The sequence below is a fragment of the Chaetodon auriga genome, chromosome 21 (genome assembly GCF_051107435.1).
Source record: "Chaetodon auriga isolate fChaAug3 chromosome 21, fChaAug3.hap1, whole genome shotgun sequence".
Lineage (NCBI taxonomy): Eukaryota > Metazoa > Chordata > Actinopteri > Chaetodontiformes > Chaetodontidae > Chaetodon > Chaetodon auriga.
The window spans coordinates 19,532,334-19,676,512 of record NC_135094.1 but is presented as its reverse complement, the minus strand read 5'-3'; the positions used below and the strand labels follow the sequence as shown (position 1 = coordinate 19,676,512).

The 144,179-nt window shown below is 40.9% G+C and overlaps 2 protein-coding genes and 1 non-coding gene across 3 annotated transcripts; 1 reads left to right on the top strand and 2 right to left on the bottom strand.

The window, feature by feature from the left end:
• Positions 1-33,097: 33,097 nt before the first annotated feature.
• On the bottom strand, positions 33,098-38,964 carry hccsb (holocytochrome c synthase b). The gene is made up of 8 exons (XM_076761786.1): positions 38,884-38,964; positions 37,604-37,722; positions 37,426-37,473; positions 37,035-37,168; positions 36,606-36,754; positions 35,570-35,689; positions 35,317-35,403; positions 33,098-35,028 (listed from the first exon to the last, which is right to left on the bottom strand). Exons 2-8 carry the CDS (start codon positions 37,710-37,712, stop codon positions 34,830-34,832), a joined length of 846 nt encoding a protein of 281 aa, XP_076617901.1. The 5' UTR covers positions 37,713-37,722; positions 38,884-38,964; the 3' UTR covers positions 33,098-34,829.
• Positions 38,965-60,076: 21,112 nt separating this feature from the next.
• reck (reversion-inducing-cysteine-rich protein with kazal motifs) lies at positions 60,077-135,544 on the top strand. Its single transcript, XM_076721360.1, has 21 exons — positions 60,077-60,226; positions 82,733-82,791; positions 88,732-88,806; positions 97,393-97,429; positions 99,718-99,803; positions 99,977-100,024; positions 100,763-100,796; positions 102,118-102,315; positions 103,027-103,291; positions 103,405-103,578; positions 107,555-107,767; positions 108,974-109,110; positions 110,097-110,240; positions 110,336-110,524; positions 113,150-113,272; positions 114,078-114,249; positions 116,012-116,201; positions 116,976-117,186; positions 117,330-117,403; positions 123,940-124,095; positions 130,609-135,544. Exons 1-21 carry the CDS (start codon positions 60,154-60,156, stop codon positions 130,828-130,830), a joined length of 2,880 nt encoding a protein of 959 aa, XP_076577475.1. The 5' UTR covers positions 60,077-60,153; the 3' UTR covers positions 130,831-135,544.
• On the bottom strand, positions 106,085-106,156 carry trnag-ucc (transfer RNA glycine (anticodon UCC)). Its single transcript has one exon. It is a non-coding gene; the product is annotated as a tRNA-Gly (tRNA).
• Positions 135,545-144,179: the final 8,635 nt, after the last annotated feature.

Genomic DNA, 144,179 nt, shown 5'->3' with positions numbered 1-144,179 from the left:
TTGACAAACTGGAATTACCATTTTCAGACTTCTTAGGGACCTGGAGATACCCTGGAGAGGGCGAGGAGGTAAAACAGACAGAGATGGAATGAGATTAATGGCAAAAGAAAAAACAGAGAGAGAGAGACGGAGAGAGAAAGAGAGAGAGAGAGAGAGAGAGAGAGAGAGAGAGAGGGAGAGAGAGAGAGAGAGGGAGAGAGAGAGAGAGAGAGAGAGAGAGAGAGAGAGAGCGACATTAAAGGTTCAGTCAGCATGTGTGCCTCATTGCTGTAGCAATTAAAGCTAAGACTTTTGTCTGTTTAGAGGAAAAGGAAGAGACAGAATTGATCGTCGGGCCCTCGAGCCATAAGTCAGAGCTTCCCAAAAACAAACACAATATTCTTACCACACACACTCACACACACAGATAACCATGAAAAGAGTCCTCTTTCAAACAGAGAAGGCACACATCGACCTGCCTTTGGTGATGTGTGGAGAGTAGAGGGTTTAATAAGAGAGACCGTATGAACCAATATGGTTTCTATGTCTCTCAGTTTGCTTGAATTGCAGAACCATCGCCTGAATCCAGCATTTATACTCCGACTGACAATCAAACTTTATAAAGTAAGAAAGGAGTCAATAATTTTCGCTGCATTTCCAATAAGCCTATCACACCGTCACTTTATGGTGCAGGTTATGCACATATTTATGATCCTTTAATGTCCTTTCCAACTTGTGTGGTCTTGTATTTTTCTCATGATCTATTTGGGCTAAAATATTCAAACCCAAATTGAATTTTGGGTAATGCAGCTTTCATTCATATCACGTGATCTTCATCAGCAGATGGAGTTTGCTCAGTTGTCATGAAAAGACATGTAGATGATTAAATTCCACAGAAAGGCCTTCTGCTTCGTCTGCAGATGAAGATCATGTGATATGATCAAAAACTTCACAACTAAGTCAAAAGAGCCCCATTTGTCGAAGCCTGAGCAGACTATCAAAGAAATGTGTGTCTTAGACTTATTTATCTCATTTATTATTTTACTGATTCTTCTGTTGTGTATCCTTTTCTTGCTTTAGGTTTGCTTTTATGGAATTGTAAATTTTCAAATTTTTTTCTGTGCACTTTGAGGATTTTGAATCCACGCTGATAACAGCCGAAGTTCAAAGATCAAACAGCAGTTGACAAAAATCATGTGATATAATAATATCCAGAAAAATATCCAGAACAGCACTAAATGGAACTTGACATGTTTTAGCTTTGGAAGGCATTCTTAAGTACCATTGGTCCATATTCAGTAGTACAGTAATACTTGTAAAACTCCATTTCACCCTGAGGTGTGAATGTGAGACTGAGGATAAACACGTGGCTAATTAAATTTAGATGAATCTGTTATCAGGTTTTGTTTTGTCTCGTCTTTTTTCTTAAAGAGACAATATGGAAATCCAGTCACAACCTGCAACAACCAACCAAGAAAGGAGTCAAATTACACACACCTGAGAGACCACACCTTCGATGATTGACAAGCGCAGCATCTCGAGTATGAATATTTAAAAAAGGAAAGCACATAAAAGCGAGAGATCAGTGAGAAGTGCAGTCTAATTCTGAGCTCACATTGTGTTTAAAGAGATTGCTACATGTTCTGATAACACCACCATTACTCACATTTATGCTCTTACCTTTCTTTACTTTTGCTGCGGCAACAATACAATGTCTCCACAGGGAAATTAAGTTGCACACAATGAGCCGATACGCTCACATACACACAAGCACACACACAGACACACACACAAACACACACACAAAGAATTTACATGCATTTACAGTACGCGTGTGAGATGACAAACATATGGCGACACACAGGTTATCACACACTGATGCAAGAACACGTACGCTGACAACACTCTGTTCAGCCAGCAAGAGAACACACACCTACACACACACAAACACACACACACACGCACACACACACACACACACACACACACACACACACACACACACACATGCTGTCAGTGCAACACACATGTTCCAGTGTTATTTAAAGAAGTCCAATTAAACGTAATGCTCAACATAATCTCTCTCTCCACTTTCATTAACTTGCGTTTCTATAGAAAGGCAGGCGAGATGAGCGCTGACAGGGACCTCCCACGCCTCTGACGGCGTCAGCCAATCAGTGCTCTTGCACAGTGCAACAGCAGCCTCTAGCGGTGGTTTGGATCTCCTGGGCTGCAGAGCCTTTAATTGGGCTGGATTCATCTTGAATCAGGAATCACACATGTAGCACTGTGTCAAAGGCTAATTTCGCTCTGGTCCAACTACATTTTTTAGTCTTTTCAGGTGTCAGGAAGGAACAAATAACTCAGTGTCTGATTTCTGCACTGCTGTGGAACTGCACAGAGTACAGCCAAGCACTGACAGAGCCAGGGTTCAGGGCTTCCTTACCGACAGCTGGAAACTAATGCTGCAAGGTGAGGGTTACTGTTCCTCAGAGCAAGGCATTACAGAGCCACTGCTGAGGGTTCCATGTCCACTGTTGTACATTCTGGATTGACGGGGCATGCTAGTGGCTGCTAAACTGAATTCACTGAAAATCTGATGTTCTGGTTTTGTATGTGGCAGGGATGAATGAATGTCCCTTTACAACGGTGCAGTTCACACTCACATGCCGCATAAGCTCTGAGTAGTTTAACCACAGAGAGATGCTCTCATCTCTAGTTGTTTTAACCAAACAGCTTTTAAAGGGCTAGAGGCATTTTCACAAAAAACAGAAAATTAGGAAAAGTCTGAAAAAGAAACTGTATTTTGTGTAGCAGAAATATGTTTTCTCTTCTTTTTTCCTCACTTGTTTATCATCTTGAGGCCCCACACATTTATCTTGCAAACCTTGCAGGGTATATATAAAACATATTATACAGTATATATGTAGACCCCATGTTGGGAGCCACTGTGATATGCAACCTTTACTGTGCGACCATGTTCTGGTAGTTTTTTCTGCTTGTGTAACATTTTGTTGCATATTTTATTTTGAAATTTCAAAAGGTGCAGGGTCATTTAGAATAGGGATCTCAAACTTACAGCCAGGGGCCCATTGATGCAACCAGTCAGCTTTGTTGATGTTTTTCCCCGAGTATAAACATTAGCCTTTAATTTCATATTTACCAGCTGCATTCAACAGCACAACTTGTTACCTTAAACACTTATGCTGTAGGGTTGCACATTAAGGAAGTCATTAGCAGAAACATTTGCATTTTTTACTTGAATGCATTACCAAATGATAAAAATACCTCCAGCTGGACATTTTGACCAACAGCACTCTTATTTACGAAAGGGCAACTTCTTTCATCCAAGAGAGGTTGACCTGGAGCACAGACAAGTTCCAGAGAGGGTATTATTTTCTGGAGTTTGCTGCAACTTGTCGCATCTGCAAGGAGAAGAAAACTAGGAGAGAACAACCTGGCCATTCCAAAGTAATCTGAGGATGAGACCCCTGGTCTGCAGCCAAGATGTTTCAATTTAGACCTTTTTTGTCATGGATTTCTGGCTTGTCCTTTATTATTTTGCTTTTAGTCTCTATCCTTTATATATCTGCTATGTTGATTAAAAAGAGGGTGGAAAAATGTGAAATAATAGACGAATACTTTTGAAATAAAATCCAATAAAAAAAACAGTTCAACTTTTTGAAATGATATTTCATCAGCTTCTTTTGACAATGTCTTGTTACTGTGATTGGCTGTTGATTTGGTCTGAATGAGCAGACAACCAATCATATAACCAGTTCTGTCCTGTTTGTGATGAAAAGTGATAAGATGGAAATAAATGAAAAGCACTTTGGAAAAAGAAGATTTTGAAATCAAAAACTGTTATCATAAAGAATAGCTTTAATACATGTTGGTATTGTGAGTAAAAGCAGGATGAAATAGCGTAAAGAAGAATGACCTGAGGGTTTGTGTGAAGTTTGGGATTTAAAATCTATGGTTACACTGTATTGTGCATACTTATTATGCATGATTGTATATGTCTTTCATTTATTTGTTCAAACAGTTTGATTCTATATGTAGCTCTGCTGTGTGATTTGGAAGTGGGCAGTAATGAAAAAAAACTGATCTAAAAAAGGCAATAGAAAAATGATTTTCAAAGGACTACAGCTGTTTTCCTCACACACAAAAAAACAAACACAAAGAACAAATGCACTAAGAGCAAATGTTTGCTTAAAACTACATTTGATTTTGCAGTACAGAAATATTGCTTTAAGAGCCACCAAATGGCTGCAGTGATACCTCTCTATGTGTTCCTGTAATAACATCTTTCCAATCCTGCAGGTATGCAGACCCAAGGCTTATGATGGCTCTGTAACAGCTCAGCTTCGTTTTCCATCCAAGCTTTCATGTGCATATCAAAGCTCTTCATCAAAAATGAATGATTCACTCTCAAAAAGATACACCTAAAAATACAACAGGGTAGCCCTCATTGAAATGTGAAGCGTGGAAGAGAGCAATAAGCCAGTGACATGGCTCGGCAGGAAAATAATATTAATGAAGGCCTGAGAGAGCCGAGTGTGAGCATGATGCTGACCCTATGTCAGTCCACTCTGATTGACCCCACTGGAAGTTGGCTGAGGACCAGAAGTGCTTCAGTCCTATCAGCTCACAGCATCCTAAACAACACAGGACTGAGGAGGAGGTGGTGGCTGTGCAGCCTGCCATTCAAATGAACTGCTGTGCTGTTCTCCATATTCACTCCACTCCAGATCCGTGCAGCAGTGATTTATGACAAGTGGATCTTTGTCTGTCTGTGGTTTTGGTCATTATTTTCACTGGCTATAATAACATTGTAATCGTCACAGTAATTAGTGAGATCTGGGCACATGGCAACTAAGCCTGGCAGGTAATAAACAAGCAGTCAAATGAGGTTGCGAGTGAGCAAACAGTGTAAGCCGCACACACACTGCGATAAGAGTGATTTTACAGATTCACTGCATGTCAGACTGTAGGATGAGTCTACGAGCATGTTGGTGAAATCACGTGTGGTAACAGTTTTGAGGCATGATGATCAGCTGGTATATATTTTCAGAGACACATTATCAATAAGCTTAACACAATATTAGCATGCTAACATGCTCACTGTGACAATGTTAACGTCACTTATGTGCTGTAACTCCAGATTCTATGAGTATATGATGGGTGAAGGTCTGCGAGTAGAATGTAGCTGATTTGACAGGTGGAACACAAGCAGACAGCTTCAGAGCGGCTGATCTTCTTCATATTCACTTCTGTTCTTTACTTGACTGCTTGACTTTGAAGAAAATTTGAGGAACAGAGCTCAGGATCTGACAGAGGCAACTGTACAGTGTACAGTGGCGGGAAAGAGGACCGTACGTACACACAGGGATAAAATCGATAGCGAGAGCTCTGAGAGGGCAAAGCCTTTACGGAGTAGAACATGCTGATGTTTCACAGGTAAAATGTTTAGCATGGTCACCATATTAATTCACAGCATTAGTGTGCTAACAACCACAGCTGAGGCTGGTGAGAACGCCTTAGTTTTGCAGGTATTTCTTCATAAACCAAAGCACTACACAAATTAATATATTGACCTGATTGTGACACTTGAGAAAAAAGTTCATATATCACCAAAGTGATTACAATTCATCCTGCAGGGGGATTGGACGTTTGTACCACACTTCCTTGCCATCCATTTATTTCATGGTTGAGATATTTCAGTTTGGACCAACCACCACAGCTATTGTTACAGTTGAGCTGCTAGTGAAGCTAAAAATAGTGCTTAGAATAGATGCACACATGGCAGCGTGGTGTCTACATGTACATCCTCACACATGTGTTCTTCCCCATTTCATACAGTATTCTGATTAGTTGGTTTGTTGATGTGGGTTGATGGCCAACAGTCTAAACCAGCCATTGTTTGACATGTCTCTGATTAGGACCTGAGACCATCTTTTTGGATTGATGACATCTGTGATGGCGATGATTTTACCATGTTTCTCTCACCGCTGCCATCATCTAGGGGGTAACTGGAGGTGAGCACACGTCAACCTGTTTAATCAGCTGACTGCTTGTGTTTCTTGTCCCTTTACATCTTTTTAGCAATGTTGCAATGTTTAGACATCCCGCACACAATGCCGCTCATCGCTGTGTTCAAAATGTATATTTCTGATGGACTGGATAGGTATATAGACCTGATAATAGCCCTGTGTTACATATTAAAGGTTGGCTTGTCATACTGATGCATGCTGTAATTGCAGTTCCTGACAACAGTGACATAAACAATCTGGACAACCTGACATGAAATTAATCTTCAATAAAACAGATCGATTCTTCATAACATTATGATGTAACTGTGTTTCATTGAATGGATGCTGTGGGAGGCCACTCGGCATTATGTTGATGTTTTAATGTTTGATGCTATAAAGAATACATTTCTGATTGTTGAGTAGGCCTATATAATTTTCAGCAAGCACTCAATATTTGCATTATTTTAGCATGAAAATGGGCCCAATTATAGACAGAAAGCTCTGACATTAGCATTTTGGCACTAGCATAAGGCACTAGTGTCAGACACCATAGATTCACAAATATTGGGACTGTTTCCTGCTTTCAGTAGCCTACATCATAACAGTGAAACGCTCATCTCTGACAAGAACAGCCAATCTCTTTGATTTAATTGCAAGGCTGTGCATTTTTGTCACGAAACAACCATTCTGGCTTAATCACAGCAGTGTTGTGTGTTTCTCTGCCTTTATTCTTGAGCGCATGGTGCAGCATGCTAATGAGCTAATGCAGTCCCACTGTTACTGCAATTAGGAGTGTGTACAGCGGCTAATGTGGGGAAATGGTGGCTAGCATTATGGGCTAATAGAAACAAGTGTCTGCTGATGTTGCTCTCTGTGTAAGGTGGGAGGGACGGTAACATCTCAAAGATGCACTTAAACAAAAAAGCATTTCTAGAAGTCAAAAGCCTAATCCACAATGCATCGCACAGGGTGCAGGAAATGTCCTTCCCAGTCCCTTTTCTTTAGGAAACGCAATAACCAAGTGGAATGCTGTTTATTTATTTTTGTTTCACTATTTCAGTCTTTTGTTCTATTGTTCCCTCCTCCCTTTCCTTCTCCGTTGTCTTTTATTAACACATTTGCAACCCCCACTCCTCCACCCCATCACCCTGTACCTTACCCCCCCCCCCCCCCCCCCCCACACACACACACACACACACACACACACTTGTATTTGCTGCTATAGCATGGAAGTCTATTACAGCAAATGGCTGTTTTTATTTCAATTTCAGAAAATTGGAATTTAATGAATTCCGCAATGAATAACCAAGCAAGAAATTATTTTCCAATATCCTCCCATGATATTCCACCATCCCTCTGTATTAGTGGAATTAATACTTGAAGCGTGCTGGAGATGCTGCATCAGGTGATGCAGAATTTGATTAGGAGTTTAAAGTTTTCAGCAAATCAGGTATGGGGGCACAATCATGTTTTCTTTTTATTTTTTAATCTAGGAAAAAATCCCTCAAGCAGCAGCAGGGAATACTAAATTGCTTGAATTTGATTAGCATACAGGGCAAGTGCCTTTGCCATTTCCTCTCATTTCTGGGAGCACTTTAGGCACATGCAGTATTTCTGTCTTTGATGGTGTGGGGAACATCTAACATTTTCACTGTGTAGAGTTGCAGCTGAATAGCTGCTATTGTTGCTGGTCCTTTCAAGACCCCTTTCCAAAGGTATTGCTCCCTGATTGTGCAGTTGTCCTGTGTGACAAGATAAAAGCCAAGTGGTCTGCATACAAATAGCAAACAAAGTGCTATGTTACACCGTGTGCATTGGCTTGTTCTGCAAAGAGTCTTCTGTGTGATAAAAAGCGCAAAAGTATATAACAACATTTGTAATTATAGTACACAGTATACAATGTCCAAAATATACTGTTTATGTGCATTGCACAAAGGATTTATGCTGAAATATGTTACAGTGCACTTTTGGTGGAATTTAGAAATTAAGTGTAGTATTTTATTTTCCCTTAATGGAAATATTTATAAGAAGAAATACAGCCCTTTTTGGCATCTTTAAGTTGGGTAATTTTTTTAAATAGTATGGTGTTATGTCATGTTATGTCTGTGTTGCTAAAAATGCAGATGGAAATGAAAGTTAAAACATAACAGAGACTCTGAGCATCCAGTACCTCCCTTTTATCAATCTCAGGAAGTCTGGAGAAAAACAAACATGGGCGTCAGTCACAAAAGGCTGGACACACTGGGCTTTTGTCATATTTAAAGTTCAGGTGAGTAGGATTTAGTGGCATCTAGCGGTGAGTTTGCAGATTGCAGCCAGCTGACTACCCCCTCCCTCACCCTCCGCGACAGTGGCTGCTAAAAAAACACAGAAGGCCCTCTTTGGAGCCAGTGTTTGGTTTGTCTGTTGTGGGCTACTGTAGTTATATGTCTGTGCAACATGATAGACTCCATGGAAGAGACCCCACCCCCTTTATAGAAATAAAGGGCTCATTCTAAGTAAAAATAAAACTAAAACACAAAGATTCTTATTTTCATTTGATTATACACAAATGAATACATAATTATGACTATTATATTCAATTTTGGCTAATAGATTTCTTTAAATCCCTACATACTGGACCTTTAAGTACAACTGCATTTGGGAGACTATGTTCGACCAGAAATAGAAAAACTGACCACATGAACTATTTGTGATGGCTGTCTTTCCAGCCTCAAGAATTCAATTGACAACTTGAAGTCCTGTTGAATTTTGATGTTAATTTTCCACAGCATCTGTGAGCTTTGGGACAAAGAATTTTGGCTGTTTCAGATTACAGATCTTGTAGTATGTGATGTTCAAATTAATTGACAGAAAACTTTTTATACATCTGACATGATAGTTGGTGATGGATGGTTAGTTGTTCTCCACTGTACTGTGGGATTCCATCTCCATTCCTTTCATAAAGGATGCTCCTGTGTTTCCTGGAAGATAAAAAAGAAGGTGTTCAATGTCTTTTTTCTTACCATTTAAAGAATGTCTGCAGTTCTTATCATGTCCCATCATGAACCTTTTTATGATCAATTCACTCACTCTTCCCCACTTAAGAACTTTCATATAAAAAAAAAGCCTTCTCACTGTTAACTCACCAGAAATTACTATATAGTCATTTTGGTACAGTACTAATGGTGAGGAGAAAGAAATACTTTAGTGATTGCACTTATCCTTCATTTTTCCACTGATGGCAAGAAAGTGTCTATCCTGTTATTGCTGTGTGGCTCTGGGTGGGGGAAGAATCTACAGTAAGATGTAAGATGTTCCTGTTTTTTTTTCCACCCCTCGTGATGAGGTTTTCATAACATTCCAGTGAATATGATATGGATATCAGCAATAATAAAAGCAACTGGTCACCAGGTTGCTTAATTCAGATGTTGCCAACTCATGGAAAATCAATGGTTCACTGCTTCCACCTTTCTATATGGCATTTAGAATCAGGTGGCGATGTCTCTGCAAGACTTTATTAAACCCAGTGTGATGTTTTCATCACTTGTGGGGACATTACATAGACTAACATTCATTTCCTGGAGACCTACCTTAACCTGCCTATTCCTAACCCTATACCTAACCTAACCTTACCTAAGCCGTAACCCTATCCTCAGTCTTTACGCTAAAATGTAATGTTTTAAATTGTGGGGACCCGTATCTGTCCCCACAAGTAAGGTGAGTCCCCACATGTGACTGTGTAAACAGGTTTTTGCCCCCACAACTTGAGTAATCCATGGACACACACACACACACACACACACACACACACACACACACACACATATATATATATATATATATATATATATATATATATATATATATATATATATATATATATATATATATATATATATATATATATATACACCTAAGCCACCAGTAAGTGTCTTCATCCCTCCAAACAAAGAGGCAGGGGGTTGGGGTTACCTCTCCTATCTCTTACTGAGCTCTCTATTTCTTTCATTGCTTCTCCTCCTAATCAAGGATGTAATTAGTGCTTGCCAGACAAGCAGTTTCTGCTTGAGCAGAAACAATGGCTAACAGTGATGTGAATGGACTCTGGGTGAATGCAACACTCATCATGCATGCATAGGCAGAGAATAAGGGTCATAGTGACAACAAATTGGAATATGAAGAAAAATACAGTACATTATGTGTGGGGGACATACAGTATGTTAGGTCTTTTCTAATAGTCCTGGTATTGTTCGCTGGAACATTGCTGTCTAATTACTGTACCCAAGCACCACAGCTGGAGTGGAGCTTCTCTCCCATGAGGTGAACTGTACTTGTTTGGAGGTGTGTGCTGCTTTTTCACTGTTTTGTAAAACCCTTTCTGGATGGCATGTGGTGTATAAAGAGATGTATGTTTGTACTGGGAAGAAATTCACCTTTAGTTCTCGAGGCCAGTCTCCAGATCACCTTGAACAAGTCAAGGACTTCCTATTGCTCTGGTATCTATTTGATGGGGATTTTACTTGTTTCAGCACAAAAGAGAAAAAAAAATCTATTCAGCCAAAGTGAAATTAACCAGTTAGACTGCATGAAGCAATCTGAATTCTGAACTGGAATTCTATAGGATTAGTCTACACATGCGGAGTGACATTACAGTCCAGCATTTAGATGCAGCAGTTTCTCTAGAATTTTGGTGTGATTCTGATGGTATATGGTAAAGTCTTAAAGTCTCCACTAAATCCGTCCTGGAGCTTCAGTATGATGCTGATCATGATGATGATGCTCAAAACAGACCAACATGAACAAACAGGAGTAGCTGCAACAAACAAGCAGATGTGATGAAGCATCTTCTGATGCTAAGCTAGGGCACATCATCATCCGTGATTTGTCCTGAGGTCATCAGGTGTTTTGGGCTTTCGTACATCAGACACCCTCACTTAGGTGACCCAGCTGAGGTTGATCAAACCTCAGCTTGTGCCCTTGATACACTCACCCGTGGATATTTTGGTCTGATCCAGCACGACTGTGACAAAGGCCTCATCACATGACAAAGGCGTCACATGGTGAAGCTGACACTCAGTCTTTCATACATTCCCGGTTCAGAAAATACATAGTTCCCCACTGGTGAGTGCACGCACCATATTGGACCAACACTTTAAACATCATACATACATTTCCTACAAAAGCATAAAAGATTTACACTACACGCCAGGTTAGTTATCTCCATTTTCTTCATTCACTCATGGGTTACCAGTGCTGCTGCTGCCATGCTGGTGCTCTTCTCCTCTGAGCCTGAGGTTGGAACCAGAGCAGCTGTGAATTGTGCTTCGGTGCCGCATGGGTTAATTTTTCTTGTTTGTTTGTTTTTTTTTTCACTGTAAATAAAAGCACGGCTCTTCGCTCTGTGTGACACCAGCCTTTTGTTTATTCTGAGAATCATATGTTTTTGTGACGTTTTGTAACGACCCGGAGAAACTGCATCCTGCATGGTGTTAAAGATGGACCTCCTCCTCCTCTCATCTGTGATGTCAAGCACAGTGTAAACCTTGCAGAGAGACAGTCCTGAAAAGCTTCTACACCCTGCCTCCACAGGCAAGCATCTTACTTTCCTGCCTTGTCTGCGGTAGTCATTGACTCAGAGGTGTTGTACTTCTCCCTCTTCTGCTCAAACGCCTCCTCTATATGGTCCTCCCATGGCATGGTAAGTTCCAGCATGACAATGTTCCTCATTGCCTCTGATACAAGAAAGGCGTCAGGAGTGAGAGTGGTCTTGGCAATGTGCTGAGTGAGTGTGAGGTGTTCACCCAAATCCACTGTCAGCTGACAGTCCTGTGCAGTTTTGAGAAGCCCTCATTTTGCCTTGGGTGTTACTCTTGGCTTCTCTCTGGCTCTGATGAAGCTAATGGTTTGCTTTGAGCAGCTGGTGACTGCACTGTAGATGATCTCTGCAACAGTCCTGAGCTCCTGTTCACAAAGCCAGCAATATCAGCCTTCCTGCAGAGCCTTTGGACCGCAGCTCAAGATGGGACCCTTCTCTTCAGTAAAAGGAGCATGCTGGTGTATCAGCCAACTCCAGCAGTGCAGCTTGGATGGACTAAGAAAGGACATCATAGACAGTCTGGACCGAGAATCTGAAAACTCTGATCTCTAGAGATCAGTCCACAAGATCATTCTCTTCATAACTTGTTCCAGTCTCGTCCAGGCGCCTTGCTGTCTCAATCTCACTTCTCTGCTGGACCTGTCCTCCACAACAGCAGTACTCACTCATTCTGGACCAGTTGCTGCTGCTCCTTTCACCAGGCCTGGTCCTAATGGGAGGTTTTGATCATTCCTAGCCCAGCTCTTGCTCTGGCCATTGTTCCAATCAGGACTCTATAGCATAACTGTGACTCTGCCAGTTCAACTGCAGCCTCCACTCTCCACTTTCTGCCAGTCTTGACCACTACCCCTGCCCCAAGGACTTTGGGATCACTTGACCCTCAGAACAACAGCATCTCCCATGCACGCAAGACCTTAAACTCCTCTTCAATGGATTTCAGAGAGTCTCAGTTTGCAGCTTTACTGCTCAGACTTCAAAGAGCAGGTGTTCTAAAGGGATGCTTTTTCCCTGAGACTGCAATCAAAGCTTGACATGGGCTTCTCTGAGATGGCTGGGATTGGTGTTCCTTAGATAGGGAAACAGAACTTTCCTAATAAATTTTGATTTCTCTGACTTGAAGTACATCCTGGCCCATGCCATCAGCCCTCCAGCTTCTTCGGGATCTATATGCCTCTCGGCACCAACTCAATATTTACTGTTAAATTATACGTGAATGCACAGATTGGTGGTTGGCAGACCCTGACTTGGAATGAACTGCCTCATACCCCTAGGATGCAACCTTTCTGCACTGAAGTGTCTATGTATCCATTCTTGAAGAAGAAATAAGCCAGTTGCTTGTCTACAATGCAGAAGAAAATCTTGCCTTCATCATTGACCAAAGATATGATTATAAACTGGCTGATGATCCTCTTAAGGAATCCACACTAAGCTTGGGGCAGTGTTTGTAGGATGTTCTTGGTCCTGGTACTGACCTGGACCATGCTTTCTTAACCACATCCTGGACTTCTTTCAGCAGTGGCTCCCGCGGGTCAAATGCTTCAACAGGTTCTGGTGGTCTTATCACCGCCTCACAGATCCCTAGGTCTCGTTCTCTGAGAGGGTTACTGAAGGTGTTGCAAAGGTGTAGGGGGACTTCCCCTTTTGAACAGGCTAGGCACCCACTGTGTCTCTACCCAATGACCTGACAGATTAATCCAAATGAAATTTTAATGAAGGCAGTCAGCTTCTTAGTCTGCTCCCTTTTCCCTTTAATTATTACCAAATTACATTTTTTCAAATTATTATGAGATTATTCGGAAAATACAGACATGTGAAATAAAGTGTTACTAAACACTCTCTAGTACACGCTCGTAATTAATTAGAAAAAATTAATTGGCAGTATACTAATTGAACCTCATCTCTATTTTACCTATAATTAATACAGATAGTTTCTACAATTGGTTTTCTTTCCAGGAAGCTTCCTATGAAAATATTTGAGAATTACAAAGCCATAAAATAAAATGTTGGTGGTTTGTGTTTGTAGAAAAATTAGACAGTTCAGACAGATATTGTTGCACATGATGACACTCTCAGCTCATCCATTCATTCATTCATTCATTCATTCATTCATTCATTCATTCATTCAAGTGCAATCATGGTTTTATTCTGTGTCACAAAAGTCAGAAATGGTCACGTCCTTCACATACTAGCTTTAAAACATTACATAAACCTTTTTTATTTGACATTAAAAATATGAAAAATGACTTTCGGACAGAGTATGCACTTTATTCAGTCCATTTATTTGAGTACAGGGTGATTTACAGAATTAGTAAATGTACAACCTTGATATTCATTACAAGATGGTTGAATATTTGCCTAATTTGCTCATTGCAAACGATCAGCAAAGACGTCAAGCCTCTGAACGATGCTACACCTCCATAGACAGAAACTCCAAAACAAGAGCACACAACAAAGTGTAAACAGCAAAAATAGCAATTGACACACCTATTGGGAACTTGAAATGTGGAAATTATGTATCAGTTTTCAAATTCGCAGGGAGCTCCACAGTCAACCTGTCACAGGTGAAATTATGCACATAAATAATCTAATCATGTGTCGAAAAGAACTTGTGATCTATATGATCAGCTGCCTCGTATGTATTTGTGATACAGAACATTTACTTAAAGATGTATAGAATGTAAGAGGAGATATAAAACACGAAGTAGCTTACTGGATTCTTTAGTTTAACTATCTTACAGCTTTAGTTCAAAAAGCCATCTCTTGATTCATCCATTTTAAGTAATTTTCGCCCAATATCTAAACTTCCCTTCCCCACTAAGGTCTTTGAAAGAAAATGGTTGCTGGGCAGCTCATCAACCAAATGAATGGCAGTGGGCTCTTTGATAAATGTCAGTCAGGTTTTAGGCGGGTCACAGCACTCAGAGTGCTTCTTAGAGTTGTTAATGATAGTCTTTCAGCAGCTGAAAGCATGTATTTTATTGCTTTTAGATCCTGCAGAAACTTTGACACAACTCACCATGTGATTTTAATGGAACATTTTAAACATTGCAACAGCACACCCTAATGACTCACTACAAATGGCATGCAAACAGAATGGATTGCAACTCTAAATGGATGACATTTATATGGTGCTTTTCTAGTCTACCTTGACCATTTGAATCATTTCATTACACATGCCACATTCAACCATTCACACACAGATGAAATTTGGGGTTCAGTATCTTACTCAAGGACACTTCAACATGTGAGATGGAGGAGCCGGGATTGAACTGCCAACCTCCAGATCGGAGGATGACCCCTCTACCCTTCTTCCTCCTCAGCCACAACCTCTCATCAGATGTATCTGATAATGTCAAGCAACGCCCCCCCCCAAAACACACACACACACACACACACACACACACTCACACACATATACTGAACTTGTCTATCAGGTTCCCCTGAGATGAATCAAAGCACACTCTGGACCTCAATTATACTCCCTTTTCTTCCTCTTTTTCTTAAATAAATACCTCCCATCCTCCCTCAGTGAAGGTAGTATCAAGCGAGATTAAGTGACTTTGTAAGTCATCAAGGCCATGTCTTGTACTATTGATCTGGTATACAGGGTGATATAGGGTGATCATTGGAGAAGTAATTATAAAGGGCCTCAGCTCCGGTTCTCCTCCTCGCTGTTTATCGGCGTGCTCATTAAAAGACATTGGCAGGCAGACTGGGCCTATCTCTCCATTTGCCAGTTGACCACACCATAAAAGTCGGTGGGTCATGGCTCCCAGTGGTGTGATAAGCAGCATTCGCTAAATTGGAGGAGGACTGATTACATCCCTGAGGAGATGAGTGATGAAGTTCTCGTCTCCATCCGAGCTGTCTATTTCTATTTCATCGAGCACTCCATCTCTTTTAGCCTTCCTCTATCACTGCTCGGTTAACTCTGCCTTCCCTCTGTCTGTCTTCTTTCACACTGACTTGTTCTTTAATTAATCTCTTGGCTTTCAATCAGGAAGGTGAATGCCATCTTTTCATTGGTTTGACTGTATTATTTACTTTTTTGATCTACTGAAGCCAAATGGGTAACTGTTGATAGTAAGGTTTCTAATCATAGTTATAGGCAGGGACCAAAGGAAAAAGTTTCCTGAGAGGACAGCCTAGATGGGCAAAACATTTCTCATTTGCATGGCAGGATGGAACACAGGGTCTGTCATCTTCAGATGTTTGTTTTGTCCAACAAAAAGCCCAAAACTCAAAGATATTAAATTTACAATTAGATAAAAATGTCATGATCTGGTCTGATCAGTTTATTTTGAAGTCTTTCCTCATGTGTCAGATTTTACTTTTACTTCCTGTGTTTTCCCGCCCTTGCGATTGTCTCATTCATGTCTCTTGTGTCTGATCTGTTCTCCTTCCCTGTCTATTTAAGTGAGCGTGTTCCTCTTTGTCCTTGTTGGTTCAACCCTTGAATGTGGTCTACCTGTTCCTTGTCAGTTTGTAGTATCAGTATTTCCTAGACTGCCTGTTTGTGGATCTAGACCGTGCTTTTGTTTTGTTTTTTTTAATTTTTTTTTTTTTTTTTTTTTTTTTTTTTTTTGGACTGTTTCACACTGGTCCCCTTTTTTCATCGGATGTTTTGCTGGTTGTATGGACATTTTGATTTCGATTCTCACCTGCTTCACCTACCCATCAGTCCTTTGTTGCCTTAATTTTGTAAAATAAATTATTTGAACTGCTACATATTGGTTTCGCTTCCTGTTTTTTCCTTGCCCCACACTATAAGAAAAACTTCAAAAAGCAGCAAATCCTTACTTGAAGAAGGCGTCAAATGTTTGGCTTTTTTGCACAATAAATTGGATTGACTGTTTATTAAAATTGTAGTCAAAATTTCTGTCCATTCATTCATTTGAGTAGTTTCAGAACTGTTAAAAAGATACCATTAGTACAACAAAAAAATATTCATTTTTACTCAATCACCTGCGATGCATAACAGCCAGCCTTTCTTTTGCTGACTTTTGTTTCTATCAAAGTAGAAAACACAAACCCTCTGAGTGTGAAAGTTCTTTCTCTACTTTAAAAACAGTTTGACAAAAAAAAAAAAATCTAATTTTAGTGGAAGAGTTTAGACTACAAACATTTTTGAATGAGTGGAAAATTTGTTATTGTTAATCTTTATTGTGTTACAAAAGCTTGTGTCTTAAAATTTTATATTTATTTAATCCTCCAAAAAAAATACCGCCCCAAAAGTTTGTGGAAGTTTGTCAGGATGAAGAAGGAAACCAACGGAGCCTCTGTGGTAACAACCAGAGAGGATGGCTTAACCAGCATCAGAGCTGATGCCCTCCTCCCCAGCAGCCCCACTGTCAAACACAGCTGCACCATGAACAATGTACCTACACCACCTACAGCAGTAACAGTGCTGAGTGGGGTTGCACTCTGTTACCTGGCCAAGAAACCCACATATAATGCCTCAGGGCACTTCAAGAGAAATCCAATTAAATAAGGATGAATTCTCATGGCTATTGTAGGAAAGCTTTTTTACAGAAGTGTTCACCTTCATACCAAAACATGGCCACGGGGCATGACGCTGCATGCAGTTATGAAGGCTAAGAAGTGGCGAGGTGGAGGAAGTCTGTACAGAGGACACCATGCCAGAGATTTAAAGAGGAACAAGAGCCATCTGAACAAATTCCAAAGAATGTACAACATGACAGAATATGAATAAATTAATAGGAACACATGTAATTGGTTGTCCCAGTATGTTCAGAAAAATTCTTTGATTACAAGTACGGTTGTATTTGTTTGTTTAAGAAAACTTACTCCCTCTTAACTTTCCTCGCCCTAATTAACAAAAAAAAAAAAAAAAAAAAAAAGACAAGCTCCTTCGTTTGTGGAGGGCCAATTAGCCCACCAAATTCAACTGTCATCCGCTGAGTTCACTGTATTCTTGGGAGAATTGGCCTCCCACAGAGCTTTATGCTGCTGTTTTTCTCTCCCCAAGTGCTTTATTTTAGCTAATGAGCAAAGTGCCAGCCAATAATCAGATACAATATTTGTGAAAGCCATGTTCTCTGCCTGGTTTGTGAGTACAGACTACAGTACTGAGTAGGTCAGGTAAAAAAATCAAGGTGCTAAGAAAGACGGTAGTATATGGTGTGTGTGTGTGTGTGTGTGTGTGTGTGTGTGTGTGTGTGTGTACTCATGTAGGTATATGTGTGTGTGTATATATATATAAATACATATATATTACTCTGACTTACATGTATTTTCCCTCTTGATTTTCGTGCTTGTACAACACCATCAGTTTTCAGACAACATTTTCTTCTTTATCCTTTCTTTGCCCGTAATTGTAAATTGTAGGGACACAACACCTCTTGCTAAATTTAGCTAACTGGCAAAGAAAAAAAAAGATGAACATTCTTTTCAAAGTTAGATATCAGTAAGATGTGGAAAATGATATCGATCAATCATGATCGATCTTTTTGTACATTCATTTGAGATTACAGCTAAATATGTGTTGGTCATCTTCTCTTCTACCAACATTTATTTTCAGTTGTGTGAAACTATATGATTGGTTTATCAGAATGTGTGCTACACTGCAACTCTGCTCTGAAGCACAGGATATGATAAAATATTTTTTGTACATAATGTGTTCAGTTGTTCAATTGATGTGTTCAATTAATTGGAAATTAGCAAAATGTGAATATTTTACTATAGATCAAATTAATAAATTAAAAACTTTTTGAACTGGTGAAGCCTGTCAGAAAAATCATTCATCTGAATATTATATTAAAGACCCATTACTGTCACTATCTGCATAAGATAAAGTATTTTGGCATGAAAACCCACATTTTTTAATTCAACCTTGTATCCTGTATCATAACTACACACCTGGCATTTGTAACAAACCAAACCGCATGAAAACTGGTAGAAAATTCAGCGAGTTATGATTTTAATTGTGGACCAATCTTCTACCCAGAGAGACTTCTCCATTAGGAGCTTTCCTGTACAAATATGGTGGCTTTTCACCTTGCAGATATCAGAATTAGTGTTGGATATACAGATTCAACACAGCTGGCAATATTATTTTTACATGCAAAACAGACAGCTACCAAATATTCTACTTACTGCACCATTAAGTTAACTCACACACACAATATCTAATACAATAGACTCAAGAACGACTTGGTTAGATTTTGGGAAGATTGTGGTTTGGGTTGAAATTACTCCTTCCTTAAGGTTAGGAAAGCTTTGCCATGGTTACAGTAATAAGCAGGTGGTAAAGGTTAGAGAATGACTTTGATCATCCTTTAAAAACTACGACGGTGACCGCAGCTTGGAAATGGATAATGACCAGTGATCTCCTGGGCTGAAGTTGTATGTTGTGTTGAGCTGTCCATCCACCCCGACCTCCTCCCTCTGTGGACTTAGTTGCTCTGTAATATCACTTGACTTCCTCCTTTACACCCATTATAATCCCTATGGCTGCGAGTAACAATGGATGCTGTTGTTGTTCTTGGGAGGACAGTCTTGTAGGACACTCAAACTCTCTGTCCTGCATGACTGTAGATTAGTTATGGTATGTCTTGATAAAAAAAAAAAAAAAAAAAGAGCCAAGCTGCTCAGGCTGACAAGGGGCCTTGACATTGTTGCCACATGCCAAATTAATCCTTGATCTACAAAGGCTTCTTAAAACTGATGCCATGCTGGCAACTCCTCAGGGACTTAAAAACAGCAGCTAGTGACAAATGACATCATGGCATCAGTCCTAGAGTATTTGCCCCTTGTGCACAAGCTTGCACAAATATATGGCCAAAAGTATGAGGAAAGACAAACTCAAAAAACATCCAACTCAAGGGAGTCATTACAGATGGAGGAAAATATGAAATATAGCTGTTAACACTGAACACAGTGTGGAGGTCCATTCCACATGGCAACAGTAGATCCAAACAGTTTTGTAAGTCAATTAAAAATAAATGAAAAGTGAATGAAAAATAGACGAACTGCCACTTGACACTGTTCAGTGTAGAAGTCCACTTACAGAACTGCAGGGATATTTAGCCGCATGTATGACTGCATAATGACTGTTTTTCCTGGTTGCACAGGCTTTGCATCTATTCAGTCAAAATATTTCATCTTCTATATTTACAAACTTATTATTTATTTATTCACTCATTGATCTTAAATGTAACTAAGCTGCCCTGATTTTAATTTCATTATTCAAATAAAATGAAACTGCTGATGAAAGGGAAGACTCATTTCAAGAGATTATGGAGCAAAATGAAGTGGGGAATCTAAAGGAAAATTGAAATCTTGGGATAAACCCTCAGCGTTTACTGATCTTCATACTCACAACGGAAATTCCCTCTAAATAAACTCAATTATTTCGCAGATTGAAGAATAATCCTGGTCCCCTTGTCAAATTGATATTTACTCATCTATATTCTGGTCATCTATCCATACTGTTCATTGTAGATGACAGAGAAATAAAACCTCTGAGACCCTCCTACTGTAGGTGGCATCATGACACTGTTGCACTCTCTTGAGCATTACATTCTGTTAGAGGCTGTATGGATTGGCTAGATTTGTTGTTCACACAAAATGAGCCATGTCCTGTTTATAGATACTGTACTGTACTGCACTGTAGATCATGTGAGGTCATTTATTAATCATCAAACATATTGTGAAAGGCCCTGGACATCCACACAGGTACTTCCATTGAGGCTGACTGATCTCTGCTCCGGTGAAGATGGGTTCGGCTATATGGAGTTACATTAGCTCAGCAAATTTCATGACCCAGTAAGAATGACAAAGGTGTAAAAAAAATTAATAGGGTGGGCAGGAAGATGCTACTCAAGTGTTTACACAAACTATTCTTAGAAAGACTTTAACACACAGGTATGAGGTCAAAACACCTGTGGAGGGGTGCAGGGTCTTTAACAGGACACGTATCTGAGGTGAATTTCACCTGGCCTGGAAAGTTGATCACAGCAGGTGACTGCAGAGGGAGAAAGTTCAAGTCAAGGAATTGTCACCTGGAGGGGGTGGGGAAAATCGTACTGTTAACCAATCAGACCTGAGATCTGAAAGACATGCATTGTAAATAAACTTATATTGAGCCTATTTTGCCACATTCCAATCAGATGTAGCTGCTGCACCGATCTGTATCACTGTGAGCAACAAAGGTGGATTTGAAGAGCATTTGTTGACAGCTTGGTGGCTCTGCGCAATGCTGCCCCAGTGCGTGAGGTGTCACTGCTACAGACGGCCTCCCAGCAGCGAGACAGAAATGTAACCAGTATGCACTGTGCAGTGATCTGTGGTGATCAATCCGCACCGGTCTGGCATTACAGTCAATTGGTTGTACACCTACGTGGGTGTGCAGAGCCTTTTTTTTTTGGCTACTGAAGGCAGCAGAGTAAGCTGTTAAGTCAATCTTATTTATATATCATAATTTGCCTCAAGGGGCTTTACAATCTGTACAGCATATGACGATCTCTGGCTTTAGAGCCTGAATTTGGATATGGAAAAATCCCTCAAAAACTCAACAAAAAAAAAAAAAAAAAAAAAAAAGGAAGACACCTCAGGAGGAGCAACAGAGAAGAGATCCCTCTCCCAGGACAGACAGATTTACAATACAGAGACCTGGAAGGACAGGCCACAGAAACAGAGACAGGACATCCACACAGACAGGACAGACAAACAAAGACACAGAGGGGGAGAGAGACATGCGAGAGAGAGAGAGAGGGAGGGAAGAAGAGAGAGAGAGAGCTTGGCACCTTCTGGGAAATACAGCCACAGGTACTGAAGTTAATACACACACAACACTGAAATAACACTGACATATTGTCAGTCTATAAAGTGTATGTATGCAGAGACTATTTACACATCTAGCAGTTACGGAGCATCATGAGCATTCATTAGAATGGGGTGTTAGTGTCCACCTCATGAATGTTTGTCCAATATTCACTTTCCTTTGGTTCTGTTTTTGGTCTCCAATGAACCCCTGAGAAAAGATGTAGTGCTCTTTAGCTGCTAAATGCTCCACTGTGTTCACCAGCTGGCCTCTGTTGTTTGGTGCTGAGCAGGTAGTGTACAATGGGTTTACCTGATCCTTTTCACTGAAAACAGCTGCCTGCTGCCGCAGTTGAAGGACTAAAACAAAACAGTAGCATTGAAAAACCAGTGAGCACTCTGTGGAGCTGAGGGAAACTGTAGACTCTGATCATTTTTTGTGGAACTGTGACGACGCCTTTCACAACACACAGTAATTGGATCTGTTGTAATAGAAACATATTGAGTAGTGCAGCTTAAATAATTATGATCTGTTGATGTCAAACAGCCCAGATGACTAGCTTACATGACTGTTTCAATGTAATGATCTTAAGATGACTATATATGTCGTGGGACTGTTACAGTACATCATCTTCTATCTATTGGTCACAATATTCAATAAAAGTGATGTATTACATTTCTATGTTCCATTAATGAGGGTTGCTGTGGTGAGCTTTGCTCTGGGTTCCCCTCCCATCTCTCTTCATCTGCTTGCAATTAAACCACAGTTTTAGCTGCAATATCTCAGCAGCTTCATGATTTACTTTAATGGCTTTATGTAAATGAGCATGTCTAAATCATAATAACTGAGATTAGCCTAAAAGCAAAGGCCTCTCCAGGCTGTTTCAAATCAATACAGAGCTAAAATAATAGCTCGAGCAAAAACATTTGGTAATTGACATCAGTTCCCACACACACAAACACACACACACACACACACACACACACACACACAAAGAAAGACATCCGAATGGATGCATGTTCACACTGATTAGCAGATCAGCCAGCAAAAACACCCTGTCCATGTAAAACAACAAACAGAGCAGCCTCCGTCTCTAACAAGATGATTCCTGATGCTGATAGTAAGTGGACATGTGGACAGAGCTGGGTAATAGTGGCTGGTGGCAGACACATTGCTTGAAAGGCCCTTCTTTGGTATGGAAATGGGGACTGCAGAGAGCAGATATGATAAAATGCCTGACTTTCAGACAGAATGCCAGGGGCTGTTTGGACATCTGCTGTGTGCTGTGCAGCTATCTGGCCTCACTGAAACACATGGGAAATCAACATGCACACGTTATTTCAGGCAATATACGCATGGCTCTGTGGTCAACCCACACAGCCATGTGTATTTAAAGGAGAAATCCAACAAAAAGAGCTACGGGTTATGTATGACGCATCGTAGGTCCATTTTGTTCTCATTCCCATGGATGACTGGCCAATTACAGCCAATGAGACATCACGTTGAGACTTCATGTTGTCTTCAGCATGGACAGTAAATGTCAGGTGTCAGCCTCCTTCAGATTTGAAAAGAGACTCCCCTGCAATTATATACAACAATCATACAGGCAGGAATCAATCAGTCAAGAGGCAAACAGACCTGCTTCTTCACTGACAGGAACCTTAATAGAGCAGAATGCAACGTAGCAGCCACAAGACATGTTGTGCTCGCCGCCCTCACTGTGCTTTCAGTTCTCACTCTACCCACCTACATGAATAACCCACAGCTGATCAGAAATTCAACTGAGCCATATGTGCACTTTGGACTGGGAGCATCAAGTTGGTGCTTATTTATATTTTTTGGAGGTTGTCTAAAGACATTTAAGGACACAGAAAATAGGAGAAAATAACTACCTGAAGTAGAAATAAAGGAGGCAAGTTTAAGCAAACTGAAGTAATTTTGAAGAGGAGGAGAATTTCATATCAACCACAGGTAGAAAGGAACAAAAAAAAACTACACTTCAGTGGATTGTTAACAATGAAAAGCCTTTGCTATTGAATTATAGAAATTCACCAACACATATCAGCTCACTTGCCTTTAAGGAATAGTTCAACATTAGCACTAGTGTGAGCCATCAAACAAAAAGACAGAATCAACAGGAGACTCGTGACTCAAAATGTACACCTCCTCCTATTGTGTTCAGCTTTAAAAATGAGTGAAAAAGCTTATCAGGCTTTGTTCAAATGTCAAAAAATGCCCAAAATGTGTGACCCAAGCTACCATGGAAACTCATGTTAGTGTGGTCTCAGATAGTTTTCAAGTCCACATCCATTCCATTGCATATCCTTATGGGAAGCCAGCGTAAAGACATGAGGATTGGTGTTACAGGAGACCTTTTGGAAGACTTGTTCAGAAGCTTGACAGTAGCATTTTGAGCCACTTGTAAGGTTTAGGGATGTCTTATGAAAACAGGTGAAACAGGACTTGCAGTCTCCATCTGAGATCTGCTCAGCTTAGCAGGTAGAAACAGGAAGAAAGAGGAGTAAACCAAACAATTTACATGCTGGTCAAGACTCAAAGCTTGGTCGATAGATATGTCTATATTACAGAGAGTAGGTTTAATAGGAGACCTTCGGGGCAGTGCCATCTTGGGCAGCAGTAAGAGCTTCTGTTTTGTCAATATTTAGCTGTAGGCAATTTACTGCCATCCAAACTTTAATAGGGTTGAGGTAATTCAATCGGACAGTTTTGAAACATTTTGAGTCTTAGACAAAATGTATAATTGAATATCGTCTGCATAACAATGGTAGAAAATACATTTGAAATTGCTTATTATCAGTCCATAAGGAAGCAAGTACAAACAGCATTGGGCTCATTGGACAGAAGTTTGGGGAACACCACAAGACAGAGGTTCAGATGAGGAATAAGCAAAGCAAATTTATCAGAAGATCTGCCAATATGAGTGTTAAAATCACAAAAGAAACCTGAATCTAAATAGCTTGAGAATAGATATTAAAAAAAAAACATCTAAATTCTCTTAGGAGTGGCTGTACAGTAAAGTAAAATAACGTAAAAGGGATTAGTATGTCCAACTTTAATTATTTGTAATACAAAAGAAGAGAAAGACACAGTGCTCATCAAATGACAAGAAAAACGATTCTGAATACAGCAGCAAGTCCTCCACCTTAACCTGAAATTGCAAGATATCTGGATCACATGGGTCAAAATCAAAACCCAGGAAGAGCAAGCCTTCACAGACCACATGGACTCAGTGGACATTAACATCAAGTTCACACAAGAGGATGTTAGAAGCAACAGCTTGGCCTTTTTCGGCTATGCTGTACACACTGAAATGTCCTCCAAATAGCACAGATTCCTGCAGGAGCCAGTACAGAAAGTCTGCCTGCTCGTGCCTCAGGTGTTAATTTTGACAAGAATTTTAAATTTAGTTTTAGTCTTAGTCGCTTAGTGAAAATAATTTTAAATTTAGTTTTAGTCTTAGTCGCTTAGTGAAAATAATTTTAAATTTAGTTTTAGTCTTAGTCGCTGAACTGAAAATTATAGTTGGTTTAAGTCACATTTTTGTCTTTTAGCAGACCCTGTAGACATGGCACCCTACCCTCTTCATTCATTCAATTATTTGGTCCAACTTATATTCCTACTCACTGACTGGGGGGTTGCCTCTCCTCTTGCTTCCCACTTGACATGCTGGTGAAGATGAGGCACTCATCTTTGAGTGGCCAGCAGCAGCTAAAATTGTTTCTTTCGGCTTTAAAATAGCTTCATCTTCTCTCGTCACGGCATGATGAACAGGGATTTCGCTGTAATTTTTTTTAGCAATATTTTTTTTCATTTACGTCGTCGTTACATTTTAGTCATGCAATAAAATGATGTCAGCGAATACTTATCAGCGGAATTTTCGTTGACAAAATTAACACTACCTGTCTCTGCTTCTTCAGCAAAGTCCAGGCTGAAAACACATTCCAGTAAAAGGCCGACAGGGATGAAGTGTTCAGCTTGCTGGAGTCCATTAGAAACAGATACAGACCCAGTCCCAGTCCACCACACCACTTCAGGATGCAACAGGATGCAGCTCTCCACACCAGGTCTGCCAGCCCAGCGAGCAGTCTCTGAATGAACTGAAAGTGGAAAGCAGCTCCCCTACTGGCCAGATGGAAAAGACCCTGTCCACCCTCCTCCTTAGGAAGAAACAGGACACTCTGAGTGACCCAGTGCAACCTGTCCCAAAAGAAATCAACTAAAACTCTTTGGATCTGTGACAAAAGGCAAGCCTGGGGATCAACACAGGCCAACCAGTCCCATAGAGCAGAAGAAACCAGATTATTAATGACCAATAACAACCTCTGTAAATGTCTCTTCAACCTCTCTAAATGTCTCTTCAACCTCTCTAAATGTCCCTGCAGCTCAGAGGCAGCCATCCGCTCTCCAGGCTGTTTAAAACAACGTCCAACAGGTCTTCCCCCAACACAGACCAGAAAGATTTCTGAAAGTCAACAGGAAGACCATCTAAACCAGGAGCTCTGCCACTGTGTAAGTTCATCAGAAGAGTATATAGTTCACTGAGCGATAAAGGGGCCTCTGGTCTTGCACTGGCCTCAGTGTCCACCTGAGGAAGACCAGAGAAGAAGCTGCTGCACACATCTGGGTTTTCAGTTCTCAGTTCACTTCTGAACAAGTCTCTATAAAAACTGACTGCAAACTTCCTGATCTCAGAGGAACCTGAGATTGCAGAGCCGCTGTTGGATCATAGAGCGATTGATCTTTGTCCGTTTTTCCTCTCTAGACTAAAAAAGAACCGAGAGGGGGCATCGATCTGCAAGATGTTGAGAAACCACCACCTGACCAGAGCTCCCTGTGCTGCAACGCCCAGCAGGTTGGCTAGAGTTGATTTTTTGTAGATTTGAGGGAATCTAAAAGCCCTCAGTCTCCTGTAGAATCAGCTAAACTCTGCTGTTCTGCCACCTGAGTCTTCAGGTCCCTTATAGCAGCGGTCCATTTGGTGCCAGGCCACATGAAACGGTAGTAAAAAACCCACAAGCTTGCAAAAATTAGTAAAAAACAAACTAAAAACTAAATCTATGGAGAGCTTCTTCGGAAAGGGGAAAAGGCCGAATGATGAGACAGAAGAAGAAGAAGAGCCTACAACTTTAAAGAAAAAGAAAGCTGCATTTAAGAGACAATATCAGCAGTCCCACTAAAAATATGCTTAAAATATGCTTATTGCTTCAGGTGATCCTCACACACCAAGCCTGTTCTGCGTAATATGTGGCAACGGGGTCCCAAATGATGCAATGAAGCCTTCTCGTAGAAAAGAAACAAGCGCAGGGCTCCCACTAATTACAACAACTACATTCAGCGTAATGGTAAGTTGTATTTTTAATAATTAGTTTTTATTTGTTTCTCTGCTGGTCTGTCAAAATATTGCTTTGCTCCATGCCGCAAAGAAGGTTTGGGACCGCTGCCTTATAGATCAAATCAACGAACATTTTTTATAAAAACAGAGCAAGAAACAAGTGAATGATCTGAGAGGCCCACTGGGTTAATGTGACAACTTTTAAAATGTTTAAAGGAGTACAGGCAGTCCAACCTGGCCAGAGATTACATTGTCCTTAGAATGACTCCAGGTGTACTGCCTGTGGTTCTGATGAAAGACCCTCCACACGTCTGACAACTCAAAAGGTGCAGTCAAGTGTCTGAACCTGCGTGATGATGCAGGATGAGGGTCCTGGTGGTTTCTGTCCAGTTCTGGATTTTCAGTACATTTAAAATCACCTCCAAAAAAACAAATACTCATCACTGCTGCAGCTCCTAATGGTGTCACATAACACATCTATTACTGCTAGTCTGTCCAGCCTGTTGGTACATAAACATTCAGAAAAACTAGAATAACATTTTCAAACTGAGCTCTAACCTTCCACAAACAGCCCTGAATGATTTCCTCCACTTCAGCTGGACTTCAGACCTCCCCATCACATCCCCTCCTCCACTCGCTCTCATTCTGTGTGTTACTGTGTGTTTCCTGAACCAACATGACATCCAGCTTCTTCAGCTCCATCAGCTTAAAGAAAGCAGCTCTTTTAACATCACCTCAGCCTCCATTTATGTTCAAAGTGCCTAATTTAAATTCATACATTGTGAGAGAGAGGTGAGAGTTTTTACCTGAATTACAGATTCTTCAGATGATAAATCTCCTGCTCTGTCAGAACATCCTCTCCATTGATTGCTGATCTTTTTGTCAGACGTCTGGCTGACTCAACAAATATTTTCAGATCTGAAAAGTAATCTTCTGCCTTCACCAGCCTGAATCCTTTCATTCCCTGAAAGAACTTCTTGATGGCATTAGAGATGTGGTGTTTTCAGCACCTGTCTCAACCACTTCACTAACTTTGGCCATACTACCAGGAAGATCACAATGGCGCCATTCATGTGGGTGGCGGACTTCACACTGCCACAGCCCAGCACCTCTCCAACCGCTAAACTGGCCTCCACTGAGCAGTTCACTGCCGGCACGAGTTTGATAGCATGACGGCATGTCAGCTTTTCAAACTCTGCAGTTTAGAGTAAACCATGTATATCTGATGGTTTTCTGTCCCGACAAGTACACTTCCACCACAGTTTAATGAGGAAAGGCAAAAGAAATTGTAGATTTAAAAAAAATCATCACACAAATCCTGACAGCTTCAGAAAGTTACTGTCAGATATTGTTCCCCCTTTGTTCAGTATGAAAGAAGATCACACACTACACTGACTTTCCCCACAACAGGGAAGTCCTGTGATTTTCAGCCTGCTTGAAGCAAAGTTCGCCTAAGTATTACATGAAGAAGAAGGCTAATAACATGAAACAAAAAAAATAAATCATGCGTACAAGGGTGAGGAACCCGTGCATCATGGCACCTGTCAACAAAAGATAAAACATAAGTAAATGCAGAGTGTCATGTTTGAAATGAACAAATTCTTATGTTTTTATTGTTGTTGTTTATCACAAAATGCTTAAGTATGAATCATATGATAGCTACCCAGAGGGTGCCACAAAATCTGAAAAATATGTCATTGGAGAAAGGGCATCGGAGTTCATACTTGATAGTAAGTTAAAAAAAAAATCTTGTCATAATCCAAAAATCCTACCTCCAGGTCATAATATAAGATCAGGGTCAACTGTTTATTTTAGAGGCTGCATTTATATTTAAACAGTCATAAATCATTTAGGTATATCCAGTCATGATCTTAAAACTTTGGTAAGCATTGCAGTACAACTCCAAATACTACATAAATACAGTATTTTAAGTATAATGCACTCTATATTATATTTCTTGTCTGTCTCATGTTCTGGCATCACAGGGATTACGACCCCCACTCCGCGAGGGAGTTGTGTGCAGACATAGCAACTGTTGTTTGTAATCCTTCTGGTTGTTGATAGTACTACCAGGAAATTTCCTCAGGCCTCAGTGGGGAGCGAGTAAACTCAGGTGGCAATTCTCTCCTCCTTCTGCAGTTGGATGTTCTGCAGCTGCTGTTTGAGTTTTTGCACCCCTGTTGTTGGTTAGGCTGAGATGTGCCTTGTTGCAGGAGCAGTAGCAGGACGATGGTGACAGGGAGCAGGAATATGCTGCAAATTCCTCTACATCTGTCACCCCTCCACTGCCACTGTATATTCTCTGGCATCATCACCACACCTCAGTTTACCCCCGAATTCAGTGCGCCTGCCTCTTCTTGAATTTGAGAAACATGTGGTCCTATTGTTATTCACATCCCTCTCTCCCTCGCAAACACAAGGCGGGGGGAAAGCGTAGGTTCACTTACCGATGCTCCACTCCTTCTCGTCCATGGGTTCAGGAACGCGTTTGCAGTGGCTGGCGGGTATCCAGGTGGCCCGTTCTGCGACTTTCACTGCTGCTTCTACGGTGAGGAGGATTTGGAAAGGTCCGTTCCAGCTTTCCAGTTCTTTCTCCTCAGATCCTTCACTACAACCCAATCTCCAGGTTCTAGGTCACATAGTTTTCACTCTGTGGTTTTTTGGCAGGGCGTCCTTAGCCTGTTTCTGCTGTGTGGAGTGATCTGCCGCCTCAGCCTTTGCGTCATAACCAGATGAGTCCATCACTGTCCTCTGCTCTGCCCCTAGTCAATCGGCCCTGGTTCCATTCTCATCTTCTCTGTTTTTTGGACAGTATTTAGCCCAGTGTCCCATCATTCCACATGTAAAACAAGTGGCAGGTGCCCCACGGCCTGCCCCCTGTCTGTTGTTGTGACGTCCTCGGCCTCTGTTTTGGCATTCAAGCGCTGTGAGCTGTTCCATTTGCAATCTGTCTGCCAGCTGTGCACTTCTTTTCTTCTTCTTTTCTGTCAGGAATGTCTCTGCATGTATGGCATATCTTTCAACTTTTTCAAGATGGCAACAGCCCCATGTCAGACAGCCATCTCACTGATTTCTGACGTGATGCCATTAATGAAGCGGTCTCGTAGGCAAGCCTCCCATGGGGTAACTGAGTCAGTCCCCCCCATGGCAGTTGGTCTTTGGAGGCCGCTGTGTTTGTTATGGACCTCTGTGAGTCGGGTGAGATAATCAGACACAGTCTCATTTTCCCCCTGTTTGCATGCTGATATTTTCCCCATATCCAGTCTTAGAGAGAAAGCTGTTCCGACACAGAGCTCAGTCACTATTTGTCGATATTGAATGTTCGCTTCATTTGTCCATGTTGGGTGAGCCAATCTTTGATCTTCTATGGGGAAATTTCCAGCTACTTTTGCCCATTTATTCCCCATTTGGACCATGAGCAGTCGCTGCAGTTCATTGGTAGAGGGTCTGAATTGTTGACAGAAAATGTCCAATTGTGTTGCAAACTTATTTCCCCCATCCTGGACTGAGGGGAGGTGAGTGGCAGATTCTTTCATGTCATTGTATGTCCATGGTCTGAAGATTAGCTGAGGGTTTCTGTCTCCTCCTGCTACTTCAACCATCAGTGAGTCTGTTGAATTGAAAATGGTGGGTCTGAGTGAGAGCTTGAGTGCGGTGTGCGGTGCACAATAATTGGTAGCATAAGGTGGAGGTTTCTCTTTTTCCACTGTTGGGTGAGGTATTGGTTTCTCAGGCTGTGATGGTGTGGCTTGGGCTGCGGTTGTAGTTGTTTCTGGAGCGCTGGCTGCTCCTCCTCGGTCCACAGCTGGTGTTGGCTGTCTTCTGGGCGGAACTGAGTCCAGATCAAGATCTAGTTTGAGGCACTGACATGCAGAGGTTAGTTTAGCTTTCCCTGCCTTTTGTTTTCTGTCCCTGATGTTGGCTTCAGTGAGCCAACACTCATAAGCTTCCCAATTTGCTTTAAACACTTTTCTTTTTCTCTTTTGCTTTGCCTAACTGATTTCTTCCTTTGCTTTTAGTTGGACTTTCAGGTGTTCTAATAGTTTTAGGCTAAAACTGCCACTACATGGAAATCCACACTTCTGAACCCAGATTTTAATTTGGTCAGTAATTTGTTCACCATATTTTGTGATCATAAACTGAATATTGAGAGAACACATCAGAGGTATATTTTCAGATGCTTTACCCTTAAAGCTGTTGGAACCCATTGATGAAGAGAAAAAGAAAAAGGAGAAGAAGAGAAGAGAGAAAAAAAATTGTTTTAGATATTTTAGTTTGTTCCTCTCTTTAGGTGGATTTGTAGGGACCTTGGATTTTACTTTTATTTATTGCCACTTCAACTAATCAAGTGAAGATATTTACTGTTAGTTTTCTCTAAAGTTTTTTTTTTTACCTTAATTTCTTTATTTTTTACTAAACTCTTTAACCTTAGTTTAATTTTTTGTTTTGGCTTTTTTTTTTTTTTTTTTTTAACTAAACTTCCACTCTTTTTTTGCTAGTGAGAGTGTAATGTAAAAATATTATATCCCCCTTTGTTCTTAGAACTGCACACCTAAAACTAAACGATCGTTGATGGTAAATGACAGCAGTTTCCAAAACCTGCTCTGTTAATACTTTTACCACAATACACCCATGGTGGCGAGGCTCTTTTATTGTTTCTGAATGTACTTACCAGAAAGACAAGGTTGTGTGCAGGAAAAAGTTCTTTGGGTCGCCCCAGTGACTGGGCGTCGGTCCCCATGCGTCAGGTCCCCCCCTTCTCTACCAGTAACATTGTTAAGTGATATGTAAATAATGATAAAGATGATTGTTATTATTAATTTGATTTCCGTGGTTTAAACAACATAACCGTCCAGAACAAATGCCCCTTGCCACTTCTTTCACCCGCGTTCGAGCCCCTCCAGGGGGCGATGGTCTTTTCCAAACTAGACTTGAGAAATGCTTGCCATCTGGTGCGTATTCGTAAAGGAGATGAATGGAAGACAGCCTTCAATACGCCATTGGGGCATTTTGAATATCTGGTTATGCTTTTTGGGCCGACTAATGCCCCCGCAGTCTTCCAGACTTTAGTTAATGATGTCTTGACAGACTTTCTTGATCATTTTGTGTTTGTTTATTTAGATGACATTTTAATTTATTCTCATAACCTGGAAGAACACATTCAACACGTCGCCTTGTACTCCAGAGGTTATTGGACAATATAGTCTATGTAGACTAGTTATTAAAACGGAGATGTGTGCCTTCCATGAGTCATCTGTACCGTTTTCGGGGTACATCATTGAAAGTGGGCGGCTTAAAGTGGATCTGCTGAAGGTGCAGGCAGTGTCCGAGTGGCCCACTCCAAGCAACCGCAAACAGCTTCAGCGGTTTTTGGGGTTTGCTAACTTTTATAGATGTTTTATTTTGAACTTTGGCTGCGTGGTGGCACCACTTACACACCTCACCTCCACGAAACTAAGATTTGCTTGGTCTGAGGAGGCAGAGCAAGCCTTCCAGCTGATTAAGACATTGTTTACTGCTGCATCTGTTCTTATCCAAACAGATCCCACCAAGCAATTCATTGTGGAGGTGGATGCCTCAGACACCAGAGTTGGAGTGGTGTTGTCCCAGCGTTCAGGCCAAATGAGCTTGGTCTGATTGGTCCCTGAGATCTTTTTTTATTTTTTTATTTTCTGTATCATTTTTATCTTGATCCTTCTTTGCCACTATTTTTGCCTTTTGTTAATACTTTGCTGGCTGTAACAACTTAATTTCCCCACCATGGGGTCAATAAAGTTTTAACTTATCTTACTAGCAATTTTAACAGGACTTGTCAACAAAATTAGATTTGCGAACCAAGCAATAAAAAGGATAAAACAGATTCAATAAAACTTTTGTAAAAAGAAAAAACAGACTCATCTCAGTAGAAATGTTAAAATAGTTTAGTATGTTAGGCAGCTGAGCTCAGTCCTTACTACAATCTGTAATGTTGCATCATGTCCAGCAGATGGTGTTACAATGCACTATATGGGCAGGGTGGTCTGTGGCTGTTCTTCCTGGTTTGGTCTGGACACATTATGTCCAGGACCAATTATGAGGCAACAGTTTGTCTTCACATCTTTCCCATTTCAACGTGAGTGCCCCCATACACAAAGGCAGCTCCAGAAAAAATGGTGTTCCCCGTTTGGTGTGGAAGAACTTGACCGGCCTGCATAGTCCTGACCTCGACCCCATCCAACACCTTTGGGATCAGCTGAAACACTGTATCTGAACCAGGTCTTAGGGTCCAGCATCAGTGTTGAACCTCACTGATGCTCCTGTGAAGCAAATCCTTGCAGCCAGGTTTTAACCACGTTGTGTATGAAAAAAGTTTTCCAAGATGAAGGCAAATGTTCAGAGGTGGAAGAGGACCAGCTTTATTGATAGTTTAGTTGACCACCAGAGCGAGTAAAATCATTTTCAGATACAAGACCACATTTACTGGAAACAAAAGCTTTGGGGTTCTGCACACATTAAGTCAACAGTCATTCATCAAACAATAAATAAAAATCTGAATATCAGCGCAACACAAAGTGTATCAAAGCTGTAACACAGACATCTGACAGCTGCAGAAGAACAATGCAGGAGCAAATGGAGGTTTTCACCCAAGCACATCTGATATACCTGATGGACAGACATTCAGATGAACTGAGTTACTTCAGAACATTTTTCCATTCGTATAATAAAATGGCAAAGTAATACAGTACATGAAGTATGCTGCAACCATGCAAACTGGTTAGTTTACTCCAAACAAGCTACTGTGATCTGCACCTGATGTCTGAACAGAAGGAATCAGGGCAAACCCACCACAAAAGAAGAGAAAGGGAAAAGGGTTACGTCGTTATGGTAATCTGTCAAACCCATCTCAACAAAAAGGACTTTGCTGGCTGAATGAAAATTCATCAGTGCTGCAGATAAAAGTGTGTGATGTGATGAAAGAGTGAGGAAATCTGACACGTTAGTGGCTTTAGAATGAGAGCAGAAACACGGCACAAAGGCAGAGAGAGGACAGAGTGAAAGTGAGTCAGTCAGCAGGTCGACCAGTGAGAACCAAACCTGTGTACTCAACCAGCCTCATACTGCCATGGGAATCATCACCACCAGCCTTCAGTCTGCCTGGAGAATCCTAACCTTGAAGACCATTGACAGGGAGCATTTTTGGAGGGCTGTGTATATGTATGTAAGCCACAGTATCCAGACTTTATCAAAGGTGATTTACACAGTTACATCAAAAACAAAGTACGGCAGAAAAGACAACAATTGTGACAACTGAGTAGAAAAAAAAAACTGACATGGGGACACTTCAAACCAGTACTTTCAACTTAAAGGGCTATTCCAGCTGTTCAGCATTCCAGTGATCAAATGCAATGAGTGACTTTGAGACATTAAAAAACAGAATCAATGCTCAAATTAAAGCAGCAGAGGTACCAGGCCCAACATGCTGGATCCTACATTTCCCACAATGCAACACAGTAGCATCTTTCTTTCAAACGTTCTCTGCCTGGCCCATTCATTCTACACTCAGCACCTCCAGTTTGCAATGCAGACTTTCTGTTATAGTCGTCTCCATGCCTAAGCTGAGATAACCCTGGTGACGTCGCAGTGATGTCATCAGGGTTATTTTCTCTGACTTGACAAAGCTTGTCCAGAGCCACAGAAGACATTATACAATCAGATTTTTCCCCAAGTGAAGTCATGTTTCTCGTGATGAAGTGTTCCTTAAAGTCAGTAAGCCCTTCTTTTGTTTAGATTTGGAGTGAGAGCAGATGGAGGGCAGTAGGAGCCACATGTGACCTGTGTGACAATCACTTTCACTAGCTTCCATGCTGTTTCAAAGTCCTGTGATTCGCAGTGCAACTCACAGATATTTTCCACTGAAATGAATGTGATTAGCAGATGAAGCTTTGCACAGTCTAACATAGTATACGACAATTTCTTTTTCTTCATGAATCTTGTTTATGGTTTCTTTTCACAGCACAGCATCTCAAGAAAAGAGCTGAAATGAGGAGCGCCAGTTTCAAAGTCCTTGCATACGTGTCTGAATTCACACGATGACCTATATGTGTGTATATGTGTTTAAGTCATTTAGGAGGTCCAGCGCCACCACGCCACCTTCATGCGGTCCCAGACGGCATCGAAAGAGTCAAATGCAGGGCGCACATCCAGGATGGAGAACTGGTAGGTTTCTTTGTCGATTTCACCGTCGTAGTAGTCAATGATGTAGCGCACCTCCTTCCCACATCGGTCAACGATCCAGTCGTGGCGGTCAAAAGGCAGCTCATATCTAATGAGGAGAAGCATCAGAGAAATGATATAACTGAAATGAAAGCAGCATTGGACAATTGTGCACATCAGAGGCCCTCAACACCAGCGAGGAATGACTGGACTTAGTACATGGTGAGGCTTTCATATTTTTCATTCACACCACATAACTGTGAAGCTGCTAGCTTAAAGGTGAATCTAATCATTGTAAAAAAAACACCACCCATACAAAAAACACAAATGAGCTGCATTTCTGAGGTGATCATCTCAGCTCTGAACTCAAATTCATGCAAAGTGTGAAGGAGCTCACCCCATCCAGTGGCGGACGCGAGCCCTGGGTGAGTACTCTTTGGCTTTACCGCCAAACCTCTTCAAAGTCGGCCCGCATGGACATTCACTGCAAGAAAACACAGGATAAAACAATCTTCAATTAAATGTCAATACTTTGACGTACGGGCAGATCATGTAACGCTCATAAATTGTACATTTATCTTAAAATGGTCAGAGAGTGAAAGAAAGTTGCAGCTTTCTTCTGGAGGCTCGTTCTACAGTTTTTAACTCACGTTGCATGCATGGCCTCCCATTTCAGGATCTCCTGCCAGGCCTGCTCATTGTTCTTGTTGTGGATTTTAATGATGTTGGTCATATCGTGAGAAGAGAGGTCATCATCACGCCAGCGCCACCTGCAGCACAAACAAGAATGAACATTAAAACAGATGAAGAGTCTCAAAGAACCGACCCAGAGTGTCCTGACAGCCTCAACACTCTTCTCTCCTCCCATTGAAATAAGTGTGACTCTGTAACCATTAAAGCTCATGTAGACAATCATACTGCAAGCCATCATGCTGGACATCAAAAGTAGAGCAAGATTTCTCCCACTTTGTCAAGATTAACAACCAACCCGCTAGTTAACAATGAATGTTATGTGATCAGTACAAGCAGCTAAACACTGTGTGGTGTGTTTTAAAGTTTACGAGCATAGTGCTGCGTGGTGTTGGCGAACTACGCACGTGGTCCCTGTGAGATCCGAACATTATCTGTGAGATATTAATAATTATTCACCCAGAAAAAGCTGATATGTCCCTGAATAATATAATTTGACCTTTCTGTCAGCTGCTGTTTGTCGTTTATCGAGTGAAAAGAGATGAGCAGCCTTGCCTTAAGAAGTTTCTCCTCAGTGTGTTCAAACTTATTCTTGTGACTGAGCTTAGGACCTCATGCTCATAGCTGTACAGGTGTAAGCATGAATTAAAGAAAATTATGGCAGATGAGCTGCTGTTTTCTTTTGTTTTCCATTTTGCACTGAAAACATTCATTCATTCATCTTCTATACCCGTGTATCCCTTTCGGGGTTGCGGGGGGCTGGAGCCTATCCCAGCTAGCATTGGGCGAGAGGCGGGGTACACCCTGAACCGGTCACCAGCCGATCGCAGGGCACTGAAAACATACCAAACTGTATTTTCTTATACAGTGTATGTGGAGACCATAATGTTAAATCTATGTTAACACTACTTCTTTCCCCCCAGTTAGTGGCTACAAATTAAGTTTATTAGGGGATGCTACACACTGGAAAACCCAAATAACTGACCCTGGACTGACCCTTTCCGCAGCATGGCGTTCCAGAACATCTGCTCAGATGGGTAAACCCAGTTCTTCTCTGTGTTGTGACGGGGAATGGTGGACTCCTCTCTGACGACGGACAGGGAGAAGGGCTGGTCTGGAGCAGGAACTTGGTTTGGAGGAGGCATCTGTACACACACAGGGAGCAAAGAAACTTTAACAACACAACACACACACACACTTTAGTTTGTAAGAAATGTGGCAATCAAGAGTTCATTTATGGCGTTTATGACAATGTGAAAACCAGACTTAAACAAAGTACAATAGAGTTGAAGGACACAGAACTAATTCATTAAAAAAACACTCTTGTATATTCATTTAGTTCAGCTTGGCTTTCCTGCTCTCACCCCCTTCCCCATCCACTCATCACCCACTTCCTCTTTTCCTACAATAAAGTGGTGCAGATACCATATTTGCTGGGTCAATGTCACTATTTGCGCCAGCTGCAGCTCTCATGGGACACTCCACAAAATCATAGGCCCTGTCCTGGTGAGCTGGACTTGCTTCTGCTTGATGCATCGGACACCCTGGCGGAGGAGACACTGCAGGAAACAAGAGCACCAGGTTGAGTCATGGTGGGTGCAAAACCCTCAGCATAACTTTCAATAAAGTCAACAATACAACAACATGAACCTAGAACAATGCACTGTAGTCAAGAACAGAAAATCTGCTTACACTTGTAGAATGTTTAAAAGACACCAGCATGGAGCAGTAGCACCAGCCATCGAGACAAATCAAATCCACAACAGATCACACTGGATCTAACAGGCCTGCATAGCATTGATATTTAAATGAATACCTTTTACAGGCTGAGCTTGATGCATAGGACACTCCGAAGGTGGAGACACTATGAAGGGCAAATACAGACAAACAAATTACAACATGCTAACACAATTTTAGCAGCCATTCTTAAAAAAGTACAATATAACATAGCAACATTTAAGATCTGATCTGAGAGTAGACTCCCACAGCAGTACCTTTGACAGGCTGTGCTTCTTGATGCATGGGGCAGCCCTGAGGAGGGACGGCCATCATGGCCTCTGCCCTGACTGATGGAGCAGCAGGTGTGGACAAGGAGGCTCCCATCCTGCTTCGTCTGATGTGGAAACAAACACACATGGTATTGAGTTTATCAGTATACTTAATGTCAGATGTACTGGTGTGGATCACTGGTTGTAACCACTGGAGCTAAGAGCTGACCCCAATATAGTAACTGAATGCAGTCTGCACCATTGCAGATCTAAAAATGCCCAGCACTAAGAGCTGACAGCAACACAGATCAGACTCCGTGTAGCTTGTGTGACCACAGCCCTGCATTATACACTACTTTGGCATTATTATCTAAAATCTAAGTGGACTGAACAAAGCCCAGCCCCATGTGGCCACATCAATGAAGGCAGATAAGGAAGTGGCATACAAACAAACCTATGAGAGCTAACTTGCATGCATCAGTCCAGTTATCGTAGGAAAGTTACCCGTTTGAAGGGCGAGGAAAATGTTCGTACACCTTTCAATGACGACCGCTAAAACCAGTAACATAGCATGGCGGTAACTCACGTTATGATAAATGTGGAAGTCGAAAGATTATTTTAGAAGTGAGCTCCTATGGCTACTTATTAATATTAGTGGTAAGAATGGCTGAAGAGGCTGACATTGTACACTGTGTGAAAGTATCCTTGATTAAGCTCACGGTTACACAATTTTTTCCCAGGATGGCAACGTCACGACCCGCCCTAGTCGTTTCCTTCGTTGGCTGGGTTGGTTAGTTCTACGGTATGAGGAGTGTGATTGGTTAATGATCGAGACATACAGTCAGAGCAAGCCAATCAGAGCCAGCCTATGGCGGATCATGCCTTCGCCATCCTAGAAAACCGGTTAACGTTAACATCATTGCTTCTAGCTAATTTAGAGATTTACCAACTTCCTGTCCCTTCCTCCCCAATAGATATCTCCGATTTATTCTGTGACTCAAACTGAGTGACCAGAATTACCTGAAACAAGGCAGCAAATCAATCTGATGATCAGGCTAGGTAGCTATGAGCATTAGCTACTCCCACTTACCAATAAGCTGCAGCAAAGCCAGTCAACGTAGCAGCTATGCTAACGTTAGCTGATATGTTAACTATGTCTTTGCTTTCAGATTTAACGTCATTCTAACTTTAAAGATAAACTCAAGACGAGTCCTTTGGTTCGGTCTAATCGCATAATCTACAGCCAGGTATAAAATATTAAGACGGAGGAAAAATAACCAACTAACCTGTCACTGAAGTCAGCTTGGATGTGTTTCTACCAGGTTACTGTGACTGTCCCAATGTCAACGTGAGATTGTACGTTACCCAGAAGCAGTTGCGCAACTGTGGCTGAACATGTGCTGTACGTAACCGTACACGTCATCACGCTGAAATGGATTGAATAACGTGGAAATTTAGTAGTACATAAGTATATCGGTGATCAGCTATACATAGGCATAGACACATTGCCCACACATTGCAACGCATACCAGCCCTACTCAAACCAAAATTCTTATTATAATTGCAAAATTACAACAAAAAAAAAAATAGTAACGGCTTTATTCCAATCTAATAACGTGCTGTTGTAATGAAATCATAATTTTACAGCCGAAAAAGTGGATGTATATTAAGTCGTTCTGATTCCTGCGTATACTAACAGCATATTCTTTATCCTTATATCACACTAATTACGTCTTGTGTTTCATAACACTGCTCATCCTGTAGTGGTGGTGATTGGACACTAGATGGTGCCAAAACGCCACCTTACTTTTGTCACGTAATTGCTGTATATTACAGAACATGTCATAGCTCAGTGTGTTACAGTAAATACAATGGCACATGTATTCCATGAGTCAAGTCTTATTAAACTAATTGTATTTCAGCTGCACCATTACTGCAACAGTAGAAGCAATTATTGTATATATTACTTATTTGTATACTCATGGCCATAAACTCTCACTGCTCTTTTGGTATGGGCATTTGTTATCATTAGAAGAGCATGGTAGGATTTTATTTCTTTTCATCGTATTTGTTCACGAGTTAACCTTATTTGACCATCTAGTAATCATTCCAGGTGTAACCTACCACTGACTAGATTAACATGCCAAGGGGCCCTAAGGTAAAAATGAACTATGGGCCCTAATTGAGCACCTCTTCCTTCGACTCTCCATTTGTGTATGTATCCTGTTACCTTCAGAACCCATCAAGAAAAGCCTCATGGCAGCTCTCTGAGCTGTGAGGTCATTTTTCTGCTTTCTTTCTGTTGTTATTGTTGGTGGAGCCTTAAGGAACTAATGACTGCAAATAAAAAGTAAAAGTCTTGTTATTAAAATTAACAGCTATAATAATATTGTTTACATTGCTTTTACTGGATGGGGAAGGGTTATTTTTCTTCAGTGATGCATACTCCCAAACAGATTCGCAATTAATCATGCAGCTACAATACACAGTGAAATGATCAACACAGTCCTTGAGTTCCATCCAGCACAGTTAACCACCTCGTTAATCTTTAATTATTCCTGTTTGAATCTTTTTTTCTACTTTTATAGGAATTTTCCCAAAGCAGTAGCTATAGTGTTCCAAATGTTTGCAATGCATAGCTCTATTATGCTTTTGAGCTCTTGCGGTTGTTAACACCCACATTGACAACAGGCTTAACATTGTGACATAACTTGGACGCCAACAGATATTGCTTTGGGTTTGGCTATATTTGTTGTTTGTATGTGTAATTAATCAGAATTTCTGCTGTGCCTTGGAATGAGAACACAAGTTCCAATCACAGCCACAGCCTCGTCCAAGTCTCCCGGTAGAAAGTAGTAATACTGTTTGTCCTGAGACACTTCACGATTTTAAATTAAGTTGCAGGGTTTTATGTTTTAAGATAAATGAGTATTTGCTGTCATAAAATAACCAACCGGTCTTTAAATTTGAATACCTCAGCTTTCAAGCGAGGAACAGACGCCTTTTCCTCTCCTTAGGACTGACTGAACATTTTAATCACAGACCAACTCACTGAAACCATCCGGACTGCAATTAATGAAAAGTATGTGAAACTTAATGCCATTCTCATTGATTAAACCCTGGCTTTTCACACAGGTCTCCTCATTGATGTTGAGGCGGAAGAGTTTCCTAATTTCTTCCAGAACTCCAGCACATATACAAAACACACACAGCAAATCAGTGCCGGGGGATGTAGAGGTAGAGCTCATTAAATGTATTTGTGAATGTGTATTCTCAAGGTTCCACGTGTGATTGTGACTTCCCCACAGCTGTGTAATGTATTACTATGATTTTATTGTAGCAAAGGTTTTATAATTACCTTCAGCCCACATAAACACAGTGTTCACGCACACACACACATCTGCCGTCTGCTTACGTGTTGCCCCATTTGAGTGATTTCTCTGAGGGAAACAGGCAGCTTTTTAAACTAGTGCAAGTCAAACGAACCAAAATGCAACTGATACAGGACAGATAACACACAGAACTGAGGAGTTGGTCATAATTCATATTGCGCAGTTATTAAATCCATTGACCATATAAAAATATGGATTAGTGGGCCTTAGAAAATGTGAAATGTTTGACCACAAGAGACAGTCAGGTGGTTTGCTAGTTCGACATTTTTGTCCTAACCCTTGCCGTCAGCCTTTCCGGAGTTCACAGGTTGCATAATGTCACCAGATCAGGTGTATTTGGGAAATGTTATAAACCAATCTGTAAACACAGTGTTATTTAGTTCAAGTTTAACAGGCCTCTTGTTGGCCTGCATCGCAGACTTTGTTTCTGCTTGGCTTTGTACTCCTGATTAAATCCAGTGCATCCACAGCTGGAACTGAAATGATGATGAATGTGTTATTTTCAGCGTGCTGCTTTTGAGATGTTTCTTTCACTCAGTCTGTCTTTTTATCTGTTTTTGTTTCCCCTCACTCTGACTTTGATCAGGCACATGAGGGGACAAGCACGTCTGTTTCTCCTGGAGAAACTCAACTGGAGCCTGTATTTACATAGACAGGCCCTTCAGAGGGGGCTCTGAAATACTGTAGGGCCACAGTGGGGGGGAAAATGACCTGCAGTATATGAACATTTTTAGGCAGAGTTAATGCCAGAGAGGCCAACATCAGCAGGCAACACGTTTGAATCAAACATCAGGGAAGCAAAATTCATTCATGGTTTTGCAAAATCACAAGTAATTGTGCATTTGGCCTACTCAGTGGCTCTTTTTGGCCATGTCTATTACTCTTAAGTTACATTTAAGGTAATTATACATTCTCAACACTATAGTTACCTCATAAAACAATGAAAAAATATTGGAATATATAATATTTAATATAATAATATTTTTAACCCCTTCCTTCAATGAGATGCTCTAGATGGCATCTAGATTTGCCCCCCAATAATTCTGGTACATATGATTTCTGTTATTTTTCTGTCTCAATGCTACAATCAGAACTTATTGACAATGCCATGTCAAATCCCCACAGGTCAGCTGTGTGCTCCTCTGGGCTGTGACTGTTTTCACCTGGCTGAAGAGAAGCAGAGTAAAGCCTGGGACGTAGTTCAGTGAGCTAGGCTGTGGTCGTATAAAGTTACTGGCAATGCTTATTCCAGCGCAGTGCTGGTGACTTGATCAATGCAAGCTATGTGTGTGATCCCGAGCTATGCTGCATACCAAACGGATATTTATCCCCCAGGCCAGTTTTGGTTGAATTTGCACATTAGAAGGTATATTTCAATGAAGTCACGTTTCGGACATTTCACTGGCCAGTTTAGTTCGATCAATGGCTCATTTTCAGAAGTCTGTTTTTCTCTGTCCCCTACAGTTTCAGTTTTTCAAATGCATTCATTAAAATCTCTTCAAAACATTGTGTATAATCAAGACAATAGATGTCATGGTTCATGAAATTCCGTCTTAAGCTCGTCAATTCATTATCACAATGCCCTTGCAATAAGCTTTACAGAGAGGAAGTGTTCAATGGACTGTAGACCCTGGCTATCCAAATATTTATTTAGCTTGTAGAAAAAATTGTTCAATTTATTTATTTCTATATTTCATTTATTGATTTATTTCGTTTGTACTTTCTCTGTCTTACATGTTATCTGGGGACATTTTCAGAGCTTGAGATTCTATTTACAATTCTCCTAAAGGTTTTGTATTATGTCTTGCCTGAATATTGTGTCGTTCTAATTCTAACTTCCTTTGCTCAAGTAGGTTCTGTTTCTGCTTCAAGGTATATGAAATGAATTATCATTTATTTTGTATGCTTTAGCAGTGGTCCATATCAAGATGGAAGTACTAGCAACCGTGGGCATGGTTTGGGTGTGTCAATGGTGAGAGCGGCAACAATGGCTGCTCCTTAGGAGGTTAGCATAGATGCTCCTATAATTTGAATGATTTCAGAACTGGAGAATATTTCTTCACTGAAGCCAAGAACAGTGCTGAAGGCTTTTCTCAGTGAAAAAGATGATTCTATAAATGATTTCCCAGATGGTTGTGTGTAACAAACCATCTGGCACATCAGGTTAGGTGTGTAGGATAGGAATTAAAATGGCAGGCTCCAAGTGTGTGCATCATTTTAGCTACCCTCTCAGTGAGAAAAGCAGGAGATGAGGCAAACATGGTGAGATATTATGAAGTGGCCAATGTTTAATAATGTGTGTGAATGAATATGTACTTTACACATGTGCACATGGTCCATTTCGTCACAGGCCTCCTTGAAAAGACATGCAATACCCATTACTTTTATTCCTCCATTTGTTTTGTTTTTTCCTTCCCATTTAGAATGTGTACTGTTGGCATGCTGCGTCTGATTGGTGGTGAACTGAAAGGATGGCAGATATTAATGAGGGGAGGAAAAACTTCTCCAAAGCTTCCTTGTTGGCAAGGTTTTGTAGCTGCCAGTTACCTCAGAGAAGCTGTTCTAGAGCAGAATGCTTGTTATGATGACTGACAGATGATGAGACTGGAAGAGGGCTCAAAGGACACCTCCTGCCATGTGGGGAAAATATAGAGATTGTAACTGTGAGAGTGAGGTACAAACCTCACACATTAACTAGAAACCCCTTATTTTTAGGCATCCCCAAACCATGTGGAAAAAGGTACAGTCTTTCACGTACAAGCACACAAAAACAGCATCAGAAACAATTGCACAGATGTCTGAAAAGCTCCAAAATATAATTGTAGCCATGTAGTCATGGCTTGACTTGGAGGTGAGCCATGTGCAGACAAGATTGTATCTTCTGCCTAAAACATGATGTAAGTCTGTGCTTGCAGACTAATTTTGATGTAGATGGTAAATAATAATGCACCAAGCACAGAACCTTGTGGTACCCCTTTGGTCATTACAAAGGGGATTGATTGCCACACTTTGACAGAGGACAGACGAGCAGTAAAAGTCAATAGTTTTAATGAAGATTTGGAGAATGTGCAAACAGAGGAATCCAGAAGCCTCACAGAGCTTGGTGATGACTGAGGAGGAACAGGCCAGAGTGTAGAATCCAACCCTTTCAGTAGATGCAGACAGACAGGGCATGGACGAAGACAGGTGAGGATTAGGGACCTGAGCACAAAAGACAAGGGTCAAGAAGGCAGACAAGGAAAAAAGCATCAAAAAATACTTAAGTGTTTTCTTCGGGAGTCTCCGTCGTTACCACATGGATGAACTGAGGATCTGATGAATACTGGGGTGGAGGGCCGGCGCTTATAACTGTGGCAGCAGGTGAGTCCTGATTGAAAGCTAATGCCCACAGAGATCAGTGTTGTACATTTCAACTAGACTGAAGTTGCCGTAATTTGTTCTGAACTGATTTTGCAACATCATGTAGTTTGTTTCAAATTTAATTTCAAATTTTAAGGAATGTGACCAAGTTACTCCCCCAGTTCTTTTGAATTGATTTCCAGCTATCTTATCAAGTGATGCAATTTTCTGCAATTTGGTCTCATCTCACTGTACTGACTCTAACTTATCCTCAATTTATGTCAAATCATGTATGATTACAGTTTCTCCAAAGGGTTTTTGTCAATTGTGATCTTGTTTACAAATATGTCCTAAAATCTTTGTCAAATGTCAAATGTTGTTGTATGTGGTTGCTGCATCATTAAATCCAGTGACCTGGGTTGAATGCTGAATTACACAACTTTGTGTGTTTGTGGCCATCTGGTGTGACCGAAAACACATTCACATTCATGTTGACAGCACACACTTTAAGCCACAGATTTTTATTGAAATGCAAATGGGATTGTGTGGATATTTGTCATATTGTAATATTTGGAAAATTACAAGTTAGAGCTTTCTGATCTGTTCTCTCTGCTCATCCAAACCTACCACTGACCTGAACTGAGTATAAACAAAAGAAGAATGCAGCATGAAAAAACTATTTGTCTAACTCAAGTCTTTGGGTTATTCTGGATTAAAATGGTCTGGCAACAGCTTCACACCACATTCTGAGTGTTGGTTCTAAATGTGATTTTTTTTTCTGTGGTTTGGATTGTCCCAGTTTTAGCTGGAAATTACAGCTTACGTGCTGTCAGTGGAGGGCAGCCCTGAGGACCAGGGTTTGGCTGAGAAGGAACGGTGCAGTATCACAGCAACTGTAGCGTTTACTTACGTAAGTATGACAATATGGGCACAAATGTTTACCATATCGTTGATTTAAGAGAAAACAAAAATACAAAAAAAAGATACCCACAATCCAACAGTAGAAGACTGTCAGTGTTATGGTGCAGGGATGGCTGTCGTCAGAACATGTTAAGTTGCACTCATATGTGGTTTTTTTTTATATAAAAAATGGATACCATGAGTCTGTGTAACATGTCACCTCAAATTTTTTCGATTTTGCAGCCCACAACTTTCCTGTTTAGTTCAACCTCAGGGCTCTCATCAACCTCGTTTCCAGCAGAGGTTGCTTTCATCAAACAAGCCCTGATAAAGCCGCTCTGCTGCCACCCTCCCAGCACCAAAAGACAAAGGGACAATCGCTGGTGAACCTTTAACAGTGAGCAGCTAAAGAGACAGATATTTTTCTGAGACAAAAGTAAAGATAAAAGGAGAGTGAATTGGACTTAATTTGTCAGATGGACACCAACATGACTCTAAATATATTGTTTTTTACCCGAAAGAAAAATGTTATTTTCAAACACAGCAGTTATATATGATGTGTATAACTGATATGTTGCTCATTCAACAAGCCAAGGAGATAAAAAGGAGACATTAGCTAGAAAACTAATATGGGTTGTTGGTCAAAGTCTTAAGCTCATTTGATTCGTCTCAGGCTGCTGTCTAGCCCTAATAACATTGCTTTTAAGGCATCACTTCAGAGGCAAGAAAAATATAACAGACGTCCATCTTGTACCATTCACAATCTACACACAGCATTAAGTTAAAATGTTTGCCACAGAGACATGCAGCCAGCTGTATCCACCCTATTTATACAGTGGTGGGTTAAATATAGCCACATACAGAGCAGGGACTGGTAATTGTGGCCTCATAAGTGTCTTTTTATAGATGTTTTTCAAACAGAGGGTAAAGACTCTGTGGTGAGATGTATTATTTGCTACACTGAATACATATAACAGACAGGCGGCTGGTGTCATCTGTTATGATGAAGCTGAAACAGTTTTGTAGAGGTGGGAGGCACCATGCCTCGGCCCTTGAACCACATGAATGGATTATGAACACATCTACATACATTTTAGTTAGCTAGAAGGAAAGCACATGTTAATGTAGTTGTAGTAGACACAGAAGTCAAAATGCAACAAAAAATTGCTGTTATTGTCTATTTGCGAGTCGATTTGGTGATATCAAAGCTGCATCTTCTTTATTTATCTATTTATTATGCCGGTTAGTGACAGTGGAACACCACGTAAACATTATATTCACCACATATGATATGGCAAACTATCCAGTAACCATTTCGCCAGACTTACCTAAGGAATGTAAATCCAGTATTCATGGGTAAACAGTGCAGGATTGCAATTACATGATCATGCCGGCTGTAATGTAAATCCATCCACAAATACACACCACTTAATTTCACCTTACCAAATATGAAAAGTATAGTCTATGTTGGCATGTCTTTATATTTACTTTATTTGTAAATAGAAAAACATTATTACTGTATTTGTGACTCATGCATATGGCACAAGCATAGCATGCAGCGGTCCACAGAGCACAGTTTCTGACTCATGACATGGGACAAGATATGGGACAACAGTGGTAAAGTTTACCATAGCATGGTATTAGGATGACTATATTGTAGTAGTAGGTGTGCTAGGGGTGGCATGAGTCATAACTGCCTCTTTAGCTTTAAAGTCAGCACACCATGTGCCACAGTGATCTGCCATGTAGACGATGGATGGAACTGACCAAAGTGAACCTGGCGCATGAGCTTCTTCTACACACTCTCCACTGCTGAATATATAGCACATCAAACTTAATTCCCCTCAGAAGGGAGAACACATTTTCTTACTTTGTTAGTGTGCTTTTAATAGACACATTGCTTGGCCTAAGAAATAGAAAGAGGCAGTTGTAAACCAAATATATTGTGACAACACATGAGGTCCATCCATCAGACAGTCTATCATAATATAAAGGATCCAGCTGCCCCCACTGTCCCAACCTCATCTGTCACAGTGCAAACTGCAGCTCTGTGACAGACGACCATTGTTCACACCACAGCCACACACAAACAGCCAAACAGAACACAGTATGGATGCAGTGTTTTTCTTGCTTTTCCTTTACAGAGGAGTCAAACCATTGTTTACCAAAAAGACCTCATACACTTCTGAACTGCTTTGGTAAACAAAGGAGACAAACAAGGAGAGCAGAAAAGCTGACATTAATATACATTTTTCTTTACTCTACTACAAGTAGACGCTTGCTGCAAATTGGACAAATCGCATAAAAAAACAACATAAAACAATTCCAAAACAATTTTCATTGTAATGCACCTCTGGAAGAGCCTTTTGAAGAAGTCGTGAATTTAATGTGTTTGGGCTGCCCACCCATGAAAAAAAGTCCCTGCTTGGAGAACAATGTTTTCTGAATTTCATTTTAAAAAATGCAACTGCAAACATCTTTGCTTTGCAGCTTCAGCTTTTGTTGTTTACAAAGGACAACATGAGGAGCGAATTTAAAATAGCAGTGCATAATGAATAGGTGAACCAGAAATGTCTCAACTGAGGGACCTGAATATCCCAGACACTGCTGAGAGAAATTAAAACAAGAGTAAGATTCTACAGCCACATTAGCAGCCCTGTGAGGGTGTACATTAGCTTAATGCTGACACTAACATGGCAACATGTTGTGAGCAACAATGACAGTATGCTGACTTTTAGTGAGCATATTGTTTACCATCTTCACCATCTTACATTTGCTGATTAGCGCTAAACACAAAGTACAGCTAAGGTTGATGGGAATGTCATTAGTTTTGTATGGATGAATTCATTCTGAGGGAACCATAAATGTTTAATGGTAATCCATCCAATAGTCATTGATGTATTTCAGTTGGAACCGAAGCTGTGGACTGACCAACTGACTGAGAGATAAATTGTCACTCATAGAGTCATGCCAGTAGCATGGCTAAAAACTTAAACAAGACTACAAACAAATCAAGGACCACAACACTAGAGGTAGCTCATACTGGTGGACTGGCACATGCTATGACCACTAGGACAAGCTGCTGAGCCTTAAACCAGTCTTCTGTGGCACAGTAGTAACACAAGATAGCAGTTGGTTACATGCTATGTGATAGATGCTGGTGTCAAGAAAACTGTATTGAAGTGAAAGGGAAAAACCACAATTTTGCTCCAGAAATACCATGTCAATGATGTTTTTTCTCCAGACATTATGGTGTCATTTGTTAGGCACATGGTCAACATGACTCTTCGTAAACAAGCATCAGGCTATTGGATGATTGGGGACACTAGCTCCAGCTCTTGTATTCATTACTGATGTATTGCACAATAGTTGAGAATTTCATGCAGTTCGCACTCTGTAAATAGAAAAAAAGCAGTGGACAGCGTCACCTCGATATGAATGAAGTCCATGTGTACGTACATACATATGTGCTGCCCACATTTCTGTTTTGGAGTGCAGCACGCACATGTGAGGAGGTTTTCATTAAGCGTGCATACCACACACATTCACACACATATTAGCAGATGTGGGCCTCAGCTCATTCAATCCCTCTACATGGTGCTCAGTATGATGGGAGGTTCCCTGAGAGGTGTGATGGTTGTATCTGTTGCTAACAGTCAAATACAGAGTATGATGGTGTTTTCCTTTTTTTTACTCACTTCTTATTTGTTTGTCTTTGGTTTTGTTAACCATCTATTCAGCTTCTCCTTCAACTTGTCAACATGTTTAGATGTGTCTTTGTTTTGTTGAATGATGGAAAAATTGCAGTGGATGTCTGAACTTGCAGAGAATAGCAGGATCTTCAGTCGGGCTAAACACATTGGGATTAAAGGGGTGAACAGTGCAGGCCAACAGGTGGAGCAGCATCAGAGAATTTAATGCAACACAAGAAAGTTTTTACCCCTTTATAATTTGAACAACTACTTGGCTGGCTTACCAAAAAAGTAAAGTTAAAAAAAACAGAGCTGCCTGGCTACTAAGCTAAAATGATACACAGGAGAGGCAACAGAAAGTATACAATAGATTCAACAATTCCGAATTGTACAGTTTACAGCCAGACTAACCAATCTAGACTTGGCCATTCCATGATCCACTGATCAAAGGAGGAAGGGAAACGTCATCTTTTTTGGGGAACCAGAGACACTGTTTTTAGGCTGTTTCTTGCATGAAAAGTGAAGCTAAAGGTGCATTGCCCATTGATTTAAGTGGTCTAGATACAATGGTCCAACTGGCAAGGAGGATCCCTGCAGATGTCATATAGTGGTGCAGCACAATGCTATTTGCATGAAAGAATGGAACTGACAGGAGTTAGCACAATATGCACAAAGCCTCCAGCTAAGGTGCTGATAAGGAGTCACGACAACAATGTCCCCAACAACAGTGTCAGAATCTTCTCCGAATAGTATCACACAAACATCTGTGTTTCTGCTGCTGTGTCCAAGCCTGGAGAGCCCCTTCCACTGGAGGATGTACCCTGAACTTTGACTTACCATATGTAGACTTGAAAATTGTGGTGCATGTCATGGTGCACAGAGGCTGTGGTCACCTTGAATTCATGTCAGTAAGAATAGATTCTGGTGACCAGTTTTCATCATGGAATAAAGAGACCGAAACCAAACCAACAGTCCACACAAACATCTCAAACCACTGCTGCAGCACAATCCCCTTTCGCTCCCAGTCTCAGCATGCTCCAGTCATTGTTTTGCCAGAATTTGCCTGAATACGTTGTTTTTTTATAATGCATGTCAGTTTGAACCTTCTGTCTATCTGTCCTCTGATATGTAAAATGAATTTATATACCATTTTGGGGAAAATGGGTTTGGATGGGCTTAATCCTTCTTGAAGAATACGATCCTTTTTGAAGATCTAGATTTTTGGAAAATTGCTGTCGGACTGAATTATCATTTCAGCCGATTGCATTTTGCGGACACACAATAAAGACAAAAACAAGCAAGCTGGAACATTACAAATGGAGCCAGATTTTATTTGTGTCTGTGTTTTTTCTTTGGGATCAGCTAATTGTCAGCTGAAAAGGCACACAAACAGGGTCGGCCAGTTGTGTTTCTGTTCTCAGTTAATATAAAATGTGGTTTGAATTTTTTCATGGCTTTAATTCGGTGTGGTGTTTTCAACCCAGCCTGGTAAAAAACAAGAAATAGAGACCCAGAAGAACATTTATGACAGGCTTAATATTATAACTGGGTATCATCAATATGTTCTTTTGAAGCCTGTTGAGGCCCCAAAATCATGTCATAGAATTAATATTTGTTCACCATTGAATATGATTATAACACCGTCAACATAGTCATGCATCCTTGTTTCTCCAATACATTTAAATGAAGGTGTGAGGTCACCTCTGGTCACGGCTGATGGAAACCACCTGCTGTGGCATCACTGATTGGCGTGTTGCCTGAGGTGCAGCATGCTGGGTGTTCAACTGATATAGAGAGCAGCTCAGAAGCAGTGTGCTGATCAGTCATGATCCATGGACCTGGACTATCAGCAGCTACCCCTGCCATGAGCTCTTTATTTATCTGTGATGCCAATTAATGTAAAGATTTTAAGCATCTTAAGCTGCAGTTCATCAAATGGCCACTAGATGCTGACTCTAAGAAAGTCCCAACCGTACTGAAGTGACAGAAAAAACTCCTCTCTTGAAACTCTAAATTATTATTATTCACCAGATTTTTCATCTGAGTAGCTAACGTAATTCTTATTTTTTCTCTTTGTGATTATTTGAAAATGAAATGATATTAAGATTGAAGTAAAAGTATGTGCTAGAGTGGCTGTATGTGTATTTCTAGATGTCTCTGCCAGCTATACACTGCAGTGGTTGCAGTGTATAGCTTCAAAGAAGAAAAAAGGATCCATTCTCCTGAGCCAGTGAACAAAAATGAATAAACAATACTGTCTGCTGATTTTGCCCAGGAAAGACGTCCCAGATACCAGGACATCAGGAAATATAAATACCCTCATCAGCAGCCTACAGCAGAGCTTCTTAACCACGGGGCTGCAATGCCATGTTGGGTTGCTTCAGATGCAGTTGGGAAGTTTGCAAGATTAAAGGTTTACAGTGCTGTGACAAATTGACAACCCTCATGGCTGGAGTCATTTGAGCTGTAGAAATGGGGTGATGGGATAGATAGCTTTGAGAAAGGCTTGCAGGGAAGAAGCTAATCTGAGAACTTGGTGGCTTTGGCAATGTTGAGGGAGTTTAGACTGTGTTGAACAGCAGTTAATAATTCATAAGATAATTATGGAATATAGTGACGCCTTACAAGAAAAAAAAGACATGTACATTTATCATGTCATGCAAAGCAAATTTCACATTCACATTTTAAAAAAACACATATTTGCATATGTAGTTTCTGGACATTTCTATATATAATGAGTGTAACACACACGTGATATTACACATGATGAAGTCAAATACAGACTTGTATTTTATCACCTGTGAAACAGCATTTGTCATGTGATGAATTCACATATACATACATACATAAATACATGGATGTTACATGAAATGTACTATTTCACAATGTACTTCTCACACACGACCTCAGTATTTCTAAATCTAAGTTATGGCCTTGTGCCCTTGCCAATAAGTTCGATCATCGCTGTGATAGAGAATAGCTAAATGGTTTCTACTATCGCCTCACTTCTTAAATAAACTGCAAAACAAGCCGAAGTAAGAGATAATTATTCTGAGGGGCTTGAAAGCTCTACTTACTGATATTTTCAATAACATGTATGAATGTTTTATTAGTCTGTCGCTGTGTGAGTGATGATGTAATTTGATCAAATTTGTTCTCAGGTGTCTCTTGTAAAAGAGACCTTGATCTCAATGAGATTTAAATGTGCTGCATTTACATGACAGGTAAGCATGTATTTATCTGAAAATGTTTTAGATTTTTAGTTTTATTTTCCAAAGATTACACAAAATTATAATTCAAGCTCTAACAGTGCATGGAGGGGAAGGAAATCCCCAACAGTTCATCATGTCAGTTACAGATGTCTGCCTATAATTATGATAGTGCCAGGTAGCTATAAAAGCTTCAGCCGGAAATGTTTGTGTTATCACTGCAATGTACTTCTTTTACTTAAATTTTTAACCTTAGAAGCAGAAGCATATACTCATAAAGCAGACAGAGAAATGTTACATTCATTCAAGTGTCATTCAAATCAGCAGCAGCAGTCAAGTGTCGCCTGGGAAGCATAGAAGAGAAAAACACATTAATCCACGGTCCCAAATAAGACCAGGAAGAGGAAGTTGGAGCACATGTGAATAGACCTCAACTCATTCCAGCATCAGATGAAATGAGACTCAGTTCTGCCTCATTTACTGGCATCCTGGAACCAAAAAGTACAGAGGCCATAATATGGTCTGTGGGCGGCCTTTACCTATGTTTGTGTGTGCAAGTGTTTTTTTCACTACTGTACGTGGCACTCCGAGCACATTTGGTTCACATATGGCCTCAAGGTGTACTCCACCCTGACCCCCCCTCCGACACACGCAAGCTGTACCCACACAGATTTCCCTGTTATTACTCTGAGGAGCTTGAAGTAAAGGTGACAGTCACAGTCAAGAACTGTAAGCTTTTATTAAACCTATTTCAGCTTAAAAATAAACCCATGCTAGCTAGAAATTTAGCAGTTAGCTGTTGAAAAATACTGTGTTCCCAAATACAGAGAAAACAAATGATTGAAAATTAGATTTACATTCATCAGCCTGGCAGAGACACCACACCAATTGGACAATTAAGTTGCTTAATATCTGCTGAGTGTGTAAATAGGATAACTAATGATAATTGCTGACACATTAGCCATGCTAGCCATAATAACTTTATATTCTATATTACCAAAAGTATTGACTCACATATGAACTTAAGTGACATCCCAAAGGGGGAAGTCAGGTGGTGTAGTATAAAAATGCAAGAAAGTCTGCATTTGGAGGAAGGTTGGGTGAATAGATGGATCAAAGAAACACAGGACTTTTACCCAGGAGACTGCTGTTCATGTCCAGTGAGAAACAGAAAGTCACCATTGACCCATTGTAAGTTACATAATGTACTTTAGTTACATCACATACAGTAATATACTTATTTTAGCCGATGATCTTTTCTAAACCTAACCAAGTAGTTTTGTTGACTAAATCTAATCGTGCAGTTTTTGTGTCCAAACCATACGCAATGTTAACAATGTGAGCACGAAGGTCCAGTATGAAAAGGTCTTCCTTCACGCAGGCTTGGCACTAGTCACGTCCTTCATGTTGTCTTCAGTGTCAACACTCTCCACTGGAGAAAACCCAAGCAGACCATGCTGACCAGATGCACATTGCACTGAAGAAAATCAAACAACAACCAACCAAAACAATGAGCTGAAAGACATTAAAAAGCTTCACAGAGCTGCAGAGCTGGGTGAGTCACTATGTGCAACACCCTTCACATTACACTCCTCCTTTGATTCATTAACATAAGAATATTCACTGAAAGACATTCATTTTCGTCCATGACGTAGTTCTCACTTGAGAATTTTCCCACATTTCCATTCTTTTGAGAACATTTGTTCTTCATAATTATAGAAATACAACATAAACACACACACACACACACACACACACACACACACTGCTCTCAGCTGACAGTCTTGCTAGCCACAGGTGGCTCGTGTTATTTTCATTCAATGGATTTTGAGGCATGCCCTATATCAGCCATGTCAAACACAGCACCTGGAAACCAAGCAAGCAGCTCAATAGTAAAGAGGGATTTACTGCGTAACCATAGCAAACCATATGTTCCTGTTTCCCATCCATCATGGCTGACACCAGAACACTGACACTGACTGAGTCTCCTCTTTTCTCTTTCTTTGACACACACACTTTCCAATGCAAGGCACCCTATAGGTTTGTGTGTGTGTGTGTGTGTGTGTGTGTGTGTCTGTCTGTCTGTCTGTGCGACTTCAACCAGAGAGCTAGTATACATACTGTACATGAAATTCTTGTGTGAACTTGACAGATGTTGTTTGCTTTGGGAAATGTTACCATTCACACCTTCACTGTAATCCAGGACTGAGTGTGTGTGTGTGTGTGTGTGTGTGTGTGTGTGTGTGTGTGTGTGTGTGTGTGTGTTTCCACATACTGACAGGTGGTGAAAAGCCATGCAACGCTGCCTGAGGGACATAGACAAAACATATCTGAGGTTGTCAGCATACACACACAGCTGTACTGTGTAAAAACCACCTTGCTTACTGCATCGTAGGGGCGAATAGAAACCCCACACACAACACGTCACGTGGAGCATCTCTGTCGTAAAGGCAGAGAATGAGGCGTCACTATAGCTCAAAAAGCCTTCTCTCATCAACATATCAGATAGCACCGAAGTCTTTTTTTAATCACTATTAAAATTATATTACAAAGAGCACTAATAGAGGGCTCTCAGCTGATGGACACACCCTCTGGAGATCATATTGGAGATCATAGTTAAATGCTGTTTATGACTGAATGTAGTTTATTTAATGAGGATGCTTTTGTAAGGAATGGTAAGACTGCAGAAAAACAAGGATCATGTGTGACATGACAAGAGTTTTTGACGGGAACTCCACAAAACAATTGCAACAAAGGCACACACTGACGTGAAGTCAGCTGAGGATGCGTTTATTGTGTATCTAAAAAATCTGTATATATCTAGTATGTAGTAGTGTATCTCCCAAAAAGTCCTCCGATTAAAAGACAAAATGTGTCATTTGTAACTGAGATGTAACATGATGCAACTGAGTTCCATCTTTCTAAATTACCTCCAACACATCTATGGCATTTCTCTGCTACAATTCAGTATTACTTCTTGGCTAATTTACTGTAAATAGTTGCAGGAGGATCCTCGTTTATGTGATACACTTAATTCGACTGATAGTACTGGTCATGCTGATGTATCTGTCACACTACATTCATGCAGTTTCTCCATTTATCATAGAGGAACAATCAGCCAACATCTCATCCTTTCTGTGAATTATTTATGAAGTGATGGTGTGAGTGAGCAGCTTCAGTCCAAATCCGCACATCTTGGACTCAATGAACCCCCGTCCTGCTAATGCATCATATTCTTTATTTCAAAGGCGTACATCACCGACTGGATCCCATGTATATTTCAATAAAAGGCAGATATCAGCTTCATATGCTCACACTCCCAGATAGACATCTGTAAAGCTGTGCAATAACTGAAATTAAACATCTGGTTAGCGGAGAGAGAGAGAGAGACTTAATGGAAAACAACAACACTAATTTATCATGGTGTCTGACTACATCTGCCTTAACAAAGGAGCTTTATGCTGGAGTTTGGACCCAGTTGGCCAGTCAGTGATGGATGGAGCCTCTGGCCTCAGGGTTTGTACTGTATGTCTGACTGCAAACAAGAGACTCTCTTATCAACGGACACTTTATTCTTCCAGACTGCTGCTCAGTGAGCTGCTGTGGGAAGATGTGGGCGTGCGCTCATATACTCCTTCTAGTGATTTTTAAATCAGTGAGAAACAGAAAATATTGACAGATAAATACAGTGCCCCACCTTACATATAATGCACCAACTGAAGAGCTCACCGCAGAGGAACTGAATTGAAATATACAAAGCACATAACCAGAGGTGGTGAGGACAGAGTGGTGGCACAGCATCAATGGAGGGGAATTCCTTTTCAAAATAATTTCAAAACTCTTGCCAGACCTTAAAAATGTTGTGGTACAACAATGAGATTGGGACTGCAAGCTTGGATGAGCCATGTCCTCCTCTAAAAAAACCTTAAAGCAATGATGGACTGGTAAGTTTCCATTTGAAAAGGACTCATCTGGCTGGCTGGGTGTCAGGAGAAGGTCAGGGAATTTGCCAGGGTTGCACAGAGTGGAGTCACCTCGACTGCCATCAAGGTACCATGATGAGGATAAGGACAAGGACACACTTTAAGGTGGGGTGAAAAGGCTGCTGTGATTGAGAGGGTTAGACACAATGAATCATACAAATGGGAATAACGGCGCCTAAGGGCCTAGACCTCGACAAATGTGGTCATGTTTTACAACAGATTAATAACGGCAATGGAAACCACCAACCTGAGAGTAGCTGTGTCCTTCCAGAACAATTTGAACCACGTTTTCCAGTCAACTGTCTCAGCTGTCTACACAGATCACGGTCTACTCCTGCTTCATGAACGTAACCATGATCCGAAGCATATTTCACACATAGCCACACACACACAAGCGTGTTTTCCTCTAACTTACACACATTGATTATGCATTGGCATGTGCATGCTGTCAAATCCTGCCTGACTGCACTGGAATACTGTGGCTCAACACACACAGTGTGGACACTGAAGAAGGACACTGCAAAGATGTTAAAAGTGAAAAAATATTTCATTCTACACTAAAGAAAAGTTTATGTTTTACTGGTGACTTCAGAATTAGTACAGTATTAAGCTACTTTATTATATGCAATGGAAATAATACTGAGCAGTTGTGTTACATATACACAAATAACAACCAAATCAAATAATGTGTAATTATCAGCGTCATTTTGGGGAGGCCTAACTTCATTTAGCCTAATTACTACAAGTACTACAAGCTATACAGTTTTAGTTAATTCTGTAAGAGTTATACCATTGCTTAAGGACAGTCATTTGACTCTTTATTTAATTACCTTTGCTCTATGGAACAGAAAAAGTACTTGTAAAGCATACACTCACATACTTTTTGAATTGGAATTATTAACTCAGTACATATGATTAAATAAACGAATAATGATGCAGCTAAACTGACCTATTTAATTAGAACGTCTTTTATTAAAAATGCTTTTAGAATAACTGAAAGTTAAAATTGTACATAGATTGATACTTGACAAAGGCTCAGTTATAATGGCTTTAAGATAACGGAGATGATTATGTTACAACAGAGGTTATGGAAAGGGATTATTGTTAGGTACAGAATAGTATGTGATACCACATTTGGTTATAAAGTACGTTATTTGCAAAGAAACTGATAACTGACAACAGTTTTATTAAGTTATTATTATTATTATTTATTAAGTATTCCTGAGTCTCCAATCATGTGTTCACAAAGTATTGAGCCTCGCTCCATCCTTGCTTGGGAACGACTGAGCCTTTCCAGGATGCCCCTTTCATACCCAATCATGATACTATCACCTGTTACCAATGAACCTGTTTACCTGTGGAATGTTCCAAACAGGTGTTTTTGGAGCATTCCACAACTTTCCCAGTCTTTAGTTGCTCCTGTCCCAACTTATGTTGCTGCATCAAATTCAGAATAAATATATATTTACAAAAATCAAAGTAGTTGATGAGGTACAACAGTAAATATGTTGTTTTCAGTTGAGTATATGTCAAAAAAGATTAGCAAAGTAACACAAATAATATATTTTTACTTGTGCTTTTCACAGTGTCCCATCGTTTTTGGAATCAGGTTGTATCTATCGATCCCAGATAACCTCAGTACATCTGTATGAATAAATTATTCATTCTCCTGCTCTCTGCTGCCAGTGGGCCCTCTCTCACTATTCATGCCTGTCAACAGCATGATGTAGCCACATGGGGCTGACATGCTGACTCCAGCTCCTGACATCTTCCTCACTCACAACCTTTGACCTATTACAAAAGAGGATGTCTCCCTGGACAGAGATTTCCCTGCTGCTTGACGGCTGTGTGGCACAAAAAGCCGCCTGGCCCTCTTGACACAGGCATTAAGAGGAACAATGAGGGGACAGACTGGGAGGCCCCCATGGAAAATAGCATTTCCTGTTGCTGGATGGGTATAATGGCAAATCACTATATCTGTCTATCTGAATGATTTTTCTCTCATGATGAAACTCTCAATTTTGACAAGGTATCAGATTATGAGTCAAAGCAGTGTCAGAAAATGAGTAGAGACCAAAGCTTTGTGGGCTGATATATAGTTTACTGGGCAGATTTATAGTATACATCAAAGGTGAAAGTCACAGAATGATGCAGGTTACATGAAGATAGGACCCCTTCAGCCAAATATGATAGACTTCCTTCATTTAACAAAAACAAATTTTACATCAAGGACCACTCACCCATTTTGTTTCCAGAGCTTTCGACCATATAGACAGTCTTCAGTGGTGTCATGGATGTTCAACGATGGTTTTGGGGTAAGATGTGAATGTTGTTATCACGTGACCCAACTTCCATTCATGGAACACATGAATGGAACTGAACTCCACCCAACAATGAAGATCATGAGATGTGGTCAGAACCTAGGGACAAAAAGACAGGAAGTGGACCTTGAGTTATGTTTTTTTTTTTTTTTTTCTTGTGGTCCCCAACCTGGCCTACACTACGGCCCCAATGAGCAGCAAGGTAAATCCAAGTTGTTAATAAACAAACAAACAAACAAAACATATCCCTGCAACAAAAATGAGATTTGATTTCAGAATGTATTCAAAACATTTTTTCACATGAATTACTGGAGATTCTTTTTTGTCAGGTTTCTATAAAGAATTCAAATAAAATAAAGAATAATTACTCTTTAAATGAACTGTGACAGGATGAGGAAAGTAGACATATCTTTGTTCTAAGGAGTGACAAGCCACAAAGTGTGAGAACCTCTGCCCCAAAAGAAGCATTGTATCAAACTGCTCCTATTACTGTTTTTGAAATACTAACAGCGGTGGTTAACTTCACATGACAGGACTTAATTTTACCCCACCATCTATCATTATGTCTTATGACCACTGCAAAATACATAATTACACGCTGATGCATTATGTCATAAAACATTATAGATCTAATATGCAGCGATTTAAAACACATGTTTGCATTTATTTTAAATCTAGCATGCATTTAGTATCGCCTGTCAGGGAAACCCCTATCTTTTATAGTTACATACAGATTACATGCAGGGGAGGTTGATACATCAACACACTGATCATCTGAAGTGTGTGAAGTTGTTAAATGTTCATGTAGTTTCATTACTTACAGCAGCTCAGTGCCTGTGTGGTGATTCCCTGACAGCCTTCAGGGCAAGAACAGTGGAGCAATGACCCCTTCTAATGAACATATGCATAACAATGATAGAATTATTTGTACTGACTGAGTGCTTTGTCCCTATGCATTTTGCATGGGTGTCCTCTGGTGCTGCACTTTCCAGACATGCAGGTTGTATGAAATGGAAACTTGACATTGCCTGTAGGTGCATGTGTTTGAGTGTCTGTGTGTTACCTCAGTGGAGTAGCGACCTGTGCAAAGTGTTTCCAAGCATGTCTTCCAGTGCATACTGGGATAGATTCCAGCTCCCCTGTGAGCTGGGTCAGAGCTGGTATGGAAAATGAAAGAATTAGTGGCTAAGTTGCATGGAAATGCACTGTATCGCTATAAGCAAGGTGACAAGTCATTGCAAGTGGTGATAAATTTACAGGATTGTGCACAGTTAACATGCAGCAGCATATTTACTCAATAGTGTAGTCTGTTTCTTATGTTTTAAACCCCAATCTTTATATTGTCACATCTGATTGAATCCTTAGTAAAAGTGTGTATGGTGTATATCAGTATCAGGAAGATATCAGCTGAAGAGTGGAGGGGGGTAAATTGACATGGTGCTCCATCAGAGGAAAATGATGTTACACCACATGTTGACAATGATGATAGCTGTCACTTTTGTTAATACTGCCTCCACACTTTTAACAGCTGCTTTTGTCTCCGTTCACCGGTCTCGTCGACCGTTCTGCGCATGTCCCCTGCGATCCACACAGAAAACCGGGGGGCTGAGAGAGAGCGAGAGAGAGAGAGAGAGAGAGAGAGAGAGAGAGAGAGAGCTCACTGGGGATCCATGGAACATGTCACAGCACCAGTGTTTTCTATGTCTTCTTGTCCCATAAGATGCGTGTGTGTTTCCAGATAATCAGTTTCTTCCTCGTCGTGAACTTTTACTGCCAGCCGCTCCGAGCTCAGGGTGAGTCTGTCTCTTTATGATTTCAACTTCAGAGCTGTAAGTCAGTGTGCCCACCGTCGCCTGCTTTCATGCTTTGCTGAACTTGCTAAAGAAATGACAGAACATGTTAGAAGTCAAGCTTAAAGCCATCTGTCTTTTGAACGCTGCAGGTCGGATCTAACTTGTTGATTCCATAACAATAGGCATCCTGTTGACCCGATAGATTTCGCTCTTAATGTAGTGAGAACATCACGCCAAACTCCATTCACAAATCTACAGTTTGACATTCCCTTGCTTATTAGGTAACGTGAACACACAACAGACCAGTTATTAAGATGTATTCAGAATCATAAAAGTCTAATGGTAAATTCGGGCAACGAAATAGCCAGCAGCCTGCCGTTTTTTCAATAAAACCTGTACGTTTAACTGCTTCACAGCGCTAGCTACCGCCCATCACCGAGTGTCTACGTAGGTGTGAAATGGCTGTGAGAATAACGGGAAAAAACATTTGGAAAAGTTGGAATGTAATCATTATTGGTGTATTTTTTTCTGCGCCGAATTGAAGAGTGTATCTTTTAGATTCCCCGAAACGTTTTTAGTGGTGATTTTTAGGTTTATATTTTTTCCGAAAAGCACAACAACGATACCTAGAGTTTATCCATTATTGGAATGAACATTAGCCTGACGCTCTGTCCGTCTCGTAGAACACGGCGTATGGGGTTAGCATCCTGTGTAGCGTTTTCCCAGAACAAGAAAATGTTTTGACTGACCCTTTGAAGTTTCATAGGCAGCTGTAGCGAGCCGCTAGTTACACATTTCCCTTTTTTGGACTCAACCTCCTAACGTTTGTCTGCTGATGAGCTAGAATAATTTTAAAAGTAGATTTGTTCGGCTCCTTGTGTGACAGACACACGGGCATTAGAAAGAAACAGAGCTCACATAACGGATCAGAAAAAAGTAAAAAGGGACCGTTACCCCGACGGCAAACGTCATGACTCATTTCAAACTTTTACTCCTCCTGGGTTATTCGCAATGCACTTCGCTTCTGGGTATAATTCCGAAGTTATTTTACGAATTAATAGGACCCATTCTGCAATTCGTCATCCATCCCAAAGCATCAAATCCATTTTACTTCCATAACACACGTCATGTTTTAACTGGTAGGAGTGCTATTCCAGTATCAGTTTGACTCCAAAATACACCTTAGTATACACTGACAGTCGTCGAGCGCAGTTATTTTAAATCATTACGTTATCATGTATTTATAGTTGGATTTCCTAGATGTCTGTAACACAAAGGTTTAGTCCTAAATCACTTTTCACCAGCAGGAGAATTGCAAATCAAACCGCCTGTCGTTTTGAATGGAGTCTGGCTGCTAAAAGAAACAACTGCATGTAAACAAAATGTGTCTGAATGAACAGTGTGTTCGCCTTTCAGAGTCCTAATTCATTCACTGGGACTTGTGAAGGCACTTAGACAAACAGAGGTGTGTGTTAGTGCTGTAGGACAACTGGCCTTGAAATGGCTCTCACTTGTTAATTGGCTGAGTCAACATGGAGCTGCCACTTCGCACTTTGTTGCCACATGTTTGAGCCATTTGGCACGCCGTCTCCTCAAGAGACCTTCAGCTGTTGTCACTGTTTAATATCATTTCTTCCTACGTGTGTCCGAGCCTGCTCGAGCGAGAGTTTTAAGGGGCTTCATGGGAAGGGTTATTGGTCTAACATGCTGGTGGGGAGGTCTTTGATGTTCGGTCCACATGGGTGCAGGATGTGGATTTGCTCTGGCCAAATATCACTTTGCTCAGTCTTTTTCCTGACACATCTGCCAGGAACATGAAAGAAACACAGCTCTTAGATCCTCATTTGGGGTGCACATTGTCTCTCAAAGGGCTGCCACAGTAATGAAGGTCTCCAAAAAGGTGGAATAAGCGGCACCATGTGGCAAAGTGGTCAGCTGGTGTCGCCCTGAGGAAGATCACGGCTTCTTCTCCACCTTCCTCCTTCCACTCACTTTGTGTAGAAATTCCATACATACTTTTTCCTCCATCCAGTTTTGCTCAACTTCTCTCCTTTATTTCTTTCATGTTGTGATTTGGTTATGGAGGCTAGCCGTGAGAGAATGCATCTGGAACCAATTTGACTCCTCAAAGCACAAGGGGAAGAGAAGGGGAAGGAGGGACGTGAACGGCAGCCCTTTTCTTTCCATGTCCACTGTGAGCAGGCATGGGCCCGAGTCCCGCAAACCTAATTATAGTTTTGTGAGCACAAGATTAAAGTGCAGCATACACAGTTGAATTTCTTGGCTATCCCATGGTATAGTGATTGTTGAATTGACTATGAAATATAATGTTTTTCTAACCAGTAACCCATTGCTCGTGTTTTGTTAAGGCTAAATATAAAGAAATAGAAATACACCCAGTGAAATTATAAGAAGGGTGATGGTCAGTTCTTTGGTTGGCAATTTCTCATTTTGGGCAAATCTATGTGAAACTGGAGCGTTTGAGAATATTCCAGTACAGCAATGAATTTGTGTTCCCTGGAGACGTAGAGTTCAAAGCAGAGCGTCGCTATCGAAGGCAACATCTGCAGTCTCGTCAGACTGTAGCTAAGGTTTAGACGTTTGCAGAGCGACAGGGTGTCTGTCGGAGTGCAGGTGTAGCTGCAGATGCATTGTAGTGGTTATTTCATATCCAGGTGGAGTTATTAGGTACAGGACAACTGCCTGGAGCAATCGTTGATACTTGAAAATATACGAGACCTGCTGCAGTTTCAACAGTTCTGTAACCAGCCTCTATTTAACGTAAGTGTTGGATATGCGAGTACACTTTGGGGTTACTGATATAACTATCTAACTAACATACTAGTGGATACAGCTGTCGGCAGCACATGAAAACCTCATACAGTACCTCTGACATTTTACTGTATGTCCACATGAAGTTAGTTACATTTGTACACACATCTTTCTTTCTTTCTTTCTTTCTTTCTTTCTTTCTTTCTGTTAGGCCTCTGTCCAGACTGAAAAAAGACAAAAGCATTATTCTCCTCCCAAAACAGAGCTTTTCCAAAGTGGCCTCCAGAAAGTATAAATCTTAAAACTCCTGCTGGGTGCTTCAGTGTGTACAATCCCAATACTAAAGAAGTTGGGACACTGTGTAAAACGTACTTAAAAACAGAATGCAGTCAATTGGCATTGTGTTCCTGAGCCCATGCTCATTATACAATCATGTGTTCACAAAGTGGTGAACCTCGCTCCATCCTCGCTTGCAAATAACTGAGCCTTTCCAGGATGCCCCTTTCATACCCAATCATGATGCTATCACCTGTTACCAATGAACCTGTTTACCTGTGGAATGTTCCAAACTGGTGTTTTTGGAGCATTCCTTAACTTTCCTAGTCTGAAGTTGCTCCTGTCCCAGCTTATTTGAAACATGTTGCTGCATCAAATTCAGAATTGAAAAAATTGAAAAAAAATCAATGAAGCTGTTGAGTTTTGCAGTGTCACAGCTTTTTTCATTCAGGGTTGGTCGGCAAACTGCTAACATCAGATGTGAGTGTCGGGGCTTTATGGCATTGAAACCATAAATATGGCATTTGTCAGATGGTGTTCATGATTAGAAAATGATGATTTCATCACCCCAGTGCAGCCGTTTGGGAATGACTGCTGGTTGTTATGTAGTATTTATGGGCCATGATTATTTCTGTCAACTCTTTGTATTATTGTTTGGCTTGATGTAGACGTTGATTCTTTTCCTTTTCTGATGATGATGGTGATTATTACTATCAGTTACAATCACCCATTAAGGAATGAAAACAAAGGAGTTTTTTTTTGTTTAGACAAATTCTTAAAAATGATGTCCTGACAGATGTGTCTATTGCCAGTTGAAATAAAAGTGAGTAGTGCATATATATATCTTTCTTCAGCACAGGGTGGCTCAGTGGTTAGTTACCCTCGCCATCAAAATGCATGTGTGTTCGTTAATTTTCTCCTGTTAGTGCCAAGGCACAGGCTAAGAACTGGAATTGGTCCCTGGGTGGCTCAGTGGCTTCCAACTAGGATACGTTCAATGCCGAGAATGAATTTCCCTATTTGATCAATGAAGGATCACTTATTTTGGACCCTCCAGCTCTTCATCTCCAGGACTTTTACTTAATGGAATATTTTTATTCTGTAGTGTTACTATTGTACTCAAACAAAGGAGTGAATACTTCTTCCACTACTGAACCCTACAAAAATTTTCCATATAGACAAAAGCTCAAGTCTCTTTTGATGTCAGGCTGGCTGCAACAGTGAAGTGATTGAATATTATCTGAACCGTTGGCTCTGTAGCTATTCATTGTATTATAAATAAGTGAAGTGCTATCACAGAATAATTAACATTAACATTTTCTGCTCATTTCCTCAGCGTCTTCTTGTTCTGGATACTGTATTTGGTATATTTAAATCTGCATTCTCCCCCACAAATGAATTGTTGTGAAGCAAATCCTATCCCAGAGGCACTCCTGGTAGAAATGTAATTAAGTGGTAAGCTCTATCTGTTGGCTTGACTGGGTCATGACTGACAGAAAGCAGATCCTTACACAACCACTGAGAATGTCAGGGTCTGACATAACCCATGGCCCAATGGCCCGATGGCCCAGGGCCAGTGACAGTTCATGCCAGGCCAGTTTATTATAAAGAGACAGTCACTCTTCAAAGAACGCAGTGGATGTGGGATCCCAAGTTCAGAACTACTGTAAATCTACTGGTACACTGCAGTGTTCAGACCCGAAACCGAACTGAATTGAGGGTGTTATCTCATAAGCTCAGCCCAACTATGAGACACTTGTGGCTAGCTAGCCCTGTCGTCACCTGTGGTGAGCTAAGCATCTAACGTTACAGTGACTTAAGCGGCTGTTTAAAGTTTAGTGTCTGGCACTAATGTAAAAATACTGACATGATCATACAGTCATTCTCTCTCCCTGTACCCGTTGCTGCTGTGTGGCGCTCAGCTGCTTTTTAGAATCAGCTTTGAAATATGTTCTCAGCAAAAAAACACATGTACAGTTGTTAACGTTAGGCCAGCGCAGTAGACAGGCTGCTTACTGAAGAAATTGCTTTCTCAATGACTGTATTGAGCAAACACTAATGCTAGCTAACTCAACCTCTACTGTAACCGTCTAAAGGCGAGTCTGTGGGTTTTGGGCAGACTTGCAAAAATCTCCCAAATGGACACAAAGAGGCCATGATGTTTCATATTGTTCAGTTTTAGACAAACAGCATGGACGGCAGTCTAAACAAGTGATGACGTCGTGGGCTGTGGCTGGACACACACAGTTCCTGGAAGGGTGCGTTTCAGTTATTGTACTCATCTTCGCCAAAGTTGTGGTCTGCCTCACTTTCCAAGATGTCGTTCACATCAGACAAAGACAAATAACAACAATATCAACAATCACATTAATAATCATAACGATCATAGCATTCACACACCATAGCATCCACAGACCATAGCATCTATAGCATCCACACACCATAGCATCTATAGCATCCACAGACCATAGCATCCATAGCATCCACAGACCATAGCATCCACAGACCAAACCCTTTCTTTCATTGAAGATGAACTGAAGAAGCTCTAGCTCTGGAAAGTTTCACTGTGCCCTGATGACACGGTTCTGTCAACACACAAGGTAGTCTGGAGAATCTGTGAATTAATTCAGAATCATACAAGATAGGAATTGTGATTCTTATTTTAAAAAAATCTTTCTTCCACTCCTGGGGGTTTATTAGTATATCTTTACTTAGACTGGATTAATATGGGACTCATGTTGAGGACACACATGTGCACATTGCAAGCAGAAGTGAGCCTTGCTTTTGGTTGTGATCATGTTTAGGATGTGATATTACAGTCATACCACCAAGTTGCACATGCTAAAAACAGCACTGAGTGTGTGGAAAGAGTAACCTTGATGTAAAGAGATGTTGGTCTTTCTTTCCACTGGACCATGACTGAAAATATGACAAGAGTCAATTTACTTGCAAATGAAAGACAGAACTCTTATCAACTGATGCACTTTAGTTTAAACACCTGACTGGATATAGCGGAAATGTTGAATGGTTTCCCGGTTGGTGAACCCCTCCACTCTGGCCCCCTTCCACCTCCCTCTCTGTTCTCTCCCCCTTTGCCTCTCTCTATGTGGCCATATGTGTCTCATTATGTCATTTGCCATTACACACACACGATACAGTGGGTCGGGTCTGCATCCTCCTTTGATTCTGCTAATTGAATATGAAATGAGAGGGCAGGACACAGTCCACCATGTGGAGCTGTGTGTGTGTGTGTGTGTGTGTGTTTGACATCTGCTCTTTCTCTGATAGGATTCAGGTGTCCCGGAGGTTTTGTGGATGCGTGGCTGGTGTGTGCGACTGTACGTTACCTAGTACACACCTGGTCAGCATGTGGCTGGACTGGTCACTCCAGCTCCTTACATAACCATGCACGCGAACACACACACCAGAAAGTGTGATACATTTTCCAGTTACTGAGATGCAATGGAAAAATCTACACAGTTTCATTTATCATGTTCATTGGCCAAGTAGACAAAAGTAAACTTATATATTTAATTAAAAATCCACTGAAACCACAAAAGAAAAACAATGACAACAATAAAAACAATAATAATGACCAGGACCAGGATTCTGCTTTTAACTCCCATAAACACACTCGGATTGCTTGACAGTTAAAGAGGGCCCGCACGACAGGTAGCTCCAATTAGCACAACGTTGAAAGGGAAAACTCCAAACCCACTGAGCTTGAAAATGTGTACCAAAACCAAGATAAACATCCATCATTAAACATGTTGACACTGTTGAAATGATGTAAAGACACGGTCTACAAGAACCGTAAGCCGTGCAGTGTTGGAAGCTTTCATGACAAAGATAAGCATCAGCTGAGCTGAGGCTCTGCACTGAGTTCTTGATGAGCTGGCTAATAGTCACTGTCTGCTGCTCTAGTGGCTTTAGTGGCTGGTGAAATAATAGTAACAGTAATCTGTTCCTAACACCCAGCAGTGTAAAGGTTTGATTAATGGGTCGTACGTTTTTTAGAACTGCACTGAGAGCAGGCTTGCTTCGAGATGCCCTGATGTTTCCTCTCCTAACTGATTAGCAGAATGATGCTAAACACTGGCTTCAATATTACATTTGAGAGAAACCTCTCAGTCTCCCTGAAGTCTCATGTCTCTTTCACAGATTTCAGTCTGAGGCGTCTGGCAGATGATATTAGTTCTGTATCAGGAACAGATAGAAGTTCCATTCATCAGTGTCCCAGCTGAACACTATCAGAGAGGTTGTCTTTAGTGAGGGAAACTTAATAAAAATCACAAAAGTTTTTCAGTCTCAACTTCACAGTCATCAGATGTTACCACATACCAAACCAGTTTACTTTCATTTCTTGGATCTTCCTTTTGTAAAAGAGATCACTATCAAACTCACATTATTCACCCTCCTAATTTCATTCCTACAAGCGTGAAAAGTCCTAAAAATATTTAGACCATTATGGGCCAAAAAAGCTCCTTATGGCATATCTCAATTAATCAATGCACAGGAAGTGACCTTTGACCTCCGACCATTAAACTCACCCCCCACAGAATCTACAGCAGCTCTGAGGAATGCAGGAAGGAGAGCGGCTACAAAAAGGCTTCTCTGCTCTGTGTGTGTGTGGCTCTGTCTGTCCCAACACTGCCACTTTTTGTTCATCCGGGTGAATGTAATCACTGCTTATTTACCTTCACCAAAAGTTTAAAGCTGAAATCTGTAACTCAAAATAGTTTTGTCATCTGCATGTTGAGTGTTTTCCTACTGTCCAGGCAGTTGTTGCTTTTATTAATTTGATGACTTAACTTGCTCTATGTCATATATTTCACCTGGAGATCTCTTAAACAATCCATATTTCCTGTTTGCTGCGTGTTCATTATCTTCTGTTGCATGCATGCATGCATATTCCAAAATATGAAGAACAAATTAGCAGTCAACCTGAAACTGTTGGAAGTTGCTCTACCCTTCACAGTGAAGATATTGTCTGCTACTACTGTTGGCATTTAAAGTAAAAGTATTGGTATGTATGTGAGAATGCAGTGCACACTTCAGCTGTGCTTCACAGTACTTTGGCATGATGATGCAACTTAAACAACAGTAAAAGCAGATGTGATGTTCCTTGTGAACAATCAGTCTAATTCTAGAAAGTGTCAAGTCTCTGCAAGTTGTTTTGAATCACGTCATGGAAAGAAGTTAAACCACACATTTGCTGTGGTTGGGGGTGTTGTCCAGTCTCTTCTAATACATTAGAGGAGACTTCTCATGGTAAAAAGGCTTAATTTAATGCTCTCTGAAGACTGCAAATGCCCCCCCCCAAAAGAGTGCCAAGCTATGTCCACTCTTTCCTCCCACTCAAACATACACACACAGGAAACTGGGTGGCAGGAAACCCAGAGTAATGTTACATTTAAATAGAAGGGGGTGCACTGAAATTCCTCTCCTTATCGTCCCAGCAGCTGGCTCTCAGTCGTGAGCCTGGCTGCTATTTCCAGACTGTTTGTCATAGTTGAAATAGTGCTTTTTATCCCCGCCATTTGAAGTGGGGCGGCCCTGATGGGTGGCACTTCGTTGGAGGGAAAACAAAACTGAAGGAAAAAGCCTTTTGTAATAGTCTACACACACTACAATAAGTTGGACTGGTAACAACATAAACAGAAAATCAGGCACTTTCCAAATGAAAGTATATTGAAAATTCTCAAATCTTTGTTTCTCCTCAGCATCTGCTCAGCTTTGTTATGTTTACCCTGCTTTTATCTGGGTGTAGTTGTAATTGTTTGCTGTTTTGTCCTGTATTGTGATATTTGTTCTGGTGCTTGTATGTAAAAGCGATACCACCAGTTTTTCATAGAAAAGTTAGTTTATTCTTCATGAGAATTACTATCCTACTACTCATGTGAAAGCTGTTGTTTAACGTCTTCTATGACTCAAGAGTGATTGTTGTGGAAAGTTCTGCCTCTTCACACATGCTGCAGACTGAGGACAAAAGTATCATTTCACTGGAGGGATGTTTGTGGTGGTTTGTGTCCACCTGATGAATGATGAATTTGAGCTCTGGTTTGATCTCTACCACCTCCTGAGGGAAACATCTGGCTCCCCAGCTGCTAAACGGTCAACTATGTTCACCAACCTCAGCCTTCTGGCAGTGCAATACTAAATCCCTCAAGTGCCCCCTTAAGCTAAGGAGTGCTAAAGTGCTAACTAGCTTGTATTGCTGTGGCACATTTTTTAAAGATTACTTGTTTGACTTTATTGAACAGCAAAGGGCCACAGATTGCAACTGAAGCTGGGCTACAGCAGGAAGGACACCCCTGATGCCATCTGTGCACCCAGGTGTGGCACAATTGACCAATAGCTGAGGATACCAGTGTTGACAGTGCCTTTGTCCTATACTGACCGAAATAGCTCAATTGGGTATTGGTGACAATGGGGCTAATCTATGGACCGATCAAGTCAATTCTATGTTCATGTTTAAGTTGGGAAAACAACGTTAAAGTCATGCTCTATGTTCAGCTCAGTACTCAATACTAGCAGATACCCAAATTCATGTATCAGAATCGGATCAGAACTGAAAAAACGGCGCATCTCTAGCCTGTACTTCCAGTATCACTGATCAATAATTAATATTTAATAAGATATTGGGTAGCGACCATGGCACGTTGGTCGTGCAGTTGTGACAAAGGAAGCCAGATGATTTTGCCTCTGGATGAACTCGGTTTATTGCAGTGGGAATCAGCAGGCAGGGAACAGCAAACGGCACTGTGGATGTTATCTGGAATGTTAATGATGAGCCTTTCAGTATGCAGTTTACTAAATCAATTAGACTGTGGTTGACTGTAAATGTGTGCTGTAAATCACAGCTGTTGTGAAGTTGCAGTTTTTTTTTAATTGTAGATGATTGAGTTCCAATGTGTTCAGCTTCTTTTGGGTTTCTGTAGGTGTGGATGTTTTGGCAAATGGGGTTGGTTTGGATATACATAAGTATATATTTGGACATTGACTCATGATCAATAATGTTGCAACAAAAGATTGTTGCTAAACAGAATTTTGTCTTTGTTACCATGAAATGATGACTATGTAGCTGAATACCCTGGATATCATTGGAATTATTTAACATAACACTCATGACACACGATATCTTTGTAAATGTAAGCTAAACTGTTAATTTTTCAATAGAAAACTAGCTTAAGTTACTTAGAGGTTGTTCCAGAGAACTCTAGAAGGAGCTAAACAAGAAACTGCATCAGTTTGGTTTGTCATGAGCAGTGTTGGTCAAGTTACTTTTAGAATGTAATATTTTACATGTCTCTATGTTGCTTCCGTGTGAAAGTAAGTAATTACAATATTTCTGGCTGTGTGGGGTAATGCATTACACCACTTTTGCGTTACTTTCACCAAAACAGCTGCGGAAGTACCGCTAGTGTTATATTTTGCAGTATATTACAGTAATGGTTTGCAACAGTGATGCTATTGCTACTATAGCCTCTGCATAACCTGGTCTGTATGGTGACGTTAGCTTCCCTCATGACTGGTTTGGACAGATCCGCTGTCATTTTTAGTCTGTGCAGCTCTCTGCACCGACTCTGTGCAGGTTTGCATTTCAGCAGCGTGTCACAGGTGTAACCACGACCTGAAACGTTTATTTACACTTCAAGTTCACACACACATGCACGCACGCACACACGCACACACACACACACACACACACGTCTTTTTCACCAAGTTTGCTGAAAGCTGGAGTTATAGAACAGCCTGCATTTCCCATCATCCCGTGCTGGACTGAGTAGTTTATTATTTTTTGCTGTCTTATATTCCAGAATGCAAATGTTACTTTGGAGCATCAGTGTCTGTACAGTTGTGTTTCTAATGTGTGTGTTCAGACCTGGTGCTTTATGTTGGTAATTGTCATTTTTCTGCTGGTTTATAGTTTGAGCCATTATCATGGTCGCTGTTAACATTTCTTGACCCCAGCTGTTTTTAATGAGTGTTTCCCCGTGTTGAGCATAGCTGCTAAATGCTTAATAGCAGAGGATAACACGTTATACATTATATTACTTTTTTACTGCACAAGAGTAATATATTAACTTATGAGCAACACTGGTCATAAGTTTGTCATTATTCGTGTCAGGTCATCTTTCATGTGACCAGACCACCACCGGACAGGCCTGGAGGAGACTTTATGGAAAATCATGGCAATTTAGCCTATAAATGTAACACCCTTATTTGGCCTTATTGTTTAGCCCTTATTTTGATGACGGCTTTAAGATGAACTTCATGATGAAAAGTTGTCAGTATGAAAATGAAATGTATGGATATGTTATTCCACTATAGTAATTAATTACATGATACCTAATGTTCCAGTTATGATTTGAAACACAGTACATTAAAAAGATAGTCATTTTTTTTAGTGTTGCTATTCTACCTGTTGTTGATTGTGTTCATTTGTGTTTAAATAAGCACATTTATTTACTTATGTGTGGACGTCATGTCCTGGTTTGTGTATTCATTCATTGAAGGATTAATTATGTCTGTCAGTGGTAATTCATGGTGGCGTACAGTGAGCCAAAAACTCAAACGACAATGATATGATCTATTGATGAGATGTAGAACCTGAAGCTAACATTATTGTGTGTACAAGTTGCACAAGATTGTATGAAATGGACAGAATCTTGCACATTCCTCGTGTCCATGATTTTTCCAGTCCCCAGAAGCCGCAGATATTTCTCTCACCCAACCCTGGAATGATGCTCCTGCATCTAGTTTGGTGCATAGATGGCCACCAGCTGGCCGTGTTTACCATTTTACACCACATTCACACCACAACCATGTCACCACTGGCTCCACTCACAATTCAGATTTGGAGTTAATGTGGATTTGTCATGCAGGATTGGGGATTGTTATTGCCAGTCAGAAGATGCCTCTCTTTGCTACTGTTTTTTTTCCCATGTTTCTCTGTTCTGTCTCTTACATGGTAAATGGTTTGGATGGGATGTTGTTTTTGGAATTACATACAGGCATATAGCAGTGGCACTGATTCTGATATTATAGTCTGAAGCTGCAAACTCCATTTGACCATCAGGTGCTGGAAAAAAAACACTGCTAATGTAAATTGCAGGTGGAGCTTTGAACACAGACACAATTTACCCAAGTGGTTTGAGTAACCCCCCACAGATGGGCCACATGTTCCTCCTGGTGAGATCTCAGACCTCATGCTGACACATCCCTTATCTCTGGGAATAAGGTGTGTGTGTGTGTGTGTGTGTGTGTGTGTGTGTGGCCAAAAGTACTTTGATGGTTCAGGTTTTAAAAGTCCATTTCAGACATGAAATATGTAAATATGTGATATTGCTGGCATCATCTGTCTTTCGAAGGGATGGCCTTTTGTCATTCAGACACAGGTTGGACTGAGAGTGTCAGATACTTGTCACAATGAATCCACATAATTTAGATCAGTTTCACCATTTGTTTTATAGCCTGCTTTGATAAGACTACTACTTCAATTATCACCAGTGCTTCAGCATAGAATAACACCTCAAATGAGAGACTTTATTGATCCCAAATTGGGAAATTCTCATGGAATCAGATCAGTCTCAGCATTAATGAAGGACATGCCAAATCAACAGTCTTATACAACAGGGAAGAACATTTCACAGCTGAGAAGATGTTTTATATTGCGTATAAAGATTTGATGCTACGTGATCACAGTAAATGAAACCCTTACGTGATTGGCCGAGGAGGAACAGCTTTATTAGCAAATAGCACTGGTGCTACAGAGGTTCTGTTACCATCTCTAAAAACAACCACAAGTGGTGCAGTTCATCCCTGAAACAGACGTGACTGATGAAGAACATCAATGCTGCATACAGGGCATCATCCAAACCTGAGCAAGAAATGTTTTCAATCAAACATTTTCTTTATTTGGACATAATGATAATGATTATTTAATGAGAATGGTAAATTGCAGTTTACCGTTCTCATTAAACATCCATATATCACACCTCAAATGAGCAGTACGAATCTCAGTAAATATACATTATAGCACCATACATGTTAATATTATATTCATGTTGATCCTATTGGATAAACTACTACTACTCTTCTTAGTTATTTACAAAGAAGAACATGGGAGGCTATAACAACTGAAAACTAGAATCCAAAAGATTTGTGTTCTTTAACAGAATGTGACAGATTCAATTCATTGGCCAAATCTAGAGTCTGTGAGCAGACATGTTTTAATAAGAGGACTCATTATTTAAGGGGCTTCTCCTCAAATCTTTTGTTGAGCCTCTCTGCACCACCAACAGAAGAAGAGCTGTCGTTCCTCGCCGAACGTTAACCAAGGGAAATCCATTTTCCACTGTGTTTCACAGCCTGTCATTTGTGTCCGTACTTTTTCCTTCCTCGTGGGCTCTTTTGGGGTTTTGGTTGATAATTTGAAAATACTGCTTCATTTTCTCATGTCGTCTAGCTCAACTCACTCCTCCACATATTCAGTAGATGACGCATCTGGCTTTGAGGTGCGTCTCTGCTGCCACCATATTGCAGCAGGTTCTGACCCCTTCAAACATTGGAAAAGTCAGACTTTTGTGCTTGTGGATGTTCTAATGAAAGAAATGCCAAAACCAAGCAACAGGGAATCACATTTCACTGTAGCAGTACAATACTTTACTGATGCGAATGTGTGGAATTTCATAAATCAGGATAAATTATCCTTATTTTAAATTGATACTACTAAGTTAAACTAACAGTCTATGTCAGATCAACGTTCTGCACCTTCTATTGGCAGTTTCAGTGAATGACTTCTTGTCACTACATGTTACAGCTACTGTTCTACATACTGCCACCTGCTGTACTGGAGGGGAATGTAGCAAACACATGAAATGGGTGTTCTGGCATTTATGAGAAAAAACACTTGAAAATTGGTAGAAAATTCAGCAGCACATTCTGTAGGAGGTGTGGCTTCCTTCTACTGATAAGGTAGCCATTCCCTGGGAATTGTGGGAATTGCAGTTGGATTTCTGGATTCCATGCAGCTGGGGATTACACTACAACTACAGAATAGCGATTCATCATCAGTTCACGTCACACACAAACAAGCGCACAAGCCCTCACCTCACTACCGCTACTGCCGTAATTTCATTTATCGTACAGACAAATTTTTTTGTTGCATGTGACTTATATGTCACCCTGCAGAAGGAGCCATCCAGTTAGCTACAGATAACTCCATGACTTCTTGTGTTACAGCAGCACGTTATGCAGACATTGCACAGAAACAGTAAATTCACAATAAGATACATATCAGTACCAGAGGAGATTAATATACATGTATCTGCAACAGGTATTACAGGGCTCTACACTAACTTTTCCACTGGTAGCACTGGTGCGACCAACTTTCTCAGTTGGTCGCACCAGTGCTGATTGATTGATTTTCCTATGAACTGGGCACATGCCTTGTCATTGGCATAGGTTGGGTTCACATTCAGCCCGTTTTTTTTCATCAGTGCGATCTGGGATTTGAATTGTGTGAACGGGAGCTCCTCTTTCGCTATGTTATAGGCAGTGTTAAACTTAATGACCATTTCGTTCTCTTCTGTTGAGCGATTACTCTCATCCATCCGCTGAAAAAAGTCAGGAGGGGCTCAGTGTTTCGGGTGATGCATTGGTCCCGACAGGTTTTGTGTTTTATGCTGTCGTTGTGTAACTTCACAGTTTCCAGCTTAAATTGTGTCGACCCCGTAACAAATTTAGTGTTGCCTGCAAGAGATGGGCCACACTGTCGACACCAGACACACAACGTAGTTCCCCTTCGTACCGCAACCACGGGTACTGTGTCAACCATTGTGGTTGAAAGCAGTACTTTTTTTTTTTTTTTTTTGCACCTGCTGCTCGGCCGGCCTCTCCCTGTCCTCCTCATCAACAGTAGGCCTACCGTCTGATTCGGCACCTTTTGCTGGCTCTACCTAACCACCAGTATCCTCCTCTCTCTCCTTATTTAGTTTTTGGAAAAAATCAGCAATAGACCGCTTCATTTTTGAGAATAGCGAAACGCTAGTCTTGGTGTCTTGAAGTTCTGTGCGCTGCGCGTGTACGCGACGGCTTACGTGCACGCGACGGCGCTGTCTCAACAGGAGAGAGTGCAGGTGGAGGCGGCTGACTAAACCAGTGAAAAAAAGGACGACTTTCAACCACAATGTCTAACACGGAACCATAAAACTGATGCGCTCACACGAACGCGACCAGATGAAATTCTTACTCGCAAACTCTGAAAAAAGGTTGCATATGCGACCACTTTGGTCGCAGTCTCGAGCCCTGTATTACCAGGATCCAATAGTAGCACTACCTGAACCCAGAAGTTTGTGAGTCTCTTGGTTGGGGTGGACTTGGTGCTCCGTCCGGGGCGAACAAGACGAAAGATGTAGTCGGGTTCAGAGAGCTGAGGTAGTTACCAAGGAGCAGGAGAAGTCGAGGTGAGGTCAAAGGCGGGCTGGGTCAATACCAGGAAATCTGTCCGAGGGTAATTGCTGGAATGCCAACAACAATCTGGCAACGAGTGAGTGAGTGAGAGCCACTTAAGTATTGCACCAACTGGTGATGAGACCCAGGTGTGTGTCAGGTGATGAGCAGGTGGGCATGGTGAACAGTGAAAAGTGCTGGCTGAGCAGGTGAACAGATGAGAGGGAGAGTGAAACATAAACACAACAAATAACAAAATAAATAAAAGCAGCTCAGTACAGAATGTGAAAAACCTAAATATTATAGTGTACAAAATTTTCAGATTAGCAATATTATTTTTTAGACTCCTTTTTGTATCAAATGTACATATATAGTTGTTTTTTTATTTTACATTTTGTATTTTTTGTTCTCTTCTATGTCTCCTTTTCTTTCATTCCTGCTGTCCGTAGCACACTATTTTTTGAAAAGAAAATGCTAGAATATAGTGTAAATACACTCAAATCTAAATATAGATAACTCTGTATTCATGAGACAAGTTGTTGAAGCTGGTTTTTTAATGCCATGAGGCAGAGTTGGCATTTTCTCCACAAAGTCAAATGAGCTCATTCACAGTATCTTGGGAACTTTAAAACACATAATCTGTTCTTTGTGGACAAGAGGTGATAATTAAGTGAAACATTCATGATATTAGTTTTAAGAGGGCATTCATTCGCTCTCTCTGTGTTGAACCGCGTGCTGCTGTTTCTGTGAAAACATTCAGTCTTGTGCTGTGTTTTATGGAAATGCTACTTGGCCTAATCTTGTCAGATTGCTGCTGTGACTTCTGGCACGAGACCAACATGACTCAATCCCCAACACATTTTTGGAAAGATGTCTGAAACGAGTTTAAGACACCAATGAAACGTTGCGTCAGTACGAGGACATTTTACATTTCTTTATTTTTTTTAAATTATTGATATTGTTATTATATTGTCAGTCGATTCTCTCACTAATGTTAGGCCTGTGAGTTTTAACACTCCAGTTCCCCAAGTGACTGCTGACATCTAGAATGTGGAAACATGGTTATAGTCCACAGGGGAAGAAAAGGAGCATTGTAAAGAGCCAGTTTATCCAGACCTGAACCACTTTATTTGGTGGGCAAATTAAAAGTTATAGTGGGTAACTACAGTTAATTTGAAGGCAGTCAGTGTGTAAATTGTGACGGAGGTCTGCAACAAAAAGCTGATAGTTTTTTAAAGTTTGACCAGGAGGTTTGTTATCTGCATTCGGATGTCCCTGTCTGATTGCTTGTGTTCCTTCACCCAGCATAGCAGATAGAAATGAAGGCCAAAACTTAAAAAATAAGACCCAAGTTGGACAAAACGCCATCAAGAAAGCAAAAAATTGTTGTAGTTTGATGAGTGGACTCTTGAGCTGTCAGTATCCAGACAGTTTTTTGTCTGGGAGTATACAAGAACCTCTAAGCTGTAATTTAGACGGCTGAATGAAGTTGAGCAGTGCAGCTGAGGGCTTGGCTGCACTGTGCTTCATTCCAGCCACTGAATGTAACAATGTAGCTGAGGGGGAGTCCTTGTTCCTGTTGTGTGTATACTGAGGCAGAATGGGGCCAGCGCTCATTAGCAGCTAGCCAGGGGCCTCATGCTGTACATGTACTCCCCCTCCCTCAAATTATTACGTATGTCACCCGCCATTGTTTGGAAAAGTTGTTTCTGTGTGTGTGTGTGTGTGTGTGTGTGTGTGTGTGTGTGTGTGTGAGAGAGAGAGAGAGAGAGAGAGAGAGAGAGAGAAGGACAGGGAGAGAGAGGCTGTCCATTTGTTCTCAGCCCGTTCAGTCGAAAACGTGTCCTGATGAAGAAAAATCAGCAGATTTTGAATCGTGTGCAGCTCCTGGGGCGGCCATGTCGGCCTGTCCTATCACTTTGGTCTTAATTGAAATAAGTCACGTGGATTGCAATGACATTTCCTCCAGTCATTCATGCTGCCGAGAGGATTAATCCTGCTCACTATGGTGATCCCAGACTTCTTCTCTGGCATCAAGGCTGTCAGTTATCCTGTGAAATATCTCATCTGCCACATGGGTTAACACAACATTACACAGACCCTCATGGTTCTCAGGTGACGTATCCTGCTGAGTCGGGTGATTCTCTGACCTTTCCTCTAGCGCCACCATGAGGCTGACATTTGTGTTTTTTTTATTGAAATTCCTCAAGCAGCGAGTTTCCTGAAAGGGCACATCACATGATCATTCATGTACACTGGGCATGTGCGTGCAGGTGTGAACAGGAAGCAGATTGTCTGCTGTACTCTAACAATACCTTTGTATATAATAATAATAATAATAATAAAAGTTTATTTATATAGTACCGTTCGAGAACACACAAAGGAAAAAAAATAACAAAAAAGCAAATAAGACTCAGCATTAAAAAGTGACAACCAGCTGAAAACAAGAGAAGAAAAATACACAAAACACATTCAACTAAAGCAACTCCATACAAATGGTCCTTAAGATGTTTTTCCAAGTCCAATGGAGGAAAGTTCGAAAGTGTAGGAGCCTGGGGTTAGGAACAGCCAACAAACCCTGATCAGAGGATCTCAGATTCCTACTGGTATTATAAAGCTGCAGTAGCTCTTTAATGTAGGCAAGAGCCTGACCACACATCATAAAAGGAGTCACAAGCTATCAGTATTTAGCTAGAGATTATCTGCCCTCCGTTCTTTTGTAGAGTTCAGGCAATTCAGTAGACAAGACAGTTGTGGCACATTCTTAAACGAAAGTTGGAATTGAATATGGTCTCCATAACAATGGCAGGAGATTTAAAACTTCTGCTTCTTATCAGCCCAAGAGGAAGCAAGTACCCCCCCAGGTCAGCTTGTACTGCTGCCCCCAAGTACACATAAACATAACTGGATGCAGCTGTATCAATATTGAGAAGAAATATTCCATCTGCCAGAGGACTGATTTAGAAATTGGAAGATAGTGAAACAAAGACAAATCCAAAAAGCAGAGGATTAGCATGGACAGTGAACCCCATGGTCTGCACATAGAAACACTCGTGCGTATGGCCACATGAAGTATACTTCAGACCCTAAAAAGCTCAATTTAGGGTACAAAGCAAGTTTCAGTTCACTCTCATTCAGTCCATTCATTATGCAGTCTCTCCACATCATACAAACGCATACATGCATGCCATTGGTCATACACACACACGCTGACACACACACACACACACACACACACACACGCTGACACACACACACACACACACACACACACACACACACACAGTGGAAGCCTGCTCTTCTTTAAAGCATCAAAGATGAGTGGAACGGACCCAGTGATGGAATCCAGAAACTCCAGTCAGGCAGCTGAAGACACAGCACCAGAGGGGCTGCTCACACACACACACACACACACACACACACACACACACACAAACAAACGCAGTCACATGTGCACTTCCCTCACACACATGAACATACTGATAAGCGGGTCTTGAGGTTTTCATCAGCCTGTGTCAGGCCTGTCAAGTACACTGACTTTCCTTTAAGTCTCATAATGCCTGCCAGCAGTCGTATGGGAGGGAGTAACGAAGGGGCCTCCGGCTGGTTGGTGGGACAGCAGGGAGGAGACAGCTCCTAATAGGGACAGGGATACAGCAGAATTTAAGGGCCTACCCATTATTCACTCAACTGTATACATTTTGGACACTTATTTGAAATAATTACAATATAGTGCAACATTTACGCTTCAGTTTTGCATTCGTAGATGTTAAAAAGCTCTTTTCATCCACATTCACACTTTCAAACATACCCTGTTCGTCTCACTTTAAAGATTTCTACAAAATGCTGAACACCAGTTTGTCTCCAGTCTCCAGTCTCCAGTTTGAAAATTCAGTTGGTTGAAGCTGATGTAATTTCACATCAAACAGTAGTTGTTTTTTGGGAACATATTTTTTTGCTTTGTGTCAAAGAGCGAGGCTTATATCAAGAGGATGTGATTATCCTCTCTTTGCGTAAGACTGGAAGCAGAGGGAAACAATTAGCTGCATACACATTAAACAAACAACATGTGGTTAATCAGTGAGCGTCAGAGGTGTTGATGAATGGATTTTTTTCACATTGGATGGAGCCAGGCTAGCTGTTTCCTCCCCTTCAAGTTGTTATACGATGCTAGGCTAACCATGACTGATTGGTTTAGAGAAGAACCACGAAACTGATTGTCCACGATACTGATTGATTCACAGATTACAAACAAAATTCTTTTTGCACATCATTAATAAAGTTATGTTGACACAAAGAAAAAGGCCTACTCAACCAGTAGAGCACAGTGCAGCGCCTGGAAGGTTTCCAGCGTGCTCACACATACTGTCCTGAAAACAGAATATCTGGTTTTGAACATCCCTGAAAATCACAAAATTCTAATTCTGTTTTAAACTTCACATGCCATCACCCCGACAGCAACATTAGCAAATCAAGTCACTTGTAAACGAGGCACCCAACCAAAACACACTGCAACTTTTGACAAAAGTTCAGATAACTGACCGGGAGACGCTATTTATTTTGTCAGGAGTCTGTTTCATTTCAAAAACCAGACGCCGTGTTGTAGTGCAATGTTCTTGGAGTACTCTTCTAAATAGAGTTTCAGCTGTCCAGGGTAGTAGTAGTAGTAGATGTTTTTTAATTTTTTTGGTTCTCCTAATCCTAAAATTAATAAAGACTAGAGATGAGACAAACATGCAGTGGGTGATAACAGAGCATCCACTGTCTCACTGTCTGCACGCATGACTAGATCTATTCTGTCCTCAATGGAAGAGTCCAGCTCAGCATCCCTGTGTTAAAGTGTCAAATTGAGAAGTCCACATATGAGGAGGTGGAAACAGTTCCACACCCAAATGCATCCAAACTGAGCCAAGTCGCTTACTGGAAGCCAGGGCTCGACTGTGGTTTGGAGCTGTGCTGCTAACCACCATCTCCTGTCTCTGTGTTTATTATTCTGTTTAGCTATGAGACACAAATATATTATTTACAGTATATGGGTGCTATAAATGTCACTTTGAAACTCTGTGTGTACAGAGGATGATTTTAGCCTTTCCACAGCACCAAACATCATCCCACAGTTAATGATGACAAAACTTTATTTGTATGGCACCTTTCAGACAAATTGCATAAATAACCATGTTATGTCACAAAGGTGTCGAAGTCGCATGACGGCATCGAGCCATATTTCTATCACGATATCACAAGATTCGGTAAACATCCCTAGTTGATAATATAGTTCATAATATTAACTTTATCAGCGTTGCCATCTAGCACTCTCATTTGAACTAAGAATTACCTTTTAGTCTTTGTGAAGATTAGGTTGGCATAACAAAAAAACACACTGATGGTCAGAAATAGGTCATTCTAATACTGAAATATTGTCAATGTTCAACCCTGTTGTTTTTACCATGTCCAGAATGGTAAAAAAGCCAATGCTCTGACATTAAAACAAACAAGTGTCATCTGTATAGATTGTGTGACAGGAAAGGAGACTGGCTCTGGCTGAACATTGACAAACTTAAGATTACTGAGGCAGGTGGTAATCGCTGGTCTGTGATCGCTTCGATGTGTTTGACCATGCTGCTGGCTGTTTAAGATGGGGTCTGTATCATTTGTGATAGAGACCTGAGGGACGATGCCTGTGGTTATTACTGTTTGTTAGATCATCAATTTGACTGAGCCTCAGTGTGGCACCTTTAACTACCTCTGTAATTGAAAATAATGGTGGAGGTGGGTAGGGGAGATGTTGGGTCACTTGAGAATGTCATGAAATGGGGGAAGGAGGGCGTTGGATCCCTGACGGGGACAGAGACATCCTCCGAATACCTTGAGTAATGTGAAGCAGAGGGTTGGGTGAGGGGAGAGAGACAAAGGCTGTCTGCCTGTCTGCTGTCCTTTGCATCTGTCTGTCAATTCTTGTTTTGGCACAGCATGCCAAAAGCATGATGTAGGTTGGTACCTAGCAGTCTACAACCAGTGGTGTTTGGATGTATCCCATCAGCCTCAAAGCGGTCTTAACAGCTCCAACAAATATTGAAATTGTCAATAAACTTCATCCGAAGGAAGGCAAGGAGTCTACTGAAAGATTTGATTCCTTTCCCCAAGGTTAGAACGGAGCCAGATATAAGTACATGTTACACATCAACATGCTCTAACACTGTACATCTCTCTTATTTGTGGGTTCATTTTAAGGCACCTTACATTACATTTCCCATGTGTTTTATTTCCTTCCTCACTTCATTGTCATCATTTCTGACAAAACACTCATGAATACATAAAGCAGGTAGTTCAACTGAGATCAGTTGTACTTCTATTTGTGATGCAACAGAACCTTGATGTAATTCAGAATAAGGATTTTTTTTTTTTTTTTTTTCATCTTTTCTTGATTTACTTCAGGCCTTTCTTCTGTTTTAGAAGAATGACACAAATGTAGATTTCAGACTGTAAAGATAAGATGTGTTTTCATTCTCACAGCTCATGAGCTGAAAGGGTAATTCCAGAATTTGTTTGAACCTAATTCCTGTTGTGACATATTTACACCTTAGCTGGACTAGACACCCGGAAGAGCATTTTTGCTGGCAAATTATATTCGTTTCTAGTTCATCTCCTATTTTAACCAGCTACTGTAACATGTTACAGGCTAGCTTGCCAGATACAGCAACTCCCCAGCTAGTCCCCCAAGTAGTTACATCACTAGCTTCTAGGGCCCCTCGTTTCAGAAGGATACCCAAATAGGAAAAGTCATGTGGCTAGCTTAGTTCCAGACCTTTGAATCACCACTCCACTCACCACTCTCTGATTTGTTCAACAATTCAAATTTTTTGTGCTGTGCCCATTGACGGTTGTTTCCCTCGGTTGCAGAAACAGTTCATCAGTCTTTTTACCCCCACTTACGATAACGCTCTGATCTAATGCTGCTCCCAAATTGTAACGTCACAACTAACTTGTTGTGTCTTTCTGCAGATCCCTCCTGTTGCCACCATGCTGCCGAGTTCTCGCCGTGCAAAGAAGCTTGTGACCAGGTATGAACACACACACACACACACACACACACACACACACATACACAAGCCCACTCAGCCCATTATAGTCGGCCTATGAATAGGGGTTTTTGAAGGGGAGTGGTGTAAAGTTTTTTGTCTCTTGGCACTTTGAAGTGCAAAATAAAAGTTCTGTCTCAGCCTGTTTCAACTGGGAAGCAGGTGATGCTCTCTCTCTCTCTCTCTCTCTCTCTCTCTCTCTCTCTCTCTCTCTCTCTCTGTAGTCCCCATGTCCATCTTAATGGCAAAGAGACACAAAGGAGATGTAAAAGAAGCTTTTCTCTGCAAGCAACAAGCAGGCAGGCAGAGTTCAAACCTTCCTCCTGCTTTTGAAGTGGGTGAACATTGAAGAGGGATGTGGGACAGAATGTATTATGCTGTTATCGGTTGACATCACCGTTTTGCTGGCCAAAGAAAGAAAGGAAACAGATAGAAAAAGACATTAAATAAGGGAAAAATAACAAAAGAGATGAAGATGGACAAAAAGTAATGGATTAATGAGAGAGCGATAAAGATGGAAACGATGGAGAAGGAAAGATGATGGCCTTTTAGAAGTCTAATGGCCTCAAAATACCCATCAGAGGTTGTGGTTAGGGTCTTGAATGTGTGGGTGGGTGTGTTTTGGTGTTGGTTTTAGGGGATGGGTGTCAGGCACATACTGTAATCACCAGGACCATTTTAGCTGTTTTGTGCCTGGTTACACCCACAAAATGAGCGGTTCTTCAAAGGTCCCATATGTAGAACCATAGTGGCTCAAAGGATTTGGTTTTCCCTTTTCTTTCTTTCTTTTTTTTCTTCATAAATTAATGAATCAGAATAATGATCCTAATGTGGTTCCAAAACGTGGTTCCAAGCTGGTTTGATGCTGCTGGTCTGGTAAATTCATATAAAAGAGGAACAGAAGTAAATGACCTTTAATGTCACAAAATGTCAGCACCTGGCCAATTAAGTCTTGTATTGCTTAGGATTTAACAAACAATCTATTATGGGAACTGCGATTATTTGTGCTCAAGTAAGACTTGATAGAAACCAGGTATATAGCTACACCTTGTATGGTCAGTCGCAGAGGTAATATCTATTATGCGAATGCTTGGACAGTAAATGTTCATCTGCATTATTCTGTCATGATCCGAACAATATTTGTTATTAAGGTGCACTAAAGTAGCATATCACTTGACTTAGTTAAACTAAGTTTGAGTCAAAACATTTTAGAAATGCAGTTGCAAGAACAGTACTTTCCACTCATATCTCAAGATTTGAAAGAGAACTTACTGCAATTCTATCTATGAACTGGTGATTATTTGGGGTGCTTTGACTGTGTGCTCTCCCTCATGCCTAATATCAAGTACTGTACTGCCTCTGTGCTATCTCAGCACATAGGATGTATACCCCTATGCTGTGACGTATTGTTGAGGTTTGCTGGTTGTTCCCTTGTGGACCATATCTTGCTTGGCCCTCATCTCACTGGTGATAGTCTCAGAGTCCTATATGAAGTACAATGGCAGTTATGTACTGTAACTTCAGATTCTGTGAGTAAAGGCACAGTCCTCTAAACTAAGGCCACACCATTTCCTTCAACAAGCTGAAGAAAAAGCTCTTTTCGGGGGTCGATTGTCAGGTCTGAGCTCAACTTATATGCAAGGTGAGACTGACTTGGGGCCCATGTTGTAAGTGGGTGTAGACTAAAAGTCTCCAGTGCTGTGCAAGTGAGGGATATTATCTAGAGTTACAGTACATAACTAACATTCGCGCCTGCTCATTTTGAACAACACTCACTCCAACACTTGGCTGACCAATGGTGTAATTTCATCACTCACTCAATCAGGGGCAGACTTTTATGTTTTTATCCACATACTGAACCCTATTAAACTTCTGCAGATATAATATCATAATCTGTAGCCATATGGGGCATAAAAATGTCTGTAAGTGTCCATTATACTGTGAGTTACCGCCCTTTATGAGTTACTGTATTTACACATTGTGATTTTCCAGCTGTCGACTTGCTGAATTGTGTTCTAGTGATTCTAAATTTATGCAGTTAACTTGGTGAGTATGGTGAAAACTTTGAAAATGAAGTTGTAGAAGTGGACTGCAGAATGTATAAGTCCTGTGTAGACCTATTGGTGCTAAAGTATAGAGAACAAAGGTTCTTTACAGGCAAGAAATCTGTTTTTAGCACATTAGAACGCTGATGGTGATCTACCCTATTGTTAAGTTATTCACACGCAGCACTGTCAATAACCACTCGTGGACCATGTGCATTAGACCCCCCTGTCCAGTTGGTGGCATGTGTATATTAAATAGTGTAAAGTCTTTTCTTTGATCTCACATGCATGACCTCGTTGTCTTGCGGGCTTTAGCCATCATATTGGTAGGTTACATCTCTTCATAGTCTAGCTATCGCAAAATATCATGACAGCTGAGGGTCTGCTGTAGATCACAGAGGGATGCAGCCTCACCCAAAGGAGCTGCTGTGGGATTTCCTCCTGATGAAGTGAGTGATTGCAGGATCAGGAAATTCCATGTTCCGAGTGTCTTGCTGACTTCTGATCATTTCCCAGAGCAAAATGTTGCCTGACTTCATAACTCTAGCTGAACTGTTGGTAATTCTAGTCTCCTGTGTGGCAGCAGTATTCAATCTTCAAAGAGCACAAATAAAATGGGCATTGGAGGTCATCCGACCAAGGCAAAGACACAAAACCTAATGACAGTCGGCTCTGCAGCACTCTCCCTTGATATGTTTGATCACACACAAGCAAGCACCCAGTTTAAGTCCGTGTGGATCAGGAGGAAGGCTTCAGAGTTCATGCCGGGCTGCAGAAGATCAATTGAGTTCAGTTTAGTTTCTTATGAATGAGTTATTCATATTTCAATTGTCTAATTCTGCAAAATTGCATTGTTCACATTTGCCTTATGGCACACAACAGCTGCACTGTTTTAGTGCCCTCCACTGTCAAACAATCATTTACTCATGTGCTTTGTGTGGTGTCAACATCAAAAGTGACTGCATGGTCGGTGTCTCTGTTCAACTTTTCTCTCCATACCCTTGTATATGCATAATCTGTAAGTTTGTTCAGTGTAATGAATGTTATTGTGATTGAATTGTTTTTGAAAATGAAATGCAACTTAATAGGCTAGGTCTCAATTTTTACGACCCTGTCCGTCAAAACAACCAGAAGACAGCCAGAACTTCTATGGCAGCCTCTGCTTCCTACATAGAGGAGGAACCTATGAACAGAATTAGCAGTTGTTGACTTTTGTTGGAATAAAAAACCCACAGACTCTCAGGCCTTCATGGCACATGATTGGAAACTGCTGCTGTACTCAATGTTTTGTCTTTGGCGTACACTGCTTGATGAGCTGGAGAATGAGCCCATCAGTCTGCCAGCCAGCACTCATTCACCTCTCATACAGACTGAGAGAGTCTTACAAATGGCCTGCTTGGCTCGTTGGTTTTCAGACTTGGTCTTTTGTTGCCTGTGAGAAATGTATTCTTTGATTATCTGCCAACAAATCACTGTCCCTCTGTTTGGTGTTGTGTTTTTCCATCAAGTCAGCAGGGATGTAACAGCATTTGGAACAGGAGTGGGTGAAGTTACTGTCAATCTGCATTGCTTTCCTCTGATGCAGTTTGCTCCAACAACGAGCACTTGCAACCTGGCATGAAGGAAACGTTCCCTGTCAAGGGACAAGCTCCGAATCGACAGAGATTTACAACAGAACATAATTCTACAGCTGCTGAAAGGAGACATCCTCTGTTCTCCTTTTTTTTTAATTGAAACATAGATGAATCTGCAGTAATCCAATGGGTACAGTGGACAGTAACAGAAACTGTATCATTAAACAGAAGTAGATCAAGGTGGGAAAGTTAAACGAACCACAACTTCCAATGCACAAAAACACATTTAATTGTGAAATAAAAACATTATTTACAGCATTCCGAGACGAAAATAGAAGCAACATAAAATACTGAGATTGAAAAAAAAAAAAATGAAAAATATGAAAGCTGAGAAGAACTGCTGAGTTGATGATAAATTTTCTGTGGGTTCATCTTCAGGTGACAAGTCATGAGATGCATTGTTAACATAATACTCGTGATTTAACTGCTTTAAGACTGTTAATTCAATATAGTCAGAGATGTCAGAAACTACAGGGATTTTCAAAGTCTGACACTGTGCACAGTTGTTGACTCAAAAGGAGGGACATTTTTGGCAAATCTGGCACCAAGAGTTTTTAAGTACTTTAATTGCCTCCATGAATTGTGGGCCTGAGCCACTGCTGCAGCTTCAACTGCTGACCCTGTTGATGAGTGGCCAAATCAGCTTTCAAACTACAACAAAAAACTCCCCTTTGTCTTCAGAGCACCATCACACACCACCTCTCCCTTTAAGCTTTCACACAATATAGCCCCCTTCAACTGTTCTGTGCCTCACATTTTTAAAAGCCTGAGCTACACCATTGTTGAAGAATTTCCTAGCTGGTAAAGGTTCAGCTCACAAGCATCAATACTTGATATTTGTTTGTTTTTGTCTTATGGTTTTATTTCCCCCAAAAGTAGACAGACAGGAGTGAAAAGACAAGTGAAAAGTCTTTTTTCACATTCCTCAGAGGAGATAAAAATCATGACACTGGGACTGCAGACCATCAAACATCTTTGGTATTCTATGCCTATTAACTTTCACAGGGAGTATTTGGAATGACTATAATGTCTAATAGCTGTGGAAGAAAAAAGATGATCCACAAAAACATCTAGTCCTCCCAGCAGTCGGAGTGTGTGAAACTGTAAATCTCACTCACTTGGTTTCATGACTTCACACTTCAGCCAGAGACTGCTGGCAGTGGCTGCATTCTCCCAGGCTCTCGCCTTGTATGTTCACACAACACTTGGATGGGTTCTGGCTAAGTGTGTGTGTGTGGATGCGCACCACAAAGTTGGATGCCTTATTGACGTCTAAGTGAGCATATCTCAGAAGTGCTGGGTCTGACTACATTATCCAGCCCTTTCCCATGGCCTGAACACATTCCTCTGTGTAGGAAAACAACATAATACATGACTAAAGGTGCAAAAAGTACGTTTTACTGTCTCCTGGATCAAAGTCAACACAATATACTGTATCTAGTGATCTTTGTCAGAAACACTGAGTCAACAATAGGCTTCAGAAGTGTGACAAGCTGCTGGCTTTGAAAGTATTTTTCCTACTATGAATTCCAATTTACAGTGACGTGTTGTTTGTCTTAGAAACACAAGAAATTCCTCAATAATTCAGAGTAATAAGTTCCATTTCTGTTTGGAAGAACCTAGTCAGAGATGTGAGTCAGAGCTGGAACAATTTGGAATATACCTGATTCATCAAACGTTGACCTAGAATGTGCAAGTGAATTGATTTCACCTATTTAAACTTTTAAACTGGCAAAGACATAAAAAATAGCAAATATCGCAGCATCAGTGGTTGTATGAGGACACCCAGATACACTGTATAACCACCGCTGTCAATGCTGTGTCCTTGCAGAGCTGAACTCTGACAGAAAAAAGAAATATGGCAGGGTTGCAAGACTTATGAATGTGTCATTCATACCTAGAGAAAATTCCAAGAAAACTGTTAAATGTGACAAGTTCCCTTAAATCATTCATACATGTGCTTCTCACATAAGGCTCAATGGCTGTACAGAAAATGGACAATATTAACTTTTTGAACCCTTCATGCTCAAGATATCGTCTCCTGTTCACGTTCTATGTTGCACTTTTCTGCACAAATCTCCCAACCAATCAGAATTTGAAGACATTAATATCTCACCAAACAAATACATATAAAACTTTTCTACACTGTCTATCCTCTCCTCAAAAATCGTGCATAGTTACTGTACATAAACATGGATCTAGAATGTGTTGTTTTAATTCTGTATTTTGCTCCCGTCTTGCAGCTCGCTACTATAAAGAGTGAGTCTCGTCTAAAGCATCTCCTCCAGAGATTACCTGGTTACTGTCCGGAGTCAATGGTAAGTCCACTTGCTTTATTACAACAACACTAGCTATATTTACATGCAAAGACAGCTCCCTTCTTAACCTGGTTTGGGGTGTTATCATGCACCAATTGGATGCAGTGCAATGAAACAGCCTGAACTGGGACTCATGGTTGTGTTGTATTGTACCAAAAAAGGTCTAAGTGGATGGAAATTATATTGAAACTTTGGACTGTTAACCCCTCTATTGTTTTGGTGTAGAGGTTCATTGTAGAGAAAGCTACTATACATCACCTGTTTGTGAACTAAGGCTGTGCACCTGATCTGACCACAATATGTTCAGAAAATGTGGTGCATGTTGTAAAAATGACAAATGAACCTGCAAAAATCAAAATGGTTGTTTGAAACATTGAATGTGTTTTTTGAATTAATGACAGTGTGAGTAATTCTTTATTATGTTAATGCTAATGTTAAATGCAATTTTGCCAGTTTTGGTTAAGCTTTGAGGAAATGCAATGTTCTGGTGTCTTGTTGTGTTGTTGATGGTAATCTCTTGGCCAGTGTTGGGATCAAATTTGTATCAACTCTCTAATTAGACATAAAGAGGAAGTGGGTTGGTGGTTGTGGATACCAGAACATAAGAGCACCTGGTTCAACCACACACACACACACACACACACACACACACACACACACACACACACACACACACACACAGGCTCAATCTTTCCTCCCACCATGGCTAATTACAAAGCAGAGGGTCTGGTTTGGTGCTTGTCTCATCTCTCTCCAAGCAGCCTATTAGAACCACACCAGTAATTAGACTTATACAGTCTTAAATGTTTGCTCTCATCTGAACATGTGCTCTGCTCTTATTCAGCTGAACACATGCAAAAACACTGTAAGCTATTGGCATACATTTACAATACAAACACTATGCACATGTATGCCATGTAAAGTCACATATGCATCTGTTATTATCTGTTGTTTGCATGAGGTCCACAAAAATTCTATGCTTCCCAAAAGTTTAACAAAACAATGATGCCTAAAATGATGGCTATATTCATCTGTAAAAGTCTAAAATAGACGTTCTACTCATTAAATTGACGTTCAAATCTTATTTCTAAACATATAACTTATTGTTGGATTTATTTTTGCAGTTAGTTTTAGGTTTCGGATTAGAGGGGGAGTCTGCTGGTCTGGGGGCACTTAGGGCTATTGGGTATCAGTGAGGGATGAGAATCCCAACCTGGCTTCAGACCAGGATGGCATTGCTTAATCAACAGGGACACCTCGAAGCATCCCAGTGGACCCCCTCACATGGCTGGACTATCAGAACATCTAATGCAAGTCAGCACTTAACCTCAAACCATTCAGTAGGGGGTTCACGCTTCCACCCATATCCAACCCCACGTTATTCAAAGCAGCTTTTTCTCCAGGTATTCACAGAACCAGTAGGGCCCATAAGTTAGAGGGCTACACCACAAACCTCCTTCGCAGAGTGAAGAAACAATAAGCAGGCCATGCCCAGACAGTGCATTCTGCGTAATGGTGCACAGTCGAATACCATAAGCGAATTTATAGTACAACATGAGAGAATGAAGGCTGGGAACAAAAACCCTACCGGGAGACAAATGTTATGCAGTGTAACAGTCCACGGAGGATGCAGAATAGAGGAAGAGAGAGAGCGCACCATGTGTCAATAAGCAAAAAGCAGAACACACAGCTGAATTCCTCAATGTCAGTCACTCTCACAAACACTCACACCATCCAAGGTTATCATCCTCAGTCTAAAGGAGCTAGCAATGTTTTCCACCGTATAAGATGGGTTAGGGTGCAAAATAGTCAAGCTGTTGTCTGATTGGATTCTGATACATGACGAAGGCACAGAAACAACAGATAAGGCAAAAGTAAAGCTGTTTTGAATGACACAATGAAACTTAAGCAGAACCTGATCCAACGGTGGGACTCTAACCAGCACATGTAAAAATATCGACAAATCCCTCTGAGAGGCAAGGGAGCGTGACACTGACTTGAATCTCTGCATCATAAGTTTAACCATGGTGATGGCCAAATTGTTGCCCACTAAAACAAAAGCCCATGAGGCAGGAGACACACAATGGGGTTCAGGCTCTCCACTACACACCAGTGCTGGAAAGGCGTCCATTTGGCTGTGTAACAAGCTCTAGTAGACTCAGTGCTCACACTCTGGATAGTGCACACAAAATCCTGAAAGAGGCCCAGCTGCTGAAAGCATTTTCGTTCTCCAGCCAAAACCACAAACCCTGGCCTATTACCAGGTAATTCCTGATCTCCTCCCCCTCCTGACACAGAGGGTCCCCATGTCACAGCAGGCACAGAAACCATGATGCTCCTGTGTCCAATAGCCGAGGGATCAGTGGAACCAGAGGGAAGGCATATAAAAGCATCTTGAACTATGGCCGGTGGTCAAATGCATCCACCATCATTGGAGGATCATCCGTTGTGCTTGGGGAGAACCAGAGAGCGAACCATGCCTCTTCATTGACACACAGGGTTGATGTGCAGGTGAATGAACCACTTTTGCAGCTGTCTCATGTTGAGGAGACCCAGAGGAATCACCACATGACCAACTGACATCATGCCCAGCAGCTGCATGACAGAGAGAGCTGTCACCACATTGTGAGGGGTGACACCATGAAGAGAAGCTATCAGTGCTTCCAGTCTCTGCTGTGAGAGCTGCACTTTCATGCAGACCCAGTTCAAATCCACCCCCAGACAAAACAACAAGCTGGAAGGTAAGATGAGAGCTATTTGTGCAGTTTATCATAAGCCAACAGATATGATACCAGTTTCATCATCTGCAACGTGGCGTCCTCTCGGTAGCAAAACAGCAAAAGCAGGTTGTCCAGATAAAATAGCATTTTCATCCCTATGGACCAGGAACAGACTGCATGGCACCTTTAGGATCCCCTCCATGGTGCCGGCTGCACAAGAGGGAGAACAGGGTGACCAAGAAGCAGGAGGAACAGATGCACCCCCAGCAACCTCCTCTGTGTGTTTTTGCCATAGCTGGTAATTTCATTAGACAGGGCAGTCCCGCCATTTACCAGAGGAGCATCAGCAAGTCCAGGCTGATGGGAAGATCAATGAAATCCTTCGGTGATGCCTCGGGGACAGAGAATTAACGTAGCCTGATGTGCCAGATGAGTTTGCCATGATGGAGGCACATAAGGTGAGAGTTGATGTTGTAGCCTTGTTAATCTCCTGTGCATCTTCTGAAAACAGCGTATTTGGCTGAGTGGTTAGGGAGAAGACCAGCAGGTAGATGTTCACTGCTTCCAATGCTTGGAAGGCACACTGGTGACCCTGGTGGGCCCAATTGGGCAGTCAGCTGGTCCTTTTTGGAGAGTGGACCGGGGCACCATCCAGTCACCGTATTAGCCTGCCTCACACCAAATAAGGTTGTGATCAAGGGCAGATAACTGGACATCTCCTGGAGACCTTCTGAGCTCCTGCTGGGGGGAGGGGAGCTACGGGCAACCCACACAACGATCAGTGGATGGACTGGTTGGAGTTGTCTGACTTCAGATAGCCTTAGATGGCAAAGCCTAAATAAAATACAACAGCTCTTCATGCGATTAGAAAAGAGCAGAGAAGGAGCATTGCTTCTTTCCCGGCACAGAGAAATGAACTTCTGCTGTGAACAGCCGGGCTACTGATCACGCAAGAATGAACGTATCCCGGTGCTTCTGCCCCCCAAAAAACGTAATTCAGGACTGTTTGTGCTTGCTCATTTTGAAAGAGCAACAGCCAATGGTGAAAGCCCAACACTCAACCTGCTGCAACAATGACGTAACTTGATCACTCAACCAATCAGTCAGTCAGTCACAGGCAACCTTGATTGTAGGCTGACCTGTAAGAGAGAAAGTAATGTGTGTGATCTTGATGCAGAGTGTTTTGTCTTTATCTCTTGTCCATATAAGTTTGCACAACTATATTTCAAATTCGTATTTGAATTTCAGGCCTGTTCTGACCTGACAAGAACAAAACTGTGAGAGAAATGCTGTTTAGTTGGTCCAATGTAAAGCCGTTGAATTCTTGATCATATCAGTTTAAAACACAGAGAAAAATTAAGACCTTTTATCAGACACGTACACAAAGGCGCTGGCTTACTGGAAGGCTTTTCGCTTTGGCTTGACTAAACTACAACATTATTCTTCCTGTCATGTTCTTGCCTTATTGGCCCCTGCTTCATCACAAATCATGTTTATGCCTCTTGTAAAGACACTGTTACTCCTCAGCCTGCATCATAAATGATGTTGATGCCTGCTGACAGGAACGTTTGTTCACCAGCCAAGAAACACGAGGGGGAGTGTTAACAGTGACGTGCTTTTGCACAAATGACTGTCCTGTAAAGCATTACAGCATGAAAGGGAATTTTTTTTCTACCACACTTCTATGTCCATGTCTTTCTGTGACGCTGTCCCTGTCTGTGTCTCACTGTCCCTTGGGCAGAGGAGACAGACGATCTTGTTTGTGATGATTAATCCCACAACATTTTACCACAAACCTAGTGGGAGTTTCATAGGATTCATGTGTTTTCCTGTTTTTCAACACTGTTTTGATCCAAAGAATGTAATGTTTGTTCTGTGTAAAATTAGAGAAACTTTCTACAGCTTCTTCAGACTTTAGACTTTAGACTTTAGACTGCTTCTTTATTGATCCCAATTTAGGAAATTATTTTGTTGCAGTAGCAATTAGACATTCAGACAAACACAGAATGTATGCGACAGCTGTTTAAAAAAGAAACAAAAAGTAACAAAAAATATAAACAGGAATAACAGCAGTTTGTTAAAAATAAAAATATAAGTAAGTATAGCCAAATATATAGTTATATAGTATGTATTATAATGTATAATACATGTTATATAATATTATAATAATATAATAAAAATACAATATAACTAAGTATATAAACAAGTATTAACAACAAAAAATTTGTGCAGTTTCAGATGATAAATAAATGTAAACAATAGACTGTATGTGCAATATTGCAGTAGTGCAGATAATATGTAAAATATTGGGGTTTGTGAGGTTGATGGATTAACTGTTTAAGTTGCTGTTGTGCAGTGTGATGGCTCGTGGCAGGAATGATTTCCTGAAGTGGTCCTTGTGACAGCAGAGCTGGAGCAGTCTATTGGAAAAGGAGCTCCGCTGTCTGTCCACGAGGTGGTGAAGAGGATGTTCAGGGTTATGTATGATGGATAACAGTCTGTCCAGCGTGCTCCTCTCCACCACCTCCTCAAAAGTGTCTAGTTTGCAGCCAATAACAGAGCCAGTCTTCCCGATCAGTTTGTTCAGTCTTTTGGTGTCACCGGCTCCGATGCTGCTCCTCCAGCACACTGCAGCAAAGAAGAGTGCACTGGCAACAACAGACTGGTAAACGATCTCCAACATCTTGCTGCACACGTTGAATGATCTGAGCCTCCTCAGGAAATAGAGTTTGCTCATCCTCTTCTTGTAAACAGCGTTGATGTTAGTTTTCCAGTTCAGTCTGTTGTCAAGGTGCACTCCGAGGTATTTGTAATCCTCCTCCACTTAAACATTCTCCCCCAGAATACACAGTGGTTGTGTGGTCGTCCTGTTCCTTCTAAAATCAATAACCATCTCCTTGGTCTTGGCCAGGTTAAGCAGCAGGCGACCAGACCATTCCACAAAATCGTCCACCACTGCTCTGTGTTCCTCCTCTCATCCATCCTTTATACACCCCACAACCGTTAAGTCGTCCAAAAACTTCTGTAGGTGGCACGATGAAGAGTTGTACTGAAAGTCTGAGGTGTACAAGGTGAAGAGAAAAGGAGACAGGACAGTCCCCTGTGGTGCTCCTGTACTACTTTCCACGGTCTCAGAGAGAATGTTGCCCAGTCAGACAAACTGCGGTCTGTCTGTCAGGTAGTCAATAATCCAGGAGATTGTGGGCATGTCGACTCCCATCACTCGCAGCTTCTCACGGAGGAGCAGTGGCTGGATGATATTAAATGCACTGGAGAAATCAAAGAAAGTGATCTTCACAGTGCTGCCACTACAATCCAGGTGGGAGTGAGCATGCTGCAGCAGGTGTGTGATGGCATCGTCCACACCCACATGGGGTTGGTAGGTGAACTGTAGAGGGTCCGGTGATGATTTCACCTGCGGTTTGAGGTGGGCCAGGACCAGCCTCTCCAGCACCTTCATCATGAGTGATGTAAAGGCAATGGGTCGGTAATCGTTGGGGCCAGATAAGATTTCTTCTTTGGAACAGGAACCACGCAGGACGTCTTCCACAGCATGGGGACTCTCTGCAGGCTCAGGCTCAGGCTCAGGTTGAAGTAACTTCAGTAACTTTTCACATCTCGTCAACGTCTCAGTCACTTGTTCGATATATTTCTTCAGACAGATTTTTTTCAAAGTCAAGGAATTACAGTATTAGATGAGTCTGCCCCTAACCCTAGTCCCGAGGATTTTCTGTTACCTACCAGAAAATTATATGCCCCTAACAGTAACCCTAAAGTGGAAAGAGGATCACCGGTCAGCCTTCATTTATCGTGGGAGATTGTACCTGGGGGCAGACAAATTGCACAGTGAAAGCGAGGCTTAAAGTGAAGCAGTTTAAATGGAGATGGTGTTATTATTCTACACCTATTATGTTGTTTAATCAACATTGTGAGTCAAAGTATGTACATCAGACATTTTTAAATGCATAAGCACTTCATATGATAAAGTACAAATGTAAATACTTACTCCATAAAGCTGTGACCAAGTCCACTACCATAGCTGAAAGCAGAAGCCAGTGAGGTTTTTGTACTATCCGCAGCAATCGATGTGTACATACTAGTACTCTTGTCCATGTGGGAGTTTCCGTTGCACTCCAACAGTGTAGTGTGCACTATGAAGGTATATACACCAAACAGACAGATAGGTGGAAATCCACCTGAAAGGTCGAAAGAAAATGGCCCTTACAAAAGCCCAATATACAGCATTCTGTATATTGGGCAAATCTAACCCTCGTATGTTAATAACAGTAAAGGGTGCTTTCACAGCTAACATGTTTGGTTCAGTTAAAATGTGTTTGCCCATTTAGTGCAGTAGTTTTGGGCTGGTCTGAAAACCATCAACCAAACCCTGATGTAGACAAACAGACTGAGACTAACAGAAAGAGGGTCTCAGTCCACTTCTAAGCAGATCCTTGTGCTGTACGTTTGTGCTCTGAAAACAAATGAACCAACCAAAGGATTTTTTGAAAAAAGATGGATGATTTCAAAGGCTACACTACTGCTGAATCCATCTACTGATTAAGTACTGCTCAGGAAGTGATCTTACAATCAATCTTTATGAGCCGTGTATGCATTTGTGTAATTATACTAGACACCTAGAACTTTCTCATCCTGTCTCTACCTGTTAATTCCTCACAATTCATATAATTCGGTCAATGCAGTCTAATGCTAATAATAATGTTTCTAAGCAGATACTTCTTTATCAGCAGAATTAAACTTCCCCAAGTGTAGGATGACGGTGGACAAAACTGTTTAATCAATAAACTACCTGTCAATCAGTGTGTCTTCATGTTTACTCCTCTTTGGTCATTTGTAAAATGTCAGTGTGAACATGAAAACTACACCAGAACTATAATGGAACAATATATAATTTCTTTCCCTTGGTCTGGACCAAATGAACCCAAATATAGGTGTGAAAGCACCATGAAGGTATATCATCTGCCCAAAAAGCAATAAACTAATGTATTAAAATTTTAACTACCTCTGCAAGCAGAATTGTATCCCTAGTATGTATATCAAGCACAAACTTAAGGCATATTATGTGAAAGTGTGCAAAATGTAATTTAGTGGTAAGCTAAGGAAGTATTAAGTATTAAGAAGTATTAACCTAGTATGTCAAAAGTAAGGTATAAGCCCAATATAGTTTTACAAAAAAGCAAACTTAGTACATACATCAAATACTTTTCCAGGGGACGAAGAACCTTTTGAGGAACTCAGGAACCAGCAGATTCTTTTGTCCAATACTCATTGGTTGGTGCTGTTATTGTGACCACAGTTTAACCAGCATACATGTGGATGTTTGCTTTACATATTTAATGAACCCTCAAATGATCGCCCACCGAGAAGCATTTAGCAGTTCTAAGATTATATTCACAAAAACAGCTGATTACAATTGTTGGTCGCACAAACCATGAGCCAGTCATCATAGAAGATTAACCATGGTGTGCAATGGCTTCAATTTGAAGAGCTATGTGGTGGATAAGCACACCAGCTGTGCATACATAATTGCAGAGGTTTGTGAATGTTTGTGAGTGTGTGAAGACAATGTTGGAGCCTTTTGGGTGGCGTACCACAGATCTATAGATGTCTATAAATGTCCTTTGAAAAACTCTCAACTTTTTTCTCAAAATGAAAGGACAATAATTTGTTTCTACATAATGAGACATTATAGTATTAATCATTAATTTTAGCTTGTTTGTTTGATCAATGGTAACCTCATCCTCTCAGTAGGCCACCTCAGCTCCAACCAGGCCTCTTCCAGTTTGAACAATTACGGTATCTCTTGACCTGTGCTTGATTGACATCAACCTTTTCCTTTGCCTTCCAGAATGAACTTTGGATGTGCATCAACTCTACACTACCAGGTAAGAGAAGAGTACATGTATTAAACCCAGTATGTGTAGGATTTTAAAATTTCTGACTTTGGCATCTCCTACAGCTGTATCATAAAAGACCCCAGTTGATGTGTTTGCTTGAACAATACAGCAAATTTGTAATGAGGAAGGTGTTGCTTGTAACAATGAGAGAGAGAGAATTATCACTAACTGTGCAGTTCCTCTCACGTCTAAAGAGCCCTTTAGCCTCTTTTAGCTGTTTTGATTTGAGAGCCTGTAACTTTACTGTTGTCTGTTCAAAAGTCCTGATAAACTGCTGTGTACTGCCGCAGTCCCAAATGTCAGACAGACACGGTCAATAACTACCTGTTGAACATAGTGGAACATTTAGCAGCTAAAGATCCACATAGTTTTCTCAGGGGTCAGCGGAGACCGAAACAGAACTTGAGACTTATATTCACCTGGAACAGGATTCTAATTAAATGGTAATATTGCTCTATGTCTGTTAAATATGTAAATCAGCAACTGTTCCGGACCATGTTAGCAGACAAGTTACCAACTTTACAAGACTGTTATGTGACATACGTGTGTTATGTTCATCTTATTATGGACTTCTGTGAAGTGGCAGAAAAAAACAGATTAATGCAGCTTTAAAGACATAGAATTGTTTTCATTCTCATATTTATTCCAATATGAAAACTGGTGGGTCTATCAGAGAATAACTCTGCAGACACACAGAATACACTTACAATAAATCAAAAAGAAACACATTGACTCTAGGACATGACATTCAACCCAAGTGCACCTACTGTGTGTATCTGGTTGCATGAGAAGAGATGGTAGCAAGTGAAGCTGTTAAAGCTGTGAGGAGAGTTAGCCCTGACCAGAGCAGACAGCAGGCTGGGGATCAAAGGCCTAAATCCTGCTGCCTGTGCTTGGAACAAATCTACCTGTCAGAAGCCTAATAGTCTCCAGATTGGGAGGTATTGTTATTCTTACTTTTTTGTACCCACTCAGCACTGGTGTCCAGACAGCTTCAGGAGTCTGTAAAGATTTAACCTGTTAAGGAACAAGCTTCCCTCAGATCCTCCCAGCCTCTGAGATATCATCAATTCTCTGATGTTCAGTGCATTCCAGCAGCTTTTAAGGGTTTACTCTGTTGGTGTGACCACTCCTCAACATGCCAGCTTCAATTAATGATTCCCCTCACTTATCCGAAAGCTTTTCTTCAACTCTTGCAAAGTGCATTGGAACTTGTTGGACATCAACATACAACACATTTAGTGGCAGAAAGAGCAACGGTTCAATGTCGCTTGGAAACAGCAGTTAAAACAAAAGATAACATTTTTGTCATTTATTTTGAAAAATGTAAACGTCAAACAGCAGCTCTTTGGCCATACTTCTTACTGTAACGCACTGAAATGTTTGCATATGATTAATGAGAAAAAAATGAATATGTCAGTAATAGCTAATCATTTGTAAAAGAAAAAAAAAAGAAGAAGTAAATCAACTCAAGAATCACACAGTCAAGTTTTACACAGTTCAGTGGCCAGTGTAGCTTCAGGCCAGTTACCTTCCCGAACTGGTACAGAGGCAAGAGGTGTACTCAATGATGGACATACCTGACACCATATTTGGTCCATAAATAGAAGGAGGGTATCAATGGGGAGGTACCTAACCTGATTTAGAGGATGTACTTACCTCAGCAGTCAAGAATACTTGAAAAACACTTCACAAACTGCAATACAGTGTATATTCACTGCTAGTGTAACCCTAACCCTTATGTAAAAGCTAAGAGAAAATAAGAAGAGAAACAGCAAAAATACACTGTATCGAAGTAAAAATGAACAAGGAATTTGGAATTATTTAAGAACTAAGAAAACACCACTGTAAAACCTCGTTATCATGGTATAATTAACAGAACACAGCTGTCCCACTGCCATAGCTGACCAGCTTTGGGACTCCGATGAAATACTTTAAATCTAGTAGTATCACAGGAATCGGTATTTCTGTCACTAGAGGAATTGATCTCTCACTCCTCTGTACTTTGAAATTCTCCCTCTGTTCATTGAAGATTGGTTCAAAATGTCAGCTATAGACGTAAAGATATATATAGATACAATATGTGAGGTCTGTTTGGTCAGTTATCTGCAAAAATGAGACAAATGCACCACCAAACATGACATATATGCAGCTTTTGATGAAAGCCAGCATTGTCCTAAGAAATAAATTGACCTCCACTAACTGTACAAGCTACCCTCCATAAAATAGATGCACATAACACATGGTTGAGCCTGTGGTGTTTGATTTGTCTCCAGGAGTATCCAGGAAGTCAGATGGCTGGGTTGGGCTGGGCTGCTGTGAGCTGGCTATCTCAGCTGAGTGTCGCAGGGAGTGCAGACAGGTGAGATGTTTTAAATAAAGCATGATCAGCTTTCTTTGTCAGAGTGACTGCGCTAACGTTAGTGCTGCTCAGACCTTTATTCACATTTAGGTAAGGTCCACCTATGCTGCCTTTTACTGCTCTGTTGCACTGCTCTCTTACCAACTTTGATTTCATTTCTCTTCCCTTTACAGGCATCATCTAAAAATGACATAACAAAAGTATGCAAAAAGGTCACAGAGGTAAGTTAAAGAGTTTCAGAGAAATACAATTATTTCAGCAGCTGCAGGTTAGCTTTTGAAAAACCAGAATGATGTGAAGACCCAAGTTCTCTTATTCACACATAAGCTATAAAAAATAAGATATATATTATCACCACTATTCTTAATAACTGTACTTCTTCCACTACACATTTCACTAGCGGTGTTGCTGCCACCACTACTGCTACTACTGTGAAATGTAAGATGATACTAACAGTAACTTCAGTTTAAGTAAAAACAAAATATACACCATTGTTTAAAAAACCAAAAATAAATTGGAACGAACAATGAAAAGGGATCAAGGAAACCAAGGAAATTAAGACTTTTTTTCATAAAGATGAGAATATTCTCGCTCAAGATCAATCTGAGGGGTCACAAGATAATTAAATGAATCAAAAAGATTTAAAAAAAAAAAAAAACATTCTGCAGCACAAAAAAGCTTATTTTTTCAGATTTTTGTCCAATTTTTCACCTTTTCTCATACCTGGTAGATACTTTCACATCTTCATAAAGACCTCTAAAAATCCATCAGATGAAACAGAGAAGGAAGAATCACTTTGTTTGAACTGCTCATGACATTCTATCCTAAAGCAGAAGGCGTTTGGTTTGGTCATTGTAAGCAGTTGCTAGCCCAAAAGGCTGAGAGCCACTGAGACAGAGCTTTACGTGCTGTTTGTTTAATACTGCATTGAAATAGTGACTTTTCTCTTCTTGTTCTAGAACTCGCTCTACAGCTGCATCACCAAAAATGAAAGTAAGTTGCTACTCACACAGATATAAACAAGATGAACAGGGAAGAATCCAACAACTGCAAACAGTGATCTCATCTCTCCTTCCAGCCAATAAATAAATAAACCATTCAAGCACACCACTGTCTTCTGGGACCAGTGGATGGGCTTGTTTGTACTCTTTTTCTTTTTCTCTTTCTCTCTGTGTCCCATTTTTGCACTCTGTCACACATGCTGTAAATACACAAAATGCACAGATGCACACAGGCAGCAGAGCCATATTATTTGCCGAGCATGTGAGGTCAATAACTTCCTGTTGAGAGGTCTAATGTTTGTCAATCAGCTTAAGCAACGATAATGAAATTAGAAGAGTTTTTATCTGCCAGAGGTTTAGACGGCTGAATCAGGCCGACAGTGCATGGATATGTTTTTGACAATGAAACATTCAGGCCCAAAAAGTAAGTCATTGCTTAGATTGTCAATTTTTATTATCATAGACACTGTTTGATGCACATGAGAATACTCAGTGTATGTCATTAAACAGGGAAATATGGAGAGCATGCAGTGAAGCTGCCAATGAAATGTTGAAATTACTGAGAACAAAACATACTGGCAACATCCACTCTCACTTTATATGCCATGGCAGTTCTTTCAAACAATATGTTGTTCCGCATCAATCTTTGTGGCAGCTGCAGTACAGGATTAGCAGAGAGAGAGAACAATGCACTGCTATGATAGTGTATATATGAACGTTTTTCCTTGATGTCATAGTATTGACCAAGGAGACAAAGGTCTCTTATACTCCCAGCAAAGGCGCTTCTGAATAGTAATATTTTTTTCATGTGAGAGCAAGATGAGGATATTAGTGCTAGAGGATTTTGTTACCTTTGCGTAACCGGGCTCGCTTTTCAACATGCAACTCCTTGCAATGGTGAAAAGAAAATTAGCTGCTACTTATTAGAGCATTTACCTGTGCACATTTGTCAGGATTTGCTGGTTTCACACTGGATTTTCATCAAATTGTTCAGCAACATGTATTCCAAGTTCCATTAGCTAAAATAATTCCATATCTGTTCAAATTCCACACACTAGTTCGTATTTAAGACCGTAGAGCATTAGCATTTCAGCAGTATAGCACAATACCACATGGCCACTCAGCACTGTCATTTGCAGGCGTTGTTATGGCTGATCTTTTATTACTGTACCAATGTTTTTAAAGATTTTGGTTTTGCTGTCACATCAAAAGTGCCCTCGTTTTTAGAGGCCAGTTCAGTTCGTTACTCACAAAAGCACTGGTGTGTGTTTAAGAAATTTAACCTTTTTGTGTGTTTGTGTGTGCCCCTCCAGTGGGCTCCACATGCTGCAGCTATGCGGGACGTCACACCACCTGTAGGGAGTACTGCCAGGCCATCTTCAGGACTGACTCGACCCCCACAGTGTCCCAGATCAATGCTGTCAAAGAATACTGTCAGAGTCACAGCGCTCAGCTGCTCAGCTGCGTCAGCAACTTCACCAAGTCTTACCCCATACGCAGCCCCATAGACAGTAAGTCCATCCACACTTCACACTACAGACACACAGCTGACTCCCTGGATTCACTAGTCAAACACAGATGCTTTGTTAGTATGCCATTATTTGGTGGGGGTTCTAAGTTTGCCAAATCAAAAGAAGTTTTTTGTTCTTGTGGTAACTGGTCATGCGAAGCTTTTGTTTTCATTTGTCCAGCTTTAGAGTTATCCGCCTTTCAAATCTCTGCCTTCATGCCAGTACAATGGAGGTAAATGGAATTTAGCTTGTAGTGCGCTAAGCTTTGAAAAAAGACAATTCAAAATTGAACAGTTCTTTCCAGTAACAGTTTCCTTATTGTTCTGGATGATGCACAGAATATGTAATCAACAGATCAACAGAACTACAACTAGTATTTCCCTTCCAGTTGTTTGCCTGTGGTTTATTGCTTCAACATACAGTTTTACCTTTGGACAGAGCCATTCAGACAATCTACAGCTTTTCAGGTTTACTTATATTATGTTCTCTCTATCCTACTCATTCACTCCATCTTTCATGATTGATTCACTTCCCTTAAGTAAGACAGCAGATGGGAGCCTCCTACTGGAAAATACTGTTCACCTCAGGTTTCAGAATTAGCTGGAAACTTGTTAACTACCTGAACTGTGACATCAATTATTCTTGATAGAGCCATATATATCATGATGTAGTACATTTTCCAGCACTAATCAATTCATCCGTCCCTTCCAGGTCTGTACTGTTGTGACCGGGCGGAGGCTACGCACTGCCAGGTGGCTTGCCGGCGAATCCTTCGCACCATGAGCACAGAGCATGAGATCATGGAGGGTTTGATCGAGGAGTGTGGCTCCCAGCCTCTTCCTCAGGAACCCATGTGGCAGTGCTTTCTAGGCAGCGCTCAACCTCCCTCCCCACCGGAAGAGGAGACCCCCCATCCCGCGAAGATGGACTGTGCCAAGCTGCATTGCTGCTCCAAGGCGAACACCTCTGTCTGCAGGTACATCTTAGTGGAAGCCAGTCCATTTGTGTCATCTGTTCTGAGGCAGATCGCAGGTTGAGGTGAAACATGTCAGTTTTTCTTGCTATAACTTAGACTGTGCTCTCTGTCAGGGACATGTGTCAGAGAATCAGCACTAACTGGGGGAGCCAGACGTGGCAGGACTTTGACCAGCTCTGTGAGTACAACCCCGTGGAGACAGAGCTGATCAACTGCCTGGCTGATGTCAGAGAGCCCTGCCAGCTAGGCTGCAAGGACCTCACCTACTGCACCAACTTCAATAACAGGTTTGACTTCTGCATTCTCGCCATACTCTTGTATGTTCACATAACACTCAGTGATTGCAATCATCTCGAAAACAGCACCAGGGTTCCAAAATTCTAACTCTTAGACCAGCAATCAGCACAAGCCAGCACACTTACAGTTTACTCAGAAAATGCAGCCGTCAATCCTCACACTCATTTCTTAATCCTTTAACTGTGCTCCTGAGCAACCGTGTGAAAATGTATTATTTAGAGCCTGAAGGAAAGAAAGAGGCCGAGAGGGAAAACAAGAGACAGATTTATGTTGAACCCAGCGTGACCCTGGAGTTATCAGAACCGCAGCATGTTTTACACACTGTCAACAGATGGGGCCAAAAGCCAAATGGAACGACTTCAAAGGCTGTACTGGGAAGTCACACTAACACACACACACATCAAAACAAACTCAAATATGCTTCACACATAGACACAGCAGTCTGCAGGTCACCTGGTGAGAAAGGCAACCACAAAAGCTGACAGCCACTTGACTCTGTAGAGCATTCTGAAGAGCCTAGAATATTTTTTTCAGCGGAGAAGAGATGTGAGTTTGTTTTATGACAAGGGGTTCAATTAGATTGGACTGTCGAATATTTTAAAATGCTACATTTATTTATTGCATACATTCATTGTCTGTAACTAACTTGGTAGCATCAAAACTGTGCTCTAAACATTGACCAACAGGTATCAAATCATGGTTTATTTAGTGGCTTGAAACATAAGGGTCACATACAGGAGAGATTGACTTTTGACCCTGAATGTGGGAAGGGGTTGATAGATGTCTACATTTAGGTTAATCCAGATATTTTCAAGCAAGTGAGAGTACTGAACAGCGCTTTCAGACTGGAATTGGTTTAGTCTTAAACCAGATGGTTGAGTGATTTGGACGCTTAAAATGGAATTGTGATGTTGAGTAATCTGTGATGAAGATTAAGAAAGAATTGGCTGAAATGGCTTTTGGACCCAAAACAACAATAAAATGAATGCTGTTTTGTGGATTAAGTGTTCGATTTTAACAATAAGGCGCATAAGGCAGAGAGGCAGAAGCCACACCAGAAGTTCAGGTTACCTCACATGACATATATTTGATTGGATCTGTGATGTCAAAGCTATGTCACTCAAGCGCATTTTCACACCCACTGCTTGTGGTGTCTGTCTATGAGATTTTGAGACACCTCTCCCTGAAACTTGAATTTTGATTGGGTCCTTGTTCTGGTTGTTTTACTTCGTTATTCAACTTTCATTGTTCGCTGCTTAGAGACATTTCTCAAAACCTGCACAAATAAAACCCAATCTAACTTCGTAGATACCAGTAGATTACTGTAGACTAAAGGTCTACAGCCATGCTAGCAGCTCTGTGAGGCTGTGCTTAGGTACAGCAGTGCTTTGAGATGAATGCTAAATGCTAATGGCTGCATTAAATGAAAAGTCATGGGATCAATAAATTCATTATTTTCTATAGGCGCATCCTTTGGAGACCATGTATGTCACAGCCTTCTCTCAAAGTATGCTACACCCTTTATTCAAATCACAAGCATTTACCCAAAGCTGTCTGTCATTACTCGCAAAGAAAATAATTTGACAAACTATGGTTTCAGATCATGATGGTGTGGAGCTCATGCTGTGGCACTGTGGGAACTGATGTTCGGACAAACAAACTGTGTGTGAGGCTCTTTGAGTCTCCTTTGATGGGCTACAGGAGAGCCTTGTATGGGTGTCTCCTCCCTTGAGGGGTTCAAACGTGGGGCTATGTAGCCAGGAGCAGCATGGAAGACAAACACTTGTCTGGAAGTGGTGAAGAATGGGGTTAATAACTGTATGTGTCTCGCAAGACCCTCTTGATTTTAAGGAGTGTAAAAAAAAAAAAAAAAACAAAACTTTGGTATTTTTCAAGAATACACAGTGGGCATAAGGTCACGGTGAAGACATCAACAGAAGGTATTTTCACAGAGCTGCTACTCTCTACTAAACATTCTTGTCCTGTATTACACAAGTATGTAGTTAAAAAGACCAAGGCCTTACAGAACAATGGCCAAGCATCAAGGAAAATAAAACAGAGAATTTGTCAAAAAAACCCGATTATGTATGTATGATTGTTAAAGAAAACACAAGGGTTGCAATCAATTGTTCAGTTCTTTTATCCAGAATGATGTGAGTGTTGATTGCTATGGTTCCAAGAAAGAAGCATATTACAATATATTCCCCAAATAAATCATAACTCCAGCCTTTAAGTCGTGTTAAATATTTGCACATTGAAGTATCAAACATATTTCAAATGAGGACACAAACCAAATGTGTGCTTCGTTATATTGTTTAACAAATATTATCCATTAACCTTCATGTTAGTTCTTAAGAACACCATAATCCCAAACAATAGAAACAAACTGCCTCTTACATTGAAGGCTATAAGATTAGATTCGATTCATTATTTATTGTCATTGTCAGAGTGCAGTGAAATGCAGTAAAGATTGCCGAGAAGATTAAGAAATTACTCTGCGATGGCCGGGAATCGAACCCGGGTCAACTGCTTGGAAGGCAGCTATGCTTACCACTATACCACCATCGCTATTAAAGAGGTGCATGAAAAAAGGCTGCAACCACTCAATCGAGGTGAAGGTGTGTGGAGACTGAACCACTGCTTGGTGTCCTCTAACATTCTGATGCAATATTCACAGGAAATAATCTGCACAAAATCCATCTACATGGCACACATTCGGTTCACGTTTTGGTTTAGTGGCACAGTTTATCAGTTGTTCTGTACTGTTATTGTTGTGCATTGAATATAATATGAAATATCCATAAAATATGTCACTAAGCCAGGGGTGGTCAGTTTACTCTATGATAGAAAAGGGTTGGGAACCACTGCTTCAGAGGACCCATAGGCTTGGGCTCACAGAGACTGTGGTAATGGTGCTTATTGGTGATGTCATGCCTGGAAGTTGCCTTTAAATAGACATAAAATCATGAATATCAGGAGGCTTCTTATTCTAGACACGAACATGTTTGTAGGATGTATTGTGCAAAAGTGATTTTACCTGCACCCAACAGCTACAGTAGAAGGCAGGATGCAGAGCCTGGCATCATAGCTGGCTGTGTTCATGACCTCCCTGATCCCCCTCTTTAATCACACAAGGTCAATGACAAGCACAAAGCATTCTGTCTCGTGCACACAGACTGTGTACGTCACCAAGTGCACCTGCTGTTTTGGTTCTTGTATTTGTAGCAGTGCAAAGTGCGAAAGGGCTGTGGAGCCAAACATTGTAGCAGCAGTTTTCCGAAGTGTTCTCAAGCCGATGAGCCTATGGACTCATTTCATTTGCATCTCATTTCAAGTTTTACACAACTTTATTGAAACATAAATGAAGAACCATTATTGTATGCACTGCTGCAGCCTTGATTAAGTTGCTCTTAATAAGAATAAGCTGGTTGACAAATTTACTTTTGGTTTCACACAAAACCACTGCTGTCCACTGATATGACCATGGGGTTAAATCAAGTCAAGGATACATGGTTTTACACACACACACTCACTCACACACTCACACACAGTTGCTTCAAGGTAAATAAAGCATCCACTCATCAACAGCAAACGGAATGATGGAACCACACCCAGACCTTCTGCCTGGAACCTTCTCCTTTTAAACCACCAATTAGCTGACTCACTTGAGACCAAACCCACCAATCAGACATCAAAGACACTTCCTGGTACAGTGGAAGGGAAAACAGTCCTCGCATTACCCAGAGGGAGTTGAGCTCCCTCTGTAAGGGCTGCAGAGCAGATGCTATAAGGCTAAAGCTACAGCACACCTTGTCCTGCAATCATCTGATTGCTCGTGTTTAGAAACTGACCACATGTTGGTTGCTTTTGTTCTGAGCACACTTTTTTAAAAATAATTTCGAAATGTTTACTTTTTAGGTACAAAACAACTTTTATTTCACTTCCAGTTCTTGTCTCTGTCCACAGGCCAACAGAGCTGTTCCGCAGCTGTAATGTCCAGTCAGACCAGGGAGCCATGAACGACATTAAGCTGTGGTCCAATGGGACGATCAAGATGCCTTTCATGAATATACCTGTGCTGGACATCAGGAAGTGTCTGCCAGACATGTGGAAGGCCGTGGCCTGTTCCCTGCAGATCAAACCCTGTCACAGCAAGTCCAGAGGCAGTGTCATATGCAAGTATGTCTATTACCATCTTTCAAGTATCAAGTTGTTACCCAGTAGTAGGTAGTTACAGGGTCGCACATGACCAGGAGGAAAAATGTGGAGTGAGAGTAAAGTTGACCTATAATCAATACAAATGTTTTTCAGATTCAGACCATCATTAATGCTCTTATAGAGTCAGTGAATCTAAATCACTTGAGGAAAGAAAATAAAGATAGAAATAAAAGTACTCTGATGCTGAATGTCCAAGTTATCAATATTCAAGTTAGCAAGACATACTCAGACGGCAAAACAACATAAACCCCATTCAGGCTAGCTTTTAACATCATCTGCTCTGGTCGATGATTTTAATCCCATCCAGAGGCTATATGTGGGTAAAAACCCCCACCGCAGTAATAATTATAGTAATAATACAGCCTACTGTTTTTCAAGAAACTCACTGAGCATAATAGATAAAGTCTGGACACCACTGCAGTCACCAGTACCTACCACCTTAAACGATTATCTGTAGCTACAATAAACCGCAGGTCAAGATCTGACCTCAGATCAGCAGGATACAAACTGATGCATTAGCATGGCTGTTACTAGAACTGACAGCAGCCCCTTTTTAGAGTTTTTATGCAACTGGGTAAACAAATTTCTATGTTTGTCAAATGTTTCTAAGTACAAGGACGTATCCCTAAATTCTTTATTGTGCATACAGTATGTGTACATCTAAAAGCAGGCTAGAAACCTGAACTGCTGCTGTGGGGACAGTTCAGGACAATTCAGCTTTCTCTTTATTATCTTTTCCCTCTTCTCCTGACTCTTTTGTTGGTCTGTGCAGTCAGCTATGAGTGATAAGAACATAAACACATGTACTTGGGGTTTGATAGACAGGTGGAGGCGCTGTCGTTCTCTCAGAATCTGCCGTGTCATGTCTGGAGTGTGTGTGTGTGTGTAATACATATGTCTTGTTCACTCATTTGTCAGATACAACCTTCCCCTCAGCTTTTAATCCCCCACTTGTCTTGGGTAACATTTCAACATCACACATTGTCCAGCTTCAGGCTGTGTGTGTTGGCAGAGCCTCTCACTCTGCACCCAGCCTCGCTTACACCCTCCAAAATTCTACACTTGTTGACATAGAAGTTACACGTGAACACTTTAAGTTGATTGACTCTTCTAGGTTTTTTTCAAGCAGGCTTTTTAGCGTCATGTCATCTCTTATCTGTATCGCAGGTCAGATTGTGTGGACATCCTAACCCAGTGTGGGGACAGGAAACGTTTCCATGAAGGACAAACTCCAGAGAGGATCTGTGAGCTTCTTTCGCCTATTGATGACCCTGAACGCTGCATTCCCCTCCACAGATACCTCAGTGAGTCACAACCAAAAGTATATATTCCTCAAGGGGACCTGGAATGTTTTTGAACCTTCAGTGTTCAGTGTTGAGCAGCGGTCGCTCTTTCCTGTAGTGCGATGCAGAGGAGTTCAGTTACACGTGGAAATGCCAACAAGAATACAGATAGAAACAAGATAACAGAAAGAAACCTTTCCATACTGCTTCACTCCAAATCTGCTAGCAAATCAATTTGTGGCCACCAGGGAGCAGAGGAACACAGAAGTTCAGAAGCTGACAGCACTGACATTATATCATCTCATGAGGCTGATACGGCTAACGTTTTAGCCAGCATTTGGATATTGATGCATTCAGCACGCACAGAGCAACAACAGTGTTCCATTGGAGTTGTGTTTCAAGCACCCTGATAAGTTTAAAACCAGTAATCGGCAGCCTGTTAGCACACTGCGTCTGTCTGTTGCTTGATGCTGGGCAGGTAGTGTTACAGTGAGTTTATTTGCTTAAAGCAGCTGCCTGCTGTTGATGAGAGTGCTGAGACAAAACTATGCAGTGAATGTGCCTTAAAACCAAAACAGTGGGCTTAGAGAACAAGGTTATTGTTGAGCTAATCACAAGAAAGTGCAGTCAGATTTGAAGGTCCTAAACTCTGTGTTTTGATTCCTAAACAAATAGCCTTCAACAAATGTAAAACAGTCAGCATAATACATTTAGAGAAATAATGAACACGTGTTTTTTAAACTTTGTAACATCAAGTTATCAGCAGACTCATCAGGTGTGCCATCCTGTGACACTGTTGCAGTCATCTATCATGTCTTGGCTGCTGCCTGATTGATTAAAAGTATTTATATAGGAGGAAACAGTTAAGTTAAGGGTGTTTTCCTCCAACCAATACAATGACTGCACATGTTCACATTGTCACCTTATCTAGTAGCCATGCTAAACCCTGTTTCACATTTCCATATCCACTGCTCACCTACACGCCAACCCCTTCATACACCCTCCAGCCCCCAGTTCCCTAGGCAACAAAATCATTGAGGAGGTCATCCATCCATGCAACCCCAACCCCTGCCCCACCAACCACTTGTGCCAGGTCAACAGGAGAGGCTGCCTTGACGAACTCAACTGTCAGCCATACATCTGTGTGCCAGGTATGACCAACCACTGCTGCACTTCATGCCTTAACTGTGCTTTCTCTAGAGTCTAAAAACTGTGTGTGAGCGTGTTTGTATGTGTCTGTCTTCAGGCTGTAAACTGGGCGAGGCCTCAGAGTTCCTGGTGCAGCAGGACGCTCGTATCCAGGTCCCGACTCGCACTGGTCCTGCTGGGTGTTACGAGGTTTGCAGCTGTGGTCCCAGTGGGCGTCTGGAGAACTGTGTGGAGATGCCCTGTGTGGACACCAACAAGCCCTGCATTGTAGGAGGACAGAGGAAGAGTAAGACCTCCCTCCTCTGTGTGCATGTGCAAAGAGTTTCCATAGGTCCTTAAAGGACATATATAAGTCATATATTTAGTTCAGCTCTGTTTTTATGTCACTAGGTAAGGTTTGGTCAGCAATATTTCATAACAATATCAATTCATGAATCTCCATGATCAGTGGATTCATTCATGGGGCAAAGTGCATCCACAGGGATCTTTTACAGAGAGTTCAAATTTGTCATGCAGATTCATGCTGTTGACCAATAGCACGCCATCTTTTGGAATGTGGGCTGAAAATCTGCACGGAAACTGAGAAGCACAAGCCACTTTCTGAATACCTCACACAAAACAACTTAGCATTTATTGCACCATACTCATTTTCATCATCTTCAGTACATTTTTAATTACACAGCACTGCAGCTGCAATCTCAGATTGTTTACATTTGAAGTAGCAATATAATTGGCAGCAGAATCCTGTACTAACTAAAATTAACGTGAAAGTCAATTTTGAAAGTTCCACTGGGGGGCACCAGAGTGAAGAACTTTGCAATCAGTACACATTGATTACAAATAATTAGTCATCATTAATAATAATCTTTGTTTACCAGGACAAACACGCTTGTTTGTTTCCCCTGTCTCTCTGTTCAACCCCCCCACCCCCAGACTCAGGTTCTTCACAGGTTTGTTCTTCTGGCTTTGTGCTTTTATGTTTGTTTTCGCCTGCCCTTTGAAGCAGTCCAGCGTTCTGCTCTTATTGAAGACAGATGCTTGGTGTGAATTGGACACACGCTGTTCTGTTTTGTATGGAGCCAAACTCCACTCAGAAGTCTGGCAATTTGATGTTCCGTTGCCTCACAGCAGGAATAGACATATCACAGCTTTGCCATTATGCACTCCTCTTAATTCAGTCTTTTGAATTCGAATGCTTTGCGGTCATATTGTTGACTGTTGACAGCAAGGTAAAACCTGTTGTGAGGAGCATATTTGTGCTTTGCTGCGAAACTTTCTTTAGCTTGTTTTCACCACATAATTTTCCACCAGCACACATCACAGTAGGTGGTAGCAGATAGTGAGAAACAGTTGTTGAATGAATTGCGGAGATTAAGACGCAGCAATGTCTTCAGCAGGTATTAGCATATATTAAGATTCACATCAAATATTCGATTAGACATATTAAGATTTCTATCAAACTACCAGATTACAACTCAACCAACTCTCTGCATTGTACATTGTTTTCTATTATAAACAGTGTCCATCATTTTAAAACCTTTTCAGTGGGGAGTGTTGTGTTTAGTCTGTGTATGTATCTTGTGTATGTATCTTTAGAAGTGAAACCTTGATGCTGCTTGTTATTGGTCTGAGCTTTGTAGCTTCATTTTTATCAATTGCTTTCTTCTCTCACTGATAGAGAGATCGTAGTGAGGGAATCAAGCTGAAACTGTAAAACTCTGGCAGATGAATCGCAGATAAAAGTGAATTTAATGTTAATGTTTTGTCCAAATCGGGTTTTGGTTGCCTTAAAGTCGATCATCCAACATCTACAAATAAGAAAACAACATATTTATTAAAGCCCTTTGTTGTTGACCACGCAAGCAATAAAAGCATTAAGTGTGTGTCTGCCAGAGAACATATAAAACAGAGCCTTTATTTACATCCTGTTTACTTAATGCATTAATTATTTTCCTCTTCATCACAAACCCAAATGCTATGAAGTCATCTATATGAGAAGATTTTAAAAAAGCTGGCTTTCTCTGGTGGAACATAAGAACTGATGAGAGAGTTTGTGTTCTCTGGGTGCAACTCTGAGGCTCATTCATGATTTTAAATGGATGAATTCTTCGTGTAAGAGAAAAGAAGTGCAGTCAGCAGGACTGCAATGGGAATAATAAATCACTGTTCTTGTATAAGCATGAGTACACTCTTTATTGACACCAGTAACAATATGTGAAATACTAATAGTCCATGAGATATCTCATTCATACTGAGGCTGGGCGTCATCACATTTTGAGATCCTTTTTATTTTTTATAAAAAAACTATATAAACTCATGATTCAACATACGTCATCACTGATCGCTGTCAGCCAAACACTCAGTCACAGTGCATAGCAGTAGCAGAGGTTGCACCAGCATCTGGTTCAAAAGTAATTTAGCCGACTGTCATTGACAGTCAGACAGCAGAGAGCGTCAGAGCAGCCAACAGACATGAATCACACTGTCCTGCCCCGCCCTCTGTTTCCATCACTCTTGTCTACTTCCTGCACAGTTGTGTGGTGGAGTCGTCTTGAGACAAGACTGGCTTTGTAAAGTTTACAGCCTGCCATGCTGCATTGCTCTTTCTACAATGATGCAGCTCCAAGAAAATGCAATGATCGGACTGACAAAAAGCGAGTCGACTCAAGGTCTGCTTGAATGATGACTGGAATCATCGACTTTAAGGCCTCAGCCATAGAAATCATTACTATCAAACTGTATTCCCCCACTAGCAATAGTTTATAGTAGCTAAATCACCTAAATCCCTGAAACAATGTTTCAGCCCTGTTTCCATATCTCCATTTCACTGTAAATGATTACATCCTAAACATCCAGTCATATATTCTTCATTGTTCTGTTGTCTCATGTGCGTGTTGTTTGTTACTGCCAGGCCATGGGACGTCTTTCACGATTGAATGTCACACCTGTTCCTGCTTTGCCGGTGACACCATCTGCTCCACAAGAGAATGTCTCAGCTTCGACAGCACCGACGAGGACCGGCGACACTTTACTGGTCCGTCCGTGTGTATGCGTGCCCGTTTGTTTGTCACATGCGATGTATGCACCTGTCTTTCAACAGGGTCATGGTCTGGAAAGGGTTTGATTTTGTCATCCCAGCTAAATCATGCATAAAGCTTACTCACTGGAACCTGCTTTTCTATTGTCTGCATTTGGGATATTCAAGGCGAACAGTTACTGAGTGGGGAAGTCACTGTAACACTGTGATAGCTCTGTGGGGAACATCTAAAGGAAGATTGAGGTGGTTGATCATCAGCATTAATCCTGGACCTTACTCGTTCCTTCAGATAGTTACAGGACAGATAGCTGACAGATAGAAATGTCACAGTGCTGCCTGCGCATTTTTAGTTCGTCCCAGCTGTTCTCAGTAGACTGTAGGCGAATTTAGTCCAGAAATCAGTGTCCTCCAAGAACATTAGATTACGTTACTGACAGAAACAGTTTTACTAATCAGGAGCATACGTACAGTGTGTGATTTTGCAGATGCACGCAGGGTGTTAAATAAGACTTTGCACTGAAGCAGTAATTGGTTAATTTGTGAAATCAATAGATATAGAAAAAAATAGATATCTAGCTATATTGGAAAATGACTGCCCCATTGTTAATCCAACCTTTGCTCTGATTGGTTGACATTTTATCTCTCGTTAGATCACTAATCAAATCTGAAATATCAGACAGAGGCCTGTACTGTACCCCAGTCATCCTCTCCCATGTGTTCCTTCCATTACAATTGATGCTGTGAATACTTTCTTTCATACTGGTTGTCATCTCCCTCCCTGCCTTCCCCTGTCCTCCTCCAGGTCTTCCCTGTAGTTGTCCTTACCGCTTCGTTCCAGTGTGTGCCTCTAATGGGCGGACCTACCCCAGTGCCTGTGTTGCTCGCTGTATGGGATTCAAGGACCATCAGTTTTTCTTTGGCTTGTGCGGCCACATCAACGTCTGCGCCAACAAACCCTGCCCGAGAAACCAGAGGTATGTTCAGCTGTAGATTCAGTGTAGCTGCTGGTAACAATGAACAGCAGCTCATAGACACTAAGGAAGAACATTTTCCCTTCCTTTCTTTCCCTACTCTGTCTCCCTCCATCTGACTGACAGCCAGGTTATGTTCCCAGTGGCTGTGGTTGTGGTAAGTGGGGGTACAAGGCCCTTATTGGTATGGGGTCTGTTATTCCATTTCATCGACAGATCATCATTACACCCATATGCACCCATAAGCTTTGACCCTCGACCAATGGTTTAAATGATGTTTTGGAGGGTTTTCCACACTGACAGGAACACAAATCTGAAAAGACAGCTTAACATATTCAAACACCAATGGCAGTTTAATTCTTGATTCTCTCTTTAGCTCAACTTCAGAGAGGCTGGTATTTGAAACAAGCTTTTATCAACAAACCTGTACCAGACCTTCATCACATACACAACTAATGAGTGTAGTGAAAAGCAGGATCTTCAGGCTGTGCTGAAAGACTGGTGTGAAAAACAAAGATGAAAAAAAAAATCATGTAAGAATCTAAAATGTACACGTCACACTTCATTCTTTACATCATTAGAAAGACTTCTCCCTGTTTTCTGATGTGATCTGCAGTTTGCTGTTCATGCAAACTCAGTACTTCCTTCATGTTTATTCGTCACCTTGATAACACTCAGTGAATGTAATGTACATTTCCACAGCACTAATTCCATCAGTAGAAGAACAGTTATGTCATACTCACCACTCTGCTGCTCAGTTTCTCTCTTCAGAAACAGTTTTCATTCACTAATTAATTCCAATCGGTTCTGCATTTTTTTTCAGTTTACGTTCATTGTTTGTCATCCAGACATATTGTGTATATCCCTTACAAACATGTTTAATGCATTACCTGTACAGTTTGTTCTCCATTGACTTTCTTTGCCTCTCCTTGCTTGTGTATGCATGTATGTGTGTCCTTGTGTCTGCGCACTCACACAAACATTGCTACAAAGCGCCACTAGTGGTCAGCAACTCCACAGGATGCCTTTAGTGGGAGTTTCATTGGCAGTATCTTAACACTGCAGTCGCGTTGTATTCTGCTGTGGCACTAAGAAGCTGCATTGGATACAGCTTCAGTGTGTCAACAAATTGTTGACACACACAGACACCTTTTTTTTTTTTTCTTTTTTTTTTTTTTTTTACAGTGTGAATGGCTTGTGACTAATTTTCCCGGTCGTTTTATCTCAGGCTAATGTTTGCACACGTGTTCCTATTTAATGTGTTTTTATTGTAATGTCTGGTTTGATGCCGCAGTTCCTTTAATCTCAGACAGTTTTCTCCTATGGGAGGCAATAAAACTGCAACACACACACAAACAGATTTACCGCCTTCCCTCACACTCCCATGATGACGTCTGTTATCCTACAGCGTCAACGTTCATGAACTCTTTTCCTGGCTGTCTGTTCAAAGATTGAACAAACTCACTCTAATGCGTGGAAATACGACGTGCAGAGACTTGGTGGTTGCAGTGGTGATAGAGCGAGGTTTCTTTGTATGTTTAGATGAAGAAGTTTGTTCATTGTGCTTTGTTCTTTTATTGCTGCTCTGTGTTGTTTACCTCCCTCATTGTGTGAATGTGTATTGTGGGTATGTGTGTGTGAATTTAATGCACATGGTATTTTCATGATGTTAGTAATGTGAAGCTTCTCAGCTCTCTCTCAACTCTCCTCACTTAAGGAAGGACAGCAGTGAAGATGAATAAAGGAATATTGTGTGTGTTTCCAGGTGCATCCCAAAGCCTCGTGTGTGTCTGAGTGACGTGTCAGACTGCCCCCAGTATGAGTGTGTTGGCCGGCTGTCAGCCTGTGATAAGAACAGTGTGGAGCCAGCCTGTGATACTGACGGCCTGGTCCACCCCACTCTGTGTCACCTGCATCAGGCTGGGAAAACCCTGGCCTATATGGGCCACTGCCAGGTATGTTACACAGGAGAGCAGAAGGCAGTGGGGCTCAGGGGCTGCCATCTTCATTTTATGAAACACCAGTTGCACATATTGCACAGCTTGCTCTTGCTGTTGCTTTGCTGTTTGTTCATGCATCTGTGCAGTACTGACCTGGGAGCAAAACCATGTCCAGCATTCAGTGTTGTTAAAACTAAATAGCACTTAACAGTCCTCCATCAAGGCCTAATTATCCTCTTAGCTGTTACTTTCAGAGTCAGCACAGGATGAGGGAGAGGGCAGAGCGGTCACAGACAGACAGCAAAAGAATTAACCTAATGGACCCACTGAAGGGAAAAGGTCTAAATCACATAAGTAGGTTTATTCTTGTCGTGAGTCCAAATGTGTACAGGAATTAGTCATTTTTCAGTTGATATTCTGGTCTGTTTGGTCCAAAGCAAGGTATCTTTACAACTACAGTATAGTGTTCGCAAACTGTTGCACACAATGTGATGTCTATATACAGTACACAGCACCCTGCTCATTGTCACATTGGCCATTTGCAAGATGAAGCCCCAGTAATTCCGATAATGTAAATAGGTGATGTGAATTTTAAAAACACATATATACATTTGTAGGCATTTTATATATATTACATATGGAGTGTGCGTGTCTGTGTGCGTGTGTGTGTGTGTGTGTGTGTGTGTGTGTGTGTGTGTGTGTGTGTGTGTGTGCGTGCGTGCGTGCATGTGTGTGCGTGTGAGTGTGTAAATATGCTTGTATATACATTTGCTTGTGTTCTGTGCTCAGGATGCCTGTAGGAAGCCTCAGCAGGTTTGCGGTCATAATGGGGAGACCTACAACACAGTATGTGACGCCTTCTCTGACCGCGTGGCTGTGGACTATGAGGGCCCCTGTCACACTGTTGGGGCCGTGTCTGACGTGCCATCTGACTGTGCGTGCAATGTGATTCCCTGTCCACCTCTTTCCACTCCAGGTTGCCAGCCTGTCACCCCACCTGGTGAGTGTACTGCTGATTTTGAGGGTTTTTGTAGTGAATGTCAGACAATGTTTACCTCACTCGATGTGTCTTTCCTTATGACATGTAAATCACATTTCTGCAGGTTGTATTAACATAATCCATGACCTCTGACCTCTTTCTAGGAGCCTGTTGTCCAATATGTGCCAGCATGCTGCAGATACTCTGGAACAAAGAGCAGATGAATACTTTCTCTAAGGTAGGAATGGCTCACAGTTCATCTGTGCAATTTATATGACAAAGCTGCCAATTACTCAATGTCCACTTCTGAACTGCATGCAAATAGAGGTGGTAGATGTATTTACATGTATCGGCCACTGGGGGGAGCTAAAAATCTAAGACGTTCCTTACTGCAGCTGCAGTGCCTGTGGATTGCACAAACTCACTGTTGTTTTCCAAAGCAAGTCTACAGAAGGGGAGGAAATGCAGCCCCTTTCAAAATGGTTGATAATGAGCCAAGAGCAGACTGTGGGTGTCCTGGTCAAGTTGGCGATATTCCACACAGCATGTTGAAGACAATAAGACAACGCCACAGCAGGTTACAGTCGTATGCTCTATGATAACAACATGTCATTCTGTGGGTGATCAGTGCGAGTGCAAAATGCAGACATGATGATGTCACACTTCAATTTAAGGCTTTCTACAGTTTACATTTCATCACCAGCTGGCAGTTTAGCCATTAAACAAATGAGAGCAGCCATTCTGTGGAAAATGAGTCAATGTTATAAGCTGCTGTTATAACGCTTTTCAGAATGTTTTTTCTTCATCCCTCTGCCATTAATCATCTGATGACCCCTCAGATTTACTGGTAACTCTTTGAATGGGCTGGGCCCTTGCACTTGGAACCACTGGGCTAAACAAGCTAACTACATATAGTTTAAACTAGCTCCACCTTCAGCAGCTCCAACAGTGAAATGCTCCTTACACATTGATGCGTCAGTATTAACAATCTGATAATGGATAGAATCACAGAGTCGCAGGAGACATGTGACTGCTAAACGAATACTTTTGCTTTGATATTTTTACTGAAGGAAGATGTTTGTACATTATTGTATTGGTACCTCCATCACAGCTTTAGTTGATTTTCAGTTAACAGTTTTGATGTGTTTTTTGTTGGTTTTGAGTGCTGTCAAAATGTTGTGGTGTTTTCTTCTTCTTAACATATTTACTAGCTAATTATTTCTTCACCTTTACAAGAAAAAAAACACTTATACAGTGTTTAAAAAAACAACAAACTGTAAAGCCTTGCATGTGGGGCTCATGTTGGCTGTTGTCTGCCGTAGATTGCCCTACACAAGTGCTGCTAATCTGATGGCAAGACGCTGTTACTTTGCTGAAAAACAGATATAGACATACGCACCAGACACACAAGCCCACATATTAAGTTAAAAGTACAGAGGTGGCCAGACATTTAAATCGGTGCACAGTACATTCAATTCCCCTCAGGCTACAATACATGTACACCAACACACTGTTTACTTCAGCTCAGCGCACTGTAGTTCCATGGGTGTATCCCAAAACAAAAATGACTAACTTAACATTCAAACTCACTAATCAGAGGTGGTTACTGCCTTCCACCTTTGGCTACAGCATCCGCTCACATGCCTCCCCTGAGCCTCCCTGGATATGTGCCCAGCCTGTTGAACAGCAGTAAAGCCTGACGCCCCCTGACGCCTAAACGCTGACATGTTAGCAGTTAATAAGTCCCACTGGCATCTCATTCTGATCAGCTTAATTATACAACAAAGCCCATTTGGCTGTTACTCAACTTGGCTGAAATCCCCAGCACAAGCACATCATAGCAAGACTCAGCATTAAGCCTGTTAATACCAAACACAAGCAGAGCTGATTTGATCTGCAGCTGCTAAGATACATGAGAATATGAGTTTAACAGTGTTACTCCACTAAAGCTACAGCTTAGCCTGCTGAGAGCCCCTCTTCTATGTTTATTTAGGAAGAGGCTGCTTTTATAACACCAGTCATTTATCTGTCTTTCATTTATTCATTGTATTAACTTTATTTATTCATAAAAGCAAACTTCAGGATTCTGCTTTGCCTCACTGCAACTTCCCACTTCTGTGGCGAGCACTGTCCTCCTGTCTGCCTGTGCTTGGGGGGGGGATTACGTTGCGTTTTTCAGTTGGCCTTCTAGACTGTAAGCTACTTGTTGGCTTCCTCAATGAGAGGTCTTAGTACTGCTCTGATGATTGAAGGGGTTAAGGCCTGGTTCAGACTACACAATTTTTTTTGTCTTAAATGATGGTCACTGTGTCAGATTCAACTATCACACTGCCATAAAGACTTGTCTCCTCCATATGGAGGTGTTTATTTAACAGGCCATATGTCTGATGTGGTGCTGACGGTTTGTGTGTGTGTGTGTGTGTGTGTGTGTGCGCGCGCGTGTGTGTGTGTGTGTCAGTGTGTGTGTGTGTGTGAGTTGTATGGCTGTGTGTGTGTTTGTTTACTCATTGTATGTACTGCTGCTCCTCCACATGTGAAGTTCCTAACGGATAAATAAAGTTCTTTGAAGTTTGAAGTTGAAGTTGAGGTTGTCTTGGCCAGGTGACTGGTCAGACTGTACGTATGACCCCGATCGATCACAGCACATCTTATTCCACGATCATGCACGGCACCAGATGTCATCGGGATGGCGGGTGAAACAACTGCCAATCAAACTGACGCCCAGTTGTCGTCCACGATCGGAAACAACACTGGTAATTCATTGGCCATGACAAAATCGTCTCAATATTGGACTAGAATTGTGTAGTCTGAACCAGGCATAAGTAAAAGCACGTTGTTGACAGAATAAGAAATCAACAAGATTGACTTTTTATGGTTGTTTCTTCAGACCTCTGATCGGGGCATCGCTAGTATAAAGCCTTTAGTGTCTGGAGATGTAGAGTTAGAAACAAGTGAGATTGTGGGCAGTCTGGGTGATGTGTGAAAATGATGTTCACTTTGTCATTAAAGCCTCATAAATTGTATACTTGTACAGTTTGAGGCCTTGAACATTTTCAGTAATTAAGTCATTGCAAAACCATCGCATGCCAACCATTTCACTTTCTAACTGAATCGTGTATTTTGTGTCATATCTCCTGAACCAAATGCGATAACACAGAATAGGGGATGTCTACCCCTACTGCATGTTTTGATTGTCAGTGATTACAGTGATACAGCATCATAAACTGTTCAGGTGAATAGTTACCTGTTGAATGCAGTAACGTGGTGACAAGGATTACAGTGAAATTGCAGCATCTGTAAAGATGCAGAATGAAATTTCAAGGATATTTCATATCACCTTTACCCCTCTGGGGCTGGAATTGTCAAGGGGGAAGCATTTATTCCAGATGATACTTCTCAGTGCAGCCTTACCTCTTGATGAACTGTCATTCCACTGTCGCCATGGTAACAATGTTGCATTCTGCCTGAGAGGTAAGTAAAGATGATTTCAATATGTGTGTGGATAGTATGATGAAGCTTGCCCTAATGGTGCTTCAGGGTTGACCATACAAATTATCCATGCTGGTTACCTGGTCATTTAAAGACATGGAGGGTCTTTCCAAAACCAATCCAGGTGTGGGGAAAGGTTTCTGGCCAAGAAATTCACAGTCACAAAGTCATAAAGTGTTTTCAGTAATGGCTATAGGTCAAGATAAGTGCTACAGTGATGGGAGATGGACCAGGATGAAACCAGGATTCCAGTAAGATCTTCATACTTTATATCAAAGAGAAACTTGAAAGGGCCAATAGAGTAGTTGTTGTATGGGACTGCTATGAAGTATAACAGCTTAAAGTCCCACCCAAGACAGAAGTGGTACAGATGGGACAAGAACTAGTGTGGATGGAAAAAAACAAGATGCCAACCAATTGGAAAGGCTTCCTGAGAGTGGACGAAAACAAAACAGAGCCCTTTCACTTGCTGGCCAGCAACCTCGTATAAATATTGACGACCAAACAACTTGCAGACCCTAAATTCTGTAATTTAACCCACGATAAAAAGATCAGATTGTCCCGTTCACACATGAAGAGGCAGATACAGATGCTACAAGAAAAGGATTCAAAAGGATCACCCTTCACACTGTGCACACAGATGTTGTGGTCCCAGTCAGGTTGGGCAGTGTACCATTTTCGTCACAGTCATATTCTGCCACAAAATGGATTTTTACAATACACCCTGACAAATGTTTTAGTAAAAACACTGTGAAACTGCTTTACTGTGGCTGCAGTAACACACAGGTAGAGGGCTATGCACATACTCATAGAACTGGAGCTACATAAAGTAACTACTAACACGAATTATGAGCAAGATAAAATACCGAACAACGTATGCCAAAGGTCTTCATCTACGACCATCATTCGAGGAAGTGGAGACCCTTCCTCCAGGCGGTGAAGACATGGAGCCTTCACTGGCTGTGACTATTTGTATTTACAACCAGGGGAAAGAAGACAGCATGGGATACCCAGAATGCTGATGTCATGGCAACAGATGTCTATATGGCTCTGTCAATGGCCCCAAGAAGCATTCCAGAGAAGGCCATTTCCATTGTGGAGCACTCCACAATTCTCCTCTACATTTGCTCCTGCAGCCAAATCAACATTGATCAAGCTAGTCCTAAGTTTTTCACAAAGAAAGAAAGAACTGAGGATGAAACGGTGAGACACTTCAAAAGAGCAGCATAGCAAGAAGGACACTGCTGAGGACAAGCACTTCATGTGGCACCAAATATGCCATCTCCAAAAGACACTGGATTAGAGACCATTGTGGTCAACTCTTCCACAGGCAAACCAGTTCATCCTTGAGGTCTTAAGTGGTGGCTGCATGAAAGGTTGGTGGGGCATTGTAAATGCAAAAAAAGCCTCCTTTAAAGTACACAGTTCTGTGTCAATGTGGAGGAGACTGTGAAGGAGACAGTGGAAAAGAGGTTCAACAACAATAACAAAAAAACAGTCAGGTGTGTTTCTGAAATATATTTGAAGTAAATTGAATTAAGTCTTTGACTTTTTAAGCTAAGTTGCTGTGGTCATATTGAATATTGTTCTACTCTTTAAAGGCTCTGTGTTTTTCATTGTTAATGAACAAAAGGATGAAGCCATTAAAAATCTACACAACATGCAACAAACATGATGTTATAAAGTCCAGCCTATGCTTCTCGGATACTGTGGTTTCCTTCTCACAATGTCACTGAATTCACCATTTTACTATTCATCTGAACCATTTAATGATGTTGTATATGGCATCGTTGTAATCACTGACCATAAAAATATAGGGGTAGACAACGCCTTACCTTGGTGTTATCATGTTTGGTTCAGGAGATTTGATGCAAAACACATAATTGGTGATGGTGGCCATGGAAAAATAGCTTCCATGGCCACCTCTAGGCATTTTTGCTATGGCTCAGCTTCTGAAATTGTTCAGGTCCCCAAAATGTACAAGTGGAAGTGTCATGCTTTTATGAAACAGTGAACATATCGCCTCAAATTTCACATCACGTGGGCTATAGACCTCTGTGGCCTGCTCCTCATCACTGCTGCAGGCTAGCAGCACCAGGCTACATTAGCTTTAGCATAACACACCTGTATCTCTGACTGAACTGTCGGTGGTTAGATTGCATTGTGGCTAAAGCAAGTGGCTGGTTTTGTGTGGAATAAAATAGATGATATCTCAGGTTCTTTAAATGTTGTTGTTTTTTTTTTTTTCTTTTTAACTGTCCATGAATAAAGGAGGCATCATAATATATAGACACCATATTCAAATCAAGTGGAGACAGCATCAGAGATGGAGACAAGCTCATACAGCACCACAGTAAAGAGAGTGAAAAGTCTGTGCTGCTGTACTGCTGTCAATGCATAAAAGCCTTTAATATTCTGAGTAACATTCATTGCTCTGTTGTTCTTTTTCTTGCAATTATACCATTTCCGTGTATTAATTATTTTATGTTGCATCATTCCGTATCTGTACCGTATTAGTTCACTCAGCCCTGCATGTTTCACTGCAACTCCTTTCGTCTTTGTCTTCATTTGCATTCCATTTTTGCATTTGCATTATCATCTGACCTTATTACCACTGAAAAACTCAGAGATGAGGGCAGAGATTCAGAGGTTTGGAGCCAGGCTACTTAGCATCTAATCATCGCAGAGATTTTGGTCATCCTTGCTGCTCACTGGAATTCCAGCCCTCAAATATCAAAGTAATTGTCAAGCCCGATCAGTCTGGTGCTGTAAACGCTTCATTCAAGTAATTTAGCCATATTCTTACATGGATGCTCCTGTCTGTCATTCTCAGTCCAGCTCAGTCTGCTTTATTGCTGTTTGCATTGTTCTTTTCATCAATTGTTATGAAAACAAAGCTGTTTTCATTTTGAATTAGAGGACTTTTTAATTAAAAAAAAAAAAAAAAAAAAGCAGCAGAGCCACATTTCTAAGGAAAATAGTGATGCATCGACATGGAAGGCTAGTATTAGGGCCACTTTTATGATGACAAAGCAATATTTTAAAAATACAGTTTCAACTTTATTAAAGGTCAATATTAACACTATGACTTCTTGAAATTAAAATTTTCCTCTGAGTAATTTTTAATGTTGGGGGAAAAATCTAGAAAGTTCTGTTCTGAAAAGTAAAACCTGTGTAGTGCCTTGTTATTGTTTTTATTTAGTGGAATACACAGAACATGCAGTGTTTCTTTACTGACTTTTAAAACCTCACTGATAACCTTTGACCTGTGACCCCTGTGTGCAGCTGAATAAGAACCAGCCGGTGACGGTCCACGATGTCCTGCAGATCCTGCGTCTTCATGTCTCAGTGCCTCAGTGCGACGTCTTCGGTTACCTGAGTATCAACCACGAGCTTGTGGTCCTTATCGCTCCGGTGGACCAGCAACCAACACCACTGCAGGTAAAACACACACAGCAGATTCAGCCATGTCGCCATCACTTAGAAGCACCTTAGGTGTGTGAGAGCTTTATTTGAGTTCATGGTCATTTATGTAGTGAGCAGAAACTGCTGGAACTCATGGCAAGATAATAGCTGCAAAATGGCAGTATTCTGTGTCTATTTGACAGCTTGCTTGACAAAAATTTCTAAAATAGCACTTACAGCATAACTACACACCGAGAGAAATGAAAAGCAAACCCAATGCAATCATTTTACAATCAGTTTGAAAAATCAATCGATATAAATGCCCCTTGATATAGATATATGAGTCCACCTGCAACACATCCGATCTGATGTCTGAATAAAGGATGACGCTGCCAAATTAGATATTTTTCTTACCAATAAATCCTTTGGAAAGATGCAAACCAACAATGAATGCTTAGTACTAACACGTACTGAGTGTGTTTGTGTGTGTGTATCCAGAGCTGTGCCACAGAGCTCCAATGTTGTCCAAAAACTCTCAGAAACACATGGGTGAGCCCCACTGCTGCACCGACGTGTCCCTTCATTATCATGAACAACCACACACATGCACTTTAGTTTATTTTGACTTAAGCCCACACACACCATCCTGCTGCTCCAAATACTCACTAAATGTATAATACTCCACAAAAAATGCACAGTTTGTCGCTGTTGAAGAAGAAGTTAAAGAGTAATTGGTTTAAAACTACAGTTTGAAGCTGTTTTAGAAAATGCAGCCTAAGATTAAAGATTTATGTCCTCCATAGGCCAGAAGCCACAGACCGAGCAGAGAAGTGACAAAGCATCGAGTGACGGACTAAAATATTGTTGATTTGGGTCTTTTGTTGTTTGTTGACAGTAAGAAGAATATAGAATGACTGAATGCAGCTAAGTCCAAGCCCTTTGCATGAGCTCACTTGACACTGTTCAGTCCGATTAGCTCAATACAAGAACAACAGGGGGGTAATGTGTTCATATCCAACCTTGCCTATTTACGTCCCACCAAATTTCAAATTTGGTGAACACTGAGAAGTAATTTGGTGGATCTAAAAATAGAAGAGGAACTCAACATTATGGTGGAAAGCAAACACTGACATGCTGATCTGACCAGATAGCAGATGACATCGTTGCATAATAATGTGACTGTGGCCTGGAAGTGCGGTATGTTTTCCCAACCTCGTATTATTGCTCTGTAAAAAAAAAAAAAAAAAAAAAAAAAAAATCTTTGGAAACAATTCACTGTTCACAGGTGTGATTGACTTCGCTTGTCAGCTCCATTTTATTAACACTCAAACTTATGTACACGTGCAAACTCCACTGTGTGATCTGATAAATACCTCACTGTCAGAAATGTTCATTACAAATATTTTCCAAAATCACAGAGGAAGTTAATTTTCCTTTCATCTTCCTATTTTTTTTTTTTTTTTTTCACATACACAAACAGGTGCAAGCAACTCCCAAACATAGCTCCGTTAATTACCTACCTCACTCCTTCTGGACATAAATATTCATGCTCAAGGTGTTTACAGTGGTAAACTGAGGGGGAGGATGCATCTGTCTCCTCCAATATCTCACGTCATCCTTTTCCACTTGCTTTGTTTATTGTCATGGTTGTTTATTGTAGACAGTACTGACAAATGCAGCCCATATGTTTTAAAGAAAACATCTTCAAGACATAACCATTACCAATATGTACTAATATCAATGTATCAAAGGCCATAATTCAAAGTAATCAATCACATCCAATTGATTGTCGCACCAATGAAAGACACGACTGAAGGCTTCATGTTTTTGGGTTGTCTGTCCTTCCCATTTGACATAAATGTTCACTTGGACTCAAGGATGAACTGATTAGCTCTCATTCATAGCATTTGTCTCAATGTGTCATTATGGGATATGCCACCCATTGCATTTCTCAGAAGCATATATCTCATCACACCATTCCTGATTGGCCGTGATTGCGACGTCCATGTCAAGTAGATCCATCTGTCCTTAAATGGTTTGTCCTACAATGCAACACCTTTCAAACACTTGCCTTTCAAACGAATAGGACCTAGACTGCTTTCTTGAGGAACACAGTATTCAATGTCAAACATCTGTCAGGCAAAGTCACCGAAACAAAAGATTGTCTGTCTGACAAGTACAAGAGAAACCAGTCAAGCCAGACAGACCGACTCACTCCTCAAGTCGATTGATTCAAATGTATGATCAATCAAATGCAGTACTCAAATCTAACAAAAAGAGGACAACTACATCGTTTGAATCAGTTGAAATTCCCAGGTTATTTACTGCCTTTAATGAAACTGTTTCAGTTCTCTGGTTGGTCCACTAGCTGACTGGTTGACTGTGTAGTTAGCCAAAGACAATATTCTCCATAAGTTTACTGGAAAAAGGAAGATTTCAGATGAGTGATAGTGGGTAGATTTCAATGAAAGCATCAATGACTCAAATACCACATTGCAAAAATACAAATAAATAAATAAAACAGAGTTGCATCCATAGTTGCTTAACATTTGGAAACTTACCAACGGTGCCACGGTGTGGTTAGCTATGAGAAAAAGACACTTTGCATCTATCTGTATAAGACAGTCCTATTGTACATCATTAAAAGTGTTTGATCTTTTTCTGCAACTTTTTGCATAACACCTTTTCCACCTCTGATCCTATATTAATTCATCCAGCCTTCAAGCCTTTGAGTCCAAAAACAAAGGAAAACCTTTGGAAGCCTTTTTCTATAGATTGTGACATGAGAAGAATCTCATTAACAACTTAGAATTTGCTCAGTCGTGCTGTTTCCTGCTTTATAAAGCTGAATTTATGTTCTTTGTGAATAAGAGATGATAATCGTGATCAATTCATCACTGAGCTCTTAAGGCAGAAGCAGACATGCATTTATCTCCCTCTTTCTGTTTTTGACCTTGTGTTGCAGTATTCATTTCAAACTTATGTGATGTTGAAAGTTTTATGGAAATGTTACAGGTCCAACCTCGTAAGATTTCCATACATAAATGGTGCAAATGTAGACATAAGACCAAATGCATTGTGTGCTATGGCCTTCAGGGAGGGATCTCATAATTGATTTTAATCGTGAATGACATAAAAATTCTGAATCTTTCAGCACACATTGCACCCTGAAGTCGTGAGAGGCGAACATAAGTTATTGTAATAGGAACAGATTTATGTATGTCACCCAGTAAGTGGGTTAAAAACACTATCTCATGCTGAGACGTCTTCAGGCTGATGTTAAACTGCTGTTGCTGGTAGCAATATAATCTAATCTTAGACCAGAATCAGTTCATGCCCAAAAGCATTCAACATGCCTCATCCAAAAGCTGCTGGTAGACTTGCATTCTGTGGTGGAAGAATTAAAAGATGGAAAGAATGGGAGTAACAAATAAGTGAAGACATAAAGTGAGAGAACAAAGAGAATAAAATAGCCACAAACAGAAAGTTGGCTTGAAAGTGGGAATCGTAAAGAATCACTCACTATCAGAGGAGAAAAATCAATAAGTACTAAATGATTCAATTCCAACACCAAAGCCATTCTTCTACCCCTGCCGACTCGAGGGCTCAGCCCAGCATTAGCACCGTCAGTCAATCATTGTGTGGCCGGCAGGGCCATGTGGAAAAACAAGTGAACAATTGAAATGAAATGCAACTGCAACTGCAGATTGTTTTTAAGAATGGGGTCACAGTGCAGGGATGGCATTTACACCTGCTGACTTCTAAAGTGAGCCAGAAAGCCTCCAGATGTCGACCTGATTGTGTTCCGATCACAATACCAGGAAGACTCTTAAAGAACGTGAAACATCCATCACTGTAGGGTGTTGGCAGCAGGTTGATATAAATAGAAAAGGATGATGGATGTAGTTTATGTTTTTATGAAAACAATGCTCCTACCATATGCAAGGTTTAGTCCCCCAGATGTTTTCAGCTACATGGCCTTCATCAGTCATGTAACTTGAACTTGGCAACTTGATTTTCACTCATTTCAGTGTGTCAGTGTGCCCGGCTTGCCTGTGCCTCCATATGTTTGCTCCGCACTGTGTGCATGCTGCCTGAATGTGAAAGTTATTCAAATGGGCTGATACAAAGTGTTTTTCAGGGCTACGTTTCCGTTTATCAGTTCCCCTCCAGCAAGCAGGGCGGCTGTGGCTCAGAAGGTAGAGCGGTCGTCCACCGATCACCGGGCAGGATACTGAACCCCAAAACTGCCCCCGATGCTGTGCCATCGGGGTGTGAGTTCCTATGTAGTGTCTGCTGAATGACTAATTGTAATTGTAAGCTTGTCATGTCATCAGAGCAGAGTCCAGTCCACCTTGACTTCTAAGCTGCAGTTCTTCTCCAGCTTCACTCTTTCAAGGTCATGGAAATAATGAACTAAAACTGTCTGACTAACAGTTTTTACAATTAATCATTTATGCTTTTATATTTCAAATTTCATGATGCTAAATCAGAAAGACCATGAAACTGTAATTTTAACTGGACCTGAAGTGTGTAGTTAAGTGTTTCTTTTGATAGATTATATAATTTGTAAAATCTGCAAAGTATTACATTTGAATGATGGTTTGTGCGACCAATGATACACACACTTTAACCTTTTTGGGAACAAGAAGAGCAGTGGACAGAAGCATGGAGAGGCAGAATGAATCTCTCACAAATGATAAAATGGCATTGGATTTAGACAGAAGAGCAACTGAAGAAAAAAGAAAAGGATAAACAAGAAAAAGCACAAAGCAAACAGCAGTGTCAGTGGTTAAGGAAGGCTTCTGGTAGGCTTTTAGTTTTAGCTGTTTCTAGGCAACAGCTTCCTCCACTTGTTTGAGAAGTAATATTTATTCCCAGGCTGATGATGGCAGTGCCAAAGCAAAGTTTCCACATTCACGATCACATCCGAGCACGAAACACTGTGCGCTCGTAGGTTGTTTCTTAAAGAAAATTCTAAAAATTCTTGAAGCTTTTCATAAAAAGTACAACCTACAAAGTGAATCATGAAGCACAGAAAAGCTTTCACTGTTGTGGAATGTTTGTGTGTACAGTGAAAGACAGCAGCCTGACAAAGTTGCATTGAAAGCATTGCACACAGCAGACTTAAACATAACCTTGCTTTGTACCTTTTGCTTCAATATAAATGTTTTCCTTTATTCTAACACTTTGAAAGAACTGAAAGAAACACACCACTGAAAAGAAATCCAAAATGTTCAGGTTCTCAGTTGAAATACTTACGTCTTGTAAAAGTCTCTTGAAAAGGTCATGGGACACCAAAAGCCCTCTTCAGTTCTGTGTTCTTGTTTGTACTGATGTTCTTGTGAACGTCATCAGTTGCAGTCAATTACTGTTCCAGTTCCAAGTCCACATCTAGTCAAGTACAGTCCAAATGAGCAGCAGTGTTCTTACTCTGCATATTTTATCCAGGATGCTTTGGGAACTCACTTGTGTGGACTTTGGGTAGCCATGTATCCCAGAACCAACCAACGGTGCTTGCAGAGAACGGGGCTCATAGCTGTTAGAATTTCTGTCCTGGGACTGTTGTGTTGATTTAGGACTCAGAGTTGTTTTATTTAGAAGTTTCTGAGATGGGGTTTGCAGAGCAGGGCAGGGAAAATGAACCTGACACATAAGGAAGCAAATGGACTCAGTTAGGGTTCTAGCAAACAAGACAAAAATACTGACTTAAGATTGGCTTTAGCATTAGAACCATGTTGGCAGACAGAGTTATCAGATGCCCAACAATTAAATTTTCAGGGAAAAAATGAAATTAAAACCCACGAGCCTTCGTAACCATGCATAAAGATGTTTCCATTTTAATGAACCTCCAAGAAGTTCTCATTTAGAGTCTAAAATCAAATGGAAGTCACGTGCATCCAACGCCTCACACTCGCTCTCACAGTCATAACTCAGTCGCATCTAAACACACAGACATGCATACCCATTTTTAGATTCTTACACTTTCTAATATCATTATTTCCTTGATGTCCATAGCAGATAAACATCCATAAAGTTGCTTAGATATCATCGAGGAAACACACTTGTTGTCACTCATGTATCTCTGGAACACTGACACTCTGTCCATTCAGATCCTCTGTGTTGTAAACCTATGGCCTTACTGACAGACTTTGAAATCCATTGCTTTAAATTATGTGAAAATGTTCTTAGAAGAACAACAGTAGACTGGAAAACACCCAATGCAGTCCCCTGCAGCTATTTTCCTCAAAAAAGAAGCATTTTTAGTGAGAATTCTCAGAAAATGTAGTGATTGGAATTCAGCCTTCGTCCTGTGTGGACATCCTGTGAAACACTTAATTCAAACTCAAGGTGTTTGCAGCACTGTGGGCTGGACTTGGGAATCGTCCTCCAAATGAATTCAGATTAACAGCAAATCTTATTGATTCAATTCTGCAACAAATACGCACCTGAGCATGTTAATACGCATCATAAAAGATTTACTAATGTCCAGTTTGTCATAAAATCAACGTGCACTGAAAAACTGCGTATTGCTCTTGTATTTTCCAGATCGAAGCCTGCAGTAAGGAGGCCGAGAAGATCGATTCCCTCATCAACTATGCCAGCCCCACACTGGTCTCCCACGTCCCCCTCTCTGCCTTTCTCATCTCTGAGATCAAGACCTCCTCCATCCACTCGTCAGGGGGCTGTCCGCCTTCACCTCCACACCCCGGCTTTTCTTTCCTCCTGGGCCTCCTCATCGCTGCAGCCCCTGTCTTCCATCAGCTCTAAGTGTTTAACCCCCACCCAGCCTCTCTCCCACTAACTCTTGAGTGTTCCAAAGTATCCCCCCTCTTCCTGGGATGATGGGGGTGTCAAGAGGTGAGTGTGTTTGGGCGGTCGCGGAGCAGGAAGGAGCAGCGGCGACACCTTTCGACAATCATTCCTTTTGACTCACCTGCGTGTCAAACAATCAAGGCGGTGGAAAAGCTATTAATATGGAAAGCTTTTGTATGAACAGTGTTATTCAGCGGACAAGTAAAGTGAAGTGTGCTTCAGCGTGTGAGTGTATGGATGTGTGTGTATGTGTGACCTTTATGATGCATTTGACTTGATACCAGCAGTGTTTATCCATTAGTCGTAGTAGCAAGCTCTCCTCTGAAAGCTGTTAAAACTCTCGTTCTGAGGCTTTGTGCGTGTGTGTGTGTGTGTGTGTGTGTGTGTGTCCAATTGGATTTCGGAGACAGGCAAGGACAAAACATCCCTGTCTGGTAGCACATCTGTCCGACAGATTACCTGAAATTCCCTTGGTCACACTCACTCACACACAACGATTGGTGTCACTCAATCCAGACTCCTCGGTTCAGTGTAAACCATGTATTAGATGGAGTCAGATCAGCATTGAAGTGACACTTTTCATGCCTCCAGTAAATGAGACTGCACAGTCTGCACCACAGTGGATGATGTATATACATGTGAGGTGTATATGGACCTAGTGTTTGAACCTGTAACCTCAGCAGTGTTAGTGCCATGCTCATGGACTTGAGCCAGCTCAGATCAAACTAATCCAGCCTCCAAAGTCGGTAATAACTGCTGACCAAAAAAAAAAGTGTCCAAAACATAATCAAAAGTTTGAAATATGAAGGGAGCCCAGCTTCTGTTGTGTTTCAGCGTAGTGAAGCGGATCAGAGCTGAAATCGTGATCAAGGATCCAAACGATCTTGGATATCGGTAAGATGTCAGTTTTACCTGATGGCATGAAGCTTTTCTCTGGAACAAACCTGGTCAAACTAAATCTGATGTGGTGTTCATAAAGTATCATTATTATATTTAAAGACCTTCTCAATGTTATTCTGCACCATAGCCTGATAACTACAAGCATTTTCCAAAGCACAGCGTCACTATGTGGGTAGATTTCCTTCTTCTTGACTCATTTCAGAACCATATTAGCGCAACAATTATTTAGATTTTTCATTAATCTGATTATTATTTCACTTATCAAATAATTTAGTTTCATCTATGAGTCAGGGTCCCTGAAAAGCTCACAAGATACCGTAAATCTGAGCATAAGATAAGATGAGAGATCGATGGTGCTCCTACCGCTAATGATCCAAGTGAGGTTAAATACCTGAGACTTATCACCAGTGAGTTAGAACTGAAGGAGGCTCTTGGATAAGAGGTAAAACATTGTCAGATTTCTATAACCAAGCCCAGTTGGCCATGATTCAACCATCCTTGGATAACCATGAGCAGGATTTCTGAGAATCTTCACGGACATCTTTGCTCCACCAACTAGTTCCACTTTGCTCTAATCCCTGCTGACGCCAGAGGAGGTCTTTAAAAGTTTTCTTTTTTCAGTCCAACACCTAATTTACAATATAAAACAGTGAGTAACAAATCATCACAGTTGAGATGATAGGCATTTATGGTGATAAGCAACTAGAAAAATGTTTCATTTTATGTTGATCAACTAATGGATGAATCAACTTATCATGTCGGCATTTCATCATATGAAAAGTAAGTCACAGAGACTTGAAAGCTGCTTCATATATTCCTCCATGAATTCCCCACATTTAAGCACCTTTTATTCTTTTGTTTTACCATCACATAGTAAATCAGCTGCTAATAAGAACCGTAATTCAAAACTCTGCCCAGAATGCTTCAATGATGCTGATGGTCATTAGTTGGGAAGCACTGATGTGCTCCAGTGTGTTGTTAGGGAATCAAATCCAGTAGACAAAAACATCCTGAGAAGGAAAATGTGATTTTTTTTGGTTTTTGCATTAAGAAAAGATTGCTGTTCAGCAGCCGAACCTCAGAGCATGTCAGAGTTTTAGTCCCTGCTTGCAGCTGCATAACATATGATAATTTAACTTGAAGAAACAAATTAAAGCGTTCATTAGGATGCAGCAACCATCTCAACTTTTCCAGCGCCGCAGCTTGTTTTATGGTGGACTGAAATGAACTGAAACCAATATCTGTGTGGAAGGGAGGAAAGCATTGTAAATGTGACTGTATGCTTTGGAAAATGATCAAAAGAAATGGTAAACACCCACGATTCGAAGTATAAAGTGCTGCCCATCCATAAAGTCAGAAGACTTGCAAGAGACAGATTAAAAATTAAAAAAAAAAAAGAATGGTCAACATTGATGCAGCAGACCGAGATCTCCTGACAGTCCCGACTACTGGATCCCATAATGCAACCTGATTGACTTTACTGTACTGTAGCAGTACTCCCCCCAACTAATACATTGATTAAGCATGAAAATCAAGTTATTGCCACTTTAATGGACTAAAATGTGCCAAATTATTGTCTTTGTTTCAAGTTGGATTCTAATCAACCGTAAAGGCATCACAGTGACATCAACTAATGTATTCCTGAGTCGTGAATGTACTGGACTATCTTATGAACACCACCTCTGAGAAAGTGCTACCAGGACCAACAACAGTAAATGAATACACAGGAGAAAAGCCTGGACCACTGCTCCCTTTGTGTGAGGCCAGTAGCTCTGAAAAGCACTAAAAGGGATGCTTCCTGTCTGTACATATGAACTAGAAGCCATTAAATAACAACCAGACAATCAGCTAGTCGCTACCCACAATCCACTTTGGGAAGTGAAGGTTTCCACGGTATGCCTTGCCTATAGAGTCGTATATGAAGTAATAATGAAAATGCAATAACTTTATATTTGTTAAGATATGTCTCTATATTTGATATGTATCTGATAATTGATTGAGATAATGATCACCTATGTGCCATGTTTCTTAAACAAATAGCTGTTATTCTTGCATGATGACAATTATGAAGTGTTTTTACTCCAGAATGTATTATAGTGTGTGTTGTTCTGTCTATGTGTGTTTTTCTATCTGCCTGTACAGCACAATGTGTCCCAGTCTCTAACAGTATTACTGTGCAAGGCAGCTCTTTAGCAGGGAAACCTCACCACGGCTCCTCCATCTGTTACTATTATTATTATTATTATTATTATTATTATTATTATTATTATTACATTTATTTCCTCTAGAGCCAACATGAATTTGCTTGCTTTTCAAGATTTTGTAAGTCTTCGGTGAATTCATTTGTTTTCATGTCACATTTGAAAAACAGTAAAGATGAAAGAGTTCACACATTCAAACTAAAGACTGAAGTTTTCTGTTGTGGATGAATTATTTCACAGCTAAAAGAATAGTTCAACATTTGTGGAAGAAAGGCTGAGTAACTTTTTTTTTCTGAAGGTGAGATGAGATCCGCATCAGTCGACGTGTGTGTGTGTGTGTGTTCAGTGACGAGCTGGTGTGTGGACGCTGTTAGCTGGGCAGGGGTGAACCGAAAATACACGTAGAACACTTCACAGCTGACTAATGAGCACCTTACATCTTGTTTATTTCATTCAGCCATACTTGAAGAGAAACGTTAAAATAAAGAAATCCATAGTTGTAGGGAGAGATGCAGCACTTGTTGGAGTTTATTCATCTGCTAGCTAATTAACATTAGCTCCATCAGTCGGTTTCAGAAATCCCTGTGGCCTCATTATCAGTGCACACTCTCATACACACCTGTACTGCATTGGTTTTTCATGCAGTTCTGTTGAATAATGCCTCTTTTGGAGCTTTGAAGACACAGAATAACCATATAATCAGTAATTAGAGGCATGTCTCGCTTGCTCATTCTCTAAATTTGAACAACCTATATTTTATGTTTGTTTCAATAAACATACCTGTATCAGTGTTGTTTTGTGTACAGATGCTAGCATGTTGTTACATTTACACCCATCTAACATCTTAACACATTGAGCCATGCTACCTCCAGATGTGTTCGGGCTAATCCGATCCCACTCCGATCACAGAGCATTCATACTTTGCATTAACGTGTTTTTCCTTAGCTGATGTGACGTGTTCAGACACAGATAGTTGTTTCCTCCTATTTCCAGTCTTAACAGCCTGACTCCTGCTCCATATGTAACACACAGACACTCGACTCCATCTTCTCGTCTCACCCTCAGAAAGGAAGCTAATCAAACATTTCCCCAAGATGTCAAACTATTCAGACATTGTGATGTTTTTTGTTGTTGTTCGTGTTTTACAGCTGACTTGGCAGCCCTCTAGAAAATGAGAGGAAGTACACAGTATTTGTTGCGGGAAGCTCATTTCTCTTGTCTTTCCATGTTGAAGTAAAAGCAGTGTTATGGAGTGTAATTGAACCAATCAGCTATTCTGAGCATATAAACTCTCAGGTAGGCTTGAGGAGTCAGTCCAGTTGGCTGAAATGCTTTTCTATGATAACATCTAGGACTGTTGTTACTCTTTTTTTTTCTTTTTTTTTTTGTGTGTGTGTGTTTTTTTAAAAAAATATCATTTGTTGGTTTGGTTTGATTCCTATTACCAAATTTTGGTTTCTGTGGGTCATTGAGTGTTGTTCTTTCTTTGCATCATCACTGTGTTTGACTCTGTAAAAGTGCCATTAATTAAAAAAAAAAAAAAAAAAAAAAGAATTGGAAGGAAGTCATTAGGATGCATATATCATTAAATATAAAAAGCGCAATACCACAACCAAAAATGTGTGCTTGAGGTGTGTTTCATTATAAACTGCCGTGAGACATTTTCAGACAGCTCAGCTCAGCATTCACACCTGGAATCCAAATACAGCAAACATGGAGCCTCACTACTGAAAACCCAAAGATGGGATTTGACTTTTTAATCAGACACATTGTCAAAGCATCTGAACAACAAACAATACTCTGCAATTGTATTCATTACAAATGCATTTGCAGATTGGCCTAAAGGCTGGAGAGGAATACTAACCTGCTGCAGTGGATCATTTGTTACAGAAGTTAGCAAAACCTCTCCGCTGACAGCTCAAAACTTTTCAAAATAAAAGGTGTGTGAAGGCGAAGTGTGCTGGAGGGATGAGGCATTAATCTTTAATCCACCGAGATACAAATACAACCTGGGAGTTATGTTCTGTCTCACACGCACACACGCGTGCACACACACACACACACACACACTTTCTCAGATGAACACCTGAAATGATCAATATTGAAATCATTCCTTGCTGCACATTGTTTGAAGTTATTTATCAGAGTGCGATAACAAGGGTGATGCAGGGGTTGCGAACACAAATGTAATGTGTAAAAATGACACCATTTGCTAAAGTATCTTTTCCCCAGTGAAGCAAGTTTTTCCCTTTTGTACTTCTAGTTTTAACTGTGCTATATTGTACATCAACCTCCCTCAGTTACGGGCATTTATGTGCACATTTATGTTTATTATATTTTACATTATATTTATGTATTATTTATTATGTGAGACCATTCATTGTGTGCAAAACTGCTATTTTTCATTCAAACCAAACAATACAACAGCTGAATTTAATTATTATTTTGTCTCTAGATGAAAAGCTCCAATTTTTCCTTCCTTTCATAAAGTGAGGTGAGATGATTAATATCACTCTCCTCTCTGTGCATTAAGTATGGAGCTAGAGCTGAGAGGCGAGTAGCTTAGCTTAGCATAAAGAATGGAAATAGTGGGAAACAGCCAGCCTGGCTCACAAGTTCACAATTACACCGACCAACACCTAATCCACAGGTTATATCTGGTAGTATACAGTATACAAACAGAAAATTGGAGATAGCAGATTGGTGGCTGAACAGGAAGTTACATGCAGGAACTCTTCATGTCACAGTCATGCTGTCACCATGAGGTTACCATGCAACCAGCAAAGATGCTGCACAGAAGTGCTGGACAGAAGAGTGAACTGAATCATTCCAGCACATAAGTCCTTCAAAACCGCAAAGTGGTTTCAACTGTTTGTGTTTGGATTACACAATTCCTGAATGAGCTGCAGAGGTAGATGTTGGTCAGAGTGTTTTTGAACTTTGGACAGAGCCAGGCTTGTTGTTTCGGTCAGTCCTCCTGACTCCCGCTCTGTACTTACAACACAAACATAAGATTGCTATCAATCTCAAAATCTCACTCTCAAAAAGAAAGCAAAGAAGAGTTTTCTCAGAATTGCACCATTTTTTTTAACCAGACAGCAGGAATCTGCCACTGCAGCCAGCTGTGGGTGAGATCTCTCACCTCATTGCTCTCTATGGCCCGTACTGTATACGCCATCTGCAGTATTCCAGAAGCCACACAGACTATTTAAGATAATGATTTGTTAACTGGTTGTTAAGGTCAGCATCCACAATATGTGAGTACGTTTCCTTCTCTCTTAATGATTTTTGATGTTTCCATTTGACAATGACAGGAAGGAGGTTTCAATTGGCATTTTAATAATGCAACTTTTTGGCCTGTGAGAGGTTTGACAGATTTTCACAGATTCCGTAGAGCTCTCACTAATTCCTCTTGTTTGGATGTCAGGATAAGTGTTTTCTTCTAATCAATGTTCCATTTAGGAGGTGAGAAATTGTCCAGTCATTTATTCTGGACTCAAACCCTTAGTCTCTGCAATTCTCATCCCAAATCTAAAAACTAAAATAAATGTTAGAAATATACAGCATACAGAACATTTTTACATAATTACCCGCTGTCAGTAGACAGTAGACAGCGGGTAATTATGCAAAAATGTTCCGGTGACACTAGAGGCCACAACTGAAAATCATTAAAGTGCAGATACTTTGTGACATTTAATGTGCTGAAGAGTGAATTGAGTATCCATTAAATTGTCGTCATATTTCCAATGTTTTGTAATCCAAATGTTAAACTTCGATGATATGAGAATCTAATTGATCTAATTTATGTCTGACCAGGTACAGCAGTACAAGGTAAAGAAATAAAAATGAATATTTGTAGTGAATAGCACTCTATGCGAACTAAAGCTGAGGCTGGTGGTAATGTCATTAATTTTGCACACAATGGGTCACAAAGTATTAAATGAACTGTGATAAAATGTTGACCTGATGATGGCACGAGAAGAAAGGTTCTGTTTCATATTGGCTTTGCCCTTGAGCAACTGTTGCTATTGAGATTATTTCTACACATATGTGCACCATCAGGACCTCAGCTCTGCTCCCTTCAAACAACAGAAGTTCAGCCACTCTGAAGCCTTTCGCTTGTGCCCTGCAAACCAGTCAAACCAGCTGCATTCTGCCGACAGATGTTCATCCCCACTGTGAGGCTTGCCTTGCTGCTGAGCATGCCGGGTTAGAACTAGCTCATCCCTTTGGAGTTCAGGACAGACAGGCCAATCTTCACTGGTGCCTTCCCAGACATCCCGGGAAGGGACCCAAATGGCAGGCATGAGTGAGATAGGTCAGCTCCCTCCAACTTGGCCTTTCCTCCTGGTTCTCCCATCTCTCCGTTGGGAGTCTGATTCCAAACATCTGCGGCTTTGACCATCCACACTGTGGCTAGGAGCTCTACCATAGCAGCTCCCTCCTTCGCTGAATCCGTATGCCAGCCTTATGCTGGCCGCCGAAGGACTTCCAGGACTTGCCGGGCATCATCAGGAAGGCTGAAGAGCTGAGGACCGTCATATGTTTGCAGGACAACCTGCACCTGCTTAGGACTTTTTTATGGCCAGGAGCCAGTGGCCAGCCATCCTGCGCAGTGGCTTTGCTTCATGGAGCTCCAACATTTTGCTCCCCAACTGCTGACAGACCACATCTCCTCAGGACCAGGTTTGTCCTTGACCCACTTGGCAGAAGAGTTGAAATCCCCACGATCATTAGGATTCATTATCTGGGCACCTATAACAAAGTTAAACATGAGCCATTTACTATTTTGCCACCTTGGAATCATAAGGTTCTATCTGCTGAGATATTGAACTTCATGTGATGGTTTGGGAAATTCAGCTATTTTCTTGTGTAATGTGGAATTGTGTGGGACTTTGTTTCCTGTGTGTCCTTTTTTGGCAGAGGCTGGGTGTGGTTCTTGGGAGCTGGTTCCAATTAGATGGGACTCATCACAATCAAGCAAAGCATAAAGACTGTGGACTGCAGAGGACTCGTTGCCAGATTGTTTCCGCTACTTAGTGGCAGCATTTATCAGTGCTACCTGCAAATTTAAGTTAGGATTAAGTCTCTGTTTCTCTTGTGTGAATTACCAGTGCTTGTTCTCTTGTGTATTTTCCCTTTGTGCTCAGTTCCCTTTGTGCTCAGTGCCGAGTTCTCCTGCACTGATCTCCAGCTCCAGTGTCTCTGCCACCATGCCACCCACCTACCTTGAGCCTCAAGTCCACAACCATCACAAACCTAGTTTTATCTGTGCCTCCACCACCACATGCCTTCAGTGCTGTACTCACACCACCACTGTGTGCTCCAGTGTTTCTCTAAGCTGGTCTCCACCTCAGTACCTCATGCCTTACCTGGTATTCCCAGGACTTCCCAGCTACTGTCTGCATGTCTGCTATTGAGTCCAAATCCTGGCCAAACGTAACATTTCAAATTGTTTGCCTTCTAAATAGCAAGAGTATGTGTATCTTTCAAGTACCTTTCATACATGAAAATGACAGACACCCTAAATGTATACAAAATGTACAATGTCAAAATCGGATCATTTTTCTTTTTGGAACAGTTCGAATGCAGATAGAACCCTCTCATCCCTAAGAACTCCCTTTCTTCTTGGAATTATATGGCTCACCATGCAAAACATGAAAAGAAGCAATGATTGACAAGGAACCCTGGCATGTGTGAGAAAATGAAATTTATTGCTTTCTGTGACATTTTAATAACATTTATTTCTTGTTTATACATATTTCATATTTAATGACATTTAAAGGTTAATATTTGTAAACCTAAGGACAATTTAAAGAACTGCAAGAAGGAAATGCTTTGCATGGCAAGTTTTTATGTTTCACTTAGTTTTATAAAATTTAGACATTCATTGCAAGACATTTCAACAATTCTATTGATGGTCACATGAAGGACAGCAGTACGAATGCCAGGAGAGTTCAGTCTTATGTTTGAAATATTATTTTGTTAGCAATCATATGAGTCTTCTCTGTAGCTGTCACTAAGCAGTACGGCAACATGACATGCACACTTGAAGGATATTTGGTTATCCTAAACCCACATGTCTAAGTCACATTCCAAACCAATTGTAAAGCTTTCATAATCCCTCTCCTTCCCACTAGTGCCATCATCAAGTGACCAAATACCTGCATTTGATAATTAGCACTAAAAACCTTGACAGAACGAATAGTTTTGACGAGTCACTCACTCTAAAATGACCTCAAAAACCTCTTTTTCTCCTACACAGTTGGCAAATAAAGTTAATATTGAATGCTAAATGCAGGTAAGATATTTCCCTTTGCTGCAAATTACTCGTGTAAGAGGTTAGGTTTTTCTAATTGCTCCCATTGGTCTTTTTCTGACTGGGTTCAAGATGAAGATAGTGGTTAGAAAATCTCTAAACCGAATGATGATGCATAACTCCTAACATAAAGTATGCACTAAGTACTCACCATTCACTGATAGAAAATGCACTTATGTTGTTGACTGACCCTCAGTGGGTTCATTTCAAATACATTGCACAGCTGAGTGTTGTGTAAAACTCCACAGACTCATGGCAGTTTGCATTTTCACTGTTCATTCAGTAGCCTTTCCCATGTGGTCTTTCCATCTGAATGGATGATAACACTGGGATTTCTGGGTATTTAAGTCCTTAAAGGATAATTCCAGTTTATTACAACTATGGCTGTGTTTTTATGGTTTTGGCCATCATTTCTGGAAGCTACTCACCAAGTTAACTGCTGAGATTTTGAGGCCAGTATCCATTGGATTTCATAGCGATATCACCGTTGTCCCAGATCTGAATGATTTGTTTGGTAAATATGTTAACATACCCAATAGAAATTGCCCAAACTACAAAATGACCAAAGTAAGTTTAAATAATGCAGTACAAGGACTCAAATAAAACTTACTGGCAGCTTTGTTTTAAATCAATGTCACAGGAAATTCTAGACCAGCTGAGTCTAAATTCCAAAATTCCAGTCCAAATTGTGCAAGCAGAGCATAGTCCATGTTTGCAGAGATAATCCACACACCTACAGTATTTGGTGAGGATGAAGTTCAGCTCTCTCACACATGTGACATCCGTGTTCTAATCAAGTTAAGTTTGTTTATTGTCATTCATCCATATAGATAGTACACAGCTGAACGAAATGTAGTTACCCATGAGTCCAAGGTACAACCACACAAATAAGAATAAGATTAAAAAAGTCAAATAAAGTAGGATATGAATAAAATAGAATAGAACTATAAACAGAAACACTGTAAGGCATAATATTGTGTCAAGCAGTATGTACAAGAAAAATAATACAATGCAATGTATCCAATAGATGATGTTGGGGGCAGTATGTGGAGTGGGGGTGGGGTGTGGAGGTGAGGCACTTATGTGGTGGAGGACAGTCTTGGGGGAAGAAGCTGTTGCAGAACCTGATTCAGTGAAACCAATGATCTTCTCAGCTGTCCTCACTATATGCTGCAGGCTCTTGAGTTCCAATGTTTTGCAATTCACAAACCACACAGTGATGCTGCTGGCCAGGATGCTCTCCACAGTGCCTCTACAGTAGGAGGTGAGAATGGGCAGTGGTAGGCTGGCTCTCTTCAGCCTCCGCAGGAAAGCATTGCTGTGCCGTCTTAGCTGCAGAGTTGATGTTAAGAGACCGGGTGAGATCGTCATTGAGAGATAAGTTGTTGACATTGCACCAGCTCACCACTTGCTCCACTTGCTTTCTGTATGGTGTTTCAACATTGTTGCTGATGAGACCCACCGCTGTCGTGTCATCAGCAAACTTAATGATGTGATTGATTTGAACTTGCAATCATAGGTGAGCACGTGAACAACAATGGACTGAGCACGCAGTCTTGGGCAGCGCCTGTGCTCAGAGTGACGGTACCTGATGTTCTGCCGCTGATGTATACTGTCTGCAGTGTCTTTGTCAGGAAGTCCAGAATTCAGTTACAGAGGCAGGTATTTAAGCCAAGCAGGGGAAGTTTCCCTACCAGCCTCAATGCGCTTCTCTATATATCCACTCACAGAGTCTGTGTCCTCCTCTATACATACGTTACAGTCATAGGTGGCTACCTCCCTTAACATGTTCCACTATTTAATCTCGAAGCAGTCTTGCAAGGCTAGGGTAGAACAGACGTTAGGACAAACATTGATAGAAAAAAAAAAAAAAAAAAAGCACTGTTAGCAGAAGCCAGAAGGGCCACTGCATCTGTGTGTGCTGCCATCTTGTTGGCCATGGTTCAAAGACCAAATTCAAATGTAGTTGGATGTTTGTGCATTCTATTTTGCGTCAATTGTGGAGAGAAAAAAGTTTGATTAAACAGTCAAACTCAGATGATTTATGATAGCTCTCTAAAGAAATGCATCTGACTAATAATAATGGAACGGGTACAAGAGAGAGTGATAGCCTATATGCTGAGGATCACACCAGTTTTCACGGCCAGCCACTGATTGCTTTGTGAGTCAAAATCCAGTATGCACACATCCATCCATGTAGCTGCCAGCATTAATGTGGCAAATTTATAACATTATGATTATGACTATGCCTCCACAATCAGGTAAATGGATCACAGTGTTTCTTTTCTGTTCTTAATAAATAAAATCCTGGTTGGATTTTTCATTCATGGACAAAGTGTTCCATTTTCAAGTACAATGTGTGGTTCTCTCCAGTCATAGAAAATATCCATCCATCAATTTCTGCTGCTTATCCAGGTGTGAGCCACAGTGGCAGCAGAGTAAACAAGGTAACCTGGACATTGTCCTCCTTCAAGGCCAGATGGTGGATATAATAGCTCCAAAATGCTCTGGTTCAAATCTAGTGATCTCATTCTTTCAGTCATTACCAAAGCTCATGATCGTAGCTGAGGGAAGGAACCTAGATTGACTGTAACCTCTGTACTAGGCCAGTCTGGTACCAATTCATACACCATATTAGCCTAATTTGCGAACAACATTGAGATGTTTAAAGGGATGGGCATGTCCCCATTGTCTGATGATCTCCATCTACTCTAAGTAATAAACTAACTATAGATATGTACTGCATACAGCCACACTTCAAAAAACCCAAACTATCCCCTTTAAACTCACTTGGGCAAGAGATTCACTCCAAGCCTGGAGTGAGCAGCAGTCCTTTAAGTTGTGTCTTTAGCTGATGACGCGCTTGTCTTGAGTCTGTGACGTTTAAAAGCAGCAGCCTTGTCCATGGCTCTGACAAGCGGTCAAAAGAATACTTTTCTATGAGACAGCATGACCGGTAAATTAAGTTGTTTACCTGTTGGAAGTTAACTGTTTGCAGAGGTAGAGGTAATTTATTTGCAACTGAATGATGCTGTTCCTAAAGCAGAAAAATGAATGTGAGATTACCTTAAATTCTATTCAAAAAACAATAAATTAACAGCTATTCAGTAAATGTAGAAATCAGTTAGGTGATAAAGAGAGTGGAAAATGATAGGTCACAGATATTCTACCGGCCTTGCCCTGTCTGGGTCTGCTAGCCATCTACCAACTATTCATAACCAGCTAGATTGTTCCACTAGAGAAGAGTGTGTTTTAGACCTATAACAGACAGAGTCCACTCATGATTATATAGTGGTATTAGAGAGTGGGCTTTCTTCCCGGACAGTTTCATTTTGACCTGTTAGATCAGCTTTACAACACTTTCACACAGAGGTGAGCACGCTGGAGAGTACAGTAAAGGATTGGAAAATTATCAGTTTTATTTGAGCAAATACTGATTCATTAAAACATACATACCGATCTTTAGGAACAGCTCATTAATTCCCACCAGGGAAAGTAGTTTTGGTTTTGTTATTGAAACTCAAAACCTTGTCTTTAGCAAACAGGGGCTGATGCAAGTGGCTCACTTTGAGCAATCTGATTGGTCAGATTAAGCACAACTGATGAGGGTAGGGCATGTTGGAAAAAGTTCATGTTCAGCATTAGACAAAGACTTGTAGTGTCATAGATGCACAATACCCTGCAAAGTAAAACAGTATTGCAAAGAATGAATGATTCTGCAATGGAATTTCTGTTTCTGCATGATAGTTCTCCTAATTTAAGGGTATTATTAATTTAATTAATTAACTAATAACTAAGCTTTGTAATAGATTTCACATTATAATATCCTAATAGTTGTGCCCATCCTGACAACAACATAATTTAGACTCCCAATGCAACATATT

What these genes read in the sequence shown, in the direction of transcription:
- hccsb (XM_076761786.1), bottom strand. Translation starts at nt 37,712, where the DNA reads ATGGGAGCCTCCTTGTCCACACCTGCTGCTCCATCAGTCAGGGCAGAG. An exon ending in TCAAGCTCAGCCTGTAAAAG is followed by an intron (nt 37,169 to 37,425) that starts GTATTCATTTAA and finishes TGTTTCCTGCAG; the next exon opens with TGTCTCCTCCGCCAGGGTGT. An exon ending in TGGGAGGCCATGCATGCAAC is followed by an intron (nt 35,404 to 35,569) that starts GTGAGTTAAAAA and finishes GTTTTCTTGCAG; the next exon opens with TGAATGTCCATGCGGGCCGA.
- reck (XM_076721360.1), top strand. Translation starts at nt 60,154, where the DNA reads ATGCGTGTGTGTTTCCAGATAATCAGTTTCTTCCTCGTCGTGAACTTT. An exon ending in GTCGCAGGGAGTGCAGACAG is followed by an intron (nt 99,804 to 99,976) that starts GTGAGATGTTTT and finishes TTCCCTTTACAG; the next exon opens with GCATCATCTAAAAATGACAT. An exon ending in CCCTGCCCGAGAAACCAGAG is followed by an intron (nt 114,250 to 116,011) that starts GTATGTTCAGCT and finishes GTGTGTTTCCAG; the next exon opens with GTGCATCCCAAAGCCTCGTG.